The sequence below is a fragment of the Polistes fuscatus genome, unplaced genomic scaffold, assembly GCF_010416935.1.
Source record: "Polistes fuscatus isolate 324 unplaced genomic scaffold, CU_Pfus_HIC Scaffold16, whole genome shotgun sequence".
Classification (NCBI taxonomy): domain Eukaryota; kingdom Metazoa; phylum Arthropoda; class Insecta; order Hymenoptera; family Vespidae; genus Polistes; species Polistes fuscatus.
The window spans coordinates 3622472-3761983 of record NW_025113064.1 but is presented as its reverse complement, the minus strand read 5'-3'; the positions used below and the strand labels follow the sequence as shown (position 1 = coordinate 3761983).

At 29.3% G+C, this 139512-nt stretch overlaps 22 protein-coding genes and 5 long non-coding RNA genes across 53 annotated transcripts in view; 13 read left to right on the top strand and 14 right to left on the bottom strand.

The window, feature by feature from the left end:
- The window catches only part of LOC122515018 (C-Maf-inducing protein-like), a gene marked incomplete at its 3' end in the record, with an annotated part of 13154 nt that extends 12800 nt beyond the window's left edge, over positions 1–354 (bottom strand). Inside the window, 1 exon segment of the mRNA XM_043632153.1 lies at positions 1–354. This exon segment is cut by the window's left edge and continues 1388 nt beyond it. Coding sequence (XP_043488088.1) covers positions 1–280 — 280 coding nt within the window.
- Positions 355–987: 633 nt separating this feature from the next.
- LOC122515017 (xaa-Pro dipeptidase) lies at positions 988–13111 on the bottom strand. Of its 6 annotated transcripts, none has more exons than XM_043632149.1 (11): positions 12940–13036; positions 12649–12823; positions 11770–11968; positions 10389–10628; positions 10017–10078; positions 9859–9903; positions 6784–7053; positions 6230–6674; positions 5995–6146; positions 4753–5910; positions 988–1051 (listed from the first exon to the last, which is right to left on the bottom strand). In XM_043632149.1, exons 2-10 carry the CDS (start codon positions 12747–12749, stop codon positions 5844–5846), a joined length of 1581 nt encoding a protein of 526 aa, XP_043488084.1. In that variant the 5' UTR covers positions 12750–12823; positions 12940–13036; the 3' UTR covers positions 988–1051; positions 4753–5843. The 6 variants fall into 6 exon arrangements, with proteins under 6 accessions (XP_043488084.1, XP_043488085.1, XP_043488087.1 ...); XM_043632150.1 differs by having other exon boundaries at positions 5643–5910; XM_043632152.1 differs by lacking the exon at positions 12649–12823 and having other exon boundaries at positions 12940–13111.
- A 5376-nt stretch (positions 13112–18487) lies between these two features.
- LOC122514949 (transcriptional regulator ADR1-like) lies at positions 18488–20292 on the bottom strand. The gene is made up of 2 exons (XM_043632100.1): positions 19083–20292; positions 18488–18893 (listed from the first exon to the last, which is right to left on the bottom strand). The coding sequence occupies exons 1-2, from the start codon at positions 19330–19332 to the stop codon at positions 18520–18522; spliced, it is 624 nt and encodes a 207-aa protein (XP_043488035.1). The 5' UTR covers positions 19333–20292; the 3' UTR covers positions 18488–18519.
- A 23-nt stretch (positions 20293–20315) lies between these two features.
- Positions 20316–21367, bottom strand: LOC122514964. Its single transcript, XR_006303182.1, has 2 exons — positions 20969–21367; positions 20316–20834 (listed from the first exon to the last, which is right to left on the bottom strand). It is a non-coding gene; the product is annotated as an uncharacterized LOC122514964 (long non-coding RNA).
- Positions 21368–21661: 294 nt separating this feature from the next.
- Positions 21662–22165, top strand: LOC122514962. Its single transcript, XR_006303180.1, has 2 exons — positions 21662–21897; positions 22015–22165. It is a non-coding gene; the product is annotated as an uncharacterized LOC122514962 (long non-coding RNA).
- On the bottom strand, positions 22031–25139 carry LOC122514903 (HAUS augmin-like complex subunit 3). The gene is made up of 9 exons (XM_043632038.1): positions 24851–25139; positions 24541–24759; positions 24260–24446; positions 23958–24187; positions 23748–23876; positions 23342–23681; positions 23015–23244; positions 22777–22945; positions 22031–22642 (listed from the first exon to the last, which is right to left on the bottom strand). The coding sequence occupies exons 1-9, from the start codon at positions 25030–25032 to the stop codon at positions 22505–22507; spliced, it is 1824 nt and encodes a 607-aa protein (XP_043487973.1). The 5' UTR covers positions 25033–25139; the 3' UTR covers positions 22031–22504.
- Positions 25140–25220: 81 nt separating this feature from the next.
- Positions 25221–26521, bottom strand: LOC122514947 (bolA-like protein 3). Its single transcript, XM_043632098.1, has 4 exons — positions 26182–26521; positions 25825–25951; positions 25631–25719; positions 25221–25541 (listed from the first exon to the last, which is right to left on the bottom strand). Exons 1-4 carry the CDS (start codon positions 26221–26223, stop codon positions 25476–25478), a joined length of 324 nt encoding a protein of 107 aa, XP_043488033.1. The 5' UTR covers positions 26224–26521; the 3' UTR covers positions 25221–25475.
- Positions 26522–26672: 151 nt separating this feature from the next.
- LOC122514913 (female-specific protein transformer-like) lies at positions 26673–31313 on the bottom strand. Of its 5 annotated transcripts, XR_006303152.1 has the most exons (11): positions 31212–31313; positions 30824–31098; positions 30201–30388; positions 29041–29151; positions 28651–28741; positions 28084–28146; positions 27795–27962; positions 27534–27717; positions 27280–27445; positions 27127–27201; positions 26673–26830 (listed from the first exon to the last, which is right to left on the bottom strand). XR_006303152.1 is itself a non-coding variant. In XM_043632050.1 (10 exons), exons 1-10 carry the CDS (start codon positions 31296–31298, stop codon positions 27182–27184), a joined length of 1353 nt encoding a protein of 450 aa, XP_043487985.1. In that variant the 5' UTR covers positions 31299–31313; the 3' UTR covers positions 27116–27181. The 5 variants fall into 5 exon arrangements, 4 of the variants coding, with proteins under 4 accessions (XP_043487985.1, XP_043487986.1, XP_043487988.1 ...); XM_043632050.1 differs by lacking the exon at positions 26673–26830 and having other exon boundaries at positions 27116–27201; XM_043632051.1 differs by lacking the exon at positions 26673–26830 and having other exon boundaries at positions 27116–27201; positions 27280–27439.
- A 14539-nt stretch (positions 31314–45852) lies between these two features.
- Positions 45853–47125, top strand: LOC122514943. The gene is made up of 4 exons (XM_043632092.1): positions 45853–45957; positions 46298–46558; positions 46639–46740; positions 46870–47125. The coding sequence occupies exons 2-4, from the start codon at positions 46307–46309 to the stop codon at positions 47008–47010; spliced, it is 495 nt and encodes a 164-aa protein (XP_043488027.1). The 5' UTR covers positions 45853–45957; positions 46298–46306; the 3' UTR covers positions 47011–47125.
- A 263-nt stretch (positions 47126–47388) lies between these two features.
- Positions 47389–50472, bottom strand: LOC122514918 (nucleoporin SEH1-A). 2 transcript variants are annotated; one of them, XM_043632060.1, is made up of 6 exons: positions 50243–50472; positions 50016–50172; positions 49687–49945; positions 49362–49595; positions 48959–49280; positions 47389–47848 (listed from the first exon to the last, which is right to left on the bottom strand). In XM_043632060.1, exons 1-6 carry the CDS (start codon positions 50351–50353, stop codon positions 47672–47674), a joined length of 1260 nt encoding a protein of 419 aa, XP_043487995.1. In that variant the 5' UTR covers positions 50354–50472; the 3' UTR covers positions 47389–47671. The 2 variants fall into 2 exon arrangements, with proteins under 2 accessions (XP_043487995.1, XP_043487996.1); XM_043632061.1 differs by lacking the exon at positions 47389–47848 and having other exon boundaries at positions 48933–49280.
- Positions 50473–50725: 253 nt separating this feature from the next.
- On the top strand, positions 50726–54635 carry LOC122514891 (ribosome biogenesis protein BOP1 homolog). Its single transcript, XM_043632009.1, has 9 exons — positions 50726–50954; positions 51047–51764; positions 51837–52141; positions 52220–52898; positions 53027–53236; positions 53334–53611; positions 53704–53803; positions 53909–54104; positions 54186–54635. Exons 1-9 carry the CDS (start codon positions 50841–50843, stop codon positions 54337–54339), a joined length of 2754 nt encoding a protein of 917 aa, XP_043487944.1. The 5' UTR covers positions 50726–50840; the 3' UTR covers positions 54340–54635.
- Positions 54394–57200, bottom strand: LOC122514894. 2 transcript variants are annotated; one of them, XM_043632014.1, is made up of 4 exons: positions 56736–57200; positions 56288–56611; positions 55106–56196; positions 54531–54976 (listed from the first exon to the last, which is right to left on the bottom strand). In XM_043632014.1, the coding sequence occupies exons 1-4, from the start codon at positions 56822–56824 to the stop codon at positions 54732–54734; spliced, it is 1749 nt and encodes a 582-aa protein (XP_043487949.1). In that variant the 5' UTR covers positions 56825–57200; the 3' UTR covers positions 54531–54731. The 2 variants fall into 2 exon arrangements, with proteins under 2 accessions (XP_043487948.1, XP_043487949.1); XM_043632013.1 differs by having other exon boundaries at positions 54394–56196; positions 56736–57197.
- Positions 57201–57374: 174 nt separating this feature from the next.
- Positions 57375–61980, top strand: LOC122514895 (peroxisomal targeting signal 1 receptor). 5 transcript variants are annotated; one of them, XM_043632017.1, is made up of 9 exons: positions 57375–57476; positions 58235–58455; positions 59053–59409; positions 59753–60203; positions 60293–60836; positions 60917–61085; positions 61228–61385; positions 61457–61624; positions 61786–61980. In XM_043632017.1, exons 3-9 carry the CDS (start codon positions 59065–59067, stop codon positions 61823–61825), a joined length of 1875 nt encoding a protein of 624 aa, XP_043487952.1. In that variant the 5' UTR covers positions 57375–57476; positions 58235–58455; positions 59053–59064; the 3' UTR covers positions 61826–61980. The 5 variants fall into 5 exon arrangements, with proteins under 5 accessions (XP_043487952.1, XP_043487954.1, XP_043487953.1 ...); XM_043632015.1 differs by lacking the exon at positions 57375–57476 and adding an exon at positions 57545–58027; XM_043632019.1 differs by lacking the exon at positions 58235–58455 and having other exon boundaries at positions 57412–57476.
- A 56-nt stretch (positions 61981–62036) lies between these two features.
- LOC122514960 lies at positions 62037–63126 on the top strand. The gene is made up of 2 exons (XR_006303176.1): positions 62037–62624; positions 62963–63126. It is a non-coding gene; the product is annotated as an uncharacterized LOC122514960 (long non-coding RNA).
- Positions 63127–64684: 1558 nt separating this feature from the next.
- LOC122514889 lies at positions 64685–68999 on the bottom strand. 2 transcript variants are annotated; one of them, XM_043632005.1, is made up of 4 exons: positions 68913–68999; positions 65539–68833; positions 65215–65329; positions 64685–65062 (listed from the first exon to the last, which is right to left on the bottom strand). In XM_043632005.1, exons 2-4 carry the CDS (start codon positions 68758–68760, stop codon positions 64881–64883), a joined length of 3519 nt encoding a protein of 1172 aa, XP_043487940.1. In that variant the 5' UTR covers positions 68761–68833; positions 68913–68999; the 3' UTR covers positions 64685–64880. The 2 variants fall into 2 exon arrangements, with proteins under 2 accessions (XP_043487940.1, XP_043487939.1); XM_043632004.1 differs by having other exon boundaries at positions 68940–68981.
- A 793-nt stretch (positions 69000–69792) lies between these two features.
- On the bottom strand, positions 69793–71033 carry LOC122514932 (borealin-like). Its single transcript, XM_043632079.1, has one exon. The coding sequence runs from the start codon at positions 70854–70856 to the stop codon at positions 69951–69953; it is 906 nt and encodes a 301-aa protein (XP_043488014.1). The 5' UTR covers positions 70857–71033; the 3' UTR covers positions 69793–69950.
- Positions 71034–71281: 248 nt separating this feature from the next.
- Positions 71282–72198, top strand: LOC122514940 (leucine-rich repeat-containing protein 51-like). The gene is made up of 2 exons (XM_043632089.1): positions 71282–71558; positions 71675–72198. The coding sequence occupies exons 1-2, from the start codon at positions 71441–71443 to the stop codon at positions 72154–72156; spliced, it is 600 nt and encodes a 199-aa protein (XP_043488024.1). The 5' UTR covers positions 71282–71440; the 3' UTR covers positions 72157–72198.
- A 478-nt stretch (positions 72199–72676) lies between these two features.
- On the top strand, positions 72677–73847 carry LOC122514948 (cytochrome c oxidase subunit 6C-like). The gene is made up of 3 exons (XM_043632099.1): positions 72677–72817; positions 73172–73338; positions 73451–73847. The coding sequence occupies exons 2-3, from the start codon at positions 73172–73174 to the stop codon at positions 73536–73538; spliced, it is 255 nt and encodes an 84-aa protein (XP_043488034.1). The 5' UTR covers positions 72677–72817; the 3' UTR covers positions 73539–73847.
- A 396-nt stretch (positions 73848–74243) lies between these two features.
- On the top strand, positions 74244–85438 carry LOC122514879. Of its 6 annotated transcripts, XM_043631977.1 has the most exons (12): positions 74244–74476; positions 76526–76655; positions 76805–76933; positions 77110–77276; positions 77612–77828; positions 77914–80754; positions 80864–80911; positions 81038–81244; positions 81411–83939; positions 84185–84305; positions 84410–84729; positions 84942–85438. In XM_043631977.1, exons 2-12 carry the CDS (start codon positions 76649–76651, stop codon positions 84998–85000), a joined length of 6645 nt encoding a protein of 2214 aa, XP_043487912.1. In that variant the 5' UTR covers positions 74244–74476; positions 76526–76648; the 3' UTR covers positions 85001–85438. The 6 variants fall into 6 exon arrangements, with proteins under 6 accessions (XP_043487912.1, XP_043487911.1, XP_043487907.1 ...); XM_043631976.1 differs by having other exon boundaries at positions 80864–81244; positions 84479–84729; XM_043631972.1 differs by having other exon boundaries at positions 80864–81244.
- A 4779-nt stretch (positions 85439–90217) lies between these two features.
- LOC122514898 (palmitoyltransferase Hip14) lies at positions 90218–95202 on the top strand. Of its 3 annotated transcripts, XM_043632027.1 has the most exons (11): positions 90218–90389; positions 91249–91387; positions 91494–91693; positions 91772–91981; positions 92060–92354; positions 92460–92660; positions 93157–93318; positions 93595–93751; positions 94277–94324; positions 94409–94521; positions 94803–95202. In XM_043632027.1, the coding sequence occupies exons 2-11, from the start codon at positions 91250–91252 to the stop codon at positions 95037–95039; spliced, it is 1761 nt and encodes a 586-aa protein (XP_043487962.1). In that variant the 5' UTR covers positions 90218–90389; position 91249; the 3' UTR covers positions 95040–95202. The 3 variants fall into 3 exon arrangements, with proteins under 3 accessions (XP_043487962.1, XP_043487961.1, XP_043487960.1); XM_043632026.1 differs by having other exon boundaries at positions 92075–92354; positions 94277–94521; XM_043632025.1 differs by having other exon boundaries at positions 94277–94521.
- A 3692-nt stretch (positions 95203–98894) lies between these two features.
- LOC122514993 lies at positions 98895–100901 on the top strand. Its single transcript, XM_043632128.1, has 6 exons — positions 98895–99284; positions 99564–99660; positions 99752–99786; positions 99874–100004; positions 100104–100246; positions 100481–100901. The coding sequence occupies exons 1-6, from the start codon at positions 99131–99133 to the stop codon at positions 100899–100901; spliced, it is 981 nt and encodes a 326-aa protein (XP_043488063.1). The 5' UTR covers positions 98895–99130.
- Positions 100902–101239: 338 nt separating this feature from the next.
- On the bottom strand, positions 101240–110928 carry LOC122514931 (MOB kinase activator-like 2). Of its 2 annotated transcripts, none has more exons than XM_043632078.1 (5): positions 110808–110928; positions 102396–102650; positions 102191–102315; positions 101874–102101; positions 101240–101651 (listed from the first exon to the last, which is right to left on the bottom strand). In XM_043632078.1, exons 1-5 carry the CDS (start codon positions 110900–110902, stop codon positions 101587–101589), a joined length of 768 nt encoding a protein of 255 aa, XP_043488013.1. In that variant the 5' UTR covers positions 110903–110928; the 3' UTR covers positions 101240–101586. The 2 variants fall into 2 exon arrangements, with proteins under 2 accessions (XP_043488013.1, XP_043488012.1); XM_043632077.1 differs by lacking the exon at positions 110808–110928 and adding an exon at positions 104729–104990.
- LOC122514959 lies at positions 104838–105946 on the top strand. The gene is made up of 2 exons (XR_006303175.1): positions 104838–105335; positions 105851–105946. It is a non-coding gene; the product is annotated as an uncharacterized LOC122514959 (long non-coding RNA).
- Positions 105532–106271, bottom strand: LOC122514966. The gene is made up of 2 exons (XR_006303184.1): positions 106199–106271; positions 105532–105880 (listed from the first exon to the last, which is right to left on the bottom strand). It is a non-coding gene; the product is annotated as an uncharacterized LOC122514966 (long non-coding RNA).
- A 5778-nt stretch (positions 110929–116706) lies between the features above and the next one.
- On the bottom strand, positions 116707–129574 carry LOC122514881 (vitellogenin receptor). Of its 2 annotated transcripts, none has more exons than XM_043631982.1 (31): positions 129499–129574; positions 129248–129375; positions 128806–128943; positions 128550–128655; positions 128046–128195; positions 127590–127706; positions 127378–127503; positions 126842–127057; positions 126532–126703; positions 126196–126397; positions 125732–125923; positions 125491–125611; positions 125260–125400; positions 124937–125189; positions 124014–124210; positions 123769–123921; positions 123095–123228; positions 122785–122915; positions 122494–122687; positions 122187–122362; positions 121787–122106; positions 121365–121672; positions 120807–121049; positions 120220–120372; positions 119810–119955; positions 119644–119735; positions 119189–119426; positions 118945–119116; positions 118410–118689; positions 118186–118309; positions 116707–117147 (listed from the first exon to the last, which is right to left on the bottom strand). In XM_043631982.1, exons 1-31 carry the CDS (start codon positions 129557–129559, stop codon positions 117064–117066), a joined length of 5268 nt encoding a protein of 1755 aa, XP_043487917.1. In that variant the 5' UTR covers positions 129560–129574; the 3' UTR covers positions 116707–117063. The 2 variants fall into 2 exon arrangements, with proteins under 2 accessions (XP_043487917.1, XP_043487916.1); XM_043631981.1 differs by lacking the exon at positions 116707–117147 and adding an exon at positions 117529–117925.
- Positions 129575–131647: 2073 nt separating this feature from the next.
- On the top strand, positions 131648–133209 carry LOC122514928 (zinc finger protein 677-like). 2 transcript variants are annotated; one of them, XM_043632075.1, is made up of 5 exons: positions 131648–131744; positions 131827–131867; positions 132091–132354; positions 132430–132874; positions 132961–133209. In XM_043632075.1, exons 2-5 carry the CDS (start codon positions 131831–131833, stop codon positions 133121–133123), a joined length of 909 nt encoding a protein of 302 aa, XP_043488010.1. In that variant the 5' UTR covers positions 131648–131744; positions 131827–131830; the 3' UTR covers positions 133124–133209. The 2 variants fall into 2 exon arrangements, with proteins under 2 accessions (XP_043488010.1, XP_043488009.1); XM_043632074.1 differs by lacking the exon at positions 131648–131744 and having other exon boundaries at positions 131801–131867.
- A 746-nt stretch (positions 133210–133955) lies between these two features.
- LOC122514915 (ATP-dependent RNA helicase me31b) lies at positions 133956–138346 on the top strand. The gene is made up of 8 exons (XM_043632054.1): positions 133956–134265; positions 135782–135950; positions 136030–136236; positions 136474–136645; positions 136739–136889; positions 136992–137187; positions 137272–137442; positions 137556–138346. Exons 2-8 carry the CDS (start codon positions 135810–135812, stop codon positions 137850–137852), a joined length of 1335 nt encoding a protein of 444 aa, XP_043487989.1. The 5' UTR covers positions 133956–134265; positions 135782–135809; the 3' UTR covers positions 137853–138346.
- Positions 138347–139512: the final 1166 nt, after the last annotated feature.

Below are 139512 nucleotides of genomic sequence, written 5' to 3'. Positions count from 1 at the left end.
TTCCAGGTAAAGTATCCGTGCTGCTACCTGCCGATATCGATGATGGTTCTTCCTGATCGATATATTTGATCGACGAAGAACCCGAGCCTTCCTCGCTCGTCGTAGTTGCTTCCGATCCTCTTCTTTTACTCGATGATGTTTTTTTATTTTTCTTACTTTTTGGATTTAACAACAGCAGGGACGATGACGATGACGATGAGGATGAGGATGACGACGACTCTGGATTTATATTTCGAGAAGATGTCGTCGTTCTCGTAAACGGACTCGGAAAACCAAACATTATTTCTTATTTCTTCTTTTGTTAGTCTTTTGTTTTTCTTTCTTTCTTTTTCCTTTACTTTCAACGCTTTTATTTAATTGTTTCTACACTTTGGAGATTATTATTATTATTATTGGATATTTTTAACACTTCTTTTATTTTCTTTTTCTTTTCTTTTCTTTTCAAAAGAAGAATAATCCTCTTTTGACCGATCACCGTATAATATTTTAATTTATACTCTCGTGTTTTTGTTCTTTTCTTTTCTTCTTCTTCTTTTTTTTTTCTTCTTCTTCTTCTTTTTACGATATTATTACAACACGCCCGGATGATGATGATGATGAGGATGACGATGATGATGATGATGATGATGATGATGAACGATCATTATTTTTGTCTTTTTTCTTTTTTTTTGGCTTCAAACATAACGGAAAGACGAGAATTTTTGTCTAACGCGTTGAAACCAATCGCGTTTAAACATTTCGCTATTATTTTTTATCTTTCCCCGTTTTTAATTTAGATTTTTATTCTTGGTTAAGTTTTCTTTTTTTCTTTTTTTTGATATCGAAAATAATTCAAACGATAGAATTGAAAACGGGGGAGGACCCAAGGTAAGATCGGGATGACTGGAATTATATCAAAAATGGGGGGGGAACCAATTCAATTCGAACACAATTATCTTGCAAACGTTCTTCCGATCAAATTTTCACTTCTTCTTCTTCTTCTTCTTCTTCTTATTCGCTTAATTCTTCTTATTTATTCTTCTTCTGCTTTTCAAATATGGTAAGAAAAATCCTGCAAACAAACAACAAAATTGAAAAAACAAATATAAGAGAGAGATAGAGAAAGAGAACAAAGTTAACAAATTAAATAAAAATATTTGTTTAACGCTAGATTTACGAATTGAGCTAATTTGACTCATTCACAAAAAAAATAATTACTATATAATTATTTTTTAAAAACATACATAAATATTAATTCATTCTCTCTACTCAACAGCCCCCTTCATTCAAACAATCTTTGTAATTCATTAAAAAATAATTAACAAAATATCCGTAAATCTAGTGTTAAACGTTAGAAAATGAAACATATATGAACTATAAATTTGTACATGTGTATGCAAATATATGTGTATGTGTATGTGTGTGTGTATTTCATTTAAAGGAGACGTCGTGACGCTCGACAGCAAATATCGATTATATCGCAAGAGTCGCTCCCTCTTGTCGACTTATACACTTTATTTTACTTTCAATTATTATTATTATTATTATTATTATTATTATTATTATTATTATTATTTCCTTGTTTCCTACTTCTATAAATATAATAAAATAATTAATAGTAATAAGTAATTTTCATATATAAATACAATAATATATTAATATATATTATAAATATAATAATATTAATTTTTTATATCCCTCAATAACTCATCAATCATCAATTAAAAACAGAAGAAAAGTATTGACAAGAAAATCTTTTTTTTTGTTTTCTTTCTTTCTTTCTTTCTTCTTATTTTTTTTTCTTTTTTATTTCTCTCTCTCTCTCTCTTTTTGTTTTTTTCTTGTCTTCTCTAATAATAAATCTTTCTTCGAGATTGGACCTTCCTCTTCGAAAGGACGACGAACTCTCGACGACGTTGAACTCGACAATGGCGAACTCTCGAGAAGTATGTGTGTGTGTGTGTATGTGCGCGCGTGTTCTTTAAGAGAAATGAAACGAGCAGGCGCTCTTCTTCTCCTTTCTTATCCCTTCCCCATCCCCCATTTTCTGTTTATTTTAACACTAATAATATATACGTAAAGAAATAACCCTATCATATATTCTATACGCTAATATTTTTCTAAACAATTTGTTTTTTTTCTTTTTAATACACAATATATATGAGACAAGAGGTTAGTTTTTTTTTTCTAAAAATAACTCTGATTAACTATTTCTTCTTTTTTTTTCCTCTCTCTTTCATATTTATTAAACGTAGATGTAGAATAAACTAATTCGCGATACCTCGAGATGCGGAATTATTAATTAATAAACTTTTAATTTGAATGTATATATTTAATCAACGGTCGCCATTTTATAACCGCCATTATATAACCGCCATTTTGATGATCAAAGTCGTCGAAAATAATGGCGACTATTATTTCGTAGAAATGAATTATAATTACTTACTTTATAAATAAATTACTAATGTGTGTGTGTTTGTTTTTAAAAAATATAACAAATTAATTACTACGCTTAATACATAATATTTTTCTTAAATACTTTTTAATACGTAAGATAATAGGATAAAAGTGTCGCTTTTTTTTTTTAAATAATTCTAATTAAACGAACTATTTTTATACTTCATTTATTTTTTACATCGTCTTAATTCGATCAAAAAATCATTTAACTATAATCATACTAATCAATTTTTAATGGGGGAAAAAAAATTCAAATTTGATAAAAGTATACTTTCACGTATAACCCCAATGGTGATTACTTTCTGATGAAATAATAACGAATAAATTGCAAGTTTTTTCTCGTTAAAGAAAAGAAAAATATGAAAATTTAATTTAATTTTTTGATTGAACATAGACGACCATTTCTTTGCAATTATTGTTCAAATTTTTAATAAATTGTTTAAATAGATATAATCCCTAATTATACTAAATAATACACACACAACTCTCGGATCATTTAATTTTCCAATTTACATATGACAAAACACAATTAAGGGTTGATGTCCAAATTCTCGCAGTGATTTCAAATCACTGTGCCAAAAATTCTAATAAAAGCGACATTTTTATCTGCGACCACAAAAAACATACACACACACACACACACACACATGCACACAAGCAACACAAAAGGAACGATCTTACTCTATAGGAAAAAAAAAACAAAACAAAAAATAAAAAGAAATAGAAAATAAAATAGTGTAAAAAAAAAAGTAGTGAGGGGTGGAGAAGGTATCCTACTTCCATTTAGGAAGTGAGTATAACCGCCCGATTAATAATCCTATCGATAATACCATTATCTCCTATACGACAGAATTATAATCACCTATTGTTTCAAACAATTATTATTATTATTATTATTATTATTATTTTTCTCTTATCTTTTCCCCCTTTTTTTTGTTACGTTTAATATTGTTCTTATCGTTAATAATATTGATAGAGAATATTTCAAATGACCATTTTGTAATGTTAAATCATAGAAAAGAAAAATATTCAATATACAAATAACAATTTCATTTGAGATAGAAACGATAATTACAATTTTTTCTTTTTTTTGTTATTCCTATTAGTTCCTTCTCTCTCTCTCTCTCTCTCTTTTAACCACTAGCGCGCGTGTTCCCTCTAAACGATCGATCGTTCTGCTTCTGCTAGCTTCTGCTAACACTTCTGTTATACAGAGAAGAGAAACTAAACTCTCTCTCTTCTCTTCTCTCTTCTCGTGTTTGTTGCGTCAAACGTGGCCGTCGCCACCAAGCTATTGAAACGAACGAACGAAGTGTATGTATTTATAAGCAAGAGAGTTTTTCTTCTTCTTCTTCTAATTCTTCTTCTTATACTTCATCCTCCTCCTCAACTAAGAGGAGGCACGTTCCCCATTAGCGTTTTTTCTTTGACGTTTAGAAGAACAACCCAAAGAGACACCACTTACACGCTAAGAATAAGAAATTTAGATGACTGACAGACAGACAGAAAAATAATAATAATAATAATAATAATAATAATATGTGTGTGTTGTGTGTGTGTCTCTTTCTCTCTCTATTTCTTTCTTTCTCAATAAATATATATATATATATATAATTAAAACAAAAGATTATTTCACAGAGAAAGAGACATATAAAACAGACACTGTATTGTTTATCGGTTGCTAATCAAATAATTCTTGATAAACATTATTAATTATTTGTTCATTAATATCAATATATTCACTCATTTTCTCTGTACTTTAAAAAACAAATATATTAATTACAATAGAAGCGACACGTTTCGTGCAAATACACAAATATACACATACACATACGCATACAAATGCACGCGCGCACAGAAACACGGACAGATAGATAGATAGATAAATAGATAATTAAACAGAGACAGACAAAACACATAGGACCATTGTAGAATAAATTAGAAAAAAATCATTGAATAAATATATATATATAGATATATATAAATTAAATGGTATAACTGATTAGAAACTCGTATCGAGGGTATTTAAATATTCCCAATGATTATCGATTCAAAATTACAATTAATAACAATAACGATAATAATAATAATAATAATTTTTGATTGAATAATATTCAACACGCTAATCGTGTTTTATGTAACCCTTTGTATTATATATATATATATAAATGTATACGTGTAATTAAAATAATAAAGATAAAAATTTAAATTAGAAAAAAAGAAAAAATATATATATATATCTATATAATTATTTAAATAGAATTAAATAATCACACACACACACACACACACACATATATAAATATATATACACACACGCGAGGGGCACGTTTGACGTCTCTTCTATTTTCTTCTTTCTTTTTTCTCTTTTCTCCGCGTTGGAATAATCTATCCAGGAAGGAACAACGACGAAGAAGATGACGACGAAGACGACAACCACGACGCGTCTACACCGGCGCTGTGACGCGACTGCGAACTGGTAACATCGCACGCGCGTTAATAACTGCGCTGCTCAGGCGTTTAGCTTTGAAAAAGAGAGAGAAAGAGAGAAAGAAAGAAAGAGAGAGAACGAGAGGGAGAGAGAGAGAGAGAGAGAGAAGGAGAGACTATGCGAAACCGCAAACATACTATATTCATATACTACTACTACACTGAACGATATAATTCCAATACTACTTTTCATCTATCATCTCTCCTATCATTTATCATAATCTTTTGTTGTTTTCTATTATATTTCTTTTGCTTCCTCCTTTTATTCCAATTGTTTGTTTATTCCAATATCTTTTTGTCTTATTCTTAATGAAACGTTAAAAGTATCATAAAAAACGTCACTAATGCTTAGTTTAACGATTAAACATGTGTATAAATACTTTGATTTATTTATAGATAATATAAAAATTAAGGATATGTATATATGTATATATTTTGTGGTTGTACATTATTATTAATCTATGTTGCATCGTATCAATGGAATGAATCGATTGAAATTATTCAATACGAACAAACAAATTCGGTGTTATTTGTTACACAAGGTGGAATAATAAGTTTGTCGTTATAAAATCTTGGTATAGATTATACTTTTCTTGAAAAATATTTTCTTTTCCTTTTTTTGGTATGTGTATTTTGTTATATATAAATATATATATATGTGTGTGTGTGTAAGATTCGTGAAAAAGTTTGAAACGTTGAATTGGATTAAGACCCACCGAATCTTTCACTTGCCAGACGACTTGAATTATCTAGAACCTTTTGGTCAATTTTTTCACGAATATTTGGAAGTGGTGGTGTTCAAATCTTCACGTATTATATATAAAATATCTATATTTATGTAAATAGTATTACTAATATATATATATATATATATTGATTGTATCAAAATAGTAAAGGAAAAAACAGTCTGTTAGAATTTATTTATCTTGCGGTAACTTCAATTCATTTCTTCCTGCCGCCATCCAATTTTCTATCTCCTCGACTCTATAAACAAAAAAAAAGTAATGATTTATCTCTTATATAAGATTAAAGATAAATTGACAATGAATTATTTGAAATATTACTCACGTTCTAGGAACTTGCGTTAAATTTTCAACACCGTTCTCTGTAATTAGAACATCATCCTCGATTCTAATACCACCCCAACCACGAAATCTTTCCAATTGTTCCCTTACGATAAACCGTGATTGATTTGGATTGGCTAATGCATCATCGAGCAACTATCGTTGAATTATCATTCAAAATAATAAATGATCACTAAATTTATTGAAACTTCAATAAAAGTGATCAGCTTTTAACTTACGCAATCGATGAAATAACAACCAGGTTCTATCGTTAATACCATGCCAGCAAGTAAAGTACGAGCCATTCTTAATTTTCTTATGCCTGCTAATGTCGAACGTTGGGGATGTCCTGGAAGATAACCGCCAACGTCGTGTACATCCAAACCCATAAGATGTCCAAGGCCGTGAGGTTGAAAGATTTCGTTCAATCCGGATTCTATCATCTCTTTAACATTGCCGATCAACAATCCACCTTCTTTCAATGAAGACAACATCGTTTCGTTAGCTAAAAGATGCATATCTGTCCAAGATACGCCAGGTTTTGCAGCATTCATAACTGCATCTCTTGCTTTCAACACGGCATTGTAAATGAACTTTTGATCGTCTGTGAATTTTCCATTGGCTGGAAAACTGCACGTTATGTCTGCAGCGTATCCGCAATAATTTCCACCCATGTCGAATAAACTATGGTAAATATATATATTCATGTATTATATTGTATTTTATTTATATAATAAATATCATTATTATTATTATTAACAAAAGATAAAGGTTTTGTGTAAAATGTTCTTACCACATATCCCCATCCTTTAGAATTTTACTATTAGGTGCACCGGCGTGTCCGTAATGCAAGATAGATGCGTTGTGTCCCGAACCACAAATGCAAGTATAAGAAACGTGTCTACAACCACCAATGGAATAAATGTAATTCAAAAAGGCTGCTTCCGCTTGAAACTCTCCCAACCCTGGTCTCACCATACGCATTACAGTTTTATGGGCTTCCGAACTGATCTTCACCACATATCTCAATACGTCGATTTCCTTGGCAGTTTTGATTACTCGACTATGCATAAAAAATAAAGAAAATAAAATATAAATAAAGTTAAATAAAATTTTATCATATATATGTATATATATATAATTCATGCACACAACTATGATTAAATCTTTTTCTCATAAATTTTATTATCCGTACAAAATACCATAAGATCTACATTTTTATCAAAAATTGCTGATATCAAAATCCATTTTACAAATTTCATAACGCGTCCTCGGCTGCTTCAAAATGTTTTATCAAATAATTAGACAATTTGTCAGTTTGATCAAGTAATTTTTCTAACGTCGTGTAATCTAAACTCACTACGCGGAAACCTAACTTTCTAATTTGTCTTTTCCTCATTAATTGTGGTCCTATCAAATGCTTTGTACTTCGACAATAATGTTCCGGCAAGTGGATTAAAACTACGGTGTTTAAATTTCTATTTGTTTGTAAATGTAAATTAAAAATTGCACTCGATGTGGACGACGACGAATGTATCAAAATATCGAGCACGTAAAAATTGATGAAAGGTAATTTGTTTAAAAGAACGTTTTTACTTAATTTCTTTTCTTTACCTACTAAATATTCCAATGGTTTATAAATCTGATTAATTATTCTTCTTAAACGTATATCAACGAACAATGATTTTGTTATACCATTCGAATTAACACGACAATTGTGATAATCTTCGCATTCGATGTACATGGAAGCGTCGAATAATATTATCTTGTATAACAAATCTTTGTTAAAAAGATAATGTTTCTTTTTATAAATCTTATCCAAAGAATGAGATTTAACGACTCTTTCCCAAAAGTTTAAAGGATATCTCTCCAAATAAATACTGCTAAATAAAATATCTAAAATCTCGTTTAGTTTCAAGTCTACAAATTTAGCCGATAATAATTCATCTAATATTTGCCAAAATAATGTATTACTATGCGGCGGTTGTACATCTAATAAACCAAATGGCATAAGAATCGGTGCCAATAAGGACACAGGTAATTTATTTCCATACTTAATAAAATATTCACCGCAAGTAGAAACAATGTGTACGTTCCTGACTCTCATAGTACAACAATAATTCATAATAGTGGCTATTAATTGAGGATCTTTAATATGAATACCTTTAGTTTTCATATATTCCTCCAAAGTTAATTCTATTCTATCGTCGATATATTTCTTTGCGTGTAAACTTTGAATAAAATCGATAAGATCTTTTTCATCCGAGGTATTCATACTAACGGATGCCCATTTGCTAGCACTCGTTGAACATCCTAAGAACGATAAATCTTGACGATAACAATTTAAAATTTCTCCTATCTGAGAACCCTTTAATCTCAACCAATGTTCGGAAAGTTTTTTCTCCAGAATAATTCTAACCGTGTTTTTACTTAGATCGAATAAATACAAGAGTTTGAATAAAGGTACTAACAAATCAGCGTTTATTTCTTCCTTTTTATTAGCAATACCGATCCACAATAGATCGATAAGTTCCTGATAACTGGAATCCTTGTAAGAAGATAAAACTTTAAGAACATCTATTAATTGAGATAAAGTAAAGTCCCCATCGGACGCTCTAATTAATGCTTCCGTCGACAAACAATCTCGATAAACATTTTTAGCGGGACTAAATTTGTCTTTTTTCAACGCACAAAGGCCCTCTACTATCGTTTGACTATCTTGACTTTTGACGATCATCTTAACGAGTTGTTTCAAAGCAACATCTCTATTAATGGTATTAATGATAAGCTGTTCTTGTCTTAAAAGCCTGTTATCTTTGAATCTTCTTTGGGCGTTCTCTATTTCAAAAATCTTTTTTAAACCTTGAACGGCAATTCTACAATTAATTTCATCCGCTATTTTGTTTTCTAATAAGGAATATATTCCTTTAGTTGAATTAGACGAGTTCAATCCTTCCAAAATTTCATCTACATTTGTACGCTTAAGACATTCTAAATCTGATGAAAAAAGTATAGCGATTCCCTCTTCCGTTTCTATATCTATCCTCCGTTTAGAAATTTTAGTATCGGCGTCCATCTTCTCAGCGGCTTCTTCACCGTTCCCTTTTGCATATTACTCCAAGTTGCATATTACTCCAATTTTTCTTAAGCGTATCAAAGTATCGAAAATCAAAAGGAGTTGTATTATTCTTACCTTTAAAATTACATACAAGTCCAATATCATTAATCTTTTTCACGATCAAAGGCAGTTCCTGAATGTTCATTCCTTCTTCCAAGAAAATGCTGGTCCGAGTTATAGCTTTCGACGAACTACTATAATCTCTTTTATTTGATTCTAACCTCAATTTTGAAACGAATTCTTTTGAATGTAAAAACCAACGGAAAATATATTTTCCACATGACTGACTTGTAATTATCATCTAAACGAACCACAGATACACAAATTCAATCTTATAAATAAGCTTAATCTATTTTTTTATTAACTAAAACATACTAATGTAATTGTACCATGCATTGTAAATCGCGTTACATTAAAAATAACGACGACGCGTTTGTCTTGAAAAATATAATGTTTTAAATTTTAATACGAGTAAATATTAATTAAATTAATATTTCTAATCGTTAGGATAAAATGTATTTAAAAATAAACACAAGAGATAAATATCAAAACATAACTATATGTCAAAACACTTTGACGCCATATTGAATTTCTTTAAATATCGAAAAATGAAAGCACCAATAGTAATTCTTCGCAGAGGGGACGATTGCGATTGGTCGATCGAATAAATTCGAGAATAATTTATCGGCGGGCTATTCAAAGTTCGATAAAATACAAATTATATAATAAAAATATATTCAATTAACTTACCATTCGCATATTTCCGGATATAACGTGGTATTGTTAATTTTAAATCTGTGAAGTAAATAAAAAAAACAAAAATTAATATAATCGATGAAAAAACTTTAGAGATTATTTTATAAATAAATAAATAAATAAGTTAAAATAAATAAATTAAATTTGCTCACTCTCCTACTCCATCGAAAATAGCTTCTTGAGAGTACAATCCGCTGTCGCTATTTTTACCATACTGAAATGAAAAAGAAAAATGATTATATAATATGTGCAAAAGTAAAAGCAATCTTACATAACTTAACCAAAAAAACAATCATGTGATATTTTAGGATCCTTCTATTTGCCAACCACTATTTATACATTCCACCTTTTCTTTCACTAAACTTTCAGTATTTTTTTACTAAAAATATTATTTATATATAAATACACAATATATAGTATAAATATTTAAAAATTATACTTATATATTCTTTTAATTAATCAGGCATAAATCATATGAATAAAATATTACAAAATTATTTCATTATACGTTAAATAATCCTTACCAAAGTTAACAAAAGAGATGCACCTTTGTCTTTCAATATCTTCTTTATTTCATCCGTATAATAAGTCTCATCGACGCCATAACGTTTTTTAAAATCGTCCAGTGTATGCAATTTTCCTTCCCAGATAGCATATTCTGCAGGTAATCTTGGTACAAATAAAATTGATTTTTCTAATGATAAATCAAGAGCTCCGTAACATCCTGGTTCTTCGACACCAAAAGACCACTGGAAGAAAGATTCCTATGGAAAAAAAATAATCAAATTAAAGAATGAAAAAGTACATAAATATATAAATATATTTTTTAAAGAAATATTTAATTTTTCAATTCAAATTTTACACATACATACATATATATATAAATAACTTTATAAAAGTAATACACATTTTTTATTATAAAATTATATATAAAATTAAATAAAAAAGCTGAATAAAATATTATATTCAGATAAACTATAGATACATTTAAAATAAATATATTTAATTATAAAACTTATCATTAATTTATGATTAAAAATTGACATGCTACTTTCAAAATAAACGATTCATATATATTCCTTTGTTTTGAAAGAATACCGGCCAACGGAAATAGCAGGCATACGCGAGCAAGCAACACACAACAGGTTCCCCCAACGCGTGTCCGAATGTTTTTATGAAAGAGGGTAGGGGATGTAAGAGAAGAATGAAAGCAAGCAAAGTGAATGGCGGGTAGCAAACAAAAAATCTGATGCTTTGGAATATATCAAGGATGAAATTTAACAAATACAAATATGAAACTCATCGGATTTCTCAACAACTTTTGCTAGCTTTCATTATTAATTAAAAATCAAGTCTCAATAAAATATAAACACACGGATACACTGATTGACCATAGGAGGGGTCAGTGTACTCTTAATATATACATATACCATAGAGACAGATGATACACACATACACATACACATATAGGCATGTATCATCATAAGTATATTTCTCAGAAAACCTGTGACTAGTGTTGTACAGATAGGACCAAAAGTTTCTTGAAAAAGTAATTTGAAAAATGTTTTTTTCTTTTCACAAGACTTCATTAAGTTAAATTTCTTTTTTTCCATATTTGTAAGACTACGAATCTAAAAACCAATGGTCTAACATGTGCATTACTTTTAGATAAGCTTATATGTAAATAAAAAGATAAATAAAATATCTGCGTATGTGTATATATATATATATATATATATATATGCAATTTTAAATTTCATTACATAACATTAAGTATATTAGATAATATATTAAATAAAGTTTTATAATATATGAATAGAAAAATATTAAAGATACATTGATTTCATCATTTCATCATAGGGTCAGTTTAGAAAGGATCAACAAGAATGCAAAATATCTGCCTACCTGCCTAAAGGGCCAGTTGGTATCCGTATCGTTAAAAGGGATTTCAATCCCACCTTGAAGAACAACAAAAGTTTGACCAGCTGAAATATCGGTATTTCTTTTCAAACGAGCTATAAGTCTTTCACGGTTTTCTCGAAAAAGAGACATGGGAACTTTGAAGGTATGGTCACCACGTGCGTAAAATGACTCCATGTTGAATCTGAACAAAAGAGAAATATTTCCTTTGTGAATTAGAAGGAAAATATATTTGAATATTATTCTTTGTTTTAGAAAAGAAAAATATTATATTTATATATATATATATATATATATATATATATATAAACGTAATAGATTAATGATGAAACGTGTTCTTAATAATTTCGAACCGTGAGAATGAAACATATCGCATACATTATTTTCTTACAATGATACTTTCTAAAAAGAAAGTAGATCCACATCACACAACGTTTACAATGCTATTACGTTCGTTCGTTACTTCAACTAATTATACTTCGATATTTTATATTTACGGAAGTCGATAAATCGGTTAAAAAATTGTTTATCAATAAATTTATTATAATAAATATAAATAACTTGCAAACTTAATACTATATTTTAATTATCTCCCTCCCCACTCCATTGTAAAATCAATTATTATAATTATTAACTTTATCTTCAAGTTGTATTATCTTTTTTGAAATTCAACCTTTATCAAATACTGAATTTAATTTGAACAAAATTACATTTATAATGCGAAACCTGTATACATATATATATATAACAATGATGAGCAATAATAATCTGATCCTTGAACTTATTTGCATATGTTTTGTCGAAAACAAACATTGTGAAGGTTTTAAACAAAAATAACGTATAATGTTGACTTTTATATATCACCTAATTGATCGTAATGCAACCTGACGTATCTGAATAAATGAAAAATATATTTTGGAAAAATTTTTGACATAATATTTGTTTTGTTCATCACTGTAATACATCTTCTGAATTGCGATGTATTCGATGAATTCGATTGGATCATTGTCCCCATTATGATCGATTAATTCGACGATACCTTTGCGTAAAGAAGAACGAATGAATAATTTTATGACAAAAATGTATTTTCTTCATAAATTTAATTAAACGATATAGAAATATGTAAAGAAACGTTAGGATGGTACGTATACATACGTGCCCGTAGAAACAGATTCGGCCATCTTGGATTCTGCGCAGTAATACAACGACGAACGTATAACTCGTCAAATCAAATATATATTTTTTTTTTACTTTATCTCATTTATATCAATTCTGTCTACATCAAAATATTATTTTTTGGATAAACATTAATACGATAAGGATAAAAAATATTGATCTAAATAAATCGTATATATACGTTCAATTTATATCGTAACTTACCTTACACTAAATAAGACACCGGATTGGCTGAACTATCTAAACTTATTTTTAACCAACCAATCAAAACACATCTGCATACGATCGACGTCATCTGTTGGCTTTTTTTTTCTTTTTTATCTCTTTCTCTCTTATCACAGAGATAAAAAAAATAATAATACTGATATTGTATTTAATCTTTTTTTAACTCAAAATAAACAATAAAATGATTAGATTTTTGAAAAGAAAAAGAAATATTATTAAATATGATATTATGAAAATATCGAATTCTTGAAATATGTATTTCATTTCGTTATCATGAATAAATGCTAAGTCAATGATATTTAAAACCATTCGAAACGATTCTTTATGATATCAAAGTTCAATGATTCATTGAACATCATATTTAGCAATAATTATTTCATACTGTTTACAATGTTATCGATCGCAATATTTTTATAACCGATGCATGCATGTATATGTATGCACACGTATGTACGTGCAGAATGATTTTATAATACAACTAGGTCACATATCTATGTTCGTTATCACGCGTTGAAATCTGTGTCAATATGCAACCAAGGTCAAAAGTTTGTCATTAAAATTCCTCTTATTTACTTTGCCAACGTATAACAAAAAAAAAAAAAATAACGATTCCCCTAATCGATTATTTGTAAAAAAAAAAGAAAAAACCAGAAAAAAAACACATTCTCTCCCTGATATACACAAATCAGTTTTCGAGTTTTTTCTAGATAAAAAAAAAAAAAAGAAAAAAAGAGAGAAAAAAAAGATAAAACGCAAAGAGACAAGTAAAAATGGAATAAAACGAAAAAAAAAGAAGACCGATCGATGTCAAAATATTTATCGCTTTTTTTCAATTTTTTATTCGAAAACAAATCGCGAGGATTAAAATTAGAATAAAATAAAAAGGGTAATGGGGGGGAAAGAGAGAGAAAGAGGAGGAGGAAGAAAAAAAAGAAATAAAAAAATAAAAAGAAATAATAAAAAAAAAATAAAAAAAAAGAACCTTCCGATAATAAAAATAATAATAATAATAAAAATAATAATAATAATAATAAATAAGCTGAACCACGCGCGTAATGATGACAAATAAAGCATAGTGTCACATGATATTTTTATAACGGAGTGTGCAATCAAAATTAAAACTCTAGCTTTCGAAAGTTTTAATAGTCAATGATGAGACGATGATTATGATGTCGTACATACATACATACATACATACATACATACATACATACATACATATATATACATATATATATATATATACGACATTAGATAGAATTTAATCAGATATCACGCACACATATCAACGTGATTAACTAGTAAATGTATACTATTATATGATTACTACTACTGCTTCTAATCAATCGATGATTCAAATTGGCATTGCATACCAAATATGAATACGAAACGAAATGAAACGATACAAATATTTATGTACACATGAAAACGGTAGACAAAACAAAATTTATCGGTTCTTTTTTTTCTCTCTCTCTCACTCACTCACTCACTCTCTCACTTGTCTCTCAATTATTTTCTCTTCATTTATTTTATTTTATTTTATTTTATTTTATTTTATTTTATTTTATTTTTGCAATAGCGGAGACAAAAAAATCTCCGCTATCGTACAACGCGATTTTTTTTTTTATCATTTTCTTTTCTTTTTTTTCTCTCTTCTATATTCGCATTAAACGACGACGAATAATTTTTTCAACGAAATAATAAAGCAAAAGAAACCAAAAAATAGGAGCTTAAATAACCCACTCTGTGTTTTGAAAAACGAAAAAAAGAAGAAGAAGGAAGAAGAAGAAGGAAGAAGAAGTAGAAGTAGAAGAAGTAGAAAGAAAGAAAGAAAGAAAAATTATGAATTGTAGAGCAAAATAAAAATTCATTTATCTAATTGCAATAAGCCTAAATTAAACGCTCGTTACGTGCACGCGTTTTTTTTTCTATCTACCTATCTACCTATCTACCTATCTATCTATCTATCTATCTTTCTTTCTTTCTTTTTAATCACCAACACAACTACATACATGTATATTTAGTATACTATTTTCTTTTAATAACCTAACTAAGGCGATTTCTCATCAAACTAAAGTCGTAAATTATTATTCTTTTCATTAGTGCCTTGTAAGCACCTTAAATATCACACATATTACACTCATCACACATACACACACACACACACACACATCCATACACAATATGTCCAAACAATAGCACACATTTATATTCATATTGATGACAAAGAAGATACAGCTATAAATATCGATTATTTCGCATCAGTTTTCATACAAGAGCTGTTTCCTGTTCAACAATTTCCTTCGACGTCAGAGATATGAATCATCATCATCATTATCATCATCATCATCCAGTACACAAATGGGATTTGCCCAATTACAAATTGATTGCTTCCTCGTGTTTTCTAATATATTTAACAAACTAGAACAAAAAATACAATGCAAATAAAACAACAAGAAATAATAATAATAATAATAATTATAATAATAATAAATTCATGTTACTGGATGTGCACTAAAACATGCACAGCAAAATATAGTATAATATTTTCTTCATTTTTCAATTCTACTTCTTCTCTTCTTCTTCTTCTTCTTCTTCTCCTCCTCCTCCTCCTCCTACTTCTTCTTCTTCTTCTTATAATTATATATTATTATTATCATGATTATTATTATTATTAATTTGTAATATTCATTCATTTATCTATTTATTCGTTTATATGTATTTTTTTTTTTCTAAACATCTCTTCGCACCGCACACACACACACACACACACACACACACACACGCACGCACGCACGCACATATTCAAATTTTTAAATCATACATAATACTCTAAAAAAGGAAATGCAACGGCTTCGGTGATTGAAGCAGCACGATCGTGTTCAAAAAAAAAAAAATAAAAAAAAAAGATCAAAAAGAAAAGAAAAGAAAAGAAAAAAAAAAGAAAATAATTAAATGTTACCGTTTAAAAAAATTTATTTTGAAAGGTTGCGTATATTTGTTAGATCACGATCGTTCTCTTCTTTCATTTGTACGAGTGTGTATTATTTAATTTTGAAAAAAAAAGAATAATAATAATAATAATAATAAACAAACCACAAATATAAAAAAATGAAACGCAAAAATTGTTCGGCTATTTTTATAACCCGAAGTTCGTGTGCTTTGAAATATTTTTGTTAATCTTTTTTTTTTTTCTTTTTCCTTTTCTTTTCCCTCTTTTGCTTTTGTTTTTGTTTCTGTTTTTTTTTTCTGATTTTATAATATTTTAATATTTAATTTTCTTCTTTTTTTTTGTTTCCTTTCTCTCCTATATATTATATTCTATCTATTTCTACTAGGAAGGATGCAATTAATTAATTAATTATTTTTTAGTGTATTGAAATGCTCTTCGAGGTAGTAGCCGATGAGAATATTTGTTTACTTTTTTTTTCTTTTTTTCTTTTTTTTTTTTTTTTTTCATTTTGTCGATGCACTTCGTTACTAAATTATCGTTCATTTGATTCAAGTTTTGACTTTTATTAAATTCACCTTTTAACGAATCAAATTTTTTACTATAAATTGTTGTTCTTAAATTTGTGTAAAAAAAGAAGAAAAAAGAAAAAAGAAAAAACAACAGAACAAAATCTACAATCGAATTTACTTTAATTTATTTTAAAAATAAAAATGTGTATTACACATACACATGATGTAATCTATAATGACTCTTCACTCGAAGAGTATGATGTAATTTCACGTAAATATACATTTTTTCAAAAAAAGATGAATTTAATTTGACAAAAGTGTTCATTCGATTTGACATAAAAATTGAATTTCAAGTGCAAAACTTGTATCATATTTTTTAATAACGTTTTATACATTTCTTTCGCACGATTATTATCCTTTGTTGTGTTTCGTTATGCATAAATGTATATATGCGCAGGTGATATGTATGTGTATATGTGTACGTGTGTGTGTGTGTCGTACGTAAACACGATGACACGTATCGGAAAAGAGAACATCGAAAAAGTTCGTATTTAAATTCAAAGATTTCTCACGTATCGTTCGAATTCCTCTACTCGAAAAAATAAAAAAAAAAAAACAATCTCTAATCCGCCATTATTTTATTTATCGACAAATAATTCGACTCGCGAGAAGAAATATACGAGAAATATTTTCTTTATTCTTATTTGAATAATAAATAAATCATCAAATCGAATTGAACGAGCAGCAACGTTTCATTAATATTTCAAACTAAAAATATGAAAGATTTAACATTTCATATAACATTAACTTTTAATTGAAAAAAAAATTATCATTCAAATTCAAATTTAATTATAAAAACGAAAAGAAAATCGTACACACACGATACCGTATTAAATAATCGATTTTTAATTTTTGTTGGATAAATGTTCGATTATTAAAAATTTGAAAGTCGAGTTAAAACGACGATGAAAAAAATGGCGGGGGCGTGGGGATGTAGGGGGGAACAAACAACACTCTAAAGAATTCATCTTTTTCGTTATTCTCTATCTTCGTTTAGTTCCATTACGTTTCTCTGACTGTTGATCGAAATACAACGGTTTTCCAAGAACTCTTTCCCCCACTTCTACAAAATATCGTCATTAAAACGTATGTTCGTAGGTAAGAGAAAGAGAGAGAGAGAAAGAGGGGGGGAGGGTCTCGTGACTCGTCGATACGCCCCTGCGCGTCCATAGCCGAACTTAACCGAACATTGTCGAACCGATCATCTTCGTTTTCCGATGTTGTGCTTCGTGTTGCGTGTACGTAATAATGGCGGCAGCATATTTACAAACACGGCCATTTGTGGTGGGGAATAATACGCTTGCCTCTCTAAACGTGTTTACACACGTATTATACACACACACACACACACACACACACACACATACACAGCAGCAGCAGAGCAGAGCATGCGCGCGCGCGCGCGCCTGCAAATATACACATACGTATACACAAACACACACACGTATTTGAAAAGCGCCGAAAAAGGAAAAAAAAAAAAGAAAAAGAAAAAACCGCTACACTCATTTTAATCTCTATCTTTCGTTCGGCTAACAATTATCTTCAATAATTTGTAAAAGAAAAAAAAGAAAAAGAAAAATAAAATCAAAAATATTACGGCTAATAAATTATGAACAAGAAATTAAAAGACAAATGTGATAAATTATTCCTTGGCGCTTTTGTTTTCTTTCTATTAACGAAGAATTCGAATCGAGACACAAAAAAGAAAAATCGAGACAATCGAATTCTCTTTAAATTAAATTATTATTATCATTATTTCTTCTTTTTCTTCTTCTTCTTCTTCTACACTTTAAATCGTCTCTTATCTCTCTTTCATAATTCGAAAGATTCGTAAACCAATGGTTCGTCTTCGGAATCGTAGAAATAAGGTTTCCTCCGATACACCATAGAACGTTCCTTCGCACCATTCATAACCATTCCATCTTCTAAAACATCTTCGTCATCTTCTTCGTCATCGTCATCATCATCATCATCATCGTCTTCGTCGTCATCCTCATCCTCTTGAAGTTTATTATCCATCGAACATTTATATTCAACGAAATTAGCTTTTAATCGTTTGACCGCTTCCTTGATCAAACCACCACCTCGTAAAAGTTCTTGTAACAATTCATAAGGATCATCTTCTCTGTCGTTGTCGGAACAATTATGATGAAGATGATGACGTTGATGATGACGATGTCGATGACGATGATGACTGTGTTGACAATGATAATGATGATGATGATGATGATACCGATGACAACATTGTTGCTGCTGTTGCTGCTGCTGCTGTTGTTGTTGTTGTTGCCAAAGTTCAGGCTGATAATGAATTAATTGTTGTTGTTGTTGTTGTTGTTGATCCAAACCCTCTTGTACTTGAGCACCGTTTAATTTGTCAGTTCGATTTTGTGCATTGCAAAGATCGCAACCGTTAGAATCGGCCCAAGAGGTACGGGACGATGGTACCCGATATGGGGTAGCACGATTTCTATTAACCGTGCTAGATTTAGCTTTCAATCCGCTTAATCTTAAATTTTCTTTTATTTTCGATACGAGTAGATCAACGTCGCGAGAAAGAAAATCCTGAGTTGTTTCACCTGGCATCACTTCGATCAGGTACGTAGTCGTGTCTTGAGCGGTTGGCATCTTGGAAGATGATCGAAATTAATCTTCAACGAGAAAATCCTTTATAATCCACTTCAAAGGATTTCAAAGAAATTTGACTATGATCACAATGGAAACACTGCTAGTCGATATACCGTTATAAATATATGTATATGTAAATGTGTGTGTGTATGCTTTGAAAACGATTGGATCGATTCTTTGTTTACAACAGAACCGGCCACCTCCTTGACTATTTGTCACGCATACAGATATATAACACGTAAAATACACATACACATAGGTAAGGTTTCTCTTGTTTGCTGCGTGTGGTTCGGATCGATCAATGTACTCTTCTCTTTACTTTTCACCTCGTGTATTGTATAAGAAGAACAAGGCCTCCTCCTCTTCCATTAAACATTCTTATTAGCAAACGTGTATTATTACATATCATTACATGCAACATACACATATAAACACTTACACGTATACGCGTATAAACACATTGATTATTTATTATTATAAATATAAATTGTTTATATATATTGAAGAGATATAATAAACAAATAAGAAATTATTTGTGTTCACGCGACGGTAGTGAGATCACGTTGCTCTGTTATGCCGGAGATTGGAATATACACCACCATACCACCACCACAACCACCACCACCACAGTCAATTATTCGTTCTGACCATGCGCTCGAACACTCGCGCAAAATTACCACCACCACCATCAGAGTAATACTAGGAGAGAATCAGCAGTAGTAGCACTAGTAGCACCATCCCACCTCCTCTACACTAATCCATTACCACCACTTCCACGACCTGGATGACTATCCTCCTTCTCCTTCTTCTTTTTTTTTCTTTTTCTTTTTCTTCAAGCACGTTTGCTGGACACCGCAAAGTCTGATTCATCCGATAAATACGCTCGATATATAATATAATATATATTTAATTTTATCCTTTTGTAGTGTTATTTATTTTTGCTCCTTTCTTATATTTCCTTTTATTTATTGATTTCCTTCTTCTTCTTTAATGTGGGATGTTTATCGTTAAAAGAACAAGAGAAAAACCCCACACACACACGTTGTAATTATGTGAATGAAATACAAAGCTTCTTATGAAAAGAGAAACGCTATGTTTTCATGTATATACATATATATAATATGTTATATTATTAGTAACCTTTTATATAATATTTCTCTATTTCTCAACGTACAGTCTAATATCACTGTTCGTTTAAAAACACTATTCTCTCTCAGTTAAATCGCAGATTTTATATTCTTTTGATTTAGAACGTCGATGTTTCATCATCTCACTATCTTTATCATCTTTAACACACACTCTCTCTTTCTCCTTATTATTATTATTATTATTATAGTCACGTTTATTATATTAGTTGTATCGATTCAACAGGAACAATTCTCTCATTGATTGTACGTTTTGAATGTACACACATAGAAACTCTTCTTCACAATAAACAGAGAGTATAATACTTTTCTCTTTTTTATTCTTTTCTTGCTTTTCTTCTTTTTCTTTGTTTATATCTAAACAAAATACGATATTGTTAATTTAATATACAATAAGATAAAAGAGAATTGATATCAATAATACACAGAGATGAGACAATAAAGAATAATAATAATAATAATAATATGAAGTTATTTAATTTGTTATAGACTTGTTCTGGGACGACGATAATAATACACGTTCGTCCATCAGCCATGAACCCTTCTTCTTTACTACTATGTTATTATTGTTTTGGCCACGTAGCGCATGCGCGCATATATTCCCCTCCACGATCTTGTAAACAAACCGTTAACTTGCGAGCCCCGGCGAATCGATAATACCCAACACTACCACCCCACCACCACCACCACCACCACCACCACTTCTTCTTCTTCTTTTTCTTCCATAGCCACGTCCCAGTTCCACATAACTTTTCTCTCTCTCTCTCTCTCTCACTCACTCTTTCTTTCTTTCTTTCATCATTCTATTTACATCCCCACCTAGATCCTTCATAACATTCCCCTACCAAAACCTTCTCAACCTTCTCAACTTCTCCCTCCCATTTTCCTCTTCCCTCCCCCCTCATACCACAATCACTCATTCTGAATAAACGTTGAGCATTCTGGTCTCACCGTTAACTGCACTCACTCACTCACTCACTCATACACTCATACACTCTCTCTCTCTCTCTTTCTCTTTGTTTTAACCCTTTGCACTCGGTTGTCCCCTCTGAAGGGACAACGTAAGTCCAGCATATCACTCCAGAGGTTGTCTCCTCTGAGGAGACATGAAAGTTTATTAGAGATTTAGGAAATCAATTTAGCAATTACAATAATACAGGAATGCAATCAACCCTCCAGAATATTACACGATGGAAATATTATATCAGTTGATAAGCCTCAAATGTTTCTGGATTTCTGAAGATCTTGTTAATCAATAACACCTCCACGTATTGTTTTATGCGAAAATCTTTGAAATAGTGGAGGAAATTATTTTTTTTCGAGGATTAGAAAATGTGCGTTATAAATTTTCCTTCATAGTTTAACCGAAAATAATAAAAACCAATGAGACACACGACAATTTTGTAAAAAATCTTGAGAGGTGATTTTCGAGAACACGTCCATCAACATCTTTGTCAGACAATAGACTGAAATAATAAACTACATATTTCAAATGTGAGAGAAAGAAAACGGGATTGTATTGTTTGTTCTGACACAGGGAAAACACCAGGTGGTGGAAGGTGGAAAACAACATTTTATTGTGAAACATGCGAAAATAAACCCGCTATGCATATTGGATATTACTTCGAATTGGATCATATTACTATAAAAGATGATAAGAAATAAATTTGGATTTATTTTTTGGTAAATATGTGTTCTTCGATATACACAAATACATATAAACCAAATTTCATTACAATGGCTTACTTGGTTCTAATGTTCTATTATATAATATCACGATTTCATAGTGTACATTTTTATGAAAAAGTGGAGTCGAGTTGCTGGTAGGTAAAACGTGCCGAGTGCAACGGGTTCATTTCCTATCCTTTATTATATTGCTTTACTTTTATGTTCGATCATTCAATTGTTTATTAACTAAATATATATATATATACTTGTTTATTTCTTACTTTTCTTATTTTTTTTTTTTTTCTTGTAATAAAAATATTCTTTCAAGTCTTATACGCTTATTTTATTTAAAGTCTTATTTAACTAGTATCCCTTCCAAAATGTGATCGATCTGCTATTCGTTTAGTCTCTTCGTAGTTCTTTCTCAATGTTTCGGGATCGGTTAAAAATCTTTGCCACAAAATATCTTTTTCTCTTTCCAACCGATTGTTGTTTCTCTGAAAATTTGTTAGATAAGAAAAAGAAAGGAAGACAAATGTTATGAATAATACGTTTCGTTTAAAATTATGTTAAATTAATTATTTTCTAAAAACTTGGATTTAAAATGGTTAATGTAATTGATAGTCATTACCATTTTTTCTTTTAATGCGTTCCTCACTGTCGTTAAATTAGTTTTAACATTTTCAAATTGGTCCAATGTTTTATGATATTGCACATTCAATTCATAAGAAAGGGGTACAAAGCTTCTAGTAATTCCAATATTTCTTTCTTTATCGTAATTACTCAATACTTCTTCTTCCCTGATTGAAAGAATTTTTATAATAAATTATTTAAAATTATAAAGATAATAAGACATTAATATTACTTACGATAACAATATCCTATTGATTTCATCCTTTATATAAGTATTGAATATAAATTCTTTCTTTTCTTTATTACTCGATATTAAATCATTGTATTTGACTAGTGCATGATTTAATGCATCGGAAGAAACATCATTGATTGACATCATGGATATAAATAATTCGTTGAAGATATTTTGATTGATAATGGAACCCTGAAGTATGGCATATTCTTCCTGCTGTTGTTGCATAATTTCCTAGATATATTACAAATATATTATTAAACTATAGAACTTGATTAAAGTTGTCTTATATATATCTTGTTAAATAAAAATAAAAAGAAATATTACTTACACAACGCGAAGAAGAAAGAGAATATTCTGTGGTGAGATAATGACGAGCATTAGCAATAAATTCGGATATCTCTTTGAGCGAATGAAGTTGAGAATCCATTAATACGCATAATAAATCAGAATAAGCATGACCATGTTCACGAGTGAAAGATAACAAAGATTTTAACTTTTCAAATCGAGTTTGCCTTCGTCTCAATTTGACTAGCAAGGCTTGTTGTAAAACTTGAATTATTGCGGTCTCTACATATTGTTCAATAACTTCTGGAAGTTGTCGTTCTCTTAAAAGAGTAATATTCTCTTCCAAAAAATCTCTTCTTCTGGCCAAGTCCACGATCTCGTCTCTAACATTTAATTAAATAGAATCAAATAGAATATATTCGTCATTAATATTTATTTAATGAACTCACATTAAATGCGTTTGCTCTGGTACTTTTAAATTTCCATCGTTCCATATTAAACGAGCATGTTCCAGCATCGTTCTGCAAGAAGCTTCACGCATTTTCATGTAGACTTTTTCCAACTTTGAATTGGTAAGTCTGTAAGTGTGTTAAATGTAATACATATTTGAATAGATTTCAAATGATATTATTAATAGTATAAGAATAGAAAGAAAATACTTTAATTTGCATGCCGCCAATTCTTGCGTATGTTTATAGATTTGTCTTTCTTTACTGTCGTTTATAAAGGTTTCGTAATCTGAATCATGTTGTTTTTGTTGTTGTTCTACCTCTTGATTATCTAAACTGAATTGTCGCTTAATCAGTATATCCAAGGAATCGTTGTAAAGTTTGATTTGTTTGATGAACAAATCGATGGGCATTTGTATCCACAATATTGGTAATCCTTTCTATAAAATAAAATAATACATTATACTTTTGATACAATCAAATAATAAATAAAATTACAATTAATTATTTACGCTTTCAATTGCATCTGTATAAACACCGAGAAGTTGCTCGGTTTCTCTAGAAAAACTGCGGTTTTGTTCGTCAAATTTTTCAAGGATATCATTGCAATCGTTGAACGCTTTCAATAGTTCTATTTGTTCCTTTTCATAATTATTCTCTTCTTGTTCTATCTCATCTTCCAATGAATATTCTAATTCTCTACAAATAAGTAAATTATGTTTTTTTTTTGTATAGGTTATGTTTAAAAAATACATACATATACATATATATATATAAACACATAACTACTTACTTTAAATTCAATATATTATTTTTTAATAATTCTTCGTAATCTCCATCCATTTTGTAAAGATCCTTCAATGATTCGAATTCGGCAAACTTTTCATTAACATTTTCGTCTTCGAAATCAATTAATTTCAATAATTCTGGATTATCGTGAGTTAATTCTTCGAGTGCTTCATCCAATTCTTTTCCACTTAACCATTCTTCCGTATCTTCTAATTTGTTTTTTCTATAAGATAATTTGTAAAATGTAAATATAATTCAAATATAATAAATAAATGGAGAATCATTAATAAATAAATGAACAAAAATTATATTACAGATGTAATTCTTCTTTGGATAATACATTAGCACGACTGACATTATTACAAAACCATTCTAAAAAAGGTTGGACCGTTGATATATCGCATATTTTATCAAATATGTCAGGTGTTATACTAGTAGACAAATCTGGTCTTAAATATTCGATTTTTTGGTAAAGAATTTTTCCCGACACGTTCATGTTTAATGTGTTTTAAACAATAACAACAACAACAACAACACACATCCACACAAATCATAACGGTTAACTGTTAGGTTAGTAAACTCGAATAAAATAAGCGCGCCATTATTCGATTTCGATTTCGACTTCGAGTTCGATGGCTCCATCTGACGGAGGAGGGAAATTTAAAAAGAAATTTTTATTCAAAATTAACTCGGCTAATCTCAAATTCACTATTAGAAAATAAAGAAAACAATTACAAATGTTTATTACGTTGTCTGTCGTTTTTTTTTCTTTACTTTTCTTTTTCCTTTTTGAAAAAGAAAATAATCATTCATATCGATTAATACATATTCGTGTAAAATTTTCAAAAAGTATTATAAAATTTAAGAACAAATTGAAATATCGATAAATAAGTTGCGTTTAAAAAAATTTGATCAAAATCTATTATAATTAACTTCATCCTATGTGTCTGGTATTTTGGTATATATTCGTATACCATGCATATCTTTGATTTCTTCTTTAAGTACCTACAAATAAATATTTTGAAAAAGTGACTTATGCCACTTTCAAAATAAACAGTTAATATATTTATTATACCATAATGTTTTGTTCTTACCTCATTTATCAAGCGATGCTGTTTAACCGTGTTTAAACCTTTGAATTCCGGTGCGATAACATTGATTTCAAACATAGCACCGCAACCACCTAAAAGAAAGAAGGAACTTACATTAGTTAAATTTCATTTTCTTGCATCTAATATTAAAATAAGTGAGAGGAAGACCGATAAAGTATGTCTTATATATTGTTTACCAGAAACGTCAGTTACTTCTATAAGTTGAGCTTTAGGAAACTTGTTCCGTAATAAGGAAATCATTTTTTGTTCTGCCTGTTTGCCAGCAAGTGCACCATTAGGTCCATTCCATACTCGTGACAATAACTGAAACACTTTCGTTTTAGTGGACTTCCTCATTTTCTTTGGGAACGATTACTATAGGAGAAGGTAGTTAGGGATCATGTAAATATTAATTTAAGGGTAATTTAAACTTGTCTCTAATTAAAGATGATTGTTAAAGATTAGAAAATTTGTAATATCAAACATGTTTTCTTTTTTTATACAATACAAATAAAATATGTGTAACATTTGATTGATCATTTTTGATTACTTACAGAAATCTTACGAAAATTTGATCCAAATATACGACCGAACATAGCTATAATATTCTTGCTGTTTCGTTTCTTTTTATATCTAAGATACACTTGTCTTTTGTTATAATCTTTTTCGTATCTATTAATTTCTTACAACTAAAGTAATTGAATAAAGATATAGTATCGTTCGATTATTTCTTCGATTAACTTATTATACCATACACAATATTCATCGATTATGTATTCAAAGTCATAAGGAATGGATCAGCTGATAGCCAATAACGTGATAGCAGCGCCTCCATGTGTTAAACTTAGGAAACTTACTATTTAAAAGTAGAAAGTAAATGGTATTTTTATTTTTCATTATCTAATTATGAAATAAATATATTCATTTTTAAATATGTTGTTGCATAGGAGATCTATGAATTTAATTTGAAAAAGATTGAATTTAATTTACAGAGGGATTTCAAATCGTCATAGGCTCGTGTATTTTGTATAAACAAATACTGATATATGATTGGCTCGCTTAAAAAGGCGCTTTATTTTCAATTCATTATTTTTCGTAATTCAATGTAAAAGATTTTATTTCATCGATCAATATCTATACTACGTTATTTTAACTTAACACGTTTTAAAATAAATTACATAAGTTGCATAAGATAAAATATACTTCTTCTTCTTCTTCTTCTTCATTCTTTAATTTAGGCAAGTTGCCTGTTTCGTAACGACGTTTTTCTGCCTATTGCACTGTTAAATTGTCGCACCATCGTTTTCGTGGGCGCCCCGCACTTCTGCGGTCAATCGGTGATTTATCCCGTGCAATTCTGCCGATTCTTGTTGTCCATTCTGCTAATAGACAGAGTGTCGTTTCTATGAGCCGCAAATTTTTTTACGTTGGGTAGGGAGCTAACCTGATCCAACAACCTTCCTCCTTTTCCCGGGCTTAGGACCGGCAATAAAATATACTTGTATTTAGTAAATATAAAATTGTTAGATAATTTTCTCCTAACAATAAATCCTGTTAAAGCATTGGTCCAAACCCTGAGAATAAACAGTTTTCTTTTGAGTACCATTATTATCATCATTGAAAAGCTTATTATAAACAAGAAAAGCCCTTACTATAATTGGATGGCGGACGTAGCCCAAATACACTAGGTGGCATGAAACGAGATGGAAATGGTCTTATGGGTCCTATCAACGAAGGAGGTAATCCGCCGCCTCTGGGCATAGGAACTTGTCCTCTAATTGGCATCATGGGTCCCATCATCATAGGTTGTGGCTGTAACTTCACGAATTTTAGAATGTTTTTTGTTTATATACATTAATTGTAAGAATACAATAAGTTTTTTATTTGTATCGTCGATATTATTTACCCCGTAATAAACTGGATAAGGCATTTGGTCGACGCAATAGGATGGTACCATTTGTCTCTCTCTATACCTACTATCTCTGGATCTAGAACGAGATCTAGATCTTCTCTCTCTATTACTGGAATAATTCCTGAATTTGCTGCTACTGCTGCTTTCCTCTTCCTTATCACCCCTCCGTGATTCACTCCTATTTTAATTGTAGAAAATGTATTATACGTCAGAGCAATGTATTATGATCCTTCTACATTCTTCCTTTACGCTAACCTATGACTAAAATCTTGTTTGGGAGAAGAATTACGTCGATAACTTCTATACTCTCGATAAGAGCTCTCTCTATTTTGAGATGATCTGTATCTGTTGCTGCTACTGCTTGGACGATCATGTTCGCTGTCTCTTCTATCCCTTTCACGATATCTTTCTCTACTTTGTCGTCTATGAAACATTGCATAATCACATTAATAAATTATTTTACGCTCTAGTGTATTCTATACATTGATTGGTGGAATATCTCAGACAACCTTATACATTCAAATATAAATTAAATTAAAATTACCTATCACTTTTTTTGCTAATATTCCGATCAGATTTATAACTCGAATCATTTGATTCTTTTGACCTATAATAGAGAATGTTAATTAATAATCATATAGAATTACATTTCTAACATACGTATGATATTCCTGGTATATTTTCTTTAACAAATAATATTCAACATTTAGAAAACGTACAATAATTTAATTGTTTCTTATTAATGCATAAACTATATAATGTTACTAACAAGTTTTTGGTACTTCATACGAATGTTATGTTCAAGTTCAAGCAATACTCAATGTAAAATATCCATATAAATATATATACGTAACATTTAATTAAAAATCAGTAAGAACTTTAATGCTCGTAAATATTGCAATACTTGACATAATTTTATGTAATACTACTTAATTAACGAATGTAAAAATATTTAGTCAACTTAATAGATTAAACATTAATAATACATTACTTTATACTATAATAATTATATTCATTCGAAAATTAAATGCATTAATATCATATCCATAATGTTATTTGATTTATTAATAAATACTAGTATACCCACATTAATAATAATTGTATTACATACTTGGAACGTCGAGAAGATGAAGAACATTGACTACGATGCCTTAACAAATTAGAAGGTGGAGAATGTCTTCTAAATGATTCCGATTTGTTACCTGATGTCAAATGTTAAAATGTAAAAAGAATCTATTCTCAAAAAATATACTGTTTTTGAAATGAAACTTCTTACACAATATCAAACCCATTTAATGTTTGGGTAATTTATTTTACGCTAGCATAGAAGAGAAATAGAGTGAGAGTCTGTGAGTTATGGGAAACGATGCGTATTCACATCTTATCTTTTCTAATATACCTAGCAATAAATAAGTGTAAGAAGTTTAATTTTTTGGTGTGTACTTAGTGATAAGTATCGCACAAACTAATATTTTTATGTTAACTTATTTATATAAAACACCTGTGTCTCCGCTTTCAATAGCCATCACTGTACGACGTTCTTCGATTTCTTTATGTTTCTTGGAAGAACTCTGTAACTTTTCCCTTTCAAAGATTGGTTTTGAACCTTCTCCTGTTCAATGACACATGTAAAAAAAGAAATAATTAGTTGTTCGAATAGCATATAATATCTGTTATATAAAGCAAAAATACAATAGCGAATAAAATTCAAACATTAAGATGTAATAATTTAAGCAATTCTATATACTTTTAAATTCATGTCATTTTATATAATTCCTATGAGTTGTTAATATTTTATATAAAAACATTTATCATATTTGTGTTATGTATTTTTTTATATTATTTACCATTTGATTAACTGTAATTTTTCCTACTATCGACAATTGGGCTTAGAATTATTATGAAAATATTTATTGGGGTCGAAGAAAAAGAATTAATTTAAATAATACTGTATATATAAAATTATTTAACAATAAGATTCGTTTATTCGCTATTTATGATATTTTGTTTTAATTTCATTACGCATGTTATATTATAAATAATATTTTTAATATTAACCTTTTGTCCTTTTATGTACATATCAATATATAAAAAATTAATCAGTTGAACGATCTTCCGGATGAAATATCAAAAACTATTAAAAAATCCAACACTATAGAAAGAACAGATATAAACTAATTCTCAATATCTTAATAAAAATCACTGCACTTTTTTTGTTAACATCAATATTTAATGATCTTCAAAGACGTTTATCTTCAATGGTAATATTTTTCAGCTTATAAAATCTTCTGCTATCTTCATAGTCGAATATTAATGGATTATAAACATCTTCAGTTGACGTAGATATAAAGAATAAAAATATTTCCCTGATATAACTATATTATTTTTCTTTGATAATATTTTTGAAAGACCATTACTTTGTAAAACCAAGTAATAATTATAAAATTGATTCTAATACAAAAGCATAGAAATACATGTGTATTCACGTTTGAAAATATACTAGTCATTTTTTAGTATATACATATTTTACAAATTGCTATTCTATCTATAGAACAGCACATGTATATTTAAACTAAACGTAATAGTATTTCTCTTTTCGTTGATACTTTGTCTCCAAAAATAAATCTAACAATTTATATATATATATATATAATAATTTACCACTTCTTCTTATTATGACAACCTCCTCTGGTTTAATAATGTCACGATTTAATTCGCTCGATGGCGTTTCTACAGACAAATTTCTATGTACATTTACTTTAATACAATGCAGTTCTTTCTCGCTTATTTTAATTCCCTCCGGGCCTTGAAATATAGTAGTTGAACCACCGCTGCCAGAAGTATCCAATCTAAATATTTAAAATTTGTATTTATTTGTTAAAAAGCTACTTAGAGTATTAATTAAATTCTTGAATAAACATATAATCCCGTTTAACATGTTAAGTACCAAGCCTGTTTCGCTTAGCATTCCGTTCATATACCATTCTACCATCAAGCGGAAATGGTCATCTATGATGCGTGAATTATAAACAAAGTAATGAAAAGGTTGAATGATGCCAAAATGACTATCAAATCCTCATTCACACTTATATTTCTTTTTTGAAAGCTTCGATTAAACAAAATCGGATGTCGCCTATACAAAATATTGAATCTCACAGAAAATATGCAGGGACCATCACAGTGCAAACGGAAAGTCTAAGGCCAGTTCCTAGAAACCAGCAGAACGCTTAACGTGTTAAATCAATTTATATTTGTATTCGATAGGATAGTTAAAGTTAACTCACTTCTCAGCCATAACGGATGATTTAGAACTTGTAGCTTTAGTTTTTTTCTCCAGAGATTTTTTCTCTAAAGATCTATCTCTAGTTTTGCTATCGCTTTCATTCGCTGATCTTCCTCTGCTGATACTTGCGTTAAGTTCATGGGCTCGTTTCGACTCGTACTCTAATATCTTTTTTCTCTTTAATTTTTCGTGCTCTTTCTCAAGTTTTTGTCGAATCATCCATTTTTCTCTTCGCCTTTGTTTGTCATCATCGCTATTTCTTTTTGAATTATTTTTCTTCATTTTTATAAGAAAAGAAGAAAGAATAAACAAATACTTATTAAAATTTGTAACAACGTTTTTAATATAACAAACACATGGAAGGAGGGTGCGTGGAAGGAGATAAACACCAACTTAATCCTTTCATTATGGTTTCGATGATGCTGAAAAATCCACTTTTGTGCCACTTGTTTCAACCAGAGAATACAAAAGAACATAGAAGTATACACGAAAACTTTTCACGTAACAAGAATCATTTTAGATAGTACCCTGTCCACCAGTGGGCGAGAATAGGTACGCGGTGTAGCGTGTTCAACAATATTCATAAATAATTAATTCACTAGGGAAATATATTATTAGAATATTTTATATTTTAAACGTATCAAAAAAGACTTACAAAAATATATATTATAAACTTAACAAATCTAACAAAGAAAAACGGAAGTAGTGACTAGTGTTCAGTCTTTGGTCGCTGCTTAAAAAATTAAATAATATCAAACAAAAGCAGGAACTTTGTTCATCCATCATGAGGTCTTACTTTTTTACTCGACCACTTTTATCCTTACTCTACTTTGTGTTTATTATACACATATAACAAATGAAGTATTCAGTAAGAATTAATAAAGAGCAAAGCGTTAATAAAACTTAATATTATATTAAGAAAGTATCCAACGTATTCAGCTATCTTCACATTTTCAAAAAAAAATTTAATCTAAAGGTTGCTGAAACTTTGTTTAATATCCGAAGAAGATATTGTCCACCTCTGAGTGGAAATTACAATCGCGCGACTTCTCCGGTCTCTACCTACTTACAAATTAAATAAACATTCACACCTAAGTATGCTACCTGCCTGTATATTGGCAATATCTAAAAAGATCAAACATAAGTACATCCCCACCCACTCACTCTACGATTCTCTCACATAACACCAGGGTGCAAAAGCCTAAACTAGAGAGCATGCTCCGGGGCACCTCCGACACCCTAGTTCAAACGCGTATTTTCTAAACTTATAAGCTACTGGGTATACGTACTTTTTGCTGTAATCGACTGCCAAGGCTAATGATTATTGCAAATATGACTAATGCAAAAATACAAGTCTACACTAGTATATATTGCATACTAGTTATATACGAGTATATCATAGTTTCCACAAATAAATGCGGTAACTCTACTATTCAAAACGATTTCATTACAAAAAAAAATTAAAAAAATTTAATATAAATATAAAAATACAAATATTCGTATTTTTCACACCATAAGTGATTCTACAAGTAGTAATTCGAGTATTGAGTGATGCAATAATTAAAAGCTATCGCGAAACGATGTACAAAACACTCTACCTAATACGCACACACAGGTGTAAAGTACATCGTACAATCACTAGCACAATGACAGCCGCTAAGAGGGGAAAAACTTAAAACTAAACCCACACTAACTGTTTCTCACCCATACGCGCGAGTAGCACCTGGGCACAGGCATAGATGAGAACGCAGAAAGTACAGGGGGGAGAAACGGGTGATTAGTATATTAGAAACTGAAAATCCTGATCTAAAAAATATGATTAAATACACATAAATACATAAAAACATTTTATTTTATAACATATATCAAAACATTTTATTTTATCTAAGCGAGCTAAGACTCTACAAGTCATTTGGATTTGACTTTTGGACTATGCAAGAATGGTACAATTTAATTTTTTAATATTTAAGAATTTTAAAAAAGTAAAAAAAAATATATATAAACAACCTCGGACGACTCCTTTTATTAAGTTGGCTGTTCTAATAAAAGAACTGGGCTTTGAGCCACCACTTAATTGCTAGAATCTATCCGTCGCGAATGAGTTTGTCTTCTTGCTCATTTATTTATAATATCGAAGTTTCGACATATCAAAATTAATCGCGATTAGATAAACTAAGTACGAAGCAATGCATGTAAGATATTTGTTACATGCTTTTCTGGACGAAAACGAGTAAATTAATACTCGGTTTCACCACTATTAACCACGAACAAAACCCGTAATGAAAAAGAAAATGCATTAATTATTTGCATTGTTAATTAAATGAATTTAACCGGTGAGACAAGAAAACCTATCCTGAACTAATATAAAATATACAATACAATATACAATACAATATACAATTTTCATGAGTAACTCCTAGAAAGGAATTACTCATGTGCTCGTCACTAATTTATTGGAATAATTACAACCAGTAACTCGTGCCGATTAGGACCTTTCATCCTCGGCATGATTGAGCACCGGAGGGACTTTAAATTTTTTGACTCACTGCTTAAGAAGTTCTACGATAGCTCCAAAGCACTCCTACTTCGCAGCAAGTATTGTAGTCTGACGATCGAAGAGTATCTCGATTTGATATTGAAGGAGATCCACCGAAGATCCACCGAAGATCCACCGAAGATCCATCGATGATCCATCGAAGAATTTATTCCACATCTTTGATAAGGTAGAAAGTCTGTCATCATATCTGCAAAATAAAATAGAACAAAATGATAAGTTATATGTAATATGATCCAAAATCATATTAAAATAAAATCGAATAAAATGTAAATAAAAATAGATACTTACAATGCATTCCTATGGGATGAAATTCAATTGCACCTTGGCGATGCACCTCGCGTGAATCTAATGACGCGGTATAAACGAAAATAAGAAACTGTAGATGAGTTTCTTATCGCAAAACCGAAATTTTTGTATACGGCGAACAACACTGATTCTAATTCGCGTTTGATTTTAATTTGTTTTACGCCCGATCACTGATTCTACACAACTAATTCAAAGACTGCTTTGCACACAGTCGATGCAAGTAGAAAAATCTTCATTGATGCACTGATTCTAATACGCGAACAGTCTGTGCGACTGTTTAAAGATAAAAATATAACTTTACTCGAACAAACTCTAATGCAATTACTGCCTTGGTCGCAGTTAATTTAATATATATATTCCAAAAATTGTTCGCGAACGCGACGGAATTGAAATTAACGAACGAACGTGCTTCTAATCCGTGATTTTAATTTTATTCAAGCGATACAACACTCCCGTATATTGCTTCGCGCACGATTGCAATGTACGAACACTTGCAACACTTCACAAACACAATTCACAAACACTTCCAACACTGCAATATTCCCATGATGATCTAAAACAAAAATAAAAACAAAATTATGAATATCATTGTTGTAAGAAAAATTTATTATAATTATTGAGAAAGTGTTTAAAATAAAAATTGACTTACGTTTATTCTTCAGTGATGAATGCACGATGGGTATCCTACCCTTAGGATGACGATGAGCACACGTTTAAACCGAATAAAAGAAACTTACGGAGTTTCTTAACCGAGCAAATAAAACTTTAACTGCGACGATCAACACTGATTCTACTCTTTCCGATTCTTTTATTTTTTATTTTATCGATGCAACACACGAGTACTTCATTGCCTACGCGCTCGATTGCAATGATGTTCTGAAACAGAAAAAGAAAAAGAACAATTCATGTCATCGTCGTAATAAAAAACCATTGAAGCTATTATAGAAATTTTTGATACGTTTTGTACTGGTTGTTTACGTTTCGTTTTCGGCGGTTATCCTTCTCTCTTCAGCTCAAGAAATTCCTGGAAATATACATACACATTCATAACTGCCTGTAGGCCGAGTGTTTTGTTTTGTTGTCTTATTCTATTTCTCTCTCTCTCTCTTCCTCACTCTCGTTCTCACTCTTTCTATACATTTCTATATGGCTAAAAAAAAGAATAACGCTTACCTCGATGAATATGAAGATAAAAAAGAGTAAACACAATTGTTAGACTGACTATATGTATTCCTGCTGGACTCTCCTAATGTTTTGAAATCTAAAAAAGTAAAAAAAAATAAAATATTACATTAGTACAATATAAAGAAAATCAAATACATGAGTGTATGTGTACGAGCTACCCATACTTATGCACATATACCTGTATGTGCGTGTTTATGTACAGGAATCGAATTTAATACGAAATACGATCATTGAAGACATAATTATGAAAAATAATTAATTATAGAATCATTAGAGATGGTAGTAAGTATAGATATCGTGAAAAAAGCTGGATATTAGAAAAACATATTGTTAAGTAACATTGGTTAGATGTGACGCGAAACCGACATATACCGATGATTATATTTTCACAGATATCCTTTGAACTTTTTAATATTTCGTTTTGAAAACACTCGCGTATAAAAATCTTGCTTATAGCTATCGTTTGATATATAATAGAAAGGTGTAAAATACTTTTCAATTACCTGAGTTAAACGGGATGACGCGGTACGCTGGAACATATATAGTTGACAGGTATACAAAATGGTGGTCGCTGTATCGATATGGAACGTCTGCTGTAACGTAGTAGTATGCATGGTAGTCCACCCCCAAGGCCTTGTAGCTCTGATGACGTCATGGATGCTTGATGATTCTGCATTTTTTCCATCTATTATAGAAAAATATCGAATAGTTAAAAATAGGATATAAGAATATTACAATTATCGAAATATATAAATCGGTATCGATTCATATATCGAAAAATGTATATCAATGTACATGGAATTTTTTTCTACGCAAATATTCTTTACCCCCGACATTATCGTAATATTTCGATTATATCATTTGAAAGTCATTTGTTAGAATAATCGATTAGTATATAGGCAAATTACTTACGTTAGAAAATATTTTTTAATTACCTGAGATTAACAGGACGACGTAGTATCCGTGCGATCTCCAGCACTGACGCCGCGGAAAAGAAAGAAGAATAATCAGCAAAAAGCCCTGATTGGCTGATAATTATGTCAAAAGATAAGTGACCTATCAGAAAATCCCAATTACCATATAGAAATGTATTTCACGCACACAAGCTTGCCCCGTTACATATACGTAACTCGGCTTTCTTCATGACCACACTAGTCAAGCTTGATATGATAATTTATTTATTAAATAAATCAAAAGTTTATTCTATTTTACTATTTAATGTACACGTATCTTGTTAATATTTAAAAAATAACGAAAAGAATAAAGGCAATATGCACTATAATCCATATCACACCGCACAGAAAAACATACATAACTTATTTATTACATAAATTAAATATCAATTTTATGAATTATTATCATTATCTAATTATTAATCCAATTAATAATTATTCTTATCTAATTTATTTTTCTATTAGGTGTATACGTTCCTTGTTAATATTTAAAAAATAACGAGTAAATAGAGACAATATACACTAAAAACTTTATCACATGGCAACGTTCTGATTTAAACATTCCTTCAATTTATATGTAATTGTTTAAACTAACATACATTTGTTTTAACGTCCCTGTGCAATGATGACTTTGTATAATAAAATTTTCATCCAGAAAAATATAACATTAAAATTATTTTATATTCAAAGTATGTTAATAAGTATGTACTAGTACACATATGTGTTTAAACCATCTGAAATATAAGTAGAGTGTATTAGAATATTTAAAAAATTGTTAAATAATCAATAGGAATGTCTATTGTTGTCTAAAATCTAGGAATATACGATCTATGTACCGTCCCCTTCGAAATCCACCGTTGAAATGTGACGTTGTCCTCTATGAAAGTACTTTTATTAAATGTTGTTTATCTGACTTTCCTAACGTTGCGCATTTGTATAAAGGGTGTCATACATCTAATACATAATCTTTAAGATTAAAACGTTATGATTTTCGTATTTTTATCTATTTCATGTAATTATTTTAATGCTCCTGTGCACTGAGGACTTCGAGGGTAAAATTTAGCTGCAATATAAGAAAAGTACATTATTGCATTAAAATAATATTTAATTAATACGTAATGTACACGTATATGTAAATGAAAAAAGAAAGTACATTTCTCTAAACAATTATACAACTAATATATTAAAACACTTAATAAACAATATACTAATGGAAAATGTAAATTATTAAAGTTTACCATTATGATAGAAAGAAGCTGAGGTGTTTGTTCGTTTAAAAAACATAAAAAATTGCCCATTTTCATTTTACAATCTTATAAGTTCTTCTTTTATGTATGTACTTGATACACAAAACAATAAGAAAGCCTAATAGATGCTGTGCTTTTCCAAATCTTCAAATACTTGCAAATCTGAAAATCATAAGATTGTATTAGTAAAGTATCAAGCAAACTGAACGAGTATATATATATCTATGTATGATATTTGTATAAGATATCACTCTCTCTCTCTCTTTCCCCTTTTCATACTTTTTATATTACTCTTCTTTATGTTATAAAAGTAACGAGAGATAAACTTACCACAACTGATATCAATTTAAAAAAGTAAACACAATTAGACTGACAATGAATATATGTATTCACGCTGTATTCTACCAATGTTTGGAAACCTAAAAAAAGTATAAAGTAATACGGCATTGGTATAATATAAAGAAAGTTAAATTTATGAGCTTTTTGTATACTTGTAACACGTTCCTTGTTATTATTTAAAAAAAAACTTGTAGAATAAGGACAATATGCACTAAAAACTTTAGCAAACTGTACAGAAAAACACAATTTTATAGAAAAGAAACCACGTTGTAGATATTTTTAAAACAATTGACATCACATGCCACAGAAAAACACAAAGGTATAGAAAAGAAACCTCGTTGCAGATATTTTTAAAACAATTGACATACGGCACTGTGGCCATCCTTAAAGAATTATAATAAATTGAAACAAAACAATTGACATCTCTCATGCCAACTATGAAAGTATAAATTCCCATATTCTGTATAGATATGGAAAAATTCTCGTTATTTTAATTCTTGAAGGGTGGCTATAGTGTTTTATTTCAATTGTTTTTAAAATATCTGCAACGTTGTTTCTTTTCTATAAAATTGTGTTTTACTGTGAATTTGTGACAAAGTTTTTAGTGTATATTGTCTCTATTCTACACGTTATTTTTTAAATAATAACAAGGAACGTGTTACAAGTATACAAAAAACTCATAAATTTAACTTTCTTTATATTATACCAATGCCGTATTACTTTATACTTTTTTTAGGTTTCCAAACATTGGTAGAATACAGCATGAATACATATACTCATTGTCAGTCTAATTGTGTTTACTTTTCTATCTAAATAATAATTGTGTTAACTTTTTTATATTGATGTCAGTTGTGGTAAGTTTATCTCTCGTTACTTTTATAACATAAAGAAGAGTAATATAAAAAGTATGAAAAGGGGAAAGAGAGAGAGAGAGTGATATCTTATACAAATATCATACATAGATATATATATACTCGTTCAGTTTGCTTGATACTTTACTAATACAATCTTATGATTTTCAGATTTGCAAGTATTTGAAGATTTGGAAAAGCACAGCATCTATTAGGCTTTCTTATTGTTTTGTGTATCAAGTACATACATAAAAGAAGAACTTATAAGATTGTAAAATGAAAATGGGCAATTTTTTATGGTTTTTAAACGAACAAACACCTCAGCTTTCTTCTATCATAATGGTAAACTTTAATAATTTACATTTTCCATTAGTATATTGTTTATTAATTGTTTTAATATATTGGTTGTATAATTGTTTAGAGAAATGTACTTTCTTTTTTCATTTACATATACGTGTACATTACGTATTAATTAAATATTATTTTAATGCAATAATGTACTTTTCTTATATTGCAGCTAAATTTTACCCTCGAAGTCCTCAGTGCGCAGGAGCATTAAAATAATTACATGAAATAGATAAAAATACGAAAATCATAACGTTTTAATCTTAAAGATTATGTATTAGATGTATGACATCCTTTATACACATGCGCAACGTTAGGAAAGTCAGATAAACAACATTTAATAAAAGTACTTTCATAGAGGACAAGAGCTCATTTCAACGGTGGATTTCGAAGGGGACGGTACATAGATCGTATATTCCTAGCTTTTAGACAACAATAGACATTCCTATTGATTATTTAACAATTTTTTAAATATTCTAATACACTCTACTTATATTTCAGATGGTTTAAACACATATGTGTACTAGTACATACTTATTAACATACTTTGAATATAAAATAATTTGAATGTGATATTTTTCTGGATTAAAATTTTATTATACAAAGTCATCATTGCACAGGGACGTTAAAACAAATGTATGTTTGTTTAAACAATTACATATAAATTGAAGGAATGTTTAAATCAGAACGTTGCCATGTGATAAAGATTTTAATGTATGTTGTCTTTATTTTACTCGTTTTTTTTATTAAATATTAACAAGGAACGTATACACCTAATAGAAAAATAAATTAGATAAGAATAATTATTAATTGGATTAATAATTAGATAATTATATTTAATAATAAAATTGATATTTAATTTATGTAATAAATATATTATGCATGTTCTTCTGTGCGGTGTGATAAGGTTTATAGTGCATATTGTCTTTATTCTTTTCGTTATTTTTTAAATATTAACAAGATACGTGTACCTTAAATAGTAAAATAGAATAAATCTTTTATTTATTTAATAAATAAATTATCATATCAAGCTTGACTAGAGTGGTCATGAAGAAAGGCGAGTTACGTACTTGTGAAGGGGCAAGCTTGTGTGCGTGAAATACATTTCTATATGGTAATTGAGAATTTTTGATTGGTCACTTATTCTGAAATAATTATCAGCCAATCAGGGCTCTTTGCTGATTATTCTTCTTTCTTTTCGCGGCGTCGGTGCTGGAGATCGGACGGATGCTACGACGTCCCGTTAATCTCAGGTAATTAAAAAATATTTTCTAATGTAAATAATTTTCCTATATACTAATCGATTCTTCTAGCAAATGACTTTCAAATGATATAATCGAAAGATTACGATAATGTCGAGGATAAAGAATATTTGCGTAGAAAAAAATTCCATGTACATTGGTATGCATTTTTCTACGCAATCATATATATCTTGTTTTACGGCATCATTTCTATAGATATCGACTTATAATGTTCAATTTTGATTGTTTGGATTAATAAAGTATATATTTCGACAATTTTTATGTTCCTATATCCTATTTTTAACTATTCGATATTTTTCTATAATAGATGGAAAAAATGCATAATCTCAAGCAGCTATATTGCACCAAACAGATGTCGCTACGGGAGGGGCGCCTCCATATTGGAAACCTGTCAAGTGTATATGTTCCAGCGTATTGCATCATCCCTTTTTAATCCAGGTAATTGAAAAGTATTTTACACCTTTCTATTATATATCAAACGATAGCTATAAGCAAGATTTGTATACGTGAGTAATTTCAAAACGAAATATTAAAAAGTTTGAACGATATCTGTGAGAATATAACATCGATATATCTCGACGTCCCGCCAATCTCACCAATGTTACTTAACAATATTTCTTCTAATTTCCAGCTTTTTTCATGGTATCGATAATTACTACCATCTCTAATGATGCTCTAATCAATTATTTTTCATAATTATGTATTCAAAGATCGTTAAATTCGATTCCTGTCACATACACACACACATATAGGCATTTATGCATAAGTATAGGTAGCTCGTACACATACACTCATATATTTGATTTTCTTTATGTTATACTAATGTAATCTTTTTTTTCCTTTTTTAGGTACCGAGCATTAGGAGAGTCCAGCAGGAATACATATACTCAGTCTAACAATTGTGTTTACTCTTTTTTATCTTCATATTCATCGAGGTAAGCGTTACTCTTTTTTTAAGCTATATAGAAATGTATAGAAAGAGTAAGAACGAGAGTGTGAGAGAGGAGAGTGAGAAAGAATAAGAAAACAAAACATTCGATCTACAGGCAATAACGAATGTTTATGTATATTCCAGGAATTTCTCGAGGTGAAAAGAGAAGAAAGACAATCGAAATAAAACGATAACAATCGAAAACGGTCGAACGACAGACGCAAGGACAAAGAGTAACGTGCTCATTCCTGTTCGGTCCTTCAACGTATTAAGATCTAACGAACGTGACGTATTAAACTATTATATATATATATATATAACGTTAGCGATTTTTATTAACAATTTTTACTGATATTAAATACTTTATATGTAATTTTATACAAGTAGTGAGATAAAGGCAATTAATATTGCTTGAATTTATATTGACTGTTTATGATAAAATATCTTTAAAAGTGTGCAATGCCTTCAGGAATGATTCACAGGAAATATTGTACTATAATATAATCTTTAGTATGTTTCAGCTTCTCAGATTTTTTCTTTTATTTTATTTTATTCATCGTCATCCTAAGGGTAGGATACCCATCCTGCAGTCATTAATGAAGACTAAAAGTAAGTACATTTTTCTATCAAAAATGTCTATAATAACTTTAATGGTTTTTTATTACGACAATGATATTAATTTTTTTTTTTCTTTTTCTGTTTCAGAACATCATTGCAATCGAGCGCGTAAGCAATGAAGTACTCGTGTGTTGCATCGATAAAATAAAAAATAAAAGAATCGGAAAGAGTAGAATCAGTGTTGATCGTCGCATGTTAAAGTTTCGTTTGCTCGGTTAAGAAACTCCGTAAGTTTCTTTTATTCGGTTTAAACGTGTGCTCATCGTCATCCTAAGGGTAGGATACCCATCGTGCATTCATCAATGAAGAATAAACGTAAGTCAATTTTTATTTTAAACACTTTCTCAATAATTATAATAATTTTTTTACTTACAACAATGATATTTATAATTTTGTTTTTATTTCTGTTTCAGATCATCATGGGAATATATCAGTGTTGGAAGTGTTTGTGAATTGTGTTTGTGAAGTGTTGCAAGTGTTCGTGCATTGCTATCGTGCGCGAAGCAATATACGGGAGTGTTGTATCGTTAAATATAATTAAAATCACGGATTAGAAGCACGTTCGTTCGTTAATTTCAATTCCGTCGCGTTCGCGAACAATTTTTGGAATATATATTAAATTAACTGCGACCAAGGCAGTAATTGCATTAGAGTTTGTTCGAGTAAAGTTATATTTTTATCTTTAAACAGTCGCACAGACTGTTCGCGTATTAGAATCAGTGCATCAATGAAGATTTTTCTACTTGCATTGACTGTGTGCAAAGCAGTCTTTGAATTAGTTGTGTAGAATCAGTGATCGGGCGTAAAACAAATTAAAATCAAACGCGAATTAGAATCAGTGTTGTTCGCCGTATAAAAAATTTCGGTTTTGCGATAAGAAACTCATCTATAGTTTCTTATTTTCGTTTATACCGCGTCATTAGATTCACGCGAGGTGCATCGCCAAGGTGCAATTGAATTTCATCCCATAGGAATGCATTGTAAGTATCTATTTTTATTTACATTTTATTCGATTTTATTTTAATATGATTTTGGATCATATTGCATATAACTTATCATTTTGTTCTATTTTATTTTGCAGATATGACGACAGACTTTCTACCTTATCCATGATGTGGAATAAATTCTTCGATGGATCATCGATGGATCTTCGGTTGATCTTCGGTGGATCTTCGGTGGATCTCCTTCAATATTAAATCGTGGAACTCTTCGATCGTCAGACTACAATACTTGCTGCGAAGTAGGAGTGTTTTGGAGCCATCGTAGAACTTCTTATGTCGTGAGTCAAAAAATTTAAAGTCCCTCCGGTGCTCAATCATGCCGAGGATGAAAGGTCCTAATCGGCACGAGTTACTGGTTGTAATTATTCCAATAAATTAGTGACGAGCACATGAGTAATTCCTTTGTAGGAGTTGCTCGTGAAAATTGTATATTGTATTGTATATTTTATATTAGTTCAGGATAGGTTTTCTTGTCTCACCGGTTAAATTCATTTAATTAATAAAGCAAATAATAATTGCACTTTTTTTTTATTACGTGTTTTGTTCGTGGTTAGTAGTGGTGAAATCGAGCATTAATTTACTCGTTTTCGTCGAGAAAAGCATGTAACAAATGTCTTACATGCATTGCTTCGTACCTAGTTTATCTAATCGCGATTAATTTTGATATATCGATACTTCGATATTACAAATAAATGAGCAAGAAAACAAACTCATTCGCGACGGATAGATTCTAGCAGTTAAGTGGTGGCTCAAAGCCCAGTTCTTTTATTAGAACAGCCAACTTAATGAAAGGAGTCGTCCGAGGTTGTTTATATATATTTTTTTTTACTTTTTTAAAATTCTTAAATATTAAAAAATTAAATTTAACCATTCTTGCATAGTCAAAAAGTCAGATCCAAATTACTTGTAGAGTCTTTAGCCGCTTAGATGAATTTTTATAAAAATGTATTTATATGTTATGTATATATGTGTTTTTAATCATATTTTTAGATCAGGATTTTCAGCTTCTAATATACTAATCTCCCGTTTCTCCCCCCTGTACTTTCTGCGTTCTCATCTATGCGTGTGCCTAGGTGCTACTCGCATGGGTGAGAAACAGTTAGTGTGGGTTTAGTTTTAAGTTTTTCCTCTATTAGCGGCTGTCATTGTGCTAGTGATTGCACGATGTACTTTATACCTGTGTGTGCGTATTAGGTAGAGTGTTTTGTACATCGTTTCGCGATAGTTTTAATTATTGCATCATTCAATACTCGGATTACTACTTGTAGAATCATTTATGGTGTGAAAAATACGAATATTTGTATTTTTATATTTATATTACATTTTTTTATTTTTTTTTGTAATGAAATCGTTTTGAATAGTAGAGTTACCGCATTTATTTGTGGAAACTATGATATACTCGTATATAACTAGTATGCAATATATACTAGTGTATACTTGTATTTTTGCATTAGTCATATTTGCAATAATCATTAGCCTTGGCAGTCGATTACAGCAAAAGTACGTATACCCAGTAGCATATAAGTTTAGAAAACGTGGTTGAACTAGGGTGTCGGAGGTGCCCCGGGGCATGCTCTCTAGTTTAGGTTTTTGCACCCTGGTGGTATGTGAGAGAATCGTGGAGTGAGTGGGTGGGGATGTACGTATGTTTGATTTCTTTAGATATCACCAATATACAAGCAAGTAGCATACTTAGGTGTGAATGTTTATTTAATTTGTAAGAATTGTAATTTCCACTCAGGAGTGGAAAAAATTTCTTCTCCGGATATTATACAAAGTTTCAGCAACCTTTAAATTCATTTATCTCATTTAAATATTTCTTGTATTTTTTCCATATATTGCTGATACTCTGTACCGCGAGATATAAATCAGTATCGAACGATTCAAAAGTCTTTGCGTTTTCTTAAAAATTCATTTTTTTTTCGAAAATGTGAAGATAGCTGAATACGTTGGATACTTACTTAATATTAAGCATATTAACGCTTTGCTCTTTAGAAATTCCTACTGAATACTTTATTTGTTTTATATGTATAGTCAACGCAAAGTAGAGTAAAGATAAATGTGGTCGAGTAAAAAAGTAAGACCATATGATGTATGAACAAAGTTCCTGCTTTTGTTTGATATAATTTTATTTTTTTAATGCAAAGTGTTAATAATAGGTTCATCGATTAGATCAAATATCTGTTGAGGCATTCGAGTAAATGTAACAGTACGATTTGTGCATTTCTTTAGGCTGCGATTGTCTAGGAAATGCATTGTAAAATGCGCTTAGAAAAAGCCTCACAGCAGCGTTTAGGGCATGAAGAAAGAAGAGGCATTATGCCGAAGAGGCCCCCACTTAATTGTGGCTGAAGAGGGCAACTACTATTGAGACTACTGAGTTATTTTCAAAGGTTCAACAGCAAGTTCGAACTCTTCGAAAATAGCTCTCTAGTCATATTTTATATTTTATTTTATTACTGTTTTGCTCGTCAATAATTTGTAGTTGTAATTGGAGATGATGGACCATTCCATCTCCTTGGGACACCAAATTTGTGTCCATTTCGTCTAAAAGATGCATATGTGTTTAATTAGAGTCAAAAATATTAAAATTTTCGTATTATTAAATTTTCAAGCTTAAATAACGTTCGGTAAATATTACAGTAATTTCTCTTTTCTTATTTTGTCTTTAAAATTTTTCAATGTAATCGTATTTTATTAAATTTGAAATTTTTCTCTTCTATTTTCTCTTCTATTTTCTCTTCTATTTTCTCTTCTTTTTATCTTCTCAGTTTAAAAGTATTTCATAATAATTATTAAATATTATTTTTTGTAGTTACTTAATATTTGTATACTTTTCCTTTTTATATATATATATTATGTAAATGTAAAATCACGCGTTTAAATTTAATTTCATTTTAACGGTAAATAGAGATTTGATCAAAATAAATATAGAATTCAATTGAAAAGTGCATCTGTGAATTGGACGATTTATATGTCAGGCTATTGTGTCACTTGATTGTATAATTAATACAGTTTTCTTTTTGTTACAGGTGATCATCGTTGAATTTATCATCAAACCTTCTGGATTCTTTTTTGTTTGAGTGTTTTAAATTGCTTCATTTTAAAATATATATATAAATGCATTTCTGAAGGCACACACACGTTTATATACACTAAAAATTAAATATATTTATTTATAATTTTATTACAATAGAACTATATATACTACATATACTATCAAGGAATATATCATATACTATCAAATACTATCAAAGAATACAGTATTCTTGGATAATTTGTATCATAATCGCGTTATTCGCGTTATATATAATCGCGATGGTCCCAGTAATAAAAAAATGAATCTGGTTTGAAAAAAAACTAAACATGATAGCCCCTGTGTACTTCTATATTTTTCAGATACCTTTGCAAGTTTCCTTATCATATCTACTCTCTGTCGGTAATATGAATCCCTACATTATTTTATCAATAGAACTCTAACCTACAATTTGTGACGTAATATTACTATAACCTATATTTATAATCAGGGTGATTAAAAAGGTTTGTTTTTGTATTATATATTTTATTGTTCAAACTGTAAATATATATTATATTTAACATAATTTGCTTATTAATAATTTAAACATTTACAAATAGGAAGACTTTTGAAAAAAGATCTGAATAATACATATTAAATAGAATCGTTTGATGGTTCTATAAACATACTGTATTATATAAATTAAATATACTTTCTACTCTTTATTTTTTTTAAACTTTTAAAGTAGTATTTTAAATGTTAAAAAAGTAAGTAAAAAGGAAAGTTATAAAACAAAGCGGTAACTAATTAAAGGTTACAAATTTTCCTCTATAGTAAAATATAATTTAGTATTTTGTGGGAAAGGTAAACACCATGAAAGGACCACCGCAGACCAGCGAAGAGATGGCCATCATATTGGGTCGTCGTATGGTCAGACAAAGAGAACGTTTGATAGGTATGACAGATGAAGAACGTGCATGGCGCGCGCAGTTCTTAAAGGACCAAATATTAGATCCTAGTGAACCTGTTATACCACCCAATTATTATAAAGAAAGGTATAACCCAATTAGAAGATTTTACAGAGCACCCTTGGATAAATTTGAAAATATGTTGGTTCCCTTAGTGGTAATTTGATATATTTCCATTATGTTCCATTATATTTATTTCTAAGCAAAACGTATATAACAGAATTAATATCGTTGTAGGGTAATACGTGGGCTGATGGATTACGTCATCTTACAGCGAAAAGTATTATGGGAATAATTGGTATATACGCTACTTGGTACTACTTTAAATATAATAGACACGTAAGTTTTCTATTTGTATCGATATCGACATTGCAATGATTTTCCGATAACATACATTTATTTCTTAACACTTATATCATTTGTTTTATCGTGATTTGCTTAGCTTTAAAATTGTATTATTTTATCTAGGATTGGACAAGATCTGGAGGCTGGAGAGTATCATTTTCACGTACTACACAGTTTCCAAGCGATCCAGGTTTTCCTAACGTTCATATTAAAAGGAAAGGCAATGAATTTTCGCAATATGGATTCGATAAATCACCTATATAAAATATAAATGATATTAGTGTATATATAGTTGTCTGATATAATAAATAAATGGAATGATAGTGATGAAAAATTGGACAATTTATTATATCAATATACTATTTGTTCAAGCTACAAACATTGTTAAGTATGTATTATTTTATTAATATATGTTTTTTTTTTATTCATAATCTTAATTATTTTAACTTCACAATATCTTATTAATATTATATATATATAATATAATATAATATTAATATTGTATATATATATATATATATATACGTTATGCTATGAAATTTTCCCATAATGTTTTAGAATATATGTAATTAATATTATATATAAATCCCCCTTATAGATAAATACATATGTCTGCGATATAAACTTTTCAACGCATATAAGTTATTGGTGCGAAGGCATATAATATCCACAGTCTTGACTTAAATTTACTTTGTACACGTAAGAAATATTGGCAGTTTATATAAATAGTAAATGACTAAAATCTGTAACGCACAACTTTCTGTTACAGATAAATAAATATATTATAAATATTATATATGATAGATAAATATTATTCTATATTATCTTATTGGAATATAATCTTATAATTACACGATCACGCGTAAACAATTTCTTATCTTTTTATACTAATTTTTATTATAAAAAGAAGCGCAGTAAAATAGAATTATTTCTTTACCTTTGGACGTTCTATGAACGGAGGTGGTGGTAAAGATGACTCGCCAGGATTCCCCAACCAAACTGATTTACTAAAACGACCTTTTATCACAGGTGCTTGCCATTTATTACTGCACATAATAGTTGTCGTAGGTTTCTCCGCGGTGATCGAGGCCATCGTTACAACCTTGAAAATGCAATAAAAATTATTTAGAATTGTTTAATGGTTCGATCGATAATTAAAATAAAATTACTAATTAATAAGACAGATTTGTACAATATTCGATGATATGTGAAATCTACAAATTATTTATAATGAAGATATATTCAATGAATTATAATAGATAAATTGTTAGGATAATTATTTTAAATATAACTTATAGAAATATAACAAACTAATCATTCTATTTATGGTAAACAACATACGGGCACGTTTAAATGTTTTTTGATATTAAATACGTTGTATAATTTTTAGCGCAGTTGAATTTCTACCTCGTGTTATACTGCGAAGAAATAAATATCTTTCTTTTCTAGGAAAAAAAATAAAAGCGTATTTTTAATAATATATATATAAATTTTTATTAATAGTAAAATATTTTACAAATTTACCAGAAAGTAACTTTCCTATAATGTACATGTAAAAGTATAAGTTTATAAACTATTGTAATGTTTCGTTATTTTCTCTTTTTTTTTTGTTTTTCAAATGATATTCTTTATGATAATGATATTATAAGTATGATAATGTAGGCCTTTATGTGTATCTCGATAGCTTTTTTATCTCAGTATAATGCTACAACTAAAGAAAGAATAGGACACATCAGGTTTATCTTTCTCTGCGCATAATTCAAATAATAACATAGAAGGGGATATTTCATAAATTATTTCAAAATAACGAAGAGAGAGAGGATAGTATTGGTAATTTTAAATAATCATAAATATGGTCTCTGAAACTATCATTGATGTTATTCGCATATTTTCATTTGATAATAATACTTCTGACAAAAATAATAATAATAATAATCCATTGTGAAAATAGAAATATATTTTTTAATAGCCAGAAAAATGTAAAATATCTTAACAATTTTTCTTGATAAAGAAAAGAAAAGAAAAAAAAAAAAATAAGAAAAACAGCACGATAATATTTGTTATTCGACAAAACATATATGTGCTGGAGATATTATTTGAATAAATATCCATGTATTTGTTGTCATCATAATAACAAAGATCATATGATTATTGATTGTATTGGAAATCAATCTTATTTTCTATTCTAAAGTGTATTCTAATGCCAAGGTACTTGATTTGGATGACTGATGGAACCCAGTTTGTAGTACTTTGCGGTGGAAGGTGGTGGAATACCGGTGGGTTGATTAGGTGGAGTAGCTGCAGCAGGAGTTTCAGCATTCTGAGCAGAAGTGCCATCTCCTTTTAAAACAGCTACACATTTCCAATTGTTAATATAATTGTCTTTCCATAATCTAACGCAACCATCATCCCCGGAACTTGCTAAAATAGTTCCCATAATGTTCCAGCATACGTGCCACACAGTAGTATAATGATCATCGAATTGAGCAGCTGTCGTTATCTCAAAACGCGATAAACCATTTTGAGCATTCTCCCTATGAAGAAAATTACAATTATTTTTTAATAAGTATTATTAATTATTTTCCTTTTTTAATTGAAAAATAATATTTACTTACTGCATTGGTTTTAATATAATTATTCTTACATCCTTTGTGGCTACAGCTAATGTATGAAAACTTCTACCTAAATTAGGTGCGAATGCAATATCATGAACAGGGTCAGTAATGTTCGATAATGTTTCAGTTTTTGTCCAACGTCTACTACCCTCAGAATATTCGTATATAAAAACTTTTCCTCCGCTGGATGTATTTGTATCATCGCTTCCAACTGCTATCATCGGTGGATGTAATCTAACATATATATATATATATAAACACGTATAATATAAAAATTATATATAAATCAAATATCTTTTTTTATAAACTGTAATATTAATGTTACCTTGATAACGATGGATTCCATGTAAGACAACTACATGGAAGTTTACAACTAATATCATGTTGCAAAGTCCATTGACTTAAATTCATGATATCCGGTGCTTCATATATTCTAATTACTCCATCCGCGCTACAAGTAATCAACAAAAGTCCTAATACCTTTGGAGCGAATTTAACATCTGTAACTGATGTCCTAGAATCTACTAAATTTGTTCTCCTAACCCAATGGCGCATACCACGTTCTCCAGATCCTGATCCTTCAACTGTATTAGGTACAAAGAAATAATAAAGTAAATAATACTAGATAAGATTTAACGAGTTTGATAGGCATACCTATTTCTTCCCAAACAGCTGCAGTACGGTCAAAAGAACACGTAGCAAGAACTTGACCGAATTCAGGATGCGCCCAAGTAACTTTCCAAACCGATCCGCTATGTGCTTTCCATGAAGCAGTCAAATGCCAATTCTCATGCTCATCTTCATCCCAAACCTATGTTTTCGTTTAAATATTTAATTATTTTCATACTATTTTTTTCTTTTAATAATATATATATTATTACCTTTACAAATTGATCACTTGAACATGTTGCCATTCGTTTCCCATAAAAATCATATGCAATATCATGTATTAAATCTTTATGTTCTGCATTAATACTGTGTGCTTCGAACATTGTTAATTATTTTATTTAATGCAATTTATTTGTTTATTTATTTGATGCATATGTAACAATGTATATATCAGTCGTATGTATAAAAAGGTTAGGAAGCGTCCGCGTCTCCCGCTGTTGGTGCGTTTTAGAAATAATTAATAAAAGTTGATCGTTTTTTTTTAAATTACTTCACATAAATATTACCAGATAATTTAATAATATAAATATTTACAATGTTATTTAATTTTTATTTTCTTTCAGTTATTATTTTATGATTAATGTTAAATATTTATAAATTTATATATTTCAAATTACCCGCCAATTTAAATAATACTATTTTAGTTGTGTTATATAACCACTAGAGGCGCTGTAATATTATCTGTTATTTTTATATGGGTACCTCTGTCTATAATAATATAATAAAATAGGTTAAAAGTAGTGAACATGTAGGTCCATGTGTTTCAATAATTGGTAAACTAGATTTTCGGTTGTAAAAAAGAAAAAGAAAATGGGATTGGAAAAGCAGGCTTTTAAGCGAAAGCGAGATATTCGAAAAATTGCAACTAATCAGCAACAAAGTGTCCAAACTTTGCAAGATGTTGAAGATGTTGAAGATGTTGAAGTATGTTATTTATTTATATTATATATTTACACACATTATCTATTTATCTCTTATTTATTCCTCTTTAATTCTATATAATTTGGATATTTTAGAATTCTGATATCGATGATTACTTTACAAGTGAACTAGACAATAATGAACTTAGTACAGATGAAGAAATAGATAATGGTTCAGATAATGGTTCAGATAATGGTTCATCTGAATCAGACAGAGATCTAATAAAATATTTTTTCTCATCTGATGAAAATAGTGAATTAGAATTTGATATTTTTTCTGAAAATGATAATGATGATGATGATGATGATGACGATGAAAACGATGAAGAAGAAGAGGAGGAGGATGATGATGATGATGATGAAGATGAAGATGAAGATGAAGATGATGATAATGATGATGATGATGAAGAAGAAGAAGAAAATAGTTATGATAGTGAAAAGGATGAGGAAAATATTTATAATAGCGATGATGATGAAGAAAAAAAAGAAGAAAAAGAAGATAGTAGTGATAGTAAAGAAAAAAAACCAACAAATAATGATATAAACAAAAGTAAAAGTAAAAATATAAGTAAGATGAAGGAGATTAAAACAAAGTTAAATCCTAAAGGGAAGAATAAATTAGAAAATAATTCTAATAAATTGCATAAGATTCAAACGAAAGAAAATTTAAATTCTACGAAATCTTCGAAACGTGAGAAACGTGGTAAAAAACTCGAAGAGAATAAAAATAATATGAAATCTCAGGCCAATAAAGTAAAAGTTTTAAATAAAACCCAATCCGTTAAGAACGTTGAATTGAATAATAAAAGTAATGGTAAGTGAGAGAAACAAATCAAATTCAACGTAAAAATGAAGATACTAATGATATTTTATTTTTGTTGCGTAGATGAAGAATATGACTATGACAGTTCAGACGAAGAGGATATTCGTAATACCGTAGGTAATATACCAATGAAATGGTACGATGAATACGATCACCTTGGTTACAACTGGGAAGGTAAAAAAATCTTAAAACCGGAGAAAGGTGATCAATTAGATAATTTCTTAAAGAGAATGGAAGATCCAGATTTTTGGAGAACAATAAAAGATCCTCAAACTGGACAAGATGTTATACTTAGCGAAGAAGATATACAATTAATTACTAGAATACAAAAGCAAAGAATTCCTGATGTACAATTCGATGAATATGCTGTAAGTAAAATGTCTTTATCTTTAATGTAGCATATTATTTGAATATTTTTGAATGAGAATTATTATTTGATTATATAGCCGTGGGTTGAATGGTTTACATCGGAAGTTATGAAAACACCGCTTCGTAATTTCCCCGAACACAAACGTTCATTCTTGCCTTCTAAACTTGAAGCTAAAAAAGTATCCAAATATGTACACGCGTTAAAAATGGGTTGGATGAAATCAACAGCGGAGATGGAAAAAGAAAAACAACAAAAAGATAAAGCACCACAGTTCTATATGTTATGGCAGTCGGATGATCAAGCCGAGGAAATGCGTAGAATTCACAAACACATACCACCTCCTAAGAGACATTTGCCCGGTCATGCGGAAAGTTATAATCCTCCATCGGAATATCTATTTGATAGCAAAGAACTTAAACAGTGGAATAAATTAAAAACGACACCATGGAAAAGGAAGTTACATTTTATTCCACAAAAGTATACTTCTTTAAGAGAAGTACCTGCTTATCCTAGATATATCAAAGAAAGATTCAAAAGATGTTTAGATTTGTATTTATGTCCAAGAGCATTAAAAATGAGGTTAACGATAGAACCGGAAGCTTTGGTACCGCAATTGCCTAGTCCCAAAGATTTGCAACCATTCCCAACAACGATGTCTATGATCTTTAAAGGTCATACAGATATGGTCAGAAGTATTACGGTAGAACCAATCGGACAATACATTGCTTCTGGTGGAGATGACATGACACTAAAAAGTATAAATCTATATTTTATTTATTTATTATTATTATATTTATATTTTATTATTTATCTATATATTTATTTATTACAAATTATAACTTTGTAATATTTGCAATAAATTTAATTGAAATATTTTGCATAGTTTGGGAAATAGCTACAGGCAGATGTACAAAAACAGTGGCTTGCGGTGGTGTAATTAGAAGCGTTGCTTGGTGTCCTAATCAAGCGATATCTCTCATAGCTGTTGCAGCAGATAAAAAAGTTCTCTTAATAAATCCAGAAGTCGGTGACCATCTTATTACGACCAAAACAGATCAATTGTTAGAAATAATACCACAAAGCGATATTATAGGTAATTTTAATTTAGATCATCTAATCCGTTTATTTTTAACATTCGAATTTACTAATTTTAAGATATATCTAATACTATGTTTATTTTACTGAAATAGTTAGTGAAAGAGTAAAATCAGCTGTACAGTGGGAACAGGTGGAGAGTGAATCATGGAGTAAAGGAATTAGATTAATATTAAATCATTTCAAAATGGTAAAACAAGTTACATGGCATGGTAAAGGTGATTACTTTGCCACGGTTATGCCCGATGGTCAAAATAGATCTGTTTTAATAAATCAATTATCGAAAAGGAGATCTCAATTACCATTCACTAAGTCCAAAGGTTTAATACAATGTGTATTGTTCCATCCAATAAGGCCTTTCCTATTTGTTGCGGTATGTAATATAATATATTTTAATTAAATATTTAATTAATTGTATTTTTTGGATATTATATATATATATATATTATGTGAAATTATTTTTAGACTCAAAAAAATATTAGAATATATGATTTAGTTAAACAAGAAATGGTGAAAAAATTATTGTCCAATTCGCAATGGATATCAACGATAGCTATACATCCAGGTATAATATTATTTTATTTAATATTGTATATATTACTATTTTATTAAGTCTCGTCTGTTGTCACACGTATATATTTTATTAAATCGTTTCTATCAATTATTATAGGCGGTGACAATATTTTGGTTGGTACCTATGATCGTAAAATGTTATGGTTCGATTTGGATTTAAGTACGAAGCCATATCAAACATTACGTTTACATGGCACAGGTGTTAGAGGTGTGGCTTTTCACAAACGTTATCCTCTTTTTGCTTCTGGTGCAGATGATAGAAGTCTCATTATTTCGCATGGAATGGTTTATAAGTATGATGAAACTAATATGCAATTATCTTTTTTTCATGTCAACATTGTAAATATTAATTAACGTTTTGTAATCATTTTCAGTGATTTATTACAAAATCCATTAATAGTACCATTGAAAAGATTATGTAATCATGAATCGTATAACGATTTTGGAATTTTCGATGTTATGTTTCATCCTACTCAACCATGGGTCTTTTCTGCTGGAGCTGATTCAACAATACGAATGTATACATAATATTATATTATATTAATTATTTTCATAAAAGAAATAATAAAGGTTGAAATGAAATTTTGCAACATAGTATATGGTATATTTTCCATGGAAACTAATGTTACAACGAATAAAATATAAAACGAAAAAAAAAGAGACACGCGTAGGAACTTATTATATTGCGACAATAAAAATGGTAATGATATATATATATATAAAACAGATGTGAAATATACTTTGTTGTGTAAACTTTGAATAACACAATGTCATTAAGAAATATACAGCTGAACATCTTAATAATATATTTATCTGTTATATTACTGGATGTTGTATTATTTAAAGATGTCTATTAGAGGTAAGAAAATGATAAAATGTAATATATAACTAAGAGTTAGATACGTGTAAGTCATATTACATTAAGATAAAGGAGAATGACCTAAACATTGCCACTCTGGTTGTCCACATTCACAAACGCGTCCTGCATGACGTACATGAAAAACAGTTACTATACCTCTACTATCGTCAAATTTACAAGTAATGTGTAAATTATGAATTAAAAATGTATAAAACTGATTTCCCCATCTTTGTCTCAAGTATACTGATCGTGGATCTTCTCTAAGAACATTCTCAATAGCTCTTCTTTCTTCTTCGGCTTTATCTTCTAAAATTTCATTCAAATGTGTCAATGCTCTTTCGTTAAACACTACAGATAGTGTTCGTATATTTGGTCTCGATATCCATTCTGGAATTCTAACTTCGTAAGAAGCATTTTCTCTCAATTCGTTATTACCTATTAAATTGACATCCTCTCTCTGTAATGAATTATTATCTGTAGTAGTTCTTACAGATACCGGAAAATTAGATAAAGTTTGTGAAGGTGTTAAAGTTTGCGGTTGAAAACCTTCTTCCCCGTCTGGAGCTTCTCGAATGCCCATACGTACTGGAGAATTATCAACTCTTGAATTTAACGCGCATCTATTTAATAAATCTAAATCTGTACCGCAGACAGTATTTGGTCCATCCGCTCCATCCAGTAGTCTGGAATTACGAGAAGTATGAATCTCCGTGTAATTATCTCTGTCGTTTCTCAACGTATAAATTGAATCGATATTATTTTGATCGTTAAAAGATACATCTTGAAATGTGCTATTCAAATCTCTTATATCTTCCGAATCTGATTCCAAACTACGTACATTACTTTCGATTGTTGCGGTAAAATCTGATCTTGAATTGGACGACGTATTTACAATTGGATTTGATATTTCATATGAATTATTAGTACTTTCATTATTTTGTAAAGTATTCTCCGAATGAAGATCCGATGATTGAATATAATTCCTTGATTCTAAATAATTCTCCAAATTAGGATATCCTTGAAATTCTTCCGCTTGTAATCTAAGGGCTAGTTCTTCATCTCTGGAAACATCCGTTTCTTGAACTATGTTGTAAGAACCATTTCTAAGATATAAATCGGAAAGCCTATTTCTTGTATCATTATTTGATTCAAAGTTGGTATTTAAATTGGATGTTTGATCTTGGGTTAAATTAATACATTCTTCCATATACTCGACCGATGATTCAATCTCATTCGTTGGATATTCCATTAATCTATTGCACAATTTTTCTACGTGTAACGGGTTGTCGTATTGTGGTATGTAAGGTTTTATATCCAATACCGGTGTTTGATCTACCATATCTACACCCTCAAAGTAAATAGTATAATTATCAATTTTTAATATTTTCACTAAACTTAAACCAATGGGACAAGGACGATGAGGTGAACGCGTAGAGAATACACCCGTTCTAATGCCGTTCAATCTTGGCGGAGCTACTTTAGCACGAATATGCGTTGAATCATTTCTATGGAAATGAAATATGATCCTAAGAAAAAAATCAAAGTTTTATTGTTATTATATATAAAAAAATATGATTTATAATATAATATAAATATTTTATCTATTTTTCAGTTTACCATAAATGAGAAAAATCTTGTAATCCTTGAAGCGCATGATCAGGATTTGTAAACACTGAATTATGAATTAATATTTTCCCCGATGTTCTTCCAGAAACTCCAGGCTGTCGTGGTACACCTCGTTTATTGGGAAAGCAGGTAGAAATGATCCCAATTGGTTTTAATTTTAATGTATCCTCTTCATTGCTCGTACCAGGCTTCACATCTTCCAACGATCTCTTCTTAGATTCCAAATTGGTTGTACCATTTTTACATAATTCCAAGAGATGTTTAATATTATTAATATCTTTTTCGTGCATATATCGTAAACTTTTTATTTGTTGCCTGAAAATGATATATTAAAAATATTAAGTTTAATAGGTTATCTTTTAATTAAATTCTTTGAAAGTATTTCAGGATAATAAAATAATTGAATAAGTGATAAGAAATATGATGAGAAAAATATTACCTTAAATTATTAATCTCGTTTCTAGCCGCGGTTAATTGTCCAAGCATATGTTTCATATTTAAATCTGAACTTTGACAGTTCGATTCCATATTTAAATTTGACTGCAAATACGTATTACCGGCATCATCAAGGTGCGATGATATGATGTAAGAAATATTATTTCAAAAGAATTATTATTTAATCTTAATTTTTACATAAATACGTTATTAAATGTTATCATTACAAATAGCATAATAACACGGTACGAATTTGTATTTTTCACGTATAATTAATGTTTGTACTTTTATTTTTCATTAAACGTACACGGGGACGCATATAACACACGCGCGCAAGAAATATAACCAGTAATCGATAGTGTACCGTGTACGAAAGTTATGTGATGTAACGTAACGCATTACCATGAATGTGCATTTATGACGTAAATATTTGATTAATATTTCAATCACAATGACTTTGATATACTTTCTTTAAAGAATTAATTAAAATTGTAAATAAAAAATAATAAATATATTCTAGAGAAAATCAATGGACGAATAGAAGGAGGCCATTTTTTTGCGACATGGGATTGGTTCGTGCATTCTTGCACCGACCAATGAGAATCGAGCCTAATCTTTGCACGGACCAATGAGAATCGAGCTTAGCGATTAATCGCCATTTTCTATATCGCATTGAACTACTTAAACAAAATGGCGTCGGGAGAGAAATTTTAGTGAACATGCAGCTTATTGATCCTTGCAATAAGTGCGTGATATATATACATTTATACATTTATATTATTTGCAAAAAAATGTCGTTAAATTAATTTAAGAAATATATATATATATATATATATATCTTTGTTTTGAAAATCTATTTGAAAAAAACTAATCATTCAAAGTATGGATTTAATAAGACCGATCGTTATTATTTCAACAAAAGTTAACTTGTTATATAATATATGTAGTTTCTATGCATAGAATTTCTTGCTTGCATTCCCAATTCATGTGAATTCGCCGGCTGTGTTAACGGCTTAACATGGCTTAACACATTATCATCTTCGATCGCATTATATGACAGTGATTTGCTATGGTCATTTAATGCACGTTGTACTTGCATACCACCATACCAATTACTTTTTCAGAAGCAATTACAATCAATGTTGTTTCAATATTAAATGCTCATATATATATATCTGTCAAAATATTAGCACTTGGCATATCGTAAACAGTCAGACTGTTTCTTAAAAGAGAAGAAAGAAATAATAAATAAATTTACTAGATTACCTATATATATATATTGTTAGTGATACGAAGGTTTGTAACGTTTTAAATATATATTTTTTGCACAATTCAATAATTTATTATTCTTTTTTCTCTCACACGTTATATTTAATTCCTACGAATATATTATTAGTAAGTTAATTTTGATCACACACACATATATATATATATATATATAATTAATTTCATTATTAATCATTTGAATATATTAATCTTAGTTATTATTAATATTTTATACAGTATAAAGCATTTATTAATACACACAACTCTCTAACAATATCCCGCATTGATTGACGGTCGATATAAAAACAAAAATGGACCTTCTTATGCAGTTATACAAAGTTCCAGATGTGATGTGTCATTTTTGATGTGCATATACTTCTCCTTCTTCTTCTCTTTTTTTGTTCTTATCATCTATCTCTATTCGTCGAACGAAGAAGACGTGCGTGAATAGCTTGAAAGTAAATATTGTATTTCAGTATTTTTATTCGATTCTTAAATGATTTTAATTATTTTTTCGATAACATTTTTATATTATTTTTTTTTTTTTTATTTCGTTCGATTAATTAACGATTTGTGAACGAATAATATTGATTCGTATTTATATTAAATTTACATAAATGTATTTTTTGTGTATGAATTAAATGATACTTTAGAGTGAATAATATAATCACACACACACATACATATACACACACACATTAAAAATAGATTGTTGTGAAATAGACTAAATTGGAATTTAATAACTGCTATAATAATGTTAACGTTCTAGTAATTGTGTGATATAACAGAATAATAAATGTTACGTTATTAACATTTTATTATAATTAAGAATTTGTATATATTATTCATTTCTATCGTATGTCATCATGTTGTATTATGTTCTATATTATAATTGTTAATGGTCAAAGGTTACAAATCTTTATTTATACAAAGTGATATAATATTAGTAATTTAAATGAAAATAGAATTTCAAATAGAAAAATATTTAGTAATATGTTATCGAATATAATATTGCGTTTAACAATTGTACGAATACATATATTTCTTTTGTACAGTCAAAAAACACAATGGCATTTCACGAATTAGTCGAAGCAGAATGCGGCGTTCCCAGTTCGTTGATGCGCCTTACTTCGCATTTTGTGAAAGATCATGGTTTCAAGGAAGAAGGAATACATCGTCCTTTTATACCACCGGAATCATTTCAACCAACGGATTCCGAACAATTAGTTAAACAATTTATCGAAGAAACATCATGTCCGCAAACTTTTCGAATGGATAATTTACTGCAAGAGATGCGTGAGATAGATCAAAATATACAACCACCTGTAGCCGCACCAGGAGTAGTCAAGGAATTAACCGGTTCAGATACATCTTGGGCGAATCAATATTTAGAATCTGGGAGACACTTTGTTGTAATTTTTATTTTTATAATTTATTTATTATACGTTTTGTAATAGATAACATTAATTCGTTGAACGCCAGCCTCGTCTTATTGCGGGATTCTTATTTTACTATGTGTAATCATGTTTCGTGTATCGATATGTGTTGTATTTGTCATTATTTATTTCTTTCTACATTTCTTTTTAACTTCTAATAAAATACAGACAACGTATAATACAAAATTAAGATCAACAATCGCTTTGCTAAAATTTATTTAGAAGTCGGTATCTATTCGTCGTAGACAATTCTGGCATTCAATGTATTAATATTATTTAAATTGAATATATTCAATATTGGAATGACAAATGTTTGTAGGAACATCACGCGGATGATATTTGGAATGCGTCAGCAATGAAAAACAATCAATCTTCGATTATTCAAGCTCAGGAAACTCACGAATTTGGGTTGGATCCTAAATGGGCGGAAGAATATTTGGAGCATAGTATAGATAACGTAGAAAATAAAATTACCAAGCATGAAGTAGCGGAAACAATAGAAAATAATGAAAAATCTAAATTGACGTATTCGAAATTTATGAAATTTATGAGACAGGAGGGTGAAGTTCCGATAAAAGATGTTGAATTGTCGTTGCCTGATTCCGATAATATGGATAATTGGACGGAAGAATATATCAATCAAAAAAGTGATCAAAATACATCGGAGAATAGTAACGATGATAACAAAGTTTTGAATAAATTAGAAGAAGATTTATCCGTGGCTGGTACTTGGATAGATGAATTTGAAAAGGAAAATATGTTTTCTGCGGGTAAATAAATAATATTATTTATCTTTTTTTGATATATTAGTAAAATATTGAATGAAAATGATATTTCAAGTTTAAATTGAACATTTTAGACGCCGACAATTATGAGTCTACGTTCTGGACGCGTCTTCAAAACGAATGGGATAAAATATCATCGTCCGATGATATTTCCACGGTACATCCATGGATATCAGAATATGAAGCGTATTATGATCCATTTAAGGATTATGTTTTTCACGATGAGAATCCTATGAAAAATTTGTCAGACGCGTTGGAGGAAGGTATAAAAAGATTGAACGCTGGTGATTTACCTAGCGCGGTTCTTTGTTTCGAAGCAGCCGTACAACAAGATGAAAATAATTCAGAAGCTTGGTTACTTCTCGGCAAGACTCAAGCAGAAAATGAACAAGACCCTTTAGCTATTTCCGCATTAAAACGTTGTCTGAAGCTTGATCCTTTAAATGGAACAGCTCTAATGGCTCTTGCAGTTTCTTATACAAATGAATCTTATCAAAAACAAGCATGTTTAACGCTAAAGGAATGGTTATTGAAAAACGAAAAATACAAACATCTTGCAACCTCGAAAAATGTCGTAGAACCCAATTCAAGATCCAACGTATCAACAATTTTATTTGAGTAAGTTCACGATATCATATTTAAATGAAATATATAGAACAAAGAAAGAAAGAACCTTCCTTTTGTTGTTTTTATTATAGTGATGTACACAATGAAGTAAAAAAATTATATATACAAGCAGCTAGAATGATTCCTCGAGATCAAATAGATGCTGACGTGCAGTGCGGTCTTGGCGTGTTATTTAATTTATCTAGTGAATACGATAAAGCTGCTGATTGCTTTCAAGCTGCTTTACAAGTTCGGCCTGATGTATGTATATATTTTCTCATATAGAATAATGTATAAAGCACGTTATATATTGAAATGAAAAATTGATTTAATTACAATCGCATAACACTTATACTTGTACACTTGCTGGGCGAGAAGTACAATTTATTTGATTTTTTTCTAGGATTCTAGATTATGGAATCGATTAGGCGCAACATTAGCTAATGGTCAACGTTCAGAAGCAGCAATAAATGCGTACCATCGTGCCTTAGAATTATCTCCAGGTTTTATTAGAGCACGTTATAATCTTGGAATCTCTTGTGTTAATTTAGGAGCATACAAGTAATTGCGACAAGTCATATTTGATATATTTTGATATATCATATATTTGATTATTATATTATATTTTATAGGGAAGCTGGAGAACATTTACTTACAGCTTTGAATCAACAAGCTGCTGGTAGGGGAGTTCAAGGAGAACACATAACACCTAAAGCAATGTCTAACACAATATGGTCAACTCTTAGGCTAGTTTTGTCATTGATGCACAAATATCATTTGAATGAAGCCATAGAAAATAGGTATTCTTTTTTTTTTTAACGTTAAATAAATTTTCATTATTATACATATATATATAAGATATTAATAATATAAATTATATTTATAAATATTAATTTTTATTTTTTGAATATCATTTAAATGTGTAATCATTTCTTAAGTTTTTCTTTTTTTTCTTTTGCAGAGATTTGTCAATGTTAAATAAAGAATTTGAGATTGTATAGGCAGTTTCTGCCTTTAATAGAAAATACAGAGATAGCAATGATTTGAGCATGAAATAACTGCATTATTATATATAAAGGCATGTATACTTCTGGAACCTCTGGGATGTAGCTATTATAAAAGAAATACAGTTTTTTCATTATTGAGATATAGAAAATAATAAATGAAATAAAAGATATTTTACATAAATCACAAAGCAGTTATATATATATGCGTGTAATTGTACATGACATAATAATAACAACAACAACGTTCAAAACAACTTTTCTATTTATATATATTTTGATCTTACAAGGGTGATTTTGATACTATATTTACATATATATAACACACCACAATATGAAAATAGTACTGGAATCTTAATAACCACAATGGAATTTATTAATTCTTCTAATACATGAAATTATTAAGTTCAATTGTAATAATCTTGTTGGATTAAAAAAAAAAAAAAACATTATTGTTACCTTAATAAGTCAAGTTGTAATGCCATTAAAAATAATTATACTCAATTACGAAGTTGTGTTGTGAAGAATCAATTATTAGCGAAGAGTTTATCGTTGTGCCAATTTTATCGTTGAGACAATTAATTAACTGTTCCATACAGATATATTAAAATCAATGGGGAAAAAATACAACGTGATTGAAAAAAATAACACAGTTATATATAAATAAAGAAAAATTAATCTCTCTAATTTTTAAACGAAAATCATTACTCTACGTATTAATGGAACGATGCTGGCCATTATCCAATATTAAAGAATAATTATATGTCATATTTAACTCAGTGATATATATTGCATGGTAAGTGAATCAAAATAAAATATTATATACTTTTTGTTTATTTTCATATTTTAAAATAATGAAAATTATTCAACAAGATATTTAATGAGAAATATTTTTATAATAATTATTGCATTATATTTTCTTTTCTTACTCTTATTCCTATCTTCGATGAAATTGTTTTATCAATTTTAATCTACAGATCTACAGCATATCTTTTATTATAAAAAGAAAAGAAAAAAAAAAGAAAAGGGGAAAAATGGATATTATTGTTAAATGAATACTAAAGTTCTGCAGTATATGATTAAAATTTGTATTTATATATATTTTTCGACAATAATAATTTATAAATATTTCAGAACTCTCTAACGCAATTATATTGGATTTTATAACAAAGAAAAATTAATTCCTAAAGGCACATCAAAAAGAGTTACATATTTTATAATACAGATATTAATCATGGAACACTAGGTTGTGTAGAATCCAATAATGAATTTAATAAAAAAATTATTATTTTAACGAAGTTTTTACTACTTCTATAATACATTGTTGTTCTTCCCTATAGCAAATAGGATATATCAAAATTCTATAATACAAAAGATAAATTTTAGATTAATAATTATAATATTGATTGAAGAAATATACCATTCAATGTTATTATTTCGCTTGTATTAATACTGACATTTAAATGTCAATTGATCCATGCATTTCATTTCAAATAATTTTCTTCTATCCATTTTCATTTGAAGATATCCTTTCTTTATATACAAAAAAAATGTCAAGTTTTATTAACACGTTCCGTGCCATGTGCATCACCGGTGGTACACGTTGAACTTGATCTTCAGGCCACGTGTACCACCGGTGGTACACCTAGTCATATTTATTTAATGCGCTAAACATCAAATGGCTTGAACGACAAGTCAGACAAAAATGGTTTGGCACGGAACGCGTTAAAAAAACAAAAAAAAAGAGGATTAGTTGTATCGTAAAGTTCTTCGTATATATTTATAACCAGTCGCAAACCTATGCGTATATATACTCCAAATGAATTATTACTTACTATCGTATACAAACAGAGAAGTTAAGAATTATACTGTAAAAAAATGTACACACAGGAACAGAGTAAAATTCAACCTAGTTTTACTTGAACGTTGTAAAAAGATATGCAGAACACTTGGTATTCTCATCTCTGTATATTATTACGTATACATTATACTATTTTAATTACACATGCATAAATATAATATGTGTGTGTTGGTAAAAGTCTTACAAATGAAGTTTATCAAAATCACAAGAGATATACACTCAATCTAAGGAATTTCATTTTTTTTTTTTATACAAATTTTCTAATCAAATACACAATTTTAGGGAATAAGAATCTGTTTATCCTATTTGCTTGCTTCAGAAACAGTATATATTTAAATGTAAACTACAATAGATCTCTCTCTCTCTCTCTCTTTCTTTCTTTTTCTCTATAAATAGAACATTGCAACAGCTGATTATATCATAATTTTTTTCGTTTATATAATTTTCATTTTCATTTTTTTTTGTCCTTTTTTTCTTTCTTTTCTATTTTTTTTTTTTTTTTTTTCAATTAATTTCAACTAATTTATAACATTTCATAAATCAAAGGATATGCTCAACACGTTCCTTTTTTCTTTTTTTTTTTTATATAGATATAATTTTCAAATATTTGATGAAAGATAGGATGCTGTTGTTGTTGTTGTTGTTGGTGGAAATTTAAATAATTATTATACTAATAAAATTTTTATCCTAATAATTTCTCTCTAACTAATATAAGATAACTATTTTATCAAAATTAATATCACAGTATGTAAATGATTTCAACATTGTTGTAATAAAATTTGACGAAAACGATTAACATAAAAAAATTTGGTAATTATCGAAATAAAATAAATTATTATCGAATTAAACGAAAATACAGAAATATATTATGGACTCTCAAAATATTGTTAGCTTGGTTTTTTTTTTTTTTTTTCATAGTAGTATGTAATGCTGCGTACACATTATTGTAGGATTTGTTTTCAATCGGTATAATATATTTGATATATTTCTATTTCTTTTCTTTGAAATATTTAAATGTGTCCTTTATTATATCGTGTAATTCCATATATAATTTTCTAATCCTTGTAATAATTGTTGTATACCTCTTCAAATTTATTATTTTTCTCTCTCTCTCTCTCTCTCTCTCTTTCCCTTTCTTTCTCTCTTTCTCTATATTATGTAATTTATAAATAAAAATTATCTAGGATGAGTTTACAACTTCAAAGTTGATAATAATTGTTGGCTAGTTTCTATTATTAATGATTTGACATGATCCGCATGCATAATTTGAGTACACATTTCAGTACATTTTTGAAAAGCCATCGTATTATCTTTCGGTAAAATGTGATGTAGACTTTTTAAAGATAAAACGTGAGGTAAATGATGTAAAGTTTCTGTAAGTATAAATTTTTTCTAAGCATTAAAGAAAGAAAATAAAGAAAATATATAAATAATAATATCACAAATAATATATAAATATTGTTGGTATCGAAAGGAATTCTTTAAAAAATAACTTTTTTCTTTTTACGCGTGATAACTTACTTACCTTTCATGATTTCGCTATACATGCAATGTAATTCTGCTTGTTCGGTAAACATGGAAATTTTATTCTGCAATAACTCAATAAGATATTTCCATTCAACTTCTTTAGTATATTTGTCCTGGAATAATTAAAACATAAATTGTATATAGTTTATGCATAAAATATGCTAATAGAGTAATTAATTTAACACGTTTCGTGCCATGTGCATCACTGGTGGTACATGTAGTCATATTTATTTAATGCGCTAAACATCAAATGGCTTGAACGACAAATCGGGCAAAAATGGTTTGGCACAGAACGTGTTAAATAAGAAAATTTGTATATTACCTTGGCGTATTGTAATACCGCCTGAGGACAATTATCCATTAAAATTACTGTTACTTCTTCTGTATTTTGTATATATAAAGTTTTAAGCGATAAACTGCCATCGATATTTTGAGATTCTAAAAATTGTTTAACTTCCTGCAAACATTCAAGCGGTAGAAATTCATAGGATAGCACGCATTGTAATTTGAACAATTCGGGATGTATGGTTTTCCCTGCATCGGATGCTGCAGTCATATTAATGAAATCTTTAAAATCATTCGTAGTTAAAATTTGTTGATAATCCTTCATGTAAGGAGGCATCTTATTTAAGTATTGCGGCCTGCACTTTGCAAATACAAAATCCTTGTCAATATTATCCTTACGTTCTTTGTTCTCAATATTGTACATTTTTGTTTGTGTCAATTTACCCAAGTAAGAACGTACTAATAATTTGAATGCCTCTACCATAGCAAAATCAGATGATATTTTACTTCTATTAATGTTAGATAAATCGTACATTGATTTAATGTTAAAGTAATTGTGGAAATATTTTTCTATAAAAATTTGTAAGGCTGCTGCAGCATTGTGCCCGTCTCTTCCAACGCGAGATGGTAAATATTCTAAGAAGGCTTGTAAGATTTGGTGCAAGGTTAAACTGCTATTATCTTCTTCTATTATTTGTATAAGTATCTCAGCAAATGCAATAGTCTTCTTATGTAATAACATTCCAGCAAAATCTGAAAATGTTGGGACTAACGTACTTCTCTTTTTTACCGCAGTCATCTCGAATAACAAATCCCAATGTTCAAAAATCATTTTTTGAATACATTGTACCGAAACATGTTCTAAAATGTCTTCTGCGTGATCTTGCTTTTGATTTTGTACGTACAATAATGCTAACGCAAGACGAATCGGATCACTTATCTCATACGATAAAAGTAAATTTATTAATTTATCCGTCATATAATCTCTCAGTACAATACTTCCAAAAATTAGTTTCAATAATTCTTGCTTTTTTAATCTGCAGATGATTTCTATAATATTGTGGCCTTGAAATAACGTATCGGCTTCTGTACCACATCTCATTATCATCAGAATGTCGGTTAAAAATATTATCAGACCTGGCGCATCCTGAGTTGATTTCCTTGACAAAACTTCAGAAGGTTTTAAACCTGACATCTTGTAATAAGGTATGCATAGTTCCCAATCCGATTCATATTCTGAACGTATATAATAATCTCCTAATAACGCACAAGATTGATTATACAAATTTTTTAATTTCAGCCAATTTTTGTGCGCTGCATCATCATCATCGTTATTAAAACCGTAACAAGAGCTATCCTTAGCTAAGCGTATCAAAGCATGAGCCTCGCCCAATAAATGTCTGTACGTACTGGGACTAGAAGATTTATGACTTCTTGCAGCATTTAAAATATCGTAGTATACATTCTCTAACTTAGGTAAGATTAATGAATACAATGTCCAAGAATTATCAGCTTTAGCTAATAAAAGTAAATAATTTTTGGTATATAATAGCTTCTGTATACCCAAAAATGGTTTCAATCCTATCAAACATACAGGTTCTGAGATACTTGGACAGGTAACTTTATATTGATCGATATCGTTCAACATTTTTGCCACGTAATGTGATAAGCGTAATGTGTAAGATTCTAAACCGACGTCAGTCAACGCATGAAGTACTGTATGCTCGAGTGCAACATAATTAACAGGTGCAGTAAATGGATAAGTCGTTAAACAAGTTGCGTCTAAAGGATTAGCACTTGTCGCTGAAAAATGATAAAGATATCCTTCTTGTATTGTACATACAAAACAACTTACGCCTTGTAAGTATTTGTATTTATCGGATCTTAAAATAGATTTCTTTATACAAGATCCGTTACATTCCTTTCTCATATATAATGGTTTTAATACAGAGCATTTAAAATACTCCATGTTTCTATCTACTTCTGATTTATTATTAGCAGTAGCAATTCTAAGAGATAGCAGATTTTTTACAGTATAATTTTCAGACCAACCAGAATCAGGCGAATTAGTTTTAATAAAAACTTTCATATCTGGCGGATTTAAAGTAAAAGGACTGAGAGTATGTCCGGGACCAATTCTTTCCAAACTTATCGATGGAAAATTGACAGTCAACGATTGCGAATTTGTATCAATTATTTCATGATTAACCAACCTTTGTAATTCTTCCTTCTCGTTATATATCAAATGATCCCAATCGATAAGTTCATTATTTGTTTTTGATTTGATTTTCTTGATATCCATTGTCTCCGATTTGCACCACGTGTTTATTTTTGACGTAATATTCTTTTTGTTTTTACTCTTCATACTAAGCGCATCATTATTCTCTAACATAACGTGTTGTTGCTCCGAAGCTTTGTGCTTTAAATTTGTTCCTTGAACAATTGTTTCTTGGTCCTGATTACTAGACGCATGATTACTATCTACAAGCGAGGAGTCATTAGATATTGAAGTTTTGTCGATGGATGATTCATTAGTCGATGTTAACGAACTAAGTTGATCTATATCCTCGTACATAGAATTGGTTAATCGAAATACGCATAAATTTGTACTATCCATAATAATTATAAAATCTTCCGCAATTTCCATATGCATTGGGGAAAATGAGAATCCTATTGACCAAGGCCTCGCTTCAAAATCAATAAATTTCAATTTAGACAATTGTTGCGTTTCGACTTTATATTCGTGAAGTATGGCGGTATTTCCCGAAGCAACTAACAAATTTCCAGTAGTTTGACAACAAGCTATTAACGACGGTTGCATGCTCAGTGGTAATTCTATCATTTCCAAACTATTCAATGGTCGATTTAAACTCGGTGTCACACGACCCGCAATCCTAGCTCGCATCGGTTGACTTTGATCCTTCACCATCGCCCAATTTACATATATTCTTACAAAATTGTTAATAACTTTGTTCCCATGAGTATTACTTATATTGTCTCTAGAATATTTTGATTCCAATGTCGCAACGTAATCTCCTTTAGAACAATGTAATATTTGACTAATCATATCAACGGTTGGAAATATCGTATGCAATTTGATGTCGGACGGCATAAGCTCCCATACTTCGACGCAATGCGTCGATAGAGCTAGCAATAACATTTCCCGTCCGTTAGTAGTTGCAACACATGTTGCCGTTGATTCTTCGATTTGGGTTACATTTTGTCCCAAAAAATTATGTACCGTTATGACACGCACCATTTTTACTTCGCTACGATATAACTTTTTCAAGCATAATTATAGAATAATTAAATCCTTCTTTATTTTGAAAGACCTATAATATTAAAAAGACATAATAATAATAATAATATAAACTATGCGTAATAATATAGCATACATAATTTTTGTGTTACCTTACAAATATGAATATGAATTTTTACCTTGTAAATAATCAAAAAAAGTATATAAAATCATTATTATTTCACGCACATCTCTTTTCTTCTTTTATAAATAAAAATCTTATAATTTTGTTCCTAATAAATATATCAAAGTATTATTTTTCAAAGTTATATTAATATATTTTCAAGTTATCTCTAATAATAGCTTTTATGTTGGTTCAATAAGGAATGACAATTACAATTAACAATAATGTACTTATTAGAATTCACTTGTGTTAATGACGATATACGAGATAAATTCTTCGTAATAATTAATTATTTATAATTAGTCTTTTTATATTAAAATTAATGTATACGGTTACACAGCTATGTACACAAGAAAGGTGTAGAAACATGTCAAGATCAACACTCGACTTGCTCGACATTTTCCATTTATGTTGCGCATGCGCAGATTCATTTACAAATACATGCCCGAAATAAACACCGCGCATGCGCATATTCGTTTACGAATACATGCCCGAAATAAACACTGCACATGCGCACTTATTTGATCAACCTATTGCACTTTAAATCATTAGAAAAAATACTCTTTTACTGTCTTTTTTTTATACGTGACACATTTCATATGTTTATTAAATGATATTTAAATTCTGCATAAGGAGAGGAATAAAAATATTAACATTTGTAATAATTAAATATATTTAAAAGAATTTTTTTCAAGCTATACACACTTATTAATTATTTATAAATGTACTCTTATAAAATACATATACTTATAATATAACTTTATTTGAATAATACAAAATTAGTAGGAGATAAAATATTTTTCTAAAGTTATATGTATAGTTATAAAAGATATATTATAAAATAGTATATAAAAATAAGATGCATTACAATTTTGTCATTTGTTTTGTTTGTTTATGTTACTTTATATATAATAACAAATTTTCTCCTTTATTAATTTATACCATCCATAAATTAGGACGTTTGTTAATACAATAACTATACATTACATATTTGTAATGGCAAATTCAATTGCTTATAACCTATAAGTTATTTTAATGAAATAACTTTTTCGATATGGTCTTTAAGGGTTTCTAATTGACGCATTGTTTCTGGATCTAAATCTGGTATGTGCGACATGCGTAATCCATCATTGGGTAATAATGACATAATGTTTCCATTACTCAAAGGTACATTAATATTAGCAGTTTTATCTGGAACGATAGCAGAAACTAATAACGGACTGCCTTGCATACTTAATACCATCTCTCCTTCGCGTGGACGTCTGAGCACATTCAAAGGTGTATTTGGTTTAACTTTTGGAGTAATAAGATTATACTCGTTCTTAAGAAGCTTAGAAGCCGGTGTCTTAAATTTATCCGATTCTGGATCTAATTCGTTGTTGACGTATCCTTTATTAGTGTTTTTCATTAATGTCTTGTGCGTTAAGTCGTTAAAAGAACATAGACGATTTCTGGAACTGCTACGAGTTACTCTTCTTGGTTTATTTTCAGAGGTTTGTTTTTTAGCTCTCGATGCACGAGATGCACGAGATGAACGAGGTACGTGCAACGTTGATCCTCCTGTTGTACTTTCCGTTACGTAGCCATCATCGGATGTAGCTGTAGCACGCTTGGTCTTTTTTGTTTTCACAGTTGACGGTGCATAAAATATTGACTGCTCGTTCACAGATGATGTTACTTCGTTGCAATTTTCTTTCTCATCTTCTTTCCATGTAATTATTTCACCTAAAGTCATTTGCTTTAATTCTGTTGGTATGCCAGCTAATTTAACATTATGATAAGTCTCATAACTCTCTATACTCATTTTAGCTTCGGCATCTAATTTCGCCAATCTAAATTGGAGTTTCTTTTGAAAATCTTTTAGAAACAAATCTGATTCTTCTGTAGATTCTCGGTTTTGTTTGGATTTACGTATCTGTTTCGTGCGTGGCATGCTTTCTAATTGGTAAAATATTGAAAATAACGGAAACTATATTTCGCTATATTATAAATAATAACTTAACTTAATCTAGTAAACTTTCTTCGCTTTTTTATTGATTAGGCTTTGCCCAATGTTTAAATTCTGTTTACCGCTATGGGCAGTTTCAATCCTTAAAGTAACGATATATAAAGAAATGTCATTAATAAGGTTAGAAACGGTATTGCCCTCTAGCGAGTAAAAAAATAAATAAATTCAACTAAATATGAAAATGTTTATAATGATTATTTTGCAATATATATATATGAAATTATTATAAATTGTATAATTAATTATTGAGTTTAGAAAATGATTGATTAATATATCGATTAATTAGCCTTCTAACAACATTTATAATTTAAAATTTAAACTACATTGGTATACGAAGTACGTTACTCGTTTGAACGTTTATGATTGGCTAATTTCGTGCACATGAAAATGTTAAATCGATTATCGTTATGTTACGTTAATCTTATATCGACTGTTATAAACAATTTCTTATTTTGAAGTTTCGTATTGTATAAATTATTATTTTTTATTGCTATTTATATATTTATATAATGAATAGCAAAAATGCAAACGCCAATTTTACTTCTGATTATAAACGAAATGAAAGAGAAGAAATGTTAATAGCACCGCCATTAGACTTTTCATTCAAAAAAGCTACTAACATGAATGGTACGTAAACCTAATGATACCAAATAACAATTTCTTTCTTAATTTTATTTAATTTATAATATTTAATAAATATATATATTAATATTAATAATAAGATTTTACTAATTAATTAAAAGAATTAGTTAATCAACAACCTCAGACGGTACGAACTGTTAAAGCACCAATACGAACGTCCAATGATCGTTTTGCAACAAGTACAATATGGTTGAGTAATAATTTATTAAAATCCATGGATGGACTTGAGATTTTTACCAAAACAGTTCTAGAAGATCCAACTTGTTTAAGCTGGTTAGATCTTTCATTTAACGCAATCAACGAAATCGGAGTTGACATCGGAAAATTTCCCAATTTAAAGATTCTATATTTACATGGAAATAACATTTCCAATATAAATGACGTATTAAAATTAAGAAAACTATGTAATATGAGAGCTTTAACGTTGCATGGAAATCCAATTGAAACTTTATCTTACTACAGAGGTTATATAATTAACGTTATGTCACAATTAATCAATTTAGACTTTTCTCCGATAACTATGTCAGAAAAGAAACGAGCAGTACCTGCTGGATTTTTTAAGATAATACAACCTGCTTTTTAAACGTAAATATTTAATATAGTTTATAAAGTATTGTATTATTTATTTGTGTAAAGTTAATCAATGAAAATAAGGTACTACTTGTACACTTATATATTTATTTTTATTCGATTTAATAATATCTTGTAACAAATATGCATTTATTAAATTGTATCTGTAACGTTAAATTAGTATGTTCTCTGTTTGCTTTTACTCAGGGCCGTAACATATTTGAAGATCTTGGAGACATAATTTAAAATTTTGTAATAAAATTTAATATTATAATATATATGATATATTAAATTATTAATTGTTAATAAATACAAAATATACGGGCTATAATTATTAATTTTTATATTATTACAAGATATTTCTTTTTTGTAAACACAACATATCGATTACTTTATTTCGATTGGTTCTTATTCGTATTGATTGGTCATAAGTTGATTTCCATTGGTCGATGATTAACACGTGCGTTCTGATTGGTTCAATAAGTAGTTGGGATCAATCACGAGATGGCATTACGAACTACCTAAAGGAACGTGTATTATATTATCAAATATCATATGGCTAGTTGTCTATTCTTGAAAATAGTTAGCTTCTCTGATTGTCACTAATAAACGTCTCTGGATAGAGAAAATTACTACGTTTCCTTCATTATTGTGAATTATTATATTTATTCAAAGTGTGTATATTAATTATCATCTGAAATAATAATTGAAATACATTGTATAACACATTAACTTTTGATTAGAACTTTACATATAAGTTACATAATAATTTGTCTATTTTATAACAAAAGGTTTTAGGGAAAAATATAATACAAATTTTCTATAATCTATTTTTCTATATCTTTTAATAATCATATTTCTCTTTAACTTTATAAGATTTTATTTTGAATTATATATATAAAAAAAATTATTACCAAATAATTAATCACATAAATTTACTGATTTAAATTTATTACTGTTTGCATTTTCTGTCCTGAGATTATAGGAAAAAGCATTAATTATAAGAAAGAATTCTATATTTTCTTTAGATGTCTTCTGCAGTCAAGACATTACCCAAACCAAATCTTCGTAATTTGCTATTGAGGAAGATGAAAATAGCTTTTATCGGTATGGCAGTATCTTCGACTATTACAACACTTGCCTACAAAGTATTTATTGGTGATGCAAGGAAAAAAAAATATGAAGACTTTTACAGGTAATACAAGCATTCTTAATACTTTGTATTTTTTGTTATACCGTAAAATATATATATTTTCATTTTATTTTATATCTATTGTTATACACAAATGTTATCAATTCATTTACAGAACGTACGATCCAGAAGCAAGTCTCAAACGTATGTGCGAATCTGGTTATATGCACTCCTGCGGAGATAATCCGATAATTTACGAGTAATTATTTAAATAATGTACATAGTTCGTCATAGTATAACGAAATTCATATATATAAAATAACTTAAATAAAATATACATCTGTTATAAACACATGTCTATAATACATTAAACTTTTACATTTAATCATATTCGTTATTTCTACATAGGTTATTTACGGATTAAAAAATAATTCTTATAGAAATATAAATATTTATTTAAATTATTATTAAGGAATATTGTTATATATATATATATATAAATTTGCAGTCTCACAAGATGTATAGAATTCTACACACTGTTAAGAGAAAAATAATAATGAAAAATATTGAAATACGTTAAAGAAATAATGTTTCGTTGAATAACATTGATGGTAAGCATAGCAATGCACTGATAATATTTTAGATAATATACTAATTAATAATAAGTAATATAAGAAAATATGAAAATATGTAAAAATATTATAAAAGAGGATTTTTTAATCAAACATTAAAAGATCCAATATACACGCATATCTATGTAAGAGAATATAATTAATTAGTAAAAAAAAAAAGAATATTCATAAAGTTAGATTAATATTCGTTAATAAATATATTTTCTCGCGAGTATCGAATAATAATTCTAAACATATTGGCATAAAGGGGGTTAAAGAAACTCTGATGTTAAAATAATTAGTAAGATGGCGCCGCAATATTACCCAGCATGCCCTGCGCGATTGATTTGCGCATGTCAATTGTTCGCATTGCAAATGGCGGCTCCTTGTTATTGTTCATGGCGTTTTATGACTTGTCCCTTTATATTACCGATTATGTCGAGTTTTTTCGCAATCTTCGCCGCGCGCATTGTGCATAAAGTGGAATAAGATTACGCGCGGTGTATTTTAGGTTAAGATAAGTGCATTAGTGGTGTGTCTCCGTACGATTTCGACGAGAGAAATCCCACACGAAATTGGAAAGAAATGGGGTAACGTTAAAATTTTCCTATGTTTCATACGGTATCAATTTATAGTATAAGAGGACTAAAATCATCATAAATCTTTCATATAGATCTTACATTGAATCTAATATTATTTTGATATGCGAACATAACGATGATAGGTATTTAACATTTGTCAAATGAAAATCTTCCGGATCTTTTGACGGTCTATCTCTCCTCAACATGCTCGAGCCCACTTCACGTACACCTCCCCCGACGGACAAAATGGTGGCCCCCCGATATCCAATGGTCTGGGTGCCTTATTTCGTCAAAAATCATTATGGAATTTCTCGATAGGACTTTTTCTTTTTTTTACATACTCATTTTATTCAAATCAACGAGATTATTTGCTTTTATGCCGCTTAGTTTTTATATTAATATTCTATAACCTATTTTTGCTTATATAAAAAATCGTGTGCCCCTGTCTAGTGGCCTAAAAGATTTTAATTGCCGTTCATAAATGGTGAGACTGTTTTCTTTCTTTCTTTCTTTTATTTTCTTTCTTTCCTTTCTTTCTTTCCTTTCTTTCCTTCTTTCTTTTTTTTTTTCTTCTTCCCTTTTCTTTCCTTTCCTTCCTTTTCTTTCCTCTTTTTATTTTTTTTTCTTTTTCCCCTTCTCATTTTTCCTTTTCTTTTAATATGTTATCTCGTTGCACCGTTGTCAATCGATTTGAGAATAAATATTGCAATCGTTTAAATTGCAATTTTTCATATTTTTATTATTATCGTATATCCTTTTTAATAATATTATAGACAAGTTTTATAACCTAGTCATATTTTTACCTAGGATTTTGTGTTTATGATCAATATTATTTCGTTTATATACAGAAATTAATCGATGATCGTTAAGAATATCGGAATATTATTTATATTGTGTTCTTTTAAATTAATGACATTACATTTGGAGTATCTCATATGTTTGTTGTTTTATTCTATTGTTTATTTTCGTTTGTCCCTCCCTCCCTCCCTCTCTCTCTTCCTCTCTCCCTCTCTCTTCCTCTCTCCTTCCTTCCTCCTTCCTTCCTCCTGCCCTCCTCCTGCCCCTCCAACCACAAAATATTTTATATATTTAACAAATAAAATATAATTGAATTTTTTTTTGGAAAAGCAATAATTCATATGAAAAATAAAATATATAATAATAAAAACTTATTTTTTTTTATTGTTTATATTTATTATTCTCATAATTATTGTTTACAATTAATGCGCACCGATATAAACATTTTATAGATTTTTATAAATTGTAACATGAATATATTTTTTAAATTTATTTTAAACCCGTTGATAATGTGTGATAATAAAAAAATGCAATATTTGTAATATTATTAACCTTTTGAGTGCTGCAAATGCATATATGTGTTCGTTTAAAGTTATCAGTATGGATTATGGATGTGTGTATTATATGCGTATGTTGGTACGAATACAAATGAAGCAATGGTGGTTTGTGTATTAATTATTGTTTCGAGTCTTGTTGTACCAAAATTATACTTAAACAAAAACTTTCTTGGATTATTTTATTTGGGAGAATAATGATTATAATTTGTTATTAGTAGTTATTAGTATAATCGATATAATTAATGAAACTCATACGCTAGCTAAAAATGTATTCCGTCTCTACAAAGCGCTTCGATCAAAAGTATTCACTATTCAAAGGTTTAATAATTACTAAATATCAAAATACGAAAGCTACAAGTTATTGTAGGTGTATTTAAAGTTGTATATTTTATTTGAATTCTGTTCGCTTGAATCTGTTCATTTCTTCAATACATGTCATTATTTCTTCCATTTAATTCATCATATATGATAGTTATAAAAGCGTATGAATAGATATTAGATTATAAGAAGTTATAAATATGGTCGTGCTATTATTATTATTATATTTTTTTTTGTAATTTTTCTTTCGACCTTTAAATTCAATATAAATATTTTGAAACGAAACAAGACGGTAATGTTGTATTAGTTAAATGTATTTACAATATTTCTTGTTTGTTTGATTTTAATCATCATTTTTGTCTGTTATTTTTGTTTGTTTAAACAGTAAGCAAGTGCATTAGTGCTGGAGTGGTTCGGAGCTGTCGGTTTACAACCGACGAGGAAACATCTCGTCACAAATTTATTGTCTTTGTACCCAGAGGTGTCTACCTGGGTAGTTATGTGATTTATGATTGGTACGTATTCCTTTGTTTTGGAGAATACTGAAATCAACCGTTTAATATATTTATTTATTTTCTTAATTAAATTTCATTATTATTATATATATATTAAAAATGGATAAGAATTTGTTCGTTAAGCAAATAACAAAAATTATATATTTCAGTCATGGCGGCAGATAGTGATGGTGACCTCATTGAGACGGTGGTAACTTGTGAGGGAGACCTTGGTGATCCAGAATTTCCACATAAATTTAAAACCATCGTTGACCGTCTTAAATCTCTACTTTGTAAAGGTTTGTTTCCTGAATCTATTATTGAAAATGATTATTTTGATTTTTCTTCAAGAAGATTTACATATTTTAATCTTATAATTTGTAAGCAAATTTTTCATATGATATAATAATAAAGTTATTTGTATCGTGTAAAATAATTATTTATATTTAAAGGAAAAATGATTTATCAATTGCAGAGAAAGGAGATGGTCTAAAAGTTAACAAAGTAGAACCATGGAATTCTGTCAGGGTTACATTTTCCATACCAAGAGAAGCTGCATTGCGGTTACGAGAACTAGCAGCGCAAGGATCTTCACTGCTTACACAACTTGGCATTCTTTCCGTACAGGTTGAAGGAGACCAGGTATAATTATTGTTTTATAGTATTATTCAATAAAATAGTGTACATTAGCAGTAATAAAAGTTTTTTCATTGCAAAATTATGAAAGTAATTAACTTTTTGTGGACTATTGCTATATATATGCGTTCTGCATAATTTGATCTAGAAATTCATATGTGCGTTTGGTTAAAACAATTGATAGGGTTAAAAGGTTTATATATGTGATATTAGCGTATAGCCAGAAATGTGAGCTGGTAATTTCAAACGACTATCACAACAGTGGCTTAGCCCTGCAGAACGTTCGGTTTTGAACAATTCTGTACACAAAAGGTTAATATAATATATTAATGTATTTCTAGGTTATATCTTTAAGGATAGCGAGTCGATTTGGAGGCGAGGCACAAGAAATTGTCTTACGTTCAGGATCTTCACAGGATGCTGGAAATAAATCTCAGAATGAATCTACAAATAGTTCAGTTACTGCTGACAATGATCCTACTATAGCTTTACCTGATCCAAGCAATACATCAACAATATCTTCCGCGTTGCGGAATGTTGCTCAAATAATAGCAGCTAGTACGTTTGTCTAATATTAAAAGTAAATATATTTAAAAAATATATATATATATTTCATTTTTGTCTTTTGTATATAATGTTTCAGGTACATCATCAGAGAAAGCTCCTCAATTTCGTTCTCCAAATGTTGTGGCACCGACAGACTGTGATCCTATCCCACCTTTTCTTGCAAAATCTGTGCCGTCAACGGCTGGTAGTAATGGCGTTGGTACTTCTGGCAACCAACCGGTCACTAATTCTATTGCTTCATCCAGAAATAATTATAATGGTCCATTCCCGTTTGCCAGCATGACGCATGCTGCTCAAGCAATACATAGCCGAGAATCACAAGCGACAACAATAAAAAATACAATTCAGTTTAAGCAACATACACAGCCACCGCCGCCTTATCCAATACAAGATAATTTGGCAACGGTCACAGCCTTGTCAAGCGGTCATACAACTACGCAAACTGTAGTTACAGTTGGACAATTGACAACTCAGTATAAATCACCGATTACCACAACATCTAGTCTGTCACCAAACAATGGTAATCATTTAACAGGAAATTCCAATGGTAGTGGTAATCAAGTTGCTTTATCGAGTCCATTACTTGTGAATCTTCTGCAAAATGATGCTACCTCACATTCAAATAATGTGATACCTGGTCAGAAAATGTTGCCACCAGCTGTTGTTGATAACTCAGGATTAGCAAATCGTATGAGACCTACAAAGAAGCCAACTGTTAGAAGAAAAGAACTAACCGTACAAAGTGAATCACCACCGAATTTGGATTCATTAAGAACAGAAGATCTGATTGGAGGATCAGCCGTTATTGCGGATATATCTCAAAATTCACCATCTTCCGCATTTGCTGCCGTTAATGCAAATCAGCCATCGTCGATTCCTCAACAACATACGGTTAATGTAGTTGGCAGTGGCAGTCAAAATATAATGACACCGCAAACTGTTCATCAAGTGCCAGTTGTTGGACAGATACAACAGATACAGCAACAAACACCACCAATACATACTCCAGTACAAATACAGCAAAAGTTTCCTATCAGACAAGAATTGACTTACAGGCCTTCACAAATGCAAATACAGAGTCAACTTCCTGCTAGGCATTCGGTGAATGGACAAGTTAGAACACCTTTACAACAGCGCCAATTATTACTCCATCAACAACAACAGCAGCAGCAGCAGCAACAACAGCAACAACAACAACAACAACAACAACATCAACTCTTAGCTCAGCAGCAACAATTAAACCAACAAAATATAACCACATCACAATTGGTAACTCAGCAAGGACCTACAACGCAACAAGCATTGTTGCAACAGCAAAGTACTAATGCTCCATTGCAATCAACATCTTTACCTAATCAACCAATTCTACAACAGCAACAAGTTCTACAGCATCCAACGGTAACATTGAATGTATCCCAACAAAGGCTAAGTTACTTAAGTAATCAACGTCAACAAACTCCTCCACCGTATCCACGGCAACCAATACCACAACAACCTCATTTAACACAGCAAAGTCAGACATTGAACGTACAACAGCAATTACATCATAATCAATTGAAAAATATAAATGTCAATACAAGTGCAACAACAGACTTTCGTTATGGGCAAAGTCAAAACATTCTCAGTAGAAATTATCAGACCTGTATCAGCAGTGCTAATGGACCTACATGGAATACGCAAAATAGTTCCATTCCGCAGGGTGCTCAAGTTAATACAACAAGGCTCGCAGTCTCTAATCAGGTTCCAGGTGCCTTTTCTCAGTGTGGCTCTACTATGAATCATACTCCTACGACTACTGCGACTGCTGCCACTAATAAAGTGGAAACGTCAGAGTCCCCAAAACCTGAGGAGGAGACACCAGAGCCAGAGTATACGTCAACTGGAAAAATTCGGCAATTTCTTATAAATCCTCTGACAGGTCATTTAGAACCAATGCCTAGCGAGAGCTCTGATTCTGAACCAGAAAGCGCAGTTGATAATCAAGATGATTTCTTTTCTTTTCCATCCCCTTCTAACGATAGATCTAATTCTATCTTTTCCGACGATGACGCAGACAGTAATTTTTCAAGAAGAAACGATACCACGACCAATACAGATCAATCGGATTCCGAGACGACGGTTAAATCTACAGCCAGCGAAGGAAGTTTAAAGCATAGCAGAATAAAACCTACCAGAGATTCCGCTCACAGTCCGATGCCTGGAGAAAAGATTAAACTTCGTTTAAAGTTAGAAAAATCAGAACCAGTTACCCAAGCGTATAAAGTCGATGTATCATTTGTAAACACACCACCCGTTAGAAAAGTTGATAAATCGGTAAACAAAATGTTTACCACGGGTATCTCTAGCTCAGGGACTGGTGATGAACCACGAGTGCCTCCCTTACACATTTCTTTAAGAGGACGTAATGCTGCTGTAGTACAAATTAAGAAAAAAGAAAAAAAGTCTCTGAAAGATGGCGAAGCTGACAACATAGCTAGTGTAAAGAGGAAAGGAAAATTGAAAAAAATGAAAGAATGTACAGATGGGAACAAATTGTTGCAAAAAAAGTCATCTCTGAGCATGATCATAGGTACTGCCTCTGCTTCCAAACTACCCCTATCCAATTCGGCGATGATCAATAGCGCCAGTACCATTAATAAAGTGAATAATATTCTACAAACTGTCGTTGCTAAACCTAATGCCTTTAAACAAGAAATGTCAGTAGATTCTATAAGGCTGCAAGGTGCTCTGATCAAACCAAGTTCGAGTAAAAATAATGACGTAGATGATATACCTCTGAACAGTAGAATTCCATCTCCGTCTAAACATAAGTCTCCTATTTTAAATCAACCTTTAAATACGCCGCAGCAAAACATAACGAAAAATCAAATGGAAGTCGATGTACAAAATCATACGCATGAACACAAAATAGGGGGAGGTAAGATGTTAATAATAAAAAGTAATATATCTAAATTATTTTAACATATAATATAATGTATTGAAACTGGTTTTTTTCTTATTTTTTTTTTTTTCTTTTTTCTTTTTAGGTAAAACCAAAAGAAGAGATAACAAGAGGAAATCAGAATCTGGAGAGGGTATGCATAGAGAACAAAATTTATTGTCGGGTGGTAGAATTTTAGATAATCAAGCCAAGTGGAGAAAACTCGGTTATAAAGGTGATTCCAATCAAGTGATACGAAAGTCTGATGCAATTTTAACAGGGACCGATTTCACAACTGTCAAAAAAGTCGGAGAAATTAGGAGAACCAGCGACAGCGACATAAACAGGTCAGCCGTGGAAAAGAACAATCCATTGAGCGCGGTGAATTCTAGATTGACGGAAATAAATGGCGTAAGAAGCGATTTAATTAATCAAGAAAAAAGAAGGCGTTTAAGTTTAATGGATGAAAAAGATTTGCATTCGTCAGGTAAATTATTGTAAATTTATATTAAATGGCATTATTACATTATATTTTATTTTTGTTAACTTTTTTTATTTTTGTTTTTTTGTTTGTTTACATTATTAAAAGCAGGTCTTTTACTTATAGTACAATCCAAAGACTCTCAAAAAATCATTTTGTAATTGATTTACAGAATGTCATATTACAGAGGCTACCAGTCAAAAAGTTGCTTCTGAATCTTCTTCGCCGAACACTCTTTTAAGTACCAAGAATGTTACCAATGTACCTTATGAAAATGAAACTCAAAGTTTAAAAACAAAAAACGTAATAATGCAAAATGATTCTAACGTGTCAAGCAATACCGAAGCTAAAGTGTCTGTGCATACAGATGCGGCATCTAAATGTTCTCAACAGTCCGCGAACAGAAGTACGATGGTCAAAAATAAACCAGACATCGACAATTGCAAAGTGAATGCGAATGCTTTAACGAAAAATCAAAGTCTTGGACAGAAATTGAAAAATCATGTGAATATTAAGAATGACACTAATGCTACTATTAACAGGCACAAGATAGAACATTTTAACAACAAAAAGATAACTCAAAATCACATAATAAAACAAGCTGAGAGAACCGTAATTGAGAATAAATTGGATAATTCGCAAAGGATAAGTTTATTAAAAACATCGCAAAGTTCAATAATCAGCAACACAGTGGACCAAGTTCCCAGACCTCAAAGCAATGATTTAGTTACTGGAAAGCCAACCTTACCAATCGGGGAAATTAATGTAACAGAAGCTAAAGTTAAGCAAAAGTTACTGGAGAATACAACAGTTCCTATTGGAATTGGTGTGGACGCTAATGTAGAAAGAGTTGGTAGTGGAGGAGGTGGGGAAGATTCTGGAATAGAATCTATGGATGCTCTTTCAGAAAAATCACCTAATCAAGGGGAATCACCTTTACATAGGCCAGTAACAGAAGCAGTGACACAAAGTAGCACTAAAAGTGTTATTCAAGGGGAACCATCCCTGCCAACCACCAATAAGAACGTGCCTTCCTCAACTAATAGTAGTGATATGTGTTCAAATACCCACGTGGAACTTCTTAAGTCCAATGCCCCGCAAAGATTAAGTCCTGTGTCTGTTGCAAGTTATCTCGAAAATCACCTCAATTGCAATGTATCATCGCATTCTAGTGAAGAAGATGCTAAGAATGTACCTAGTGAAAAGACACTAATGATATCAACTTCAAGAACTAGCGGTGACTTGGTTGCCAGTTTAGAAATGACTGAACTAAAAAAAAGTGTTTCTAATCCACTAGTGACAGGATCAGTGACTGTCGTGACCACCGCTATGAGCAGTGGAATGGATAGTGATAATTTATTACAATGCGCGCATCAACAAATAAGCAACTTCTCTGAAACAGAAAATTGTAGCATTAAATTAGAAGGTACTATTAACCAAAACGAGCAGGGTACGGCAAACTCTAAACACGAAGTGTTAAGAGCTGCGGAAGACAAACTTGATGACAGTGTAAAAAAAATGGTGGCGGAAAAAAGTGACAGTGCAATTAGATTAAGTGAAGAACCTCATGGACAGAATAATAATGGTGTGCCTCTAATTCAAAATCATGTTACATATAGTAAAGTTAAAACAGACAAACTCATCGATAGTATGGTTACAAATAAAGCTAACGCAGTGGCAGATAATACATGTCCAAATAATCAGAGTCGCAGTCCGGAAATCAAAGCAGAGCCTGTAATCAATGTTAAAGTGGACGACACAAGGCAAGTTGATCAATCAGATAATTCCAAAAGTAATGTATCGTTGAACACAGGCTCCGCCGTTCAAGTAGAATCGTGTATCGATCAAAACCAAAAATCTAATGTACAAACTCCTCCTCAACAAATTTCAGTCAGGGAACCCTCAATGAATCTTCAAAAAGTTACAGATGATTTGGTTAAGAAACTTGCTAACGAGGCCTGCGAAAATCTAAGTATCCAGTCACCTCTTGGCGAGGATCCGCAGCCAATTAGGATTACACCGCCATTGTATACATATTCCAATCCAGTTGTTTTACAAAGAGACGAAACTCCAAGCCCGGCAGCACAAAATCTCGAAGTAGATTCCAGCGATGTAGAGCACGTCAAAAGGAAACGTAGAAGAAAACAGGAGTTAGAAGGCCGACAGGATGTCATATGCATCGAAGACAACGACGAATCACACTTTGTGGAAAGATTAAACTCCAATAACTCAGACGATTACATCAAAAGACCAGTTAAATCTTTGCTAGAACAACTTTTAATAGAAATTCCAAGCGAAAGTAATGAAAAAAGATCACTTAGAACCAGATCGCAAAAATTGAACAGTCCGGATATTGCTAAAACTCCAAAAAGCAGCCCGCACGGTCCTACTAAGCTGGAAGAAAGACGTAGTATATCACCTTACGCAAAGGCTAGTCCTAAATTGGGATCATCCAAGTTATCTCCTAATACAGCAACCATGAAAGTAGGAAAAAGAAAAAGACAGGAAAGTGAAAGTTCTGTAGCATCAAGCACAGCCGATGATCCCCAACCACGACCAGGAAAACGAAAATGTTCGGAAAATGCTGCGGAGCTCATTAAGGCTTGCATGGGTCTGGACGAAACTGGAAACGTCAAAAAGCAAATACCTGGCAAAGAAGAACCCAAAAAGGGATTCAACATATTGGCTAAAACTAAAAGAGGTGTGTGTTTACTATATATATATATATATATTATATATATTTTTTTTTCTTTTTTTTCTTTTTTTTTTCTTTTTTTATGTTGAATTATTACAATACTTGAAAGACTGCCAAAAACAGAAATATTTCTAGTTGTCAGTTGTCCTTGTCTATCAATCATAAATATAAAAACCTAAAAAGAGCTCTCTCATCGATTAGATTTATTCGCTCATTGCGATCTAATCGATCTGATAATTTTATATTTTTAGGTCCCATTGTGGTAGAAGTAGATTCTTCTGACGATGAACCATTGATTGAATCGGTAGGAAAAGCAAGAATGAGATTGTCAGATGAAACATCCGCTGCTTCTCCAAAGTCTAAAGATCAAAAGTAAGCAATAACTGCTACGTGATTACGTGCAAGCGTAATGTAAAACTTGAATTAGCCGCACTTAACGAGAAGTATTCAATGTAAATGAATTGTTATCATTCTAGAACAAATTCAACTACAACTGTTTCTGGCAGTCCAATTAATTCTAGTAATATATCAAATTTCAATGCCAGTAATAGAGTGCAAAGAGAAGCCCGTTTATTGACAACCAAACAACAACCGAGTACACCGACAGCGGTAAATGCTGGAAAAGAAAGGCTACGCGGTACTTCAGTCTCAAGTAACGAATCAGTGGGAGAAGTCACAACAAGACGATCGGTTCGACAGAATACATCATCACCATTAGCAACGCCGGCAAGCAATACAAGAGGTGCATCTAGATCTACGGAAGATGTAAATAGAAGAAAAACTCGAAGTGGGGCTGGTATGTATATAATGTTTCTTTAAAAATTCATCATCGCAATATTATAATAACTATAAATTTCAAAATATATCTTTAATATTTTTGTTTGCTTTATTTATATACATTTAATGCATTTCAAATATATACAATTGATTTGAATATAAATGAAGTTACGTATTCCCTATACCGTTTTAATTGAAAAAACACCTCGTACAGCGGGAACATTGTTTTAGTAACGGCTGAGGCAGCAGAACAGGCAAAACGGAGGCGAATATCCCGAGAAAACAAATGACCCTCGGGAAGTGACCTTGACAGTGATTAGCTACCGTCGCTTGTCAAGGCCTATCCGTCTGATTATCTATCTGTTATAAATGGTTATTTGATCGCCGTGTGGCTGGACCCCACCTGGTGAATGTGTATGTGTCGATAGCGCACAAACATTGCTGTATATGTTTCTTCGGGGGTTTTTATAGCAAACGAAACGCTGGACGGTGGAAAAAAAAAACAAAAAAAAATATATCATCAATTTGTCTAGTATTACAAATTAATATTACGAATGGATACATTTTTTTCTATACTCTGTACAAAGTTATCGAGTTTCCTTTAATGATATACCATCAAATGAAGTTTGTATTATCACCTGAACGATGATGATGATGTTTGTTTATATTAGATGTTACTTTCTTAAATCTCTAAGAATTTTCTAATCGTAAAAGAAGAAGAAGAAGAAGAAGGAAAAGAAGATATAAGTGAAATGGAAGAAACATGGAAGAAAAGGGGAAATATTTCTGCACTTTTTTTCACCGTCCAGCATTATCCTCTTGCAGTTTACTCCTATTAAACAGCAAAAGTTTAGTTACTCAGAATCCATTCAAACGTCTCGCGTATATTTCGATCTAAGTAACTAAACTGGATTTATAACTGCCGAGTCATTGTGTAACTTTCTTTTACCAATAACAAGTTATTATTATTATTCATTTATAGAGAACGAGGTTCGCATTATTATATATATATGTATATGTGCAATTCGGTCAAGTTGAATTTTTTCGTGTTTGAGGTCAATATTTACAGCATTATAATATATACATACATACATATATATATATATAATAATAAATATATATACGTAGACGCGTTTTTTCATGAATATATCCAACAGATTGTTGTGCAAGAATTTCTTTTTTTTACCACCAATGAAAAGGGTATTAACTACTATCCCGTGCTCTTTTTATTCTTAATACGTTATCTTTATCTCTTTATTATCTCTTCTCTTCTCGTATCATTTTTATTTCTTATTCATGGGAATTAAATAATAATAGTGGTAAAAGAAAGATCAAATATTTTAGGTGAAACATGAATCCGACTTGTACTGCCGTAAGATAAAACACATTAATTCCTGCAGATATAAATTTTTCATTAAATAAATGGTGGGCTTGGGTCGCTGCTACTCCGACGATTACTTCACTGATAGGCTTTATTTAAAAAATGTTTAAATATTTGTGTAGTCATTTTTATTTATTTTATTTTAACTAATTTTTCTTCTCTCTTCTTCTTCTTCTTCTTCTTCTTCTTCTTTTCTTTGCTTTCTTTTTTTCTTTCTTTTCTTTTTTTTTATATTTTTCATTTTGTACATATTCGGGGAAATATGCATGCATTACGAAAATAGTATTCGCTATACTCATTTTTTAATATTAATTCATGAGTATAATATCTTGAATATAATAAATAATGATAGATTTGAAAAAGAAAAAATGGGAGCGTAAAAATTCTTTGTAAATATTTATTATTGATTTTCAAGTACTCTTCAAATAAAATGGCACTTTTTGAAAATGAATATCAACATGTTACGTTAAGTATTTTCCATGTATATATGCTTGTCACAACTATATATAGATTATTAATAACAATTGATTTTAACAAATTTGTTGGTAGAACTTAAGTTTATGTGTCTATGCGCTAGATTTTTCAATACGTTAACTACACAATTTTCATTTTTTAAATTTGGTGAGCACGGTCTTTCAGTGGAATGCTCGTCGGTGGTCATAATATTGCAAAAGAAAAATAAAAAAAAATAAATAAATACACAGGGGTATAAGGCTATTATTAAAAATGACTTATTTTATTTATGAAAATATGCGGTTCGTTGGGATTATACATTAATAAACCATGCATAAAAAATATGAAAATGATAAGATTTAAGGTATAAACAAAAAAAAAAGGAAAAAAAAAAAACTATTAATACAATGTTAATTTGATAGGTAATATATGAATGAATATATTTTGTAAATAATTTCTTGTAAAGATACACAAAGCACCTCCTCACTCTGTATATATAGGAACTGTTTAAATTTTTATTAAACAAAAAGAAATTTAGTAATAATTAGTATACTAATTAGTGATAATTATAAAGAAAGAAAAAATCGTGCAACATTTCTCATTGTCATTTTTAATTCATTATTCTTCTCGCGCTATCATTTTATTAATAAACTTTGTTAAGTATCGTCAACCCTGTTCGCCAATACTTATGGTATAATAAAAACATAAGCGTATATACATACATTATGTAATATGTGTATATGTCATTTATGTTACATACATTGTTTTCGTGATCAGATAAATCTAGTTTTATATTGTATAAATATAAATTAATGGTTGAGAATTTGAATTTTAAGTAAACCAGCAAGTAGTCATCGTTCCACAATTCCTTAAATCATTCTTTTTTATTTATGTTTTTTATTTTTTTTTTTTTTATTGAAAATTTAATATTTTCTCAATTGGATATTATTTTTTTATTAATATATTTTTTGGTTACAATGTTTTAGATTAAATGTAATATATAATGTTTTAATATATTTTTAAATATAACTTTTATATAAAATATAAAATAATTTTTTAACGCGTTCTTTTAAAAAAAGCAAAAGATTCATCTGTTTACAATTTTTAAAATAATTTTAATCTAACTTAAAAGTTAAATAGTCAAACGTTGAGATATAAACTTTTATTATTTTTTTTAATAATATTTTTATAAACACATGACCTAATGATTTATAGTCTTCGGACAAATAATGATTTAATCTTTTACTCTAATTGGTTTAAAAAGAGTTCGATGACTACTACGGCAATCTATTTTGTTAAGTAATTATTTTATTATCGAAATATTAAATATATTGAATTTGATTTTATCCGTAATAAAAAAAAAAAGATTAAAATTAATTGCCGACACACACATACGCTGGATAATGAAATATAAAATATTTGATTAATTTCTTCCCGTTCTCAACATTAGTTTAATTTATTTAGTTAAAATGCTGCATGTTTATTGGAATTTATATATTTCAACAGATATATTAAAACTTATATTGTACATAGTAGCATATGCTTATTTTGGATGGGAAATGAAAAATAATAATAATAATAATAATAATAAATAAATAAATAAATAATTAAAATAAATATGTACATAAAGATATAAAAATATGAAAAATGAAGAGAATAACATATTCAGTTTTGATCCAAGTCCTGTGTGTATTATGGAATGATATGTAATATATAGTAATTTAATAATGTCGAGAAAGAAAAGAAATAAGAATTATTGGGAAAAGTAAAAAACACAACTGTAATTTCGATGTATAATATTCTCTTTATAGATAGTTAGGCTAGATATTATTACATTACAATTTTATTGATAAATATTACATTTATATGATTGTATAGATTATAAACGAGCTAAGCTTTTTATGTAAATATATCTTAAAGCTAAAATACGAATTTTTAGGCTGCTAACATCGTTAAGGAGTTTTTTTTAAGTAGATTTGCCATTTAGCTGCATATGTATGCGTATAATATAAGAAAGATAAAATATTAGCCCGCCAAAGATCATATTCTGATTGTGACACGTGTTTATAACTGTTCGTATTGGATGCGTCTTAAAGAATAGTATACATGTGAAGCTCGATAAAACAATTGGTGCTTTATAAATACGATGAACACATTGCAGTGTTACGCGTCTCAGCATTATTACAATAATGAAATCAATAAAAAGTGATCACTTTTGTGCCCATTTATATCTTTACATATGGCAATTACTTTAATAAGCTCCTTAACTATGCGAGCAATGCTGCAAAATATAACAGTATGTATAACGTATATGAGTTTTAAAATCATCGGATTATATTAAATAGTCCGATGATTTAAAAACCTCCTTCTACGCAAAACACATTTGTATTTTTAGTATTTGGTTAAATGATATAAATAGTAGTAAAGGATAAATGATAATAATCCAAGTGGATATATATATATATATATATAATATATAATATATATATATATATAATATAAAAAATTAGATCCCATATATATATATATATATATTATATTTGTAGAAATGATCGATCACACATGGAAAGATAAATCGCGCTATGATTATCAAGAAAAATATTACAATTATATTATTACTTATTATTACACAAAATGACTATACAACATGGTAATTTGCTAATTGTACCTTTTAATAATTACCGTAGACACATTGATGCAAATGGTTTTTTTTTTTCTTGTTAATTATTAATTATCATAGACTTAAAAGGATAATGAAAAATGTGTTATAAAAAAAAAAAAAATAATTAAATCGCTCACTTTACATTTTTATCAAAACCCACATTTCGTTAACCAGATAATAATAATAATAGATGCTTCTATAAACTTGGCAGCATATATATCATGTGTAAGTAAAATTGATGCTTATATATTTTCTTCTATAATATATTGAATATACTTGTATATATATATATATTATATTCACATTTATTTTCAAATTTTCAATACAATTACATTGAATATGTATACAATTATATTTTCTTTTTTTTTTCTATATTCTATAAATTACAAAATTTATTTTTATTATAGAAAAATCATTAAATAATAGCCTTGGTTAAATATATTAATTACACTTATGTAATTAGTACCTAAAATGAATTGGAAAAAACATTTTCAATGATGCATACATAATACGGAGACAACATTTATACTTTTAATAATTATGTAACACATACATATATATATATATATATATATTATAAAAGAAACGTTTTTACTTCTGCAATTTTAAATATTCAATTCTTCATTATCTATATTATATATTATATTATTATTAATTACAAAGAATGAGCAATATAATAAGACTTAACATAAGATTAACAACAAAAAAATGTATTTTCTAAATTAAATTTATACATAATCAATATGAGAAGAATAATATATATATATAATCAATATATGTGTATGTGCGTGAGTGTGTATATATATATAATAATATAATTATTATTAGTTTATATAAAAAGAAATAGTAATATATATATATATATATTATTAAGATATGCCACAGTGTAAATAAATTCCCAACGTAGATAAGTGGCGCTGCAATCGCGTGAACTAACGTTTCGTGAAACGTCCGCCAGGTAGCGCTTAAGTAGCATTTATCATTTCTATTATTACACATAGACAACATAGTTTTGTCATACTCCTTGGCCTTTCGGACAACCCTGCTGAGGTTTCATCGCAATGAGCCGGCGCCCCATCCCCCATGGATATTCGCCCCTTTGAAGCTAAACTTTGCGTCTCGTATTACGAGAGCACGCGAGCCAGTATGTACGAGCATTGACAGAACCGTTCAAAATCGCAAGGTAAAGGATTATTTTGAAATAATCGTTTGAAGTAATATTCTCATTCGCCTAATCCTTATTATTATAAGTAAAGAATGAAAGAAAGAAAGAGATAAATAGATAGTGAGAACGATCGTTTATCTTGACAGTGACTTTTTTTTTTTTTTACACTCTTACTATATACCACAAACACTATACATATATATATATACATCACATTCTTTATTTTATACGCATTAGAAATACTTTGTTATTTTTTTTTATTTGTGTTTATGATAATATTTACATTCTGATTAATAATAATAATAATAAAAAGAAAACAATTTTTGTAACTTTTGTAGTATAGAAAAATGTAACTGTTTGTCGTGGTTATCTCTGACAGGAATACAAAATTGTATGTCTGTATGCTTAGATAGTACCTATCTCGAACACAATGTGCTTTTACAATGTGCCATGTGCATGTCTAGAATATAAATGATGTTTAAATAACTTCGGATTTATATGTATATATATATATATATTATACATACATATATATACATATATATATATATATGTATATATATATAGGGTTATGGTAGATATGACGTGCATTTAAAATAGACTTTAAAGAATAATCGATTAACGTTAAGATTTGTATCTCTTTGAAGACGTCTAATGATAAATTAATTGACCTCTTTTAACATGTTCCGTGCCATGTGCATCACCGGTGGTACACGTTAAACTTGATCTTCAAGCCACGTGTACCACCGGTGGTATACGTAGTCATATTTATTTAATGCGCTAAATATCAAATGGCCTGAACGACAAGTCGGGCAAAAATGGGTTGGCACGGAACGTGTTAATTGAAACCAATTTCATTATATTTTGTCATACGTAGGATGTACGCGTTACAAATGCAAACTGCCTGCCAAGGCGAGGGCAATGGAGAACCAGATATCCCGGCTAGTCTTCATCAAGAACCGACACGACCAGCTGTGCAAGATTGTAGCTCTTTCGATATCGTTAGAGCTACTCAGGTAATTATATTCTTAATTATTACTAATACGAGATGAATAGTAATAACGTTTCAACTACTATTATAAATTTGTGTATATTTATTCGATAAATAAATATATGTTTCAGTATGGAGCATTGGATCGTGTCACAGAATTGATAGAAGCCGGTGCAGATGTAAATCAACCCGACGCAGAAACTGTAACGTTACTGCATTGGGCAGCAATAAATAATTATAAAGATATAGTTAAGTATCTGATCGCTAAAGGAGCCATCGTGGATGCCATTGGCGGTGAATTAGTTTCAACTCCATTGCATTGGGCTACTAGGTTATTATCGTTAAATATATATTAACAAATTTCAATTAAAAAATATATCTGTTTGACATCATCGATGTGTTTTTATAGGCAAGGACATTTAGGTATAGTGGTTATATTGATGAGAGCAGGAGCGGATCCAACTTTAAGAGATTCCGAAGGCTTCTCGTGCATTCACTTAGCAGCTTTATTCGGTCATACAGCTATTGTAGCTTATTTAGTTGCGAAAGGAGTAAACCCAAATATGTTGGATAGAAGTGCCATGACACCTCTTATGTGGAGCGCTTACAAAGTTAATAGGTATATATATAGGAAGATTTGGAGTCAAGTTTTATATTATTTTTTATTGGAACCGTACTATTTGGGTTACTTTAAAAGCTTTTCATTTTATAGTTTAGATCCTACAAGATTGTTATTGACATTAGGAGCATCCCATTCCTTAACGGATAACTTACACGGTAACACAGCTTTACATTGGGCTATTATAGCAAAAAATAATACAGCGATATCAACGTTAGTTCATCATGGAGCATCCTTGGATGTTCCAAATTTTAAAAATGAAACTCCGATGACATTATTGGGGCCTCATATCGGGGCTGCTTGGTTGGGTCACAAAATAAGTCAAGAAATTAAAGAGAAACAAGGACGTACGAGAACATGGTGCAGGGATAAGGTAATTTAATATCTATGTGCATAGATTATATTTTTATTTTTATTCTCTTTAAAAACATTATTTATTATTTCTTTATTTTTATCCTTTTTCTTGTTTTTTTTTTAGAGAATACGCTGGTATTGCATGGTCAGTACACCATTTATAGTGTTTTATGTAATAGGAATGATTCTACAAAGTGGATTGGATTATTTAATAAAACTAGGTGCCTTCATAATGCTCTATGTAGGAATATATTCAGCGAATCATTTTATCTTTGATGAACGACTATTTCATATCTTACCATTGTCCATTTATTTGGCTACTAAGGTGAGTTTAACTAAGATTGTAAGAATTTACAATTATCATGTGACATTATCCATCATCAGTAATACTGATAAGCGTAATCAAGTGTTAAGATATCAATCTGTAACGTGCATTTTATTATAGCTTTGATAATGTCATCATGTTGGAACAAAATAATATAAATATCTTCTTGTTTATTGACATTAAAAAAAAGATTATATAATTTTTATAAGTTTACTAAATATTCCATATAAATATACTTTTATTTTCTATTTCTTTTTTATCTTTTCTATATATATATATATATATATATATATTTTTTTTTTTGTAATAATTACTTAATAAGATTAACAAGGCTAATCTAATCAGTTTTATTATTTTGTTTAATGTATATATTTTCTTATACATCTTATCATTAAAAATAATATCTCTGAATATGATAATCTATATATATATAGAATATAAAAATTATAAAAAGTAATTTTATTATATGTTTTATATAATTACATTTTTTTTTCAGATGTGGATTTATGTTACATGGGTATTCTGGTTAGGCATTCACGCAGCTTGGTATTTATGGTTATTATTAGTTGGAGGTTCAGTTCCTCTTTGGATATGCTTCTTGCAATCCTGGCGTGGAGATCCAGGAGTAATTACAGCAAGTCACGAAGATAAGTTAAATGTAAGTTTATAAATATATTTAATCGTTCATTGGTATGGTAGATTTTATTAACACCACGGGGCTGGGTTTTTTTATTTAATTTCATTGTCATTTAAAAAAATTGGATAAAATTTATTAACACTCTTTAGAGTTTCTAGAACACATTATTTATTTTCTTATTTATAATTTTAATTTCAAAATAAAATTAGACGGTTATAATATGTAAATTATATCTTTGTTAAAACAAATCTCAATATTTATGAGAAGAAAACACTATGTGCTTATATTTTTTTTTAGACAATAATAGAATTAGCCGAAGCAGGTGGTTTTGAACCGCAATGGTTTTGCAGCAGTTGTTTAGTTAGGAGACCTGTACGATCGAAGCATTGTTCTACATGCGATAGATGTATCGCTAGATTTGATCATCATTGTCCTTGGGTTAATAATTGTATCGGTAAATATTATTTTAGATTAATCCTTTCAATTATACATCTATGGGGTGTCGCAGTTAAATTAGATCACCTAAATAATCTCCTTCATTTAAAATCGTATTAAAAAACTTCAAAGAACAAAGTTGTACTATTGCAGGGGGAGAAAGAAATGTAACGTAGACTAGTCAGCTCGTTCTCCTAATTTTATCCTATTAGATTTTTATTTATGTGGTAAATTAAAAAGTGTAATTTATTAGGAATACCAATCACACCTGAGAATATAAAAAAAATTAGAGAAAACACAGAATTAGTTAAAATATTCCAATTATGCATCGTAGCAAACAATTTGATCACCCGTTAGGTTGTATAATTAATTGAAATTTCCTAAAAACCATTACATTTGTCCCTTAAAGTAATGTAATTTTATCTTTAAAAGGTTTTTAATACAAATTTAACTAACTGAGATATTTAGATGTTCTTTTTATTGTAAATCACCCTGTATATTTTTATATGTTAGAATTATTATTAATATTTTGATATATTTACAGGAGCACACAATCATAAATATTTTCTAGGCTTTTTAGCATCGTTATTAGGTCTGTGCATTGTTATTTTATCTGCTAGTGTACAATACTGGCAGTTTGAATGTTGGACTAATTTGACGAATGGTCATAGCGCAGATAATTATTTAGTAGCCGCAGCTACCTGCGATGCTTGGGTTATGTGGATCGCAGTAAATACCTCTCTTCATTCCTTCTGGGTTGGAATGTTATTAGCTTGTCAATGTTATCAGGTTTGTCAAAAATTTCCATCATGATTTATGCGATGATATAATTATATATTAACACGTTCCGTGCCATGCCATTTTTGCCTGACTTGTCGTTCAGGCCATTTAATATTTAGCGCATTAAATAAATATGACTACGTGTACCACCGGTGGTATACGTGGCCTGAAGATCAAGTTTAACGTGTACCACCGGTGATGCACATGGCACGAAACGTGTTAATCAATTGAATTTTTCTTTCTCTCGTAGTTTATTTATTTTGTATAAATTATATTAATATTTTTTGTAGATCATGGTACTCGGAATGACCACAAATGAAAGAATGAATGCTGGACGTTATACGCATTTCAAACAAGGCAATCCGTTTCATCGTGGAGCATTACAGAATGCTGCGGACTTTTGCAACTTTAGTTTTTGCGGAGTAAAGGCAAAACCAAGTTCAGATTGGCTACACAGTTTTGATCTTAAACAGAGTATCGAAAAATTACCTTTACTCGCTGCGAAAGAAAATTTTCAATACGTTTAAATTTGATAATTGTCGTCAACTGAAAATAATTTTTTCATTGACAGGATTAAAGTCTAGCCGTTAGAAGCTAAATATATGCCATATCAAATACCTGAACTTCTGGCCCACCAAAGAATCATTGTGAAAATGTAAGTGATCTTTCATAAAACAGTAATTAATTGCATTATTATTATTATTATTATTATTATTTTTATTATTATTTACATTATATATATATATATATATATATATATATAAACATATATTCTAAGTAGTCGAATCCAGTGATAGAATATAAGAATTTAATATTTGGTCTACTTTAAAAGACTGTTTGGTCACAAACATGCATATCCCATGATATAAATTTACAACGGAGTAATATGCACAATTAATATCTTTTTCCTTCTATCTGAAGGTCTTATTTAGTAATTATATTTTAATTCATTATAACGAGATTATATTTTCCATGATTTGATGAGCGTATTTTTAATTGTATAGAAAATTCATTATAATTCAAGTGATGTTTTTTTCTTTTTTTTTATCCATATATACATATACGTATACATATATATATACACATACACAGACACACACACACACGTATATATATTATTATTATATATATATATATACCTCTCTGTAATTATTTTATTATCCTGTAATATTTGTAAATACTAATGTTCTTGCCATTCTAAAATAGAAATTCATTTGAAATACTTAGTCAAGAATGATAGATTAATATCATCCAAGATATTATTATATTGCAATTCTATAAAAAAAAAAAAAAGACAAAGTAATAAGATCTGTATTTGAAAATCTATATTACAGATTAACAATTAAACTTATATCAAATGAACACAGATTATTAAACAATGTTACCGGTCTAGATTAAATTGAAGTTATTTAATTAACTATAAGTCAGAGAGATATGCATGAATATTATATACGAATAAGAAAGAAATGAATTACATTCGTATGGCTGCGCGGCCACAGTAAGATCTCACATTTTATTGCTTTACTGTGCCTTCGTTCATCTTATAATCTGACAACGGTAACAAAATTGTTATCTAATCTAGACCGTAATTAATGACATTGTTCAATACTGTTTAAATATATGTATATATGCATATACAAAAGTGCACGTACACATAGATATATATACTACATATACACACACGCAACATAAGTAATTATAACTTTACTTATTAATATATAACATTTTATTATAATTCAAAAGGACAAATTAAATTCTTTATCTACATGTTAATTAATCGGAAGGATTTTGTTTTAGTATAAATTAGATTATCTCGATTAAAATAATAATCGAATGTGTGAAACGTGTTATATTTAAACAACAACAAAACAAGTACGAAGGAAAATTGACAATTGATTTAATATAATAATTAATTATAAAGAAATATAAAACACATACACAGCGAGAATTATAAAAAATGTATTCATTTAAATTGTTATCGTTAGTTCATTAAATTATATCTTCATTATTGATTAAGATTATTGTATACCACGTAATGTAATTATCATTATATTATATCATTCAATATTTATTTGTACTTATAGAGAAAAAAAGAACAAAAAAAATAACTCCGATACTAATGATATTGTATTTACAAAAGTATATTAAAAATATGTCTTCAGAAATCTTTGTAAAATGAGAAGATACTTTTTGGCACGCGCGCAAAGCTTGTTGCCAATGAATGAAATTTTTATCTATTGAAAATAATACGTTGAAGAATTATCAATGTTAATGTAAATTAGAAAGATATGTGCTATTATTACAAATCTTTGTAGAGGTTGTACTTAAAAACGATATATATATATATATAATACTATAATATTATATTTATATTTATACACGTGTATTATTAACGAGGATAACAAAAATTAAGGGGTATTCTCGCTAAAAAATATTTGTTATACTGTGAATGAGAAATAAGAAAAGAAAAGGAAACAAAAATATTCTATATATTATTTATGTAATAATATTTAAGATGGTAAATTGTAAAGAAAAAAAAAAAAAAATGAAACAACAACAAAAGTTTAGAAAGAAAAATTTCTAGTATTTTCTAGCCGATTAGCAATTTTATTTTGTTTATTTTTTTTTCTTTTTTCTTTTCTTATAAACACTTTTTATTATTATTATTATTATTATTAATTAATTAATTAATTAATTAAGGATTAATAATGTGTGCATTTTTTGACTGAAATCAAAATTATTTCTTATACATTCCAAAAGTTTAAATATGTATTGTAATCGATTTATAGATGTAACAATTGTCTGTCAATGCATTAAGCCGAACACATTTATTTTTAGAATATTCATTTTATCATTGATTACCACAAATATTTCTTTTGTGGCGTTTGAAAATGATTAAAGATGTAAATCATAATATATATATATAGTAAGAAAATTTTCTCGACAACTCTCTTTTAAAATAAATTATAATTGTGAATGAAATAATACTACTTTGTAATCACCGATTTTCATCTATACTTATAATCATTTTGTACGATAAGTAAAAATTGTCTAACACATAGTCGAAGAATCCACCAACGCAATCGGAGTAATCGTGTTAATTCTATCGAAGAATAATATAAATGATCATTCCGATGTCGAAAGAGTATTTTTATTAATTTCTTAATCTAATAAGTACCATTGTGCTGTCAAAAATATTTCAATGAAGGAACAACTCACAACAATAATAATATTTCTTTATAATGAAATATATATTAAAATATTGAAAATCTAGTATCGTAAATGTAGTAATTAATTAAACAGAAAAGCAATATAATGCTGTACAAATGTTTCTTAAATATCTCTTTACTAATCGGACAGTGCCTGAGAATAATAGCAAGATTAACAAATATAATAAGAAATAATTGTGCGTTAATAAATATGAACAAGATGAAACGTAAGGAGATAACGACACAACCTTGGCACTGACTTAGAGATTATTATTTCAAACTTTTGCGACTGATTATTTTATGTAAATTCTGTATAGTTTTTATCGCATACTCTTCTTCATAAAGTTTACGTAATAACATATATGTAATATTTTACTGTTTCCATCCTAGACAAATACGTTAGGAAAATATTGAGCATGATACTCAAAAAAATATATAACATAAATTTATATGATTTTTTTACATTTTAACGCGCTTGTACAGAATCGCTAAGAAACAACATGTGTAGAAAAAATTGAAAATATACAAGTATATTTATCTTAAATTACCAACAAATTAAATATATACAATATACATACATATACAAACACGGTACGTGTGTGCGGTTTCAAATAAATATTCTCTATGTCAATGTAATTTAACTCTATCGTCGTGTATACACATGCATGCTTTAATATTATGCATTTTATCAAACCAAGATATATATATATATATAATTAAAAAAACACCAAGTATCAAATTACTTCATATAAATATTTACATTTTATCTTTATGTAATATAAAATTATGTTCAGTTTTTTGTATGTTCTCTTTTCTAGTCTAGTTATTCTCTCATTATTATTATTATTATTAATATTATTATATATATATATATATAAATATTACTATCATTATTATTATTTAATAATAATTTAGATTTTGATCGAAAATATACCTCTAGATTCCTTTTTAAATTATATATATATAAATAATTAAACATAATTAATTTTATATCAAAATATGTATTATATATCGTTGAGTATTTCAGCAAATCAATGGTACGTAAGTTGTTAATTCTGTATAAATAAAAAAAGAAAAACAACACGAAATGATATTTGGATATATTTTATAAAAAAGGAAAGTAATATTTTTATAATATAATTATTGTACAAAGATACACAATAAGATAAATAATTGATTTATTGATTTTATATAAATCACACTTACTTGAACGTTGTTAAGTATTTTTCAAATATCGCGCGGTTAGATGGCGCACTACTACGCAGTTCAGTTTCGTTAATTGTCATTTTTTGACAGTTCAATTTTTGTGTTAATTAATGTTTAGTTTGAGTTAAAAGTTTTTCATATTGAATAAAAATATGTTTTTAATTGTTAATTGAAAAGAAAAGGAAAAGGAAAAGAAACAGAATATGACTTCGGAAGAAGAGTGTCCTTGTACGGATACATCTGAACCTTCGAACCTAACATCTTTACGTACCGATATAAGTTCGATGATAAATTCTTACGAATCTTACACACAAATTAACAAAGAAGAGAACAAATTAATCGAAGAATCTCATCAAAGTATGATTAATATGGTACAATTTAAATAAAAATTGATATAACATTGATAAATTATACGAATCCAATATGGCGGATATGAAGTTACACTGCATATCTATTTTATTTTATTTTCTTTTTTAAATATTAATCAATAAATATCAATAATTAAATAAATATTAGACAACAAAAATATAAATAATTGAATAAAAAATATTAGTCACAAAAATTTCCCCCAAAAAAATGTTTATAACAAAACCAATATATCAGATTTGATGAAAATATTTTTATTTTTATTTTTAGAGCCTGTAATTAATGAAGAATCGCAAGAAATAACAAATCATCGAGAAATAAGGCAATTTGAGCCTGTGATACCTTGTTATTGCCATGCCCAAAGAATGTAATATATATATATATATACGTTACCTGTGGTAATATTAACAAATAAATGATCAAAATTTGGAAACAAATTGATGTTAATCTTTTTTTAGCAGTGGTTGTAAATTACCAGCAAAATATATTAAAGGCAAGTATAATATCATTAAATTGAAATAAAACAATTAAATGTGTTTTACCTTTTTAAATGATTCTTAAAAGAATTTTCTTTTTACAGATGATCGACGTAGACGTCGTCGTACGTTTTGGTCTCGTTTTCGTTGCAAATGGTCTTATAAAAAATATCTCCACGATAGAAGTCGATCTTGCGAAAATAAATTACAACGGGGGAATACGTTTTACGAGAAGGTTAGATTTAATTAATTTATAATTACAATTGTATTGACGAGAGAAAAGTTGAATGAACGTTAGAAAAAAAAAAAATGTTTATAACCTCAAAATTTATAGACTTCGAGTAAAATTACAAATGATCAACCGAAAATCAAGATCGAAGAAAGAATGAAATTTCAAGGTGACAAATTGCAAGGTGATAAAAGAAAAAATCTCGTCGAGAGAATCGACATTTATTACTTCGATCACGGAAATTCTGCGTAAGATTTGAAAATTTTATTTGAATTTTTGGCGCCTACTTTTGGCGCCACTCCGACGCAATCGGTAATACGTAGTTCAAGTTTCGTACTTCTTCGTTGACATTTTCAATTTCAATTTTCAATTTCTTTAATTTTAATTTACATTAGATAAAAAAAAAAAAAAAAAAGAAAGAAAAATCAATGTTAACGAATAAATAAATAAAATGTTATTTTTTTTTTGTTTCGTGTTATTAGATATTATCGAACAACGGATTCACCACCGATATTAACGACAGAAAAATGTGCTGAAAAAACGGATCAAGCGGCGACACGTTTTTGGGCTGAAATATTTGGCACGATTCACATAGGAACAGCATTTTTAACAGCTTTTATTCTACAATTCATAAGATTCATACTGTTCAGTCTTATACGTCCATTGACTGTTGGTATATTGCAATTATTTGCAGACTATTTCGTGAAGCCTCTACTTTCGATAATATTTAACGCATTGATACAACCGATTTTAATACTCTTATACAATATAGCAACATCTATAAAAGACCTTAGCCAGCCATTGGCAGAAGCAATTGGTTTATTTTTAAGAGAGATAGCTAATCTTTGTAGATCTATTAGAATAATCGAGATAAAATATGATAATAAGAGTTCTCCTACTTGAACGTGAGAAACAAATCATTGAAACGTATGTCAAATCGGCGCATACCGAGAATGATGAGGATAAATTTGGAAGAATTTTATTACGGCCAAAGGATTTACAACAATTCGATCAAACGATTACGATGATCGTTTCAAACATGAAAATAACAGGATGTTGCCTTAACACCAGGTATATATTTGGTATTACTCTCTTTAACTTTACAATATTTCTTATTGGTTCATTTATTTTTTTTTTTTTTTTTTACGGAACAAATTGATCTTTCTTATATTTCGTCAACTAATTTTCATCAATATAATTCATTAATGAATTGATCATTCACCTTCTTTCTTCCCTTCTTCTTCCTTCTCATATATATCTTATCGTTATTAATAAATTATGTACAATCTCACAAACAACAAACGGAGGAACCTAATTACATCATTGTAGTTGTAGTTCTTACACTTCGCTCTATTTACAGGTACTACTTGGTTTTTACAGAATCGCTCCACCCTTTCTTTTTTTTCTGTGTATACTTGTGGTGTTTGTGTTAATGTGTGCATGCGTGTAATAAGTGTAAATTTTGTTTTCCCTTTGTAAACTTTCCTTTCACGTATAATCCTATATTTTTAAGAAACCAAACAAACGCCTATCGTCACCTACTCTCAGGAACTGCAACCTCTGGCATGCCGCTGCTGTGCATTGTGATCTAGCTGTTTGTGGTCGGAGTCTCCTGGATGGCTAAAGTTTGCGAAGGCGCGGATGATGAGTCACCTAAATAATAATAATAATAATAATAATGATAATAAAATAAAGCATATAAAACGGGATCGTTTGATTATTTAATAGATTGTCTTGAAAATAAGTAAGTATTATTACGTAATTCTAAATCTAATCAGGCAAAATCTGTCCCTCTTCTTGTCTTTAATATTTTCAGATAAAATTTCTGATATATATTATGTGCTTGTGTACGTGTCGAAGATGAGATAATTTTACCCAAGAGAGCAGCCTCTAAGTCTCCTAGGATTTCCGTTTCCTTGGGATCGATAAGATTGAAGCGTTGATTAAGGAGAGTGAGGTGAGCGAATACACAATTGAGGTGAGCATGCAACCCCAAGAGTGCCACCTCTCGGAAGTGGCAGTGGTAAATGTGTGCCACCACGTGGTACAGTAGCCGCAGGATCTTACGCACTATTGATTCGAACGAACTTGGAAATTCATTCGCTGGAAAACAAAGGACAAACCAATTAATTAACGTATATATATATATATATTTGTTTCGGTTAAATTAAATTAATCGTACAACAGCTTACCATATTTAGTAGGAAATATAGTTTCATCGCTAACGGTGCGTTGTGTAAATGTCATAACATAATCTATATACTGTGGCGCTGCTACCCTCGTTTTTTTACCTTTTTCGTCAAACCATAAATACGTCCTGCGAAAGTATACATTTTTCTTGTTATTTTATTTAATAATTCAAAATATATTAGTTAGAATTAGATGAAATGTACCAACCTCAGGCCGGGACCAGTCATATCTGGGCAACCAGTCATAGTGCAAAATTCAGATATAGTGCCATAAACGAGATTAATATGATCGAACAGTGCGAGGGTATGTGATGCCAACCACTCGTTATAATCCAAACCAGGTGGCAGATCAACTAGCATCCTTAAATCCAACTCGGGCAGCTGTCTTTCTAAAGCCGCCTCCTCCAAATAGAGTTTAGGATCTTCTGTAGTACCCGCATCTTTCTCCTTTCGTCGGGCTTTTCTGAAATCATTACCATCACATCCATTTTAATTATTCATTCCTTAAAGTCTTATCTTTTTACTAACATTTATTTTTCTTTCCTTTTCTTTTTTTTCTATTTTTTTTTTTTTTTTTCTAATGAGACGATTCAAATCTACAGGTAAACGAGCGGCATATACAAATTTTGTCTATGTGTATGCGTACGTTATGCTTTGAAATCGGAAAATGATAAAATAACAATCGAATTTTCTTTTTTTTTTTATTGTAGTGTACATGTGTGTGTGTGTGTGTTTGTGTGTTAACAAAATATGAATTAATAAATCTTTTTAAATTTCATTTTTGGTGTTACGGACACAAAACCACAACGTAGAATAATCTTGATAAATTTTATTATAACTTGCGTTTAAATACAATGAACACATTATGGCGAATGATATTTATTTTGTCATATTATATAATTAATAATATAATAATAATAATAATAATAATAATAATAATAATAATAATAATAATAATAATAATAATAATAGTTTATAAAGAGAGACGAAAATATTTCTCGATATGGTTATATTTGAAATCGAATTTATAACCGCGCCATTTTTAATTACGGACGCCATGTTGTTTTCTTTTAACCAATCGAACGACGTAGGTGTAAGAGTGTTTTAACGATTCCCATTGGTCATCGTAAAATGCAAATTTATTGCATGCAAATTTATAAGTAACGAAATTAATATTTGTTTTCACGTCTACTACGGCAGGCCAAAAAAAGTACATATACATACATACACATATGCATACATACGTATTATGTACATACCACATGAAGATTAATAAATATTTTATGGTTTATTATAGTTCTTTTTCTAAAGAAATAAAGAAAAACAAAAAGCGCATGCCGCAGTCAGAATAAAAGCCACATTCCTTAAATTTGTATAATGGGGCACAGAGTATGACGTCACAAAAAGATGAAACAAAATAAACGTGGCATTTCTCGACCCCCTCTCTCTCACTCTTTCTCTCTTTCTTTTTATTTTTATTTTTCATTCGCAAAAATAAGCAAAAGCCATGACAACTGATGAAAATCATTTATCTTGTATTTCGTTTGAATTTGCTCAAATTAATTCGGCGCAAATCGGCAAATTGGCAAAATGTAAAAGAAGAAGCGCAACAAAATGGCGACGACGAAGAAGACGCAACGTGACGACGAAGGACGAAGACGAAAAATACGAAAACAACGATGACAACGACGATGACAACGACGATGACAACGACGAAGACGACGATGACGAAGAGGATTTTTCGATTGCTTTGGTCGCCATGCAAAAGTGAAATAACATAATTGACATAGAAATGAAATTTTGGCGCACATATTTCGCAGGACATAAAAAGAGAGCAAATATATATATATATAAATATAAATATGATATATATTTATGTGTATATGGGTAGACGTTTTCTAAAGAAACGCTTCGATTCTTTTTAATTATTAGAGAGAAATAATATTATCTTACAAGATCAGTACGTTGAAATTTATTATTTTAACCCTTTGCACTCAAGCGGCGCCGATACGGCGCCCGGCCGATTTCAAGTGTCAACTCAACCAAAACTAATTACAGAGTGTAGTATTTATCAAAGTTTGTTTTCTTCGACATATAAATGAATAAACTGATGATATTTTATTATTTCTATACGCTTGTTTGTTTATAAATGTTTTTAAAGTACCTGTAAAATGTCTACTTAATTTGGCGTCTCAATCGTCTCGAGTTGCTGGTTCGAGCAAGCGAAAAAGGCCTCGAGTGCAAAGGGTTAATCATCACCATCATCATCATCAGCATCAATATCAAGTTGATAACCACTGATTTGAAAAAGAAGGCTCTTATATAAATTGTTTGAATTTAAAAATGCGTGTATTTTGATGAAGTTGATCACCACTGGCTCAAAAAATAATATTCATCATAGATATATATATATATATATATATATTTTTTTTTTTAAAGATCTCGTGCATTCGAAGCGTCTCCCACCGTCCTTATTATTTTTTTTTATTTAGTCAGGCCATCTAAAAGAAGAAGAGACACGATCGTTCGGACTGGACTCACGCGACGAGCTCTCCGAAGAGCCTGATTTTCCTGTGGCAGGTGTCGAGAAGGGAAAGTCGAGAAGATGAGCTTGCTGGGGTAGTTGTTGTTGTACTACTACTACCACCACCACCACCACCACCACCGTAATGAACAGGAGTGGCAGGTGCTGACATCGTCGATGAAGACGATGATACACCTGAAGTTACGTTGTTTCCCTCCTGATGGAGTACAACTCGTGCAGGTGAACGTAACATTGTCCCTGAAGCCGACGTCACCGTAGTAGCCGTTATGGTAGCTGCCGAGGATGACCTCTTCGGCGGGCCACCGACGATACCACGGAGGACGTCGTGGCCAAGGATTTTTTCACGTACACTCGGTATGCACCAAATCTTGATTAGTTCTCATCGAACCCCTTTGTAGCTTAGAGCGACTGACGAATTTACGCCAATTGCTCGGAGCTCACTTCGAGGTTCTTATCTTTTCAAACAAGATTTTTTATATCCCCCCTTCCCCCTTTTTTTATATTTATATTCTATATTTTATATTATACTTTAAATTAGATTTTTAATTTGGAATAATTTTGGTTATTTAGGGTCGATGCAAAAACAAGAGTTTCAATAAGTTCGTAAGTATTTCATTGTATCTTCTTTTTGATCTTTCATTATTTCCTTCGGCCATGTTTGTTGATTACTTCTTTGTTTTGTTTTGTTTTGTTTTTAGCTTTTTTCTTGAAAGTTTTCAAGGCCTTTGGATTGTTTTAAAAATGAGATGAAGTTTAATCATTTTTTTAATCTATTATTTTTATATCTTTCTCTCATTTCTTTTACTTTTTCTTTTCTTTTCTTTTTTTTTTAGGTTAGGATACTTTTCCAATTGTCTGGATTCACGCCAAAACAGTCTTCCCTGAGATATTACCACGACTACACCACTGACGTAGAGAGTTATCCTATTCTTTCTTTGTATTTTTGTATTTCTTAGAATTTTATTTGGATGCCATTTAGGAGCTTCGATCGATTGAACTTTCACATTAAACGGTTTTTTATTATTGTTACCATCATCATCAACATCATCATCATCAACATCAACATCATCATCATCGTTGTCGTCATCGTTATTATTATTATTATTATTATTTTTCAGATTCAACTCGAAAGTACAAAACGTAGACAGCTGAGAGAAAAGATTTGATTGAAATTGAAATTGTTAATATCAACGAATCGAAGAAAATAAAAACAAGAGAGAAAGAGAAAGAGGATCCCAAGGTTAAGGAAAAAAATGTTAGATCCAAAAATTGACGAGTAAAATAAATTTTTCAATGTATATCAAAATTAGAAAATTAGAAATAGAAGAAAGAATATTTTATTCACTCGTTAAAATCACACCAAAAAAACAAATAAATTAATAATAAAAAGACGCGTAAAAAATAAAAGGAAGAGGAAGAGGAAGAGGAAGAGGAAGAAGAAGAAGAAGAAGATCGGTATTGAGCACCAAAAAAAAAATTTAATGTTCTCAACGTCTTTGAGACAACGAGAGACTGACGTCCCTCGTGGAGGCTTCGTGTGCGACTGCCGAGAAAGACAGAGAGAGAGAAAGGGAAGAAAAAGGGAGAGAGAGAGAGAGAGAGAGAGAGATTCGACGCGTACCAGTTTTGGTCCTACACCGCATCGTGACGCCGCGATTCTGCAGCGAATGCTGGAGGAATATTCCCAAAAGATCCAGAAAAATATCTATTCGTTATCTTACAAATAAGAATAAATGAATCTAATTTAACCAAAAGATAGTTAAAAAGAAATTAAATGAAAGAAAAAATCAAATTTGAAAACTAAATACACATTTTACACATATTTTCTATACAAAATTCAATTATTATTCAAACAATATATTAAACCAATCATCTATTTAATTAAAAAACAAAAGAGTTAGAAGATCAATGAAAAGTATCAAAATAAAAAAAGAAAAGAAAAGATAAACAATTGTAAGAAAAAGTAAAGCACAATAATCACTGGCAAAGAAATGTTCTTTTTTGAATTATTTCTTATGACATATGATGTATGTAATATGGCGTTGAAGGAGTATATTTTAAGGGATGGATAAAAAGGGCGGATGAAAGGAAAGAAGGGGGTGGGGTTAAGGTAGAGAAGAGGAGGGAGGGGGGAGGGCAAGAGAGCGGCAATGCGACGGTGGTTGCGCCGCCAATGGATCAGCTGTGAAACCGGCAACTCAAGTCAGCTGACTGTTCGGCCCTTCCCCACCTTACCCCCCTTCTTCTCCTTCTCTTTTCACAGTCTTCTTGTACACATTGCGAGAGAGTCTCTCTGCGACAATCAATATTCCGCTCTGCCCCCGCAAATCAATTCTGCGACGCTCTTTCAACAATACCGGCTGTTTTTCTCTTTCTCTCTCTCTCTTTTAAAATATTTCTTATGATGATATGGATGGAATAAAATTGGAAAGTAACAGAACTACACGGCAAATGTAAGATAATCCGAAATTTCATTTACAATTTAATTTATAATCATATAATATTGTTAATATGCACACATGTAAATTTTTTTGGGGTAGTGGTTTCGAGTGAAACTTTTTATGCGGGAACCGGAAAAGATTTCGCGGCTTTTGTTTTAATCCTATTACATGTTAGGAAACAGGAACGCTGATATAACTTTGAAGATAAATAATATTTTTATCAAGGAAGTTTTGAGTATTGTTCTGAATTTATTTGATCGCATTATAATGTATATACTTTTTCAAGTTTAATTATTCAGATGTTTTCAACCTAATGTGGTGTGTGTGTGTGTGTGTGTAATTCTATATTTATATTTAAATAATATATTTAAATATATATTAAATATGAAAATCTCAATTAAGCATACATGTCATTAGACTCGAATATTTTAATTAGAAAAAAATAAAGAAGAAAACCCCACCCCAATTTGGAAAGGATGATACGAAGATTTAAATATGGCGCCTATTTTTTTTTTAAAAGAGGGCGTGGTACGTCACGTGATTATCCACCAACTTCTTCCTCATCGATTATTCGTTCGATATTCGATAATTTTCTTGATTTATTTTTCCTCCTTAAACAATGAACAACAGAATAATTATCTCTGATTGTTAATTCGAGAAGATAATTGTCGTTCGTATACGTAAAAAAAAAGATATATAAACATAACCTATTTTTAACCTATATATAGATATATATCTAACAAACAATATGAATTATTTTATACGAATGATGAAAGAAAAGAATCAAATGATGGGGGTTAAAGAAAAAAATAAGAAAAAGAAAAAAAAATAAGAATAAGAAGAAGAAGAAGTAAATAATATCGAGTTGAATGGAAAGTGAAGATCCTGTGTTGGCGCCAGGACTCAATCGAACTTGTTTTCTTTTCGGGCAGCTAAAGGATTACGAGAGAAATAAAAAGAGAAAAGAAAAGAAAAGAAAATAAGAGAAGAGAAGAGAAGAGAAAAGAAAATAAAAGTCGATCGATGTTAGGGGAATGGCGCCTTCCTGGCGCCTCTCTTCATCACCCTCGAGACATTATTTCTTCCTACACGTTTGTTTACAAGCGTCATTCTACTCTACCATAGTTTTATCTGAATCGTTGATGCATTCAACCGTTAAAAGACTATTCTTCCCATCGTTTTCGTCATATTTCCTTTTCAAACGACTGCCATTTTCCCCATTGATCTCGCTAGGGACATCATCTTCATTTCTAGCTTATTTTATTCTACACAGAACACAGATACACACACGTATATAGGATTTAGTTACTTTCTTTTCTCCTCATCTCAACTCTCTATTTTCTCTTTCACAACCCTTTTCTTTTCTTTTCTTTTCTTTTCTTTTCTTTTCTTCTTCTTCTTCTACTCGTATATTTATTATTAATTGACTCGTGTTTCTCAAGGGTTTCATCCTTTTTGTCATAAAGGTTACTTAGAAAAGGTTTCCTTGTTTGAAGGACGAGACCGGTATTAATTTACCAGTAGGATAGGGAAATTAGAAAATAACAAAAATAATGAATAGAAAGTTGGTTCCCATCGTAATCTCAATTATGGGATAGAAGTACACGTTTATGCGTTTGTTATGACGGAAAGAATGTAATTTAAATGTTAGGAAGAACTTTTTTTTTTGTTGTAATATATATGTATGTATTATATGTGAAGAAAGTTACATTATCGACTGAGTTAGAAGTCGAGGTAAAACCATTTAATTAAGTCAAGTGTACCTGCTTCCAGTAACAAAGTAAAAATCCTTGAACAAACAAAAACTTTTCTTGCCTAAAGAAATTGTTACACATACATATAAATTATCTACTTTTTTTCTTTTCTTTTCTTTTTTTTTTTAAATTACGTAGATGAGAATTTTCCATACCGTGAAAGTTTTCGTTACACTCTCACGATCGTCAAGATATTCGAGAAAGTAATCGAAGAAAACCATGACTCGAACGACAACACAATAATAACGAAAGTGGGTCTTCTCTCTCTTTCTCACTCACTCTCACCACTTCCTCTCTTTTTTTCTTTCTCTTTCAATAAACACATCGACGAAAATCGATAGTGAACTACTTTTAGTATATTTAATTGTCCATAAAATGGTTGTATAAAAACCAGTTAGTCTAATTTCGATGCCAAGTTCTTGACAATGACAAATCGTTTGATGAGATGTTTGCTTCTTTCCGAATTATCACGTGATTTCGTTCGATTAGAAAATTTTGAATTTGCCGCGCATCGGTAAGGGACTTTTTGCAGATGTCACGTGACGTCTGCAAGAAGTCACGTGACCACGGAGACGTTACTTGACCACTACCCCGTAACGCGGGAAATTTCAAAATACAATCTATCGAGTATTCGGAATATTTTCAATGTTGATTTTTCAATCGAATAGTTCAACGTTAACGAAGACAAATGTTATAATAATAAATGTCAATTTTGGCAAAAGATTGAAAAAAGATAAGGTGGTGTTAACAAGAGCGAAATATGTTTTAAAGCAATGGCTCCTCCTCCTCCTCTCATTCTCGGGGCCAAATATTGACTTAACCTTAATCATTGGACATATCATTGGCGCCAAGTAAGATTTCTAGACGACGTAATAATACTGCGTCATCTACGTAAATATATATCAGAGACAATGATTCTACGAAATTTATTGATGTCGATAGGTTACGTTATTTTCTTTTTTTTCTTTTTCTTTTTTCCTCCTTTGATTTTTATAGGAACGAATAATAACATCGACCGCAACAGGAAAAATCGATTAGAATTGAAATAAAATTCTTGGTAATTTTAAATAATTATATAAATACTATTCCTATATTCTCGATAATATACACACGTACGTGTATAAAAATAAACATTTCAAATTTTCCATTATTTTATCGAGAAAAACATGTTAACAAATTAAACAAGAAGAGTTGATTTGATTAAACACGTACGTTAACGGAGATAATTTTGCTAACGCACAATAAAGTATCTAATCAGATGTAAATAAGTAAGATATATTAAGACAATTCAAACAATACTTTTTCTTAAAGCAAATTAAATTTCTTCGTCAATGAATTTTCGCATTTAAACGACCTTGAGATACGCGCGCGCGTATGCACATGATTAATACGATTAGATATACACGGCACAATCAGTCAGATATCTAGACATTTTTGTTTAATATCGTCATTTCAATTCTCCGAATTTGTATTATCGAGATAAAGCGATAAGTGGAAATCAAGAGAAAAAAAAAAAAAAAAAAAAAAAAAAAAAAGAAGAAATACATTTGAATTATCGGTTGTCCCCGCGATAATCATTTAATTAAACACAGAGATAACTACATAACCTATAAATCGGTAAACTCATCGGTGATTGGTTGTGGTATTTGTCACATGATTGACCAACAACAAATGAACACAAATGAACACAAATGAATAATAATAAATAAAAAGAAAAAAGGAAGGGAGGGGGAGCAAAAAAAAAATGTAAAAGGACGATCGGTAAAGAAGAGTATCAAGGTGACCGGCCGAGTCGAAGAAGAAGAAGAAGAAGAAGAAATAGTTGATTAGGTGGAGGGGAAAGGATAAAGGTAGATAAAAAGGGGAAGGGGAGGACTGACCTGCAGAAGCACGTGACCGTGTCCTCGACATCGATGGAGAGCGAAGGGTCGATGGCGGAATATTTGAGGACCTTTCTGCTTCCAAGACCGAACATAAGGGCGACGAATGAAGAAAAGCAACAACTAAGAGTCGTTGCTTTTTATTATTCGAAGTAAATTTAAATGACGAACGTTTCTTTTTCAAGTAGAAATAAGAAGGGTCAAGCGAACAGAATTAGATTGACGAAAAAGAAGAAGAAGAAGAAGATGATGATGATGAAGAAGAAGAAAAAAAGGAAGAAGAAGAAGGAAGAATTAAAAAAGGGGGTATAGGAACGATTCCGGTTGGTCCTCCGACCAACGTTCACCGCGAACGACACAGCAACGAAACGCAGACTGACGTAGCCGTTCTCCAAGCGTTCGCCAGGTACCACTACCACTACCACTACTACTACTACGCTACCATCACGATTTTCTCTCGTTCGAAGAGAGGAACGCCTATCTGACGCCTTCTATATACTCTACCAACACGATCATCAGTTTTATGAAGAAAGAGAGTAAGAGAGATAGATAGATAGAAGAAGAGTCAGGTGGGTGATGTATGTATTTGTCTCTTTTATATATAATCTCCACGTATACACGTATGTTGAGGCTTCGTTTTGTCGAGAAAGAACACCAGTAAAGAATCTCTTTTTTCCTACTTCAGAGATCAGAAAATATGTATGTGTGTAATGTACACATCTTTACCTAACTAGAACTATAATGCAATTAACTAGAAGTCTTCTCTATCTATCTATCTATTTATCTATTTATCTATCTATCCATCTATCTAACTGTCTCTCTCTTTCGATGAAACCAAACAAGTTCTTGTACAGGAAAACAAGATCTTATACTTTTCCAATACTACTTCTTTTTTTTTTGTTTTTACTATGAAATCATTTATGTCACGATGCAACGGTGTATTGTGAGAAACAGGATAAAAGATCATCATTGATGAAAAAGTTGGTTTTTGCAAAATTTCATCGTAAATAATAAAATAATAAATATATTATTTAACGCGCGTGTAAAATATAATTGACGAAAATAAAATGGAAGAAAAGTTAGAGACGATTATTTTATCCCGGTCGGTAATTAAGTGTTCTTCCTTACCGACAGATCGTCTCGGCAAATACTACATTTACAATTGGTGTTATTTTAAGGTTAAGCGTTCTTACGGTACATACGTAAATATAAATTGATAAATGTATGGGTAACAATTTTTTTTTCTTTTCGATATAGCAAATATTTACTCCCCAAAAATAAAAAAAAATAAAAAAAAATTAACGAGACATTATTATAAAATTGGTTATAATTTTAGAAAAAGAAATAATTGATATTATATATACGATTTCAATATGGCGGAGGACATATGTTGCAGATCGACGAACTAACGTTTATCCCCCCCACTCCAACCCTCTTGAATTCACCAATAAAATAAAAGAAGAATTTTACGTAAAATTATGTCTACTAATAAGCCCGCGAGTTGATCTTTTTGCCGAGGTCGATTATTTTTGTCATAGTCGGACACGTTTAAGTTCGCTTGCAAAATGACGTTTACCATTCACGAATATCCTTGCCAAGAAAATGGCCGACAACATTATACACGGTTTGTGAAAAAACTGGCGCATAAAGGGGGATAACGAGGTCGGTTATGAATGTCACGGAAATCTGACGATAATCTCAGTCCTTTTGTATTCCTCAGACGTGACTCGAGAGACAGATCATCCTTAATAAGACATTTCTATTCATTTACTCTTGTAAATTACAGTATACAGTGAGTCATAAAAGTATATTCGTAAACCACCCCCCCTCCCCTCCCCCCAACCCCACTATAAATTTGAAATAATTGATATTTACCTGTAATGAAAACTTTCACAATTTTCCTATATATAGAATTCTTATTTTAGGATTATTAAACTTTCGAACTGATCGTAGAAAAATATTTTATTCTCAAGGAAATATTATTTTATCTAAACGATAATAAAAATTGGTTCTCGCAAGGATATTTGTATCTGCATATATGAGATATGATAAAAATGCAAATATTATTATTTTAAAGTAATACTCTTGGTTCCAATTTCTTTTGCAATTTATATTTTTCAGACTATTGGGGGATATACTCTAATGAGACCTAGATTTTGTTGTTGTTGTATCATTCATGTAAAATTCATATGAATTTTACAAGTTGAATAATCCTAAAATAGGTTTTATGTGTAATAAGAATTCGGAAACATCGCGTTACAAGCAGATATCAATTGTTTTAAATTGACAGTAGGAGTTAGTAAGAAGAATATTCCTGTGACTCAGACTGTATATAATTTCAAATAAGAAACTTACACATTTCTATTTTAATTATAATACTAATCTATATAATACGTGTTTCTTATATTAATATAATAGAAATAAAACACGAGACTTCCGATATTAAAGCCAACTACAATATGTGATAATAATACTTATCAATTTAAAAACGATAACACGCATATAAAGTATTAGTAAAACCTACATTAATGAGTGGAAAACCGCGATAAATGTTATCGCAAAAAGGTGCACACACGAGGTTGGGTATACTTTATGCTTTTTCGTACTTGAGATATTTCCCTACCATTTTTAATTTTTAAATGGAGTCTCTCACACATATATTTCTTTACTTTTAATTGATTTAAAAAAAAAATATTACATCAAGAGGTATTAACAATTTATAACAGTTGTGTATAAAAATAAAAATTCATAATTCGTTAATAAAATATTTTCTATGTTATTTTTAGAACAAATACGATATATATGTGTAAGTGTGATAAATAAAAACAGAAAGAAAAGAAAGACACGTGTGTGATTCATCGAGGAAACCTATCGCACACCTCGAAAAGACTTCACTCGAATGTGAGTCACCGTTCTTCTCTTCGGTTTCGAGCTAACGAACAACACACCGATTCTTTACTTTCTATTTTTCTTATTAATTACTCGAAAAAAAGAGAACACAATTTTTATAATTAAATTCTTTCTTTATCCTTCTAAATATTCTCTTTTCTTTCTCTTTTATTCGTTAAAAGAGAATATAAAAAAAGAAGAAAAAAAAAACCTAAGAAGAAAGAGTACGTATATATGTGTGCGTGGGTGTGCGTATAGGTTTCTCGCGCATGCGCACATTGAAGAAGAAAACGTTTCGCAACGCGATGCGTATTATATCGTTCTCGTTGTTCTCTTTAAAGGTAACCAGTACTTTTATTTATTTATTAATGTTACCATTCAACTTTGTATTATCTTTTATTAGATGTATGTGGAACAAAATCGATAATATAAATCGACTTTTGAATTAATCGTAACGTTCGATTACTTTTGTAGGTTATATACCGTTTGATTTAACATGAATTTAAATATAAAAACAATTCATATATAATAATTGTAATATATTTGTAATATTGGAATATTTTAAATAGGGCAAAAACATGTTTGAGAATCTTTATAATATGCGTTACATATATACGTCCCTCAGATATCCTACGTAAATATAAGAAGCTTTCTTTTTTCGTCCAACGAGGTGATGTCTCGGAGGCGTTAAATCAATAAAAGATTCGCCTTGACTAGGACAATGGTGTAACCATACGAAATAATCATTATTCAAGAACCTATCTCTCTATTAAAATTACAAAAACATTATTAACTTTATTCGACGTTCAATTTTTCGCGCGCTTTTTCCCCCCATTTTTGAATTTCGCGCCAAAACATCAAACAACACAACTGGAGTCATTTTTCTCCCACCCTCTCGTCGTCAACGACTTAAAATAATTTCTATCAATGAAATTCGTAGAATGTTAAATAAATGATCGTTCCTATTGGACAAATAAATTATCGCGAATTCTAATAACGATTAGCAAATGTAAATGAATATAATTATACGAAAATAAACGGAAATTTTGATATAGAGAAAAGAACATTTTGAAAAAAGTCAACGTTTAGGATGCGACTATATACTTAGTAATCCAATGACACTGAGACTTTCGTTCAAGCTTTGTTGATAATTTAATAATAACACGTTCGATGGAAATAAGATTAATGTGACTGTATCCTAGGATCGTTAGTTAGATGGTATTAATATATTAAATTTAAAAATCTTTCTAAATCGTTCTAGTAATATTTTCTTTCGTCATTTTTATTTAAATAATAAAAATAATCGCGAATGTAGAATAATTTTTTAAATTTTCTATTTCTTCTTGTCATCCATTTAAAAGAAAAAAGAAAAAAAGATAAAACGTAAGATTTATTGACGAAAAAACGATCGAAAGGTTTACGTAAGTCCGTTAACAGGTAAACATACTCATATACACACGAGTAGTGCGCGCGCGCGCGCGCGTACACACACCCGCAACAAAATAGTCTTTTCCGTTCGTACATACATCGATAACTCGGCAGGAATGAGGAGGAGGGGAAGAAAGGGGAGTCAGGGAAAAGGAAGGCTCGCGCAACATATTCAACATTTTGTCTTTTGCACATTTAAACTCTGCCTCGTCATCGTCGTTAATCCGCCATAGGAAATAAATTATATATTTCTTTTAAAGTTAATTGTTTCTTTTTAATAATTATTAAGAATAACAATTCAATATTATATCGATAAGGACAGAAAATAAAATATTATTCTAAAAATAAAGAAAGAAAAAAGAAAAAAAATCATATAAATTTGTTAAATACGTTGCCGGTAGAATTCGTTGTACCACCGAAGTCAAATTAATATTCAAACATTGTAGAAATAATAAACGAACGAAACATTATAAAAAGAAAAAGAAAAGATAATAACTTAGTATAATATTTAAAAAAGTAATTTCTCAAAATAAATTCGTCAATTCATTTTTCCCCCATAACGTTCTAGAACGATTCACCAAATACAAAATACAAAAATACGAAAGGTAGAAAAGAAAAACATAACACAAGATAAAAGTGAAAGAGAAAACACAGAGGTTAGGAGAGCCATTGATCGAGAATAATCTTCAAATACATACATCGAATATCATCATTGTTACCACTACCATCACCATCACCACCACCATATCATTATAATCATCATCATTATAAAGATCATCACCCTTTATCAAACTTTTACCTACATAAACATATATAAGAATTCCTGTCAAAGAGTACATATACATATACATATATATATATAAATACATACATATATATATTTATATATATATATATATATATATATACAAAGGTGATAGAAACGGTTTCATTGTCATTTTTGTTTGAAAACTAACTTACCCCATAAACCAATCCACGGTATCGCGGAGATACTCGGGTAACCTATCCAGCTTGGATGATTTTCAGGTGGATCACAGTGTCGAGAGGGTGAAAGTAGCGCGAAGGAGAACGGAGAAAAACAAAATAAATTCACTATCTCCTTCTCTCTTTCTCTCTCTCTCTCTCTTTCTCTCACACGCTCTATCTTTCTTTCTCTCTTTCTTATATATATATATATATATATGCAATGTATATGTATATATATATATATATATATATATGGTAGTTTTCTTTCTCCCTCTATCTATCTCTTTCTTAGCGTATAATGCCAGTTTTCCTCGTCCTCCACTAGAGGCAGCACCAGCAGCAGGCGGCGCACGTTTCGCGATCTCGCGAAATCTAACATGGCGGAGGTCCTCTATTGTCACCTGTTCCCGTCATGCCTCGCTAGCCCTCACGACAAATATTCGAGCTAAGGGCTGAACGACGACGACGACGATGATGATGATGATGTCAACGACGATTAACTTTAATGCACACTGATCACTTCTTTTTTCTTTTTCTTTTTCACCTTTTTCTCTCTCTTCTCTTCTTCTTCTTCTTATTATTATTATTATTTTATTTTATTTTATTTTATTTCATCTTTCTTTCTTTCTTTCTTTCTTTCTTTCTTTCTTTCTTTCTTTATTTTTTAATCATCGATATTAGTTCTTCGATAACATAGGACACTAAGAAAAGAAGAAAGAGAGAGAAAGGGAGAGAGAGAAAGAGAGAGAGAGAGAGGGATAACACACCATACACTAAAATTCACGGTTCGTCGAACAGACCTAATCGTTATGTTTGTTTGTTTGTTTAATTTTTTTTGTTCTTATTGATGTTGTTTAATCCATTAATTTTCTATCGTATTCATTAATATTTTTATAAGTTTGTTTCTCTATCAACACGAAGATAACCGAGGCAAACTTGACTTGCCACTTACAGCTGATCATACGAATCTTCTCTATCGCTTTCCTCGTATCAGACTGAAGTGTTCGCTAGATACGCCACCAGAGTACGCCATGTTCGCGGGCGATCGTGCTGCCATCTGTAACAATTTCATAACCGCGTATTTCAAATATTCTTTCGATGATCGATCCTTCTTTCTAATTCGTTTTATTGCATTTGCGTAATACATTTCTTTCTAATTTTTCTTTTTTTATTTGCAATTTCGTTATTATTTATTCCGCGTGTTTTAAAAGATTATTTTTTTTTTAAATAATTTATATCAGCTAGAGAGTGTTGATTATTAAATGCATTAAATTAATTCATTGAAACAAAAAATAGTATGATCGTTTTTAAAAACTGTTTATTTTCTTATAAACTATTTATTTTTTAATATCACAATTTTAAATAACTTGTACCGGAAATTTCAGCATTTGATTTTATAGAGCGTTGTACGGGAATTCGTTTTATAGAAAAAAAGTAATTGTAATATTTTCAACGTGTTAAAGGAATTCACTTTATACAGAAGTCTACCATATAATGCACTAATAATTGTTATAAAAATATTTCTCTTTTTATTTATGAACAATTTTTTTTTAAATAATATAATAAAAACGGTAACTGTGGAGAAAATTTACACAACAGATAAATATTAACATTGTAACATTACATAAGTCAACTTATTGTGACTATGTTTTATATAATAACAATAATTAAATTTTAAATCTCTTTTGTTTTTAATTAATACTATGTTCGTTATTTATATTCTTACTTTAACGTAAGAGTTTAGTTTTTTGTGAATATTGCATATTTTCCATTTCACTTTCCGAATTGTCTTCAATTTCGATTATATTATTTTTCTTCATTAGTTTAATATTTAACTGAAATAATGAACAAATGATCAAAGAAATTCCACATATAAATTTTCTCTTTTTTTAAATATAAAAATTATACAATATATTGTATAATTATTAGTACTAATTAATTGTAATAATTATATTTTTTTAAATATAATTATATAATATTACATACAATTATACAATTAAAATTAAATAAATATAAAATTAAAAAATTAAACAATTACAATTAAAATTAAAAAATATAAAATTATAAAATTAAAATTAAATACAATTATAGTTACCTTATCTGACATATTAATTATTGGATTCATATATTCGTGTTCCCCAGGTGGCAAAGATTCCATATAATTAAATGAATTCTGAATTCCTTTTTTTTCATCGTAGATAGGATTTTGAAAATGAATACTGTAAAGTAAAAACAGTTTAATTATTATAATAATATCTTCATATTTTACTGATGATCTTATAAATTAATTAATTATAATCTTATTAAACTAGAACAAACCTCATTTCATTATTCCTCCCACGATTTATTCTTGATTGTAGATAATAATAATAAATAGATAAAATGGTAATAGCTGTGACCAAAGAAATGGTTAAGCCAACTATCATTCCTTTATTTTGATTATTATTTATATTGTGTTTCGACAAGCCATATATTTTGGAATTTTCCTTACACAACAAATCATTTCTCATTGTTTGACCATATTGACAAAAACAAGTGTAATCGTGTTCATTCAAAAGACACATGTAAGCACATCTGTGATCTCGACATTTGTTCGGTACTTAAAATAAACAAATAAATCATTAAATTAATTGATTAAGTTTTGGGTGAATATAATTAATACTTTCACAGATGTATATTTTGTTTGTAGATTTATTCTAACAAAAGAAACAATAACGACTTTACATTAATGAACAATGAATATAATAGAAACAAAGTTAAGCATGTAATCAAAGTAGATACAAGCTCAAAAACAAAGTAGTAAAAATAATTCAAAACATTAACAAATCAAAACTTGAATTATCTTAATTTTTACCTAATGGTTGGCTGTTCTCGTGAAAAATAGTAAAATGTTTGGCAACTATTCGAGAAGCAAGAATGTTCGTACAAATGGTCTTGTTTTTTAATTTACATTTTTTGATGTTACCTGTATTGGAATGTAACCAATAAAGATAATCATCGTGCACGTGAACGTCCAGAGGTTCTACCTGTAATTATGTTTGATAAATCAATCATTTATGTAATCGTAAATAAAAAAATGAATAAAAATTGGATAATACCTTTGCTTTTAAAAATATTTGCCTATCAGAACCATCGAATTTGACTGATTCTATGATATTAAATTGCGTGTCGCACCAATACAATCGTGATTTTCTATGATCTATTGTTAGTTTTTGTATAGTTCCGAGGTTTTCAGTAACTATAGCTTTAACGTTTGTACCATTCATACTTGATCTGTATATTTTACTTTTTGGTTCAATTTGAAGTAACCATTCCGTTTGACTCCAGAATAACAACCTGATTGATCATAAAACGAAATTTATTAATTAATTATAATAATATTAATTTAGTATTAATTATTAATTAATTATAATAATATTAATTTAGTATTAATTATTAATAATTTAATAATTAATTATTATTAATTTATTATTAATTAAATATTAATTTATTATTAAATAATTATATACTTGTATTATTTTATTAATTATTATTATTAAGTTATTTCGATTACCCTGTGGTTGGATCAACTTTGATAGATTCTACAGTACTATTTCCATTAATAGTCAGAACTTCTGCACACTTTTCTTCTTCAAAATTGCATGCCTTAACAGAAATATTATTAATAATTATTGACAATGATTTATTTCTAATGATAATTGTTAATCATGTTTATTTACCTTAATATTGTATGGATAGATGTCATTGAAAAAGTAAATATTATTTGTTATCCAATCGTTTGCTATTACTCCGGGTTTTCCAATATCTTTCATTATCATTTTTTCTTTAGTCTTGATATTGATTTTTGTTATAATTCCAAGTATAACTAAAGATTATAAATCATTTATATATATATAATTTTATACAATTACATTTTTATATTTATTATTTTTTATTTATTTTATATATATTTGTTATATTAATTATATAATTAATATAAAATAAAAATATAATTATATAATTTTATTTTATATTATTATAAATATATAATTTTATATTTATTATATTAATTATATTTATATATAATTACAATTATATACTATCATTATTTTTTATTATAATAATAAATAAAAATTATTCATTCTTATACCATTGCTCAAATAAACAGCATTTTCTCTGGCATTAAAGTCGAGACCATAAATTTCAAAATGTGGATCATGGTGAAGTACCTCGTGGTCGTTCAAATTAAACGTAATTTTGCTCACATCGTATCCAGCAACTATTATTATTTGCATTTGCGAGGCTAGAATTAATATAATTCGTTTCATTTATTCAGTACTTTATAAGGGTTACTATATATTTTCCTTTTGTTAAAATACAGACACAAATTATTGGGTTGTAACTAAACATTCTAATACGAAACGACATAAATCTTATTCTTTTCGGATAAAAATAAATAAATTTTAATGAATTCTTTTGTTAAAAATATAGAAAAATATAAAATTAATAATTTTTTATGTTAATGAGTTGTTATTTTTGTTATATTTTAATATAATAATAATAGTAATTTGACAAAAGTATGGAAATTAAAAATCCATAAATTTCTGTATATTTCAAAAAAACTGACTGAATTAAAATTTAAAGTCTAAAAAAGAAAAGAACATATAGTAACCCTAACTTAATGCTATATTTGATAAAAATATATTAAGAAAGGAATTGTTTTAGTTTATTATTTACCAGAAGAAGCTTTGCAAGAAAGTTTATCCTTCTGTAAGACATATCCACTTTCGCAAGAACATTTGAATCCACCGCGTGTATTATGACAAATCTGAGAACATAAATTTAGTTCGCATTCGTTTATGTCTTCGCAACTTACTCCATCGGAAGCTAATTTATATCCAGAATTGCAAGTACAAACAGGACCTAACGGTGTCTTGTTACACTTTTGTTGACAGGGATCATTTAACGTACAAGCTCGCACTGAAAATACAAATATTTATTTACGATGTATTCCTTTTAAATCTTATTATACACAAATGAATTATTAATTATAGTTGATTTAAGATATAGGACGTTTTCCTTTTTTTATTAAATAATTAAACAATTGAAATTTTATCAATATACAGGGTGATAAAAGAAAACGGTTCGATATTTTATGAATTAATTATCAAAAGAAATAAAAAATGTTTAATTAACGTGAGTTTTAACTCATCAACTCTTTCCATGTAAAATACGAACAGCTTCGTCAGAAGATATTTAAAGCTTAAAAAAGGATTAAAATAAAATTTAGCTTACTACATTGTTTCAACTCGTCGCTGCCATCCAAACAATCATTATGGTTATCGCAAACCTTGTAAAAGGGAATACACCTGCCATCATTGCAACGAAACTCTTTACAATTCTTCTCTGAGTCTTTATTAATTATTGATAAACTTTTTCCGTTGCAATACTTTTCATCCGAGTTATCACCGCAATCATTAACTTCATCGCATACCCACTCTTGCGCTATACAAATGTTATTTTCACAAGTGTATTCATTGGCTTGACAATTTGGACAATTATTTTCATCGTCATTGTATAAACAATCTCGTTGACCGTCACATCTATAATAAATTATTATATTAATATATAAAATTATCTAATTATATTTATTTATTGTGAAAATTTCATAAAAAAGCAGAATATTTATAGAATACTACTAAATTGTTTTAAATTACATTTTACTTTTAGGAATACATTTCTTAGTTCTATGGCATTTGAATTCAGTTTTAGCGCAGTTTGTAGGTTTTTTATATTTTTGATAATTTCCATATACATCAATGTCTTCGTAATCATAATCCGTGTAATCATTATTTGTAAACGTAGGATCTTCGAAGTCATAGAAACAATCTTCAGATTCGTCAGAGAAATCACCGCAATCATCGATTTGGTTACAAACCAATGATTGGTCTATGCAATTTTGATTTAAACATTGAAATAAATCATCCTTGCAGTTACCTAAACAATTTTCTTCATCTGACTCATCCTCGCAATCATACTAAAATATTTATATACTATTATATTATTTTGTGTCGATATAAGGAATATTTTGAAAATAAAATTTTATTGATAACTTACTTCACCATCGCAAACCCAACCAAAGGGAATACATGGGCCCTTCGCGCATCTAAATTCTGTCTTAGAACAAACATACGAAGCGCAATTTAATTCGTCGGAATAATCAGGACAATCGTATTTTCCATTGCATACTTGACTTTTTGATATGCAAGAACCCTCGTGACACTGGAAAAGATCTGAAAATATTTTTAAATAATAATAATAATAATAAAATAATAATAATAATATATTTAAATATATAAATTTCAATTTAATTCAATTTTTAATTTGTTTCTTTGTTTATGAAGTTTAGAAATGTTTGCTTTACCTGATCCACATGTAATTAAAGTACAATTTTCCTCATCCGAACGATCCTTGCAATCGTAGCGCGAATTACAACGACTTGTATGGCTTACGCACTCTCCATTTCTACAAACAAATTGATTGTTATTACATAAATTTGTAGAAAAGCAATTCCTGGATTCATCTTCGCCAGTAGGACAATCTACTTTTCCGTCGCATCTGAAATTAATCAAAAAAAATGTTTATTCAAATATTTAACTATGACAAATATTTTCAAAACTCTTGTGAACTTCTTTATGTTTTTTTTTTTCCTTACACTTGTGTTGCTTTTATGCAGATATTGTGTTCTGAACATCTGAATTCATCAAACGTGCAAGACGAATTAATGACTTTATGACACGTTCTTTCATCATTGTTTAACATCATTCCTGGTGGACACGCGCATATCTGAGGTATAAACAGAAAACATTATTCAATTAATATAAAAATACCGAAAGATATATCGAATTAATTATTAGGAATAAGAATTTTTGATAAATTGTTTAAATAAATACAACGAATTATATATTTCATAAAACAATATCAATGAATTATATCATCAAAATGATTAAAGTAAATGTACTTACGAAAGAATTCGAATTCGTTGGTAGACAAACGTGAGAACAACCTCCATTTTCGTTATGACAACCTTGTTTGTTATTACTATAATAAACTGCATGTGTAGCTATTATATGTATCGTTTGATGTCTAATGGGTAATTCTAAAGAAAATACATTTTTTGATCATTTAAAATATATTGATTATTTTATACAGGATGATTCTTAGAACAAATTGCTACTATTTATTAAGTAAAAATAGAAAAAAGATGATAAAAAAAGAAAATTTATACCGTATAATATGCATTCTAATTTCTTATGACCTTATTTTTTTATATAGATGCACCGATGCACCTACCAGGAGTAATTGCATTTTATTTTTTAATGTAAAATCCTACTTGTTTTGTTTTAAATCAATCGATACCTTTGTTTATCGTGAAATGATTTTATGGACAAACATTTTATTCTCATAAAATGTGGAATCTCAGTTCTATGTAGTAACGATATAAAATAATGCAATTGCAACTGGCAGGTGCATCAATGCATTCAGATAAAAAATAAAGTCATAAGAAGTTAGGATGTATTATGTTATATGATTTTTTTCCTCTATTATTTCGTTCTATTTTCATTTGATAAAAAGAGAACGGTAAGCTATCTAAGTTTCAAAAATAATTCTGCGTATAAATTTTCTACACGATACTAACCCAATGGTATCTTCTTCAAAAATTGTAAACCTTTCGTTTTGTGACTCCAAAACAAATGGTTAGATAATCGTTCGGTCCAAAAAATATTCTTTCCAAGTATCGCAAGGCTCATTGGTTCCGATAAACCAGTTCGGTAAATAATCCTATGTTTTCCTACGAAATGTAAACAATTCAAATTCATTTTTTCTCTAATTGAATATATCATCATTATTATTATTATTATTATTAATTTTGTTGTCGTTTACCTTGTATTGAAATACTCTCAATATTACCAGTACCCTGATCAGCCCAAAACAATCTGTTAGTTGTATTATCGTAACACAAAGAAACTTTTTTACCAATTAATCCTTGATCCACCAAAGTTATGTGCGGACCCAATCCATTCATTTGTAATTGAAGTATACGGTATGTATTATTAAAATGAAACACTACATACATTGTTCTGAAATATACATTCTTATCATTTGAATTTGCACGATTAGAATTTGAAATTTCAATTTATACAATAATTTATCTTAATTTGTTAAATAGTTTAATTTAATTTGTTAAATAGTTGGATAAAATGTTTAGCTGAATAAGGGGCATATAATTTTCATAAAAGTTTGTAACTGAGTATTACAAATTTTGGCAATTTTAGATATGTGAATGACATGTGAATGTTCAAAAGTTTTACAAAATTATAGTTGTATACAAAAAATATTATTTTTAATAAAATGATTAAGGTACATAAAATTGATATTCATTCTTGAAACTCTTGAAATTTGTATTTGTTGTAAATAATGCCTCTTAACAATCTTTGACTCTAGATTTGAAATATTATTGATTATATTATTTTCATTTATATCACAAGCAGTCCACTTTGTTACAAGGATTAATATATAATTTGAACAAAATTTGCAAACTTATTTATCCCGAAAACAAAACCTTCTATGAATAAATTGTGTTCTACATTTTTGACTCAGTTTTTCGTGTAAAATTACCTTCTGCTCGTTTGTATCATCAATTATGGGACATTTTATGTAATAAATTAATTAAAAAACGTCAATTTTGAAATAACGTAGAACTACGTTTCCCGTATTCAACTAAACATTTTTAAATGTCTACGTTTCTCGTAGAGAAAGTATTAACATCATTTAAAAAAATAAAAAAATAGTAAAAGATGTAATACCCTTCTTCAGAATCCAAGGAAATATCTTGTGGTTCATCTTGATAGTAAAAGACAGTTCTTCCTTTTGTTCCAAAACTATGAACTTCGATAGTTTTCTGTTCCATATCAGACCAGTATAAATTATTACCAACAAAGTCAAAACCCATGCCACCAAATATTTCGTTTCTTACAGTCATTATATTTTCAAATATATCTTTACTCATGTCGTAACGATAAATGGTTTCCGTTAATTGATCATAGATAAGAATATCATCTAAATTAAAAAAAAAATCAAATGCCAATTTTTTATTATGTCGATAAACATCATTTTTATAACAATTTACCTTTTATACGATCATATGCCAATGCAGTTACATATTTTATCGTTTTGGTCATGCTCATTTTTGGTTTACCCAATAGTTCATGATAGTAATCTATAAAAATATCTTCGCTTGCTAAGACGAGATGTTCTTTCTTTTTAATTACTGAAAATCAATAATAAAAAAAAAACAAAAACAAAAAGTATAAATATTAATTCAAAAGGGAAGAAAAATCAATTATTTTTAATAATTTACCTCTACAAGCATGATTATCAACAGCAAGTTGTGAATCCAATGAACAAGCACAAGTATAATTACTGTTTGAATTTAATAAACAAATTTGCGAGCAAGGATTATCTTTACATGGATTTACAATCTGAATAAAACAAAATTTCATTAAATTTAACAAAACTAAATATATAAACTTATACTTTTTTCCAAAAAAAAAAAGGACAAAGAAGTAGACAAATATTATAAAGAAATAAGTTTGATATACTTTTGGTTTGAGAACGGAATGATAAATGTGAATCCCAAAGGTAATACTCTCAGAACGAATTAGAGTTTCCCGATCTTTTCCAGTGAATTTATTACAAGACATTACGCTCTTTAAAGATCTGTCACTCCAATATAATTTATTGTCATGTATCGCTATAGAAAATGGATTTTTAATCATGTCAGCCAATATTGTCTGAAATATCCAATAGAAATATATTATAAAATAGATTTACTATAAATAAATAATGTAATAATTAATATAAATTCATTTTTTCAACATGTGCGTTAAACGTCGTGCCGGTTCTTAGGAACCGAGCTTAGAGTTTTAATTACAGCCACTAATTACCAACATTCTTATTTCTTTTTATGATTGGCAGATCACCATGGGTTTAATGAAAATACTTAACAGTTAACGTGTTAATTGTATCATTTGTGCAATTGATTTAAATTAAATAAAATACTAACTCTCCTATCTCTACCATCCAAACGTATCGATTCAATTTTCTGCAGTTTTGCATCGACCCAATATAATCTACCATTTGGATCATCGATTGCTAAACCACCCGGCCAATCAATATCATCTTTAACAAATTTAACATGATTGTATCCATCCATCGATGCCATTGCTATATGCGGATTCAAACCCCAATTGGACCAATACATCAAACTGAAAATTACAATATTAACAGATTCTTTTATAATAAATATAAACAAAATTTATTAAAAAGAGAGAGAGAGAGCTTTGTTTAATTTCAAATCAAAGCAAAATATGTAAATTGAAATTTAGAATAAAAATATTACCCTAATTTAGGTGAAACAATTATGGATCTTGGTTTATCAATATTTTTGTTTATTAATACTGTACAATATGTTCCATTTTCATTGCATACTCCGATGTGTTGATATGAACTGTCAGTGAAGTATATATTTCCAGTTATCCAATCGGCTGCTACATCTTCTGGTGTATTCACGCCTAAATTTTAATTAAATCGATAAGATAAATAAGTTTCATTTTACAACTATATTATACTCATTTTGAATATTGTAAAAATATTTGATTTATACGTTTATTTATTATATTTTATTGATAAGACGTATTTTGTTGAATTACCTGCGGTAACGATTGCAGTTTTATTAAATCCAAACTGATCGCTTCTAAATATAGCTGCTTCACCATGATAAATATCAGTCCAATAAATATATTCAGCGTCAATGGCTACTCCGATAGCCTCTTTCAAATTTGTATGTATCGTATAATATATTTTTGAGTCTAAAAAATATCCACGAATTTCTGTCTTCGAGGCCAAGACCATTAATGCTTCGAAATCTACAAAATAAATGAAACATTCTAATTAAATGAAAATAATTTCAGATTGGCATGATACATGTGTAACGATGAGTTGTTTGCAATATCCAGTTGAGAAATTAAATGCTGAGAAAGAACGATACAATTTTAATCATCCCGATGCATTCAATAACAATCATTTTTTTACCATCCTGTATAGATAAAATCAAATAAAATAAACTTATATTGAAATTGAAGCGTAAGAGTAGCACAGGCTTTCGCAAAAAAATTGGTTTGGTCAAAAATTGCAAGTGGTGCGATAGCACTTGTCTCATTTTTTCTAAAAAAAACATTCAACCTACCTTTGGCTTTGCAACTTCTTTTATCTTCTTGCAAATCATAGCCTGGATCGCAGGAACAAGTGTAAGATCCGGCATTATTCATGCAATATTGAGAACAACTTCCAAATATTTCACATTCGTTTATATCTAAAACAATCATATCGATGAATTCATGAATTTTCTTTCATCGTATAATGAAAGTGTACTATTATTATTATTAATAATAAATTTACCTTCGCAGATAGTTTCATTTATTAACTTGTAACCTGTCCAACAAGAACAAAAAGGACCAAGCGGCGTTGCTCTACAATTTTGTTCGCATTCATGAGTTTTCGAACAAAATTCTACATCTACAAATAATAAACAATGTCTTAATAACTAACTAATTAAATAAATAAATAAATAAACGAATATTGTTCGTTAAGAAAGAACAAAAAAAAAAAGGAAAAGAAGAATTGTTCAATAACTTGAATAATTTATTAAAAAAAGAAACAATTTTTAACTGAAATATTGAAAAGTGTAAGAAAACAAAATTTGTATCTTTTAAATAAAATCTTTAAATCAAATTTTTTCAAACGAATAGAAATAATGATAAAATCAATAACACATAATTAAAATAAAATAAGCTTAATTTTAAATTTACGGATAAGTTCGTTCTTTTTTTATCTTTTTGTTATCATTAGACTTACATTCCTGGCACGAAACGTTATCTTCATCTGAATTATCACCGCAATCATCTTTTTCATTGCACGTTAGACTCAATGAAATGCATCGTTGATTTTTACAAAGAAAATGATCTATCTCGTTGGTGCAATCGGCCGGTAGTATATTACCATCACCTAGAAAAATACAAAATTAAAATAAATAAATAAATACATTTCGTTTACACGGTGTTAAAACGTGAAATTCGTTAATTCATGTAATAACTATATCGACTAATTACAAAAAATATGAAATTATACAAAATTATATACTTTAACAATGAAATTCGTTAATTCATGAAATAACTATACCGACTAATTACAAAAAATATGAAATAATACAAAGTTATATACTTTAACAATGAAATTCGTTAATTCATGAAATAACTATACCGACTAATTACAAAAAATATGAAATAATACAAAATTATATACTTTAACAATGAAATAAATAGGATGAATATATAAAAAAAGAAAAAAAGAAGTACTGACCACAATTAATTTCGTCGCTACCATCCGGACAATCTTTCACCCCGTCGCAAACCCATTCGTTTCTTACACAATAGCCGTCTTTGCATAGAAAATTCTTACATTGTTTCTGAATAGGTATTTAAGATAAAAACAAAGGAAGAGAAAGAAATAGTAATACAATTACATGTTTACAGTAAAATAAATAAGATGTAAAAATTGTCTTTTTTTTTTAAAGTTTTAAATTATAATTATTATCGTAATCATAATTTTCGCCCACTTCTTTATAGCAATCGATGTATTCGTCGCTGCTGTCGCTGCAATCGGGCCACATGTCGCAAAATTTCTCGATTGATATACAGGTGTTGTCTTTACAGGTGTACTCGTCCTTGGTACAATTTACCGGCGCTGGTTGAAACTGCGCGGTAATACATGGAAAGAAATAAACAACATTTTAATGGTTTCTATCAATAAATGCATAAGAATAAAATTTAATAATAATAATAATAATAAAGTCATAACAAAAAAATTTCAGTTGCAGATGAAGTTTCAATGAAAAGGGACGAAATGTACAACAAGATGAAAATAACGTTCAAAATGAATTTCTAATCCGTCCAAATTTCTTAAGACACCTATTTTAATAATTTTATTTTTTGGACAAGATAAAAACCAATATTAAATAATAATAATAATAATAATAATAATAATATTGAAATAATTACTTTGAAATCTGTACAATTTTTTTCGTCCGAATGATCACTGCAATCGCTTGTACCGTCACATTCGTATGTATACGGTACACATTCTCCGCTATCGCATTTTAACCAATGTGGCTTCACGCATTGAAATTCTAAATTCAAAATTCAATTAAATTTTCCCATTATAATTAAATATTATATTAAATTATAATTATTCCTAATTATGTATTAACAATTGCGTTATTTTCTTTTCAATATTTTTTTTCAAATCTCACCTTTTGAAATTACTTGTAAAATGGAAATGCAACATAGTATTATACGAAAAAGATGTAACATTATCTGCAAAAAAAAAAATAAAAAAAAAAAGACCATAAGATAATTACACGTATATGAAGATATTATTAAAATATATTACACGCAACACAAGATTTAATATAATAATGAAATAAAATATTTGAGAGAGAAAAAAGAAATGTAAATTGGATTTGACGAGAATCCTAATAAACAATGACCTTCGAACGTTGTAGTTAGAAAAATGGAAACAATACTATATTGTTATGAGATAAATATAGATATTATAGAGAAAGAAAGAGTATATATACGTAAATATATATCTGAAGGTTACGTTGAAATATTCTCATGAAATATTCTATGCTATGAGAAATTATTATAATAAAAAAAAAATATATATATATATATATATATATACAGGGTTTTCAAAAAGGTTGAGATCAAACTTATACTATCTATTATTGAGATCAAAGTTCATATAAATTTACGTTCAAAAATGTTTTATTGGACAGATATAAATATTCATAGATTCACGGACAAAACTCGCGTTTAATTCCTTTTTATAGAATATCGTATACGTATTATAATTTTGATTAATGATTCAGTAGACCCCACAGATCACCTAACTCAATACTTTTGAAATTATATTTATTTATAAGTCAAGTAAAAAAGTTGTTTCATAAAAATACGAATAGAAATATAAGATGAACTTTGAGAATATATTCAAAATGCATTTAAAATTATTTCCAATACGATTGAAATACTTCAAAGAGTTCGACGAACGGAAGTCTGCATTCTTGCAGAGGGAGGAATATTCGAATATTTCTTATAACTGCCACAATAAATCATAAATATCTTTTCAATCAAATATTTTCAGGCATAATAAATTTATATGAACATTTTTTCATCTATTTGACCTCAGTAATACGTAGTATAAGTTTGGCGTCTACTTCTTCGTACACCCTGTATATATACATTGATATAATAATAAAATGATTATTAGTTATAAGTAATTACATACACAAATTGCATATATATATACAAATGATTGTCTTATATTATATAAAATGAATTAGAAAAATTAGTATAAAAAAAAAGGTTTGATTATTATTGACACTTGCTATACTATATTAACGATATTAACAAAATATTATCATTGTACATATATTATAAAAAAAAAAAAAAAAAAAATATTAACATATAATATATATAATATATAGAGATAATTATATGTGATAGAATGATAAGACATTGTAAAAAACTGTGTAAGTTGTGCAATAAAAACCTGATTATATATATATATAATAAACAAATTAAAAATATAAACAAAAACATTAACAAGTGAAACTTAGAAAATAATAAAAACATCATTTAGAATAATCAATGCAATAAAAATGAAACAGGTTGAGTACTCACATTAATAAATCAGAATATATATATATATATATTATATATATCTATATATATATATAAAGGTGTATAATTGGAATCAATGAATAGAATTCAAAACGATAGAAGCGTACAATCTGTAAGCACGTCCGGCCGGTACTGTGATGGTCTCATCAATTTAAATTATATCCATCCTGTCTTTGTATCGAATAACCGTTATCAAAGGTTATTAAAGGTCGACATAGATGATGTATCTGCAAATATATAATTATATAGAATTTCTTGGATATTCAATTTATCTATAAGAATCCATTTGTAAATAGAAATCCAATAATTGATTCTACGTTTGAAATTAAATACAAAATATCCGAGTACTCTAAATACCTACACACACACACACATATATATTTCTTTGAATATTTTACATTCAAATAAAATCTATAACAAAATAATATAATAATAAATATAAATAAATAATATAATAATAAATATAAATAAATATATATACATATATATAATATTAAAAAAAATATAATAATATATATGTAGAAGAAAAATGATTAATAATATTTAATAAATATTCTACATATTTTTACATATAAAAAATATCTAATCATGATGTGCATTTATAGGTGGAAAGGGTTGGGGGTGGGGGAAACAATAATATGAAACAGACCGCCATATTGAATTTAATTCAAAGAAAAGAAGAAATGATATTTCGTAAGATTTTTTTTTTCTTATTACGCTACTGACTTAGAAAAAAAAGGAAAGAATAAAACAAAAGACTACGTTAAAATGATGAAATTGTACTGGCCATATTGTGCATGTAACTCTCGTTAAGGTAAACGTTTATCATCTATGTTACTCGTACTTTGTCAACAAGTGTAATAATTACAGAATAATATGCCAAAATGTTTGTTAAGGTCCATGGCAAGATATCAGAAGACGCAGGATCCTTGCGAAGGTATTTTTCATATTTTTTTTTGGTTGTTTCTTTTTCTTTACTATATATTTCATTGGTTTGTACAATTATACATTTGTACAGTGTGTTTTTAGGTTCGACGTATATAATAATATAAATTAGTGAATTATTTGCGTGTACTTGTGTTCAATATTTTTTACTATATATATAGTTTTGTAATTAATTAATAAATAACCGATTTGTGTTAATGAAATGTTTTTCTCAGAGGATATAGATTTAAAATGGATTCCACCGTCTGTGGATTTAAAACGACAAAAACGAACTCAAGATGTTAATAATAATTTTACCAATAATGTTTGGATGTGTTCCGGACTTCCCATAGTAACACGATATACGTTTAAAAAGAATAATGATTCGTTATGGAAATTGAAACCTTTGGATGACTCGAATTCGCATGATAATTTATTTCACAAAAATGAAACAACGTTATCAGTTGGCTACAATTTCTACGATATTAACTCCAACGAAGGTTACATTTTGTGTTAAATCTTTATTTTCGTATTAAATAATAAATTTTTGTTTTGTTTGTTTGTTATATTTTTAGTATCAGGTACTTCGTTGAATCAAACAGAAATTCAAACTGTGCCATCTGTCATTGGTGAATCTAATTTGACGGCGTACGACCAACGGGCGAACGACGAAAAGCTGATTTGTCGAGATGTTAAATTTAATGAACATTTAAAAGAGCGGGAAATTCAAACGGTAGCGCAAACTTTATACCTAACCAATACCGGTACACCTACTACTAGTACTAGTACTACTTCTACTACTACTACTACTACAACTACGACAAAAAGATTAACGAAGGAATATAAAATGTTACCTGATATCGATAACAATTCAAATTGGAAGAAAAATAAAACGATGCATTATTGTCCATATTGTCAGAAATGTTTCGACAGGCCGTGGGTTTTGAAAGGACATTTGAGACTTCATACAGGAGAACGGCCTTTTGAGTGTCCAGTTTGTCACAAATCTTTTGCCGATCGGTAATCATTTTTAATTAATTAATATTTCAATTATTTCTCTTCAATTTCTTTTTTTGATTATTCCTTTTTTATGGTTCTTGTTTTAGATCAAATTTACGAGCTCATCAAAGAACAAGAAATCATCATCAATGGCAATGGCGTTGCGGAGTATGCTTCAAGGCATTTTCACAAAGACGATATTTAGAACGCCATTGTCCTGAAGCTTGTAGAAAATATCGTATAACTCAGAGAAGAGAACAATTTAATTAACGAGATATATCTTTTAACGTTTTTTAAAATATCGATTAGTCGTCACAAAAAAGAGGTTATGTACTAATACAAGTTATTATTTTGTCTTTTTGTTTTGCTTTTTAATTTTCTTTTTCTTTTCTTTCAATAATACGTTGATTTTAGATTTTATTCGAATGAATGTTTAAAGATAAATAATAATAATAAAAAAAATGTTACCGAAATTATCGAATTTGTTCGTGTAAAGTTGGCTAGATTTTCTCGGTACATTTTTAAGCATAATGTTATGCGCATGCGCATTCGTAGAAATCTTGAAAAGAAATCAAATGAATTGTTTATTTAAGAAAGTATAATTTTTATTTAATATATCTCGTGAAAAATAGTAAATATTTAAATAATTATAAAATTAGATATTCTCACTTTCTTTTTGTTAAATGAATTAATTATCTAATAAGAAAATAAGTGTCTTAAGAGATAGGTATATTCTTAATACTATTAATCAACCAATCAGAGACGAATATAAATCATAACAGTTGAACCGAAAACGATGAAAAATTCTTCTCGTGAAAGTATAATATTTTTATCGGAAATAATAATTCATGAATAAATGAAAAACAAAATAAATAAATTGAAGAATAACGAGTAAGTAATTCTTAAACTAATTAAGAAGATATTGTATATAAATATAATTATATTTGTTAATAATTGGCCAATCAGAATCGAGCATCGATCTTGAAACTTGAAAAGACTCCGTTAAGATGGAGGTTGCGAGTACAGCGCTCTCTATACCGGATAGTTTAGTATATATGTACCATGAGAAAAGTCTTGAGAATTTCGTTTCTGAGTCAAATTTCTTTCCTCGTGGTATATCTCGTATATCATTTTAGCCAAGCATTAATCGTCAGCATTTGACGCAGTGCGTTAGTTGTATAAATTAGAAATTGCCAGGAGTATCGAATAGTTAGTGGAAAATTAATTATTAACGCGAAATACCTTTATCTGATATTAGAATCGCGGACAATTCGAAGAAATAAATAAATTAACAAGGTTATATTTCAACGTACTGCTAAGAGACCATAAAAACTTGACATTGGAACGGCCATTTTGGCGTGTTGTTTCCTAATCGAGTGCTGCGCACAGCATCGATATCCATCCATTTCGAGGTAAGAGATACGTTAACCATAATTATTTAGAACATACCGATGTTTTTTTTATATAATTATCATTTTTATCGTTCTTATCTCTTAACATTTCATAAGAACGAATAACATTAACGTATGTTATTACTAATTACGAGTTTTCTCTATCCATCTCTCTCTTTCCAAACGAAAGGTGTATCGTGTTCTTCCTTTCCTTTTTTTCTTCCGTTTTTTCCCCCTCTACTTTACCCAGTCTTTTGTCTCTACAAAGATTTCTCCAAGTAAAAGTTACCCACGCGTCCTTTACCTCGTCGATAATAATAATTGGAACGCCTTTTTTCGTCTTCTTCTTCTTATATCTCATCCTAAAGTAATCACAAAAATCTAGCTCTCCTGAATTTCTTTGAATTCGTTCGTTATGATGTAAATTTGTTGTCTCCAGTTTCGATTTGTGTACAGTGGTACTGTTCGAAAATTTCGCTCGTTAAAGTTGGCGGCTTAATCAAGTTTGTATATATGTATATATATACCCACGCGTCCTTTACCTCGTCGATAATAATAATTGGAACGCCTTTTTTTCTTCTTCTTCTTCTTTATATCTCATTCCTAAAGTAATCACAAAAATCTAGCTCTCCTTGAATTTTCTTTTGAATTCGTTCGTTATGATGTAAATTTGTTGTCTCCATGTTTCGATTTGTGTACGTGGTACTTTCGAAAATTTCGCTCGTTAAAGTTGGCGGCTTAATCAAGTTGTATATATGTATATATATATGTGTATGTATGTGTGTGTAAAGTACGTTAATTTAGTAACCTAGGTATATTGGTGTGGTAGTAATATTGTACGTGTATGTTTAATTCGGACCTCGAAAAGAAAGGTTTTTTTTTACGTTAACCGGATTTATCGTTATTCTTAAAACTGATTAATTTTGAACTAATATTTTTTATCTAATTTTTTATTTATTTTCTTCTATTCTTTCTTTTCCTTTCTTTAATAATAATAATAATTATTTGTAATATATAAGTATATAAGAAAATTTTTCATCTATATAATTATATGCTTTTAGATTACTTTTAATGTTATAGAAAATTTTAATTACAGCATTTCGATATGTATACACATATATATATATTTGGTATTTGTATTAGATTTGAATCTAACGACTTTGCTTGTACATAATTTAATACGTTGATGTAATCCGAATATATAAAAACATAATATGAAAGTAAATATAGATTAAGACTTTCAATACGTTTGGAGTCGATATTAGTTAGAGGTCTTCTTTGTTTACCTTTTTTTTCTTTTTCTTTCTTCCTTTCTTTCTTTTACATTCCATTTCTCTCCGTTATAGTTTCTAATCCATCGGAAAGATTTATTATATTTCTTCTTATGGTATAATACACGAATAATAGAAAGTTTATCGACTCTAAATACTTCATTTAATATTTTCTCGATACAAAGTTGTTATAAGAATTTTGATTAATCATTTATAATTATATTTTTATTTTCATTTTTTTTTTGTTTCTCTGTTTATTCTTCTAGGAAGTAGATACATTACGTTGCTTCCAAGATGATGACCGAAACACATATGAATTCAAACCACATGCTCAATTCTGCTCTCAATGCGAAAACAGAATTAGAAAAGATAGACGATGTAGGTTGGAAAGCCAAACTAAAAATTCCACCAAAGGATAAACGCATAAAGACTAGTGTAAGCGTTTTCATTTCTATTTTTTTTTTTATTCTTTTTTGTAATAAAAAAAATAAATAAATAAATATATATATTGTAGGATGTCACTGACACACGTGGTAACGAGTTTGAAGAATTTTGCCTGAAACGAGAGTTGCTAATGGGTATTTTTGAAAAGGGTTGGGAAAAACCATCTCCGATTCAAGAAGCCAGTATCCCCATTGCTTTGTCTGGTAAAGACATCTTGGCTCGAGCTAAAAATGGTACTGGCAAAACTGGAGCATATTCGATTCCAGTACTCGAACAGGTATTCCATATTTTTCTGATAATCTTTACAAATTATACTTTTCTTTCTTTTTTTAACTTCTTCCGCTATGATTTAACGCGTGGAACTTTGTGACAAAATCTATGATTTTCTATTTCTCACGTTTAAGCTGGTAGTAGACATATTACAAGTTTCACGTGTTGCTATAGTTTAAGAGGTTAATATCAAATTCTTTTTATGGGATAATTGTTGACTTTAATGAAATATGTGTTATGTTAGGTCGACCCTCGAAAAGATGTTATTCAAGCTTTAGTAATTGTACCTACCAGAGAGTTAGCCCTTCAAACATCACAAATATGTAGTGAACTTGCAAAAACTATGGATATTAAAGTAATGGTAACTACCGGTGGTACCAATTTACGTGACGATATAATGAGGATTTATCAGAAAGGTTTATATCATTTTATTATATATATATGTAATGTTTATTTTTGTATAAATATAAACAAACAGATATTTTATAATTAATTTTGTAAATTTATAGTACAAGTAATAATAGCAACACCAGGAAGAATTCTTGATCTTATGGACAAAAACGTTGCGAACATGGATCACTGCAAAATATTAGTTTTGGATGAAGCAGATAAGCTTTTGTCGCAAGATTGTAAGGGAATGTTGGATCATGTCATTTCTAAGTATGTTTCGCAGAATATATTAATTTATGAAAAAGAAAGAAAGAAAATTAAAACTATTCGCAGTTAGAAATAATTAATTTCATTTCGTTTCATCTTTTTTAGATTGCCACACGAACGTCAGATTTTGCTATATTCAGCCACCTTTCCATTAACTGTGAAACAGTTTATGGAAAAACATTTGCGAGATCCATATGAGATTAATTTAATGGAAGAATTAACATTAAAAGGTGTAACGCAGTATTATGCCTTTGTACAGGAACGACAGAAAGTTCACTGCCTTAACACGCTATTCTCGAAGGTAAGATTTTCATTTTCCAATATATTTTCATTACGTAGTAAAAAAAAAATTCTCAATCCTAACCTATAAACTTTGACATCGCAGTTACAAATAACGCAGAGCATAATCTTCTGTAATTCGACACAACGCGTAGAATTACTAGCAAAGAAAATAACGGATCTTGGATATTGCTGTTATTATATACACGCGAAAATGGCACAGGCACACAGAAATCGTGTATTCCACGATTTTCGAGCAGGATTATGTCGGAATCTGGTAAGTTAAAATTCTAACCTATATGTTAATAAATTTACTCGCTTTGTATTAAAATGTAAAAAAATTATAAAGTATGTATAGAAATAAATTGAATGAAAATATTTTGTTAATAGGTGAGCAGCGATTTGTTCACTCGGGGTATTGACGTACAAGCTGTTAACGTTGTAATCAATTTTGACTTTCCTAAGATGGCAGAAACATATCTGCATCGCATTGGTCGATCTGGAAGGTTTGGCCATTTAGGTATAGCAATTAATCTAATCACGTATGAGGATCGTTTTAACTTACATCGTATCGAACAAGAGCTTGGAACAGAAATAAAACCTATCCCTAAAGTGATAGACCCCAGTTTGTATGTAATAAGACCCGAAGACAATAATAGTATGGAAGAGGGTAATGTGTCCAAGTAGTTTCGATATGGAATCATAACTAAGTTTGGAATGCACCTCAGGAAAAGTTTCAAGTGTTAAAATAGTGATTGTGTCTCGTAAATGTATATGGCATAATATTGATATGCATTGAACTCGCAGAGTGAAACATAACTTAACTTTGAAAAGATAATTTTTTGTCGGGTGTGTATTACCAGTGTATAAAATAAGAAAACGAAAACAACAAGGAAGAAAACAATGGTGCATATATGATGATTAATAACGGTGATGATAATGATGACGTTGTTAGATCAAAGTGCTGTGTGTAGAAAATGAAAAAAAATTAAGAAATTTAATTATCATTATATTAGGATTCGGGCAAAAGAATCACTTGTATATAAGAGTGTACTGGTCTGGTGTTGTGTTGAGAGGACAACGTGATAATGAAAAAACAGTGAACTTGATTTAAGTGATGCGCGAATGGGTCTAGTATGAGTGATATTCTTTGTACATAAATACATTTAAATGTACATAAAGTAAACCACACGTCAGAGTCAAGCCATTATCAAGAGCACAATGAATTCAACCGATATGCGGATTAAAACATAATAATATTAATAATAATAATAATTATCATGATCGAGATCATTGCATTTTACCATAACTGTAAATACAGCATGGAAGTATCCATAACGCATCATTTTAATCGATAATCAATTTTTATACAATGGTTTCATACTTCCGATATATATTTCGTTCTTTATCTTTTGTTGTTTCATAAAATAAGAAAAATGTGTGGCATATATATATATGTATATATATATATGTATATGCGATTTATTATCAAAACAAATCTAAAAACAAAAAGTAAGAAAAAATGTGATTTACTTTTGAAATAAAGAGTAATCAATTTTACTCTTACTCTTTGGTATAAAACTATTCGATACGTGAACAACTTTACGAATCCATGTGTTTATTAACTTTGCACTATAAAACTAAACACTATAGATCTTAATATAAACACAGTCATAAATTTCTAAATATCGTATTGAGAAACTTTTTGATCATGGCGTGATTTTGCGTTCTTTCATATTCAATGCTGATGATATACAACTCTGAAATTCGAATCACTTTTATTTTTTTTTTTTTCCGGGGTTTTTTTTTCCTTGTGTGGTTTTTTTTTTTGTCTAATTTTTTTTTTTTTTTTTTTTAAAAGCGATTAAAGTGATTTTCTTTAGTTTATTCTCTAAGTCCTCATCATCGATATCTTTTCTCTTTTAACATAATCGGATTTTGTTTTCATGATTATATTCATCGTGATTGAGAATCAGATGTTGTGAAATTGACTAGTTTTATATATAATTATTTTTTATAAATAATTGGCTGGTGGCATTTAATATATACAAAGATTTAGGATTCTTTCGACGACTTCTTTATATATACAATTTTTTTTTTTGTATAATTCTAATGATATTAGAAAAAGGAAAGGAAAGGAAAGAAAGAAAAGAAAAAAAAAGAAAAGAAAAGAAACAAATTTCTCTCTTTGCTACATACGCAGAATAGTAATAATAATAATAATCAGAACAGTAATGATGATTATGATGATTACGATAATGATGATGATGATTATTATCAACGATGACGATAATAAGAACCAAATTCATTATTTAGAACTAAACGAAAACTTTTACTAAAATAAATT

Bases quoted from the DNA above. Each gene is read 5' to 3' on its own strand.
- LOC122515017 (XM_043632147.1), bottom strand. The intron at 9,093-9,183 runs GTAAGAATAATA...AATATGCAAAAG, and splicing joins ACTTGTATGTAATTTTAAAG to GGAACGGTGAAGAAGCCGCT.
- LOC122514949 (XM_043632100.1), bottom strand. From the start codon at position 19,332: ATGCCAACCGCTCAAGACACGACTACGTACCTGATCGAAGTGATGCCA. The intron at 18,894-19,082 runs ACAAATTAAACG...ACAGTCATCATC, and splicing joins CAATGCACAAAATCGAACTG to GTCATCGACATCGTCATCAT.
- LOC122514903 (XM_043632038.1), bottom strand. From the start codon at position 25,032: ATGAACGTGTCGGGAAAAATTCTTTACCAAAAAATCGAATATTTAAGA. The intron at 24,760-24,850 runs GTAATATAATTT...ATTATCTTATAG, and splicing joins TCCAAAGAAGAATTACATCT to AAAAAACAAATTAGAAGATA. The intron at 24,447-24,540 runs GTAAGTAGTTAT...ACTTATTTGTAG, and splicing joins AATAATATATTGAATTTAAA to AGAATTAGAATATTCATTGG.
- LOC122514947 (XM_043632098.1), bottom strand. From the start codon at position 26,223: ATGTTCGGTCGTATATTTGGATCAAATTTTCGTAAGATTTCT. The intron at 25,952-26,181 runs GTAAGTAATCAA...AAAGTGTTTCAG, and splicing joins CAAATTTTCGTAAGATTTCT to TTATTGTCACGAGTATGGAA. The intron at 25,720-25,824 runs GTAAACAATATA...TCTTTCTTTTAG, and splicing joins AGAAGTAACTGACGTTTCTG to GTGGTTGCGGTGCTATGTTT.
- LOC122514913 (XM_043632050.1), bottom strand. From the start codon at position 31,298: ATGTTCTTTTGTATTCTCTGGTTGAAACAAGTGGCACAAAAGTGGATT. The intron at 27,446-27,533 runs GTAAATAATATC...AAATTCGTGAAG, and splicing joins CTTATCCAGTTTATTACGGG to TTACAGCCACAACCTATGAT. The intron at 27,202-27,279 runs GTAAGGGCTTTT...GTTTATTCTCAG, and splicing joins ACGTCCGCCATCCAATTATA to GGTTTGGACCAATGCTTTAA.
- LOC122514943 (XM_043632092.1), top strand. From the start codon at position 46,307: ATGAAAGGACCACCGCAGACCAGCGAAGAGATGGCCATCATATTGGGT. The intron at 46,559-46,638 runs GTAATTTGATAT...ATATCGTTGTAG, and splicing joins ATATGTTGGTTCCCTTAGTG to GGTAATACGTGGGCTGATGG. The intron at 46,741-46,869 runs GTAAGTTTTCTA...TATTTTATCTAG, and splicing joins ACTTTAAATATAATAGACAC to GATTGGACAAGATCTGGAGG.
- LOC122514918 (XM_043632060.1), bottom strand. From the start codon at position 50,353: ATGTTCGAAGCACACAGTATTAATGCAGAACATAAAGATTTAATACAT. The intron at 50,173-50,242 runs GTAATAATATAT...ACGAAAACATAG, and splicing joins CAAGTGATCAATTTGTAAAG to GTTTGGGATGAAGATGAGCA. The intron at 47,849-48,958 runs GTACCTTGGCAT...TGCATTTTCAAG, and splicing joins CCATCAGTCATCCAAATCAA to GTTGTAACGATGGCCTCGAT.
- LOC122514891 (XM_043632009.1), top strand. From the start codon at position 50,841: ATGGGATTGGAAAAGCAGGCTTTTAAGCGAAAGCGAGATATTCGAAAA. The intron at 53,237-53,333 runs GTAATTTTAATT...TTACTGAAATAG, and splicing joins ACCACAAAGCGATATTATAG to TTAGTGAAAGAGTAAAATCA. The intron at 53,804-53,908 runs GTATAATATTAT...CAATTATTATAG, and splicing joins AACGATAGCTATACATCCAG to GCGGTGACAATATTTTGGTT.
- LOC122514894 (XM_043632013.1), bottom strand. From the start codon at position 56,824: ATGGAATCGAACTGTCAAAGTTCAGATTTAAATATGAAACATATGCTT. The intron at 56,612-56,735 runs GTAATATTTTTC...TATCATTTTCAG, and splicing joins AACGAGATTAATAATTTAAG to GCAACAAATAAAAAGTTTAC. The intron at 56,197-56,287 runs GTAAACTGAAAA...TTTTTTTCTTAG, and splicing joins CAAGATTTTTCTCATTTATG to GATCATATTTCATTTCCATA.
- LOC122514895 (XM_043632017.1), top strand. From the start codon at position 59,065: ATGGCATTTCACGAATTAGTCGAAGCAGAATGCGGCGTTCCCAGTTCG. The intron at 61,086-61,227 runs GTATGTATATAT...ATTTTTTTCTAG, and splicing joins CTTTACAAGTTCGGCCTGAT to GATTCTAGATTATGGAATCG. The intron at 61,386-61,456 runs GTAATTGCGACA...TATATTTTATAG, and splicing joins GTTAATTTAGGAGCATACAA to GGAAGCTGGAGAACATTTAC.
- LOC122514889 (XM_043632005.1), bottom strand. From the start codon at position 68,760: ATGGTGCGTGTCATAACGGTACATAATTTTTTGGGACAAAATGTAACC. The intron at 65,330-65,538 runs GTAATATACAAA...TAATTATTCCAG, and splicing joins CGGTATTACAATACGCCAAG to GACAAATATACTAAAGAAGT. The intron at 65,063-65,214 runs GTAAGTAAGTTA...TTATACTTACAG, and splicing joins GTATAGCGAAATCATGAAAG to AAACTTTACATCATTTACCT.
- LOC122514932 (XM_043632079.1), bottom strand. From the start codon at position 70,856: ATGCCACGCACGAAACAGATACGTAAATCCAAACAAAACCGAGAATCT.
- LOC122514940 (XM_043632089.1), top strand. From the start codon at position 71,441: ATGAATAGCAAAAATGCAAACGCCAATTTTACTTCTGATTATAAACGA. The intron at 71,559-71,674 runs GTACGTAAACCT...ATTAATTAAAAG, and splicing joins AAAAGCTACTAACATGAATG to AATTAGTTAATCAACAACCT.
- LOC122514948 (XM_043632099.1), top strand. From the start codon at position 73,172: ATGTCTTCTGCAGTCAAGACATTACCCAAACCAAATCTTCGTAATTTG. The intron at 73,339-73,450 runs GTAATACAAGCA...ATTCATTTACAG, and splicing joins AAATATGAAGACTTTTACAG to AACGTACGATCCAGAAGCAA.
- LOC122514879 (XM_043631972.1), top strand. The intron at 83,940-84,184 runs GTGTGTGTTTAC...TTATATTTTTAG, and splicing joins ATTGGCTAAAACTAAAAGAG to GTCCCATTGTGGTAGAAGTA. The intron at 84,730-84,941 runs GTATGTATATAA...ACATTGTTTTAG, and splicing joins AAAAACTCGAAGTGGGGCTG to TAACGGCTGAGGCAGCAGAA.
- LOC122514898 (XM_043632025.1), top strand. From the start codon at position 91,250: ATGTACGCGTTACAAATGCAAACTGCCTGCCAAGGCGAGGGCAATGGA. The intron at 91,388-91,493 runs GTAATTATATTC...TATATGTTTCAG, and splicing joins ATATCGTTAGAGCTACTCAG to TATGGAGCATTGGATCGTGT. The intron at 93,752-94,276 runs GTAAATATTATT...ATATATTTACAG, and splicing joins TTGGGTTAATAATTGTATCG to GAGCACACAATCATAAATAT.
- LOC122514993 (XM_043632128.1), top strand. From the start codon at position 99,131: ATGACTTCGGAAGAAGAGTGTCCTTGTACGGATACATCTGAACCTTCG. The intron at 99,285-99,563 runs GTATGATTAATA...TTTTATTTTTAG, and splicing joins AATCGAAGAATCTCATCAAA to AGCCTGTAATTAATGAAGAA. The intron at 100,247-100,480 runs GTAAGATTTGAA...TCGTGTTATTAG, and splicing joins TTCGATCACGGAAATTCTGC to ATATTATCGAACAACGGATT.
- LOC122514931 (XM_043632077.1), bottom strand. From the start codon at position 104,964: ATGTTACGTTCACCTGCACGAGTTGTACTCCATCAGGAGGGAAACAAC. The intron at 102,651-104,728 runs GTGAGTCCAGTC...TAATGATTTCAG, and splicing joins CTCTTCGGAGAGCTCGTCGC to AAAAGCCCGACGAAAGGAGA. The intron at 102,102-102,190 runs GTAAGCTGTTGT...TTTGTTTTCCAG, and splicing joins TATATTTCCTACTAAATATG to CGAATGAATTTCCAAGTTCG.
- LOC122514881 (XM_043631981.1), bottom strand. From the start codon at position 129,559: ATGTTACATCTTTTTCGTATAATACTATGTTGCATTTCCATTTTACAA. The intron at 125,190-125,259 runs GTAAATTGTTAT...TTTTTAATTTAG, and splicing joins GGCATATGATCGTATAAAAG to ATGATATTCTTATCTATGAT. The intron at 122,107-122,186 runs GTAAGTTATCAA...TAAATATTTTAG, and splicing joins GTTGGGTTTGCGATGGTGAA to TATGATTGCGAGGATGAGTC.
- LOC122514928 (XM_043632074.1), top strand. From the start codon at position 131,807: ATGCCAAAATGTTTGTTAAGGTCCATGGCAAGATATCAGAAGACGCAG. The intron at 131,868-132,090 runs GTATTTTTCATA...TGTTTTTCTCAG, and splicing joins GACGCAGGATCCTTGCGAAG to AGGATATAGATTTAAAATGG. The intron at 132,355-132,429 runs GTTACATTTTGT...TTATATTTTTAG, and splicing joins CGATATTAACTCCAACGAAG to TATCAGGTACTTCGTTGAAT.
- LOC122514915 (XM_043632054.1), top strand. From the start codon at position 135,810: ATGATGACCGAAACACATATGAATTCAAACCACATGCTCAATTCTGCT. The intron at 135,951-136,029 runs GTAAGCGTTTTC...TATATATTGTAG, and splicing joins ATAAACGCATAAAGACTAGT to GATGTCACTGACACACGTGG. The intron at 137,443-137,555 runs GTAAGTTAAAAT...TTTTGTTAATAG, and splicing joins CAGGATTATGTCGGAATCTG to GTGAGCAGCGATTTGTTCAC.